General features: G+C 47.1%; 1 protein-coding gene across 1 annotated transcript; it reads left to right on the forward strand.

The window, feature by feature from the left end:
* The first annotated feature begins 259 nt into the window (after positions 1 to 259).
* Positions 260 to 77,114, forward strand: FGF18 (fibroblast growth factor 18). Its single transcript, XM_068147919.1, has 5 exons — positions 260 to 528; positions 876 to 912; positions 28,987 to 29,167; positions 57,238 to 57,344; positions 75,806 to 77,114. Exons 1-5 carry the CDS (start codon positions 497 to 499, stop codon positions 76,070 to 76,072), a joined length of 624 nt encoding a protein of 207 aa, XP_068004020.1. The 5' UTR covers positions 260 to 496; the 3' UTR covers positions 76,073 to 77,114.
* The last annotated feature ends 66,215 nt before the right edge of the window (positions 77,115 to 143,329 follow it).

The raw sequence follows: 143,329 nt of genomic DNA on the forward strand, positions 1-143,329 counted from the left end.
CGTGCTGTGCTGTGCAGGCGGGCGGTGCCACATCCGCGCAGGCGGTGCCAGCCCCGCGGGGGGTTGCCCGGGCGGGTCCCGCCTCCCGCTCCGCACCCCGCGCATCGCCATGCCGCCGGAGCGGAGCGGGGCGCGGAGCGGGCGCGGGGCCGCCGAGAGGCTTTATCCGCCTCGCAGGGCTGGCCCGGGGGCGGCGGCGGGGGGGCACTCGCTGATGATCGGAAGTTACTGACAATAAGCACCTTCATCCCCCCCAAAGGCGGAGAGAGAGAGGGAGAGGAGGAGGAGGAGAGACAGGGGGAGAGGAGAGCTGATGCCTAAGCGAGTCACTCGGAGGAGGCAAAGCGGGCGGTACCACAACTTCTCGGCGGCGCGGAGCGGCGCGGAACGGCGCGGAGTGGAGCTCGCCGGCCGGATCGCTCCCATGTCAGGGCGGCGGTGGGGGGACTGCACTCCGCTAGCGTGAAGCCACTGACCTCCCTCTTCTCGCCCAGCGATGTATTCACTGCTCTCAGCCTGCACTTGCCTGTAAGGATTATGGCATATTTTTCAATATTTTTTCTAATTTTTAATATTTTTATTTTTTTTTACAATTTTTTTCCCCTTCGTTTTATTATTACTATTTTTTTAAACTTTCCTTTTGGAGGCTCCGGTTGCATTTTCCTTGCAATCAGGTGGGAATCGGGACGCGAGTCTTTTTCCTGAGCCGAGTATGGCTCTGCGCCCTTTAAAAGAATTGCAAACAAAAACAAAGAGAGAAAAAAAAAAAAAAAGGAAATAAAGAAAAGAAAACAAAAAAACAAAACTAATCAACTTTAACCATTTGACCGCATCATTTGATCTCTTGTTGCTTTTTTTTTTTTTCTCCTCTCCAGATGTTTACATTTCCTGCTGCTGTGCTTTCAGGTACAGGTACGTGTCTTTTCTGTCCTCTTTCGCTTTTGGTTGGAAAACAGAAACAAAGGCAGCTGCTGACCCCGCAGTGCCAGGCACTTTGGGCTGCGGCTTTCACTTTTTCCCCCTCTAGTTTTTATAGCCATACTAAAGCGATCCCCACCAGTGCCAGATGCTGGAGTGTCCCTTGCCCTGGGCAGAGGCTGCCCCACTCTCTCAGGTCCTTAGTTGGGTGAGCGCCGGTACGGGGGGCACCGGGGCTGCGGGCGCTCGGCCGCCCGGTGTGGGCTGGGGCGCAGCCGGGTGCGCCGGTAGCGGGATCCTCTGGAGTGCATTAGGCTGGCTAATGATGTGAGAGGGAGTGCTGGACTCTCCTCCTTGCACAATGTTGATTGATGCACTTGCCTTGGAAGAGCAGGCACTTTCCTGCTCGCCCTCTTTTCTTTCTTTTTTTTCCCCATTCCCCCCCCCGCCCCCCCAGGGAACTTACTCACAAAAACTGATACTTTGAAAAACACGAGTTTTCCTAGCCAGGAGAAGGAGGCTGTGTGCTCCCTCCCCATTATAGAGTAGAAAGCCATCCAAGTCAGATCCTGTCTTTGATCCTGCCTCGGCAGGAATGAAGCCGTTGGAGGAACAACCTGAGTGTCGAGGTTCTGCAGCCCAGCGCCTGCAGGATGGGGATGGTGGCTGAGGATGTTGGGGTGGCCACTGCCCCCAACAGCCACAGGGCCACATGCCTCCCTGGGATGATGGGGATTTAACTGGGCATCCCAGAGCAGACCCACCTGCGTGGCTGGGCAGAACAGGTGCCACTGCCCTGCTGGCATCAGGCCACCATCTCAATGTGAGCCTGTGCCACTTATGCCACCCCCTTGGCCCTGCACGGTGGTTTGACTGGGATTGCACCTGCTCACCCTTTTGAAGATAACCCAGCGACAGTGAGGGATGGTCCCGAATGAGCGCAACAGCAGCCTTGGAGGGAGCTCCATCCCTCTGGTCAAGCTAAAAGCCAGACCAGCCCCTTCCCCTGCTCCCCCACCCTTCCAAAAAATCTCCAGTCACATTTTTCTTCTCATCCCCTCTGGAAAGTGTGGCTTGAACCTAACACCAGCAGAGTCCCCTCGGCAGAGCAGCCTCCTGGTCAGGAGAGGATCCACAGCTGTAAATCACCCTGGGGCTGGGAGGCGCTCGTTGTGTTTCTCCAGTGCCTTTTGGGGTGTTTTTCAAGCCCAAGGAGTATGAGGCCGTGCAGGGCTTGCAGCGATGGCACCCTTTGCAGAGGGGAGACTTCTCTTTTTGCGCTTGTGCGGTAACTGAAGTTAATCAGCCCTCCAGCCCCCTCCCTCTCCCCCTCCCTTTGGTGCTTTTAGTGAATCAGAAAAAGTTTGGCCAGCTGCCTGGAAAGCACTTGCTAAAATCTGATCTCTTACTTCAGCAGCCTTAAAACTTGGGAAGTTATTGGCATTTATACAGTTGGAGCTTGCAGACTTCCAAAGCAATAAAATTATTTAAAAAAAAAAAAAAAGGGGGGAAAAAAAAAAGAAGAAAAAAAATAAAAGCTGCTCTCTGGTGCTATTAGAACCATACTCGCTCCCTTTCGTGCTGATTTGGCAGCGGTTTGTGGGCTTTGAGGGCAGGGTTCTCTGCGGATGGGCACTGCGGAGGTGTGCTGGGCTGGCTGGAGGGGCAGCAGGGCTGGCTGGGTGTCACGCCAAGGGGCTCGCTCCGGCGGCGATTAGCGCTGGGAGCCAAACCCCGCAGATTAGTCGTACTCGAGGGCCTTCGAGTGAGTGTTTACAGTATTAATGGTAGATGAAAAGATGTGAATGCTGTAAGTTTTTATTGCCCGTTTTGTTACACGTTCTTTCTGGATTTATTCACGGGATTACATGTTTTGAGCCCGAATGGGAGCGAGGGATTATAGGATTTCTTTTATAGTGATCAGTTTGGGTAGGAGTTAGCCTTTGGTGAACTGGAGTAAATTAATGCATCACTTAGCCTTAATATTTATTTAGGCTAAAGGAAGTTGTTTAGTTTTGCTTAAAGGGCTCTGTGTTGTATTGGGGAGATTTAGGAGTGCCTGAAATGGATTATATTCTAAGGCTGCCTTTCGCCCTCCCATGCAAGCCATGGCCAGCAGGTCATCCCATCTCTTAGTCTTATAATTCTACTCCCCAGCTGCTGGCTGTCACCCTGTGGCCCTGCATGCGAAGGTAGAAATCCCTCTGGTATGCATTGGGGCTGGGGGGTATTCTGGAGAAGAATACCATGGCTTGGATAGTTTGTGTTTTCTCTAGATACTCATGTGCAAAGACTGTGGTGCTTTGAAGTGAGATGGTGTGGTAGCTCAGTTGTTGGCTAAAAGCTTTCCCTTACATCTGGTTCCCACCTCTACAGCCACAGCCACCTGTAGGTCACATGGTTGTGTGTAGCATCACCTGTGGGAGGGTTGTGACAGCACCAGAGAGGTGCTACCCAGCCCAGAATGTCAAGAGCTTGGAGGGATGGGAGTTTACAGGAGCAGGATTTAGACTCCAGGCCTTTGCTGTTGAGTGATATGTCCACTGAGGGATGCTGGGGAACAGCATGCGGCAGGTCAGAGAGGAGCACTCCTGGAACACAGCTAATGAGAGCTGGCACACTGGCATGGCTGTAAGAGCAGCACTGTACCTTGTAGGACTGTGAGGACAACTTGTTCTTGATCCCTTCCCCCAGGCCAGCAATGTCCCTGTCTTGTTTTCTTCTCTTGCATCTCAGGAGGTTCCTCTGCTGCTTGGAGTTTGCTGCAGTCCTGAAGGCAGCAGGGACAATGGATATTCCTGGGGATGCTGGAGGGATTAATTTATGCAGGTTGTTCCTAGGGATGTTCTTTTTACCACTGGTAACTAGACTCTCCCTCTGTCACTTGTCTTTGGCATCCTTCAGTTTAATTCTTCTGATACCTTTTCACACTTCCAGGAGCAATTTGTCCTCCATGTGCTTTTTGCCTCTTTATATCCCAGAGAGGTTTTGAGTTTGGTTTTGGAGTCATTCCCTGCTCTTCACATGGATGAGAAACTCTAGGAGCACCTTGTGTACATGGACAGTATCTCCCATGCTATGCTGGCTCTGGCAGCTCCAGTGACCCTTAGAACCTTGGGATGAGGAACATGGGACTTCAGAAGTCCACCTTCATCGGGGCCTGGAGGCATGTTCGGTGTAGACTGAGGGAGGTTGCAAGGTTTTGGGTGTTGCCCTACTTTGCAAGAGATTCCAGCTCTTCTGGCCTGGACCACCTCCAGCACATCATCAGCCAGAGCACGGGGTGATGCTGGTGTGGGCTGCCTCAGCCATGCCTCAGAGCAGAGGCTGACAAACTTTTGCGTGTTCTCCTACACGAAGTGCATCTGTCTTAGATTATTAAGAGGTCCCTGATAGGGCCAAATCCTTTGCTTTTATGGCTCTTGTAGGTTAAGATCCAGCTTTGGAATCTGATCCAGAAGCAAACAGGAGGTCAGAGGAGCGCACAAGGCAGCACCAGGCTATTTTCACATCTGCTGGTGTTGTGTAAGAGGAAGGCTGCTGCGTGTCATGCCAATAGCAACTTATGTTTCTCCTAAGCTCCTGTGCAGCGACAGACAGTTATTGTTTGGGGTTTGTAAAGTGAGACACAGAGAAGTGTTGCTTCCACACGTTCAGTGAGCCAGATCCTGCGGTCTGGCGAAGCCGTGGCAGCACATGTCGGAGCTGTGAGCCTGCTGAGCAGCTCCCTCCCTCCCTTCTCCCTGCTGCTCCTCTGCAGCCGGCGTCCCCGGCAGCCGGATGTGAGCAACACTGAACGGCACCGAGGACACTGCTGTGGACAAGCCAGAGCTGGGTGCTTGGCAGAGCCAGGCTTGCCTTGCCACGGCGTTCTGGCTTCCCCATCTGCGGGTGTGAAGCAGTGCTGGGGCCAAGGGTCTCTGCTTGCCTTGCCCTCAGCCTCTGGGCAGTAACACTGGTGGCTGGCACTGAAGGCAAGGTGGTGGGCCACCCATCCCAGGAAGGTAATTCTCATGTCTACCCTCTCTGCAGGTAGGCACCCACCTGCCCTCACCCCAACTTGGTAGCATGAACATCTGTATGGGGGTGGCAGCCAAGACCATGTGGGCTGCCAGGGATGGAGGCTTTGGGACTTGGACATTGCTGCTTCACTCTTGAAGCTCATGCTGTGGGACAGGGCAGATGTTACTTTGATCCAGGGCACCACTCTGCTCCTCACGGCACAGCCTTGTGTGCCGAGTCAGGCTGCGGACCCAGCACCCTGCAGCTCCTAGGATGGGAGATCCAGTGCTTGTCATCTCTGCTCAGCCCGGCCCAGCATCATTGAGTCCTCAGCACAGCATCCCCATGCCAGCACCTGCCTCCTGCTCTGTGAGGGTGCCTGAAGCCCCTTGGATGAAGGTTCCATGGAAACATCTGAAGTGAGTGCTACTTTCCAGTCTTGTCTCACTGCAGTTCCTGCCATGCTGTAGTACCTGCATGCACTGGCCCACACTGCACTCGTGTTGGGTTGCTGACACACAGGTCATAGAAGTGAAGCTGTGAAGGACGAAATATGCTAAAGGTAGCCTGGGAAAGGCTGGGAAGTTTTCTGTTGATTTTTCTGATCACAGATGACTCTTAGTTATTAGGCAGTGAGAGGACAAGAGAAACTGCATAGCCAAAGGTTGATTTAATCAGAGGAGGAGGAGCTCAGCTATTTTGATGAAGTATATGACCCCATCATGGGTTGGAACTGATGAGACGGTCCATGGTGCTGGGTCAGTGCTACTGCCTGACTTGTGGTGGTGGGTGCAGTGCCTGCAGTGGGTTTGCAAGGCCCACATAAGGTTTGGGTGTGTATTAAATCTCTAGCTGCTGTGTAATGTCCCTTTCTCTCCAGGAAACAAGTGTGCTGGTCACCACAAAGGATTTTTTTCCCCTCTTGCTGACTCATTGCACCTGTCTCTGGTGTGTTCTGAAGCTGTCCCTCATGCCCTGCTTCTGCCTCCTGGTCTCTGGAGAGCTTGGGCTTGTGGAGGAAGAGGAAGCACATTTAAGCAGTTGTCTGAGCTGGAGCAGGGAAATCCAGCTCTGCTAAGCAGCAGACCTGGTGCTTGTGCTGATGCATGCTCTGGGTATCCCCTGGGAGAAGTAAGACTGAGAATAGCATGGGTTGAGTGAAGGCATGGGCCTTGTTCCTGCAAGGATGGGGGATATGCAGCTCATGACCCAACAGTGGCTGTTGGCTGCATGGGTCATGATGCCTTTGCTTGCCATAGTCCCTGGTCCTTCAGTGTGCTAGGACACTGCCAGAAGACCCCCTCAAACGTGTTTAGCGGGAAGATTTGCAAGGGCAAAGCTGGTTTCCAGATTCCCATCCAAGTGAGAAACAAATATTAACTCTTTCGGCATCGAGGGCTTAGTGTCTGCTGGATGTGTTGTGGCCACAGGCAGCAAAGCAGAGCTGCTGCTGGAAGGCTTTGATCTGTGCACCTGCATATATTGCTGTTTGCCTTCTCAAGGCTCTAGAGATGTGCAGGATGCTCCAGAGAAGGACTCAGTGTGGTTGAGGAGAGCACTTTGCAGGGTGTAGTAGGTATAGGGTTCAGAGATAGCTGGTCACATTGTGGTGGTTACATTTGATTTCCTGTTTACTCTTCTGATTGCACCTGGCACATCCGAGGCTGGGTGGAGACAAGTGAGGCTGGGTTTGGAGCAGTGCTGGGATTCACAGCTCAAACCCCACTTCTTTGCTGCTTGTAGAGCAGCCTGGACATAGCGTTCCAAGAGTGGAACAGGTAAAGGGTGATGATACTTCCCAAGCCTTTGGGATGTGCTGTGGTGATGCAGCTGGTGGCAGGTCCTTTGGTGACAGGGAAGCTCAGAGCTTCTGGGGTCTCAGGGAGGATGAACAGCATCAAAGAGACTCAGGTGGCCATTTAGAATACCCGATTTTGCTGTAAGCTGATAGCACCAAGCTCATTGGGCTTGTGAGCAGATATCTGCCTCTGCTGCAGGAGTCTGAGCTCAAGAGAAGGACTCCTCTGGGGCTGAAAATCCCCCCCTTTTTGTTTTTTAATCTATAAAGCTACTTCCAGGATCCTTGGGTGTATTTTTATATGACTCTTCCTTTCCTTAGAAGCGGGCAAACCCCTTATCAGACACTCTCCTGCCTGCATCCTTCTGAGCAATAGCTGCTTTCAGGTGGATTTTCCCCAGATGTGGACACTTTGGCTATCAGTTGTGACAAAAGGAGGTATGTTCAGGGCACAGCAGCATGATTTTAAAAGAAAAACAAAACAAACCAACGAGCAGCTGTTGATGGTGCCTGGGCAGGGCTATTTTGGGACGGATACCTGCTGCCAGGGCCTTTTCCTGAGGTCTTTGCAAGCTGCTCTGGTACTGAGAAGGCTGGGGTAGGTCATGCCATGTGTACTGGGGGGTATGAAAGCTGTGGGCACAGGGAGGCATCTAAATACCCTCTTGCCCTTGAGCCTCTCTCATGCTTTGGAGAGAGATGTTCTGCTGCGAACTGTGACCTTTCTCTGCTCTGCTTCTGAGGCCAGGGGTACTTCCACATGGGAATCTGCATCTCTGACAGGTCTAAACCTTATTTTTTTTTTTTCCTTTCCTTCCCTGGGTTTTTGTGTCTGATCACCTGCTGTGCCCTAGCAGCAGGTAAAAGCAGAAATTATGCAGAGCTGTGCATTACTCTGCCTACCTGGTATGTTGCCTCTGTGTCCTTGTCCCTCTCCAGATGTCCACAGGGGATTAGGCATCCAGTGAAGCAGCTGGAGGGAAAGTAAGAAAAAACCCCAATGAAATAGAAAAGACTGTCTGGCTCTGCCAAAGTATTTTCCTATTGGCATTCAGCAGCCTCGCCATAGCATGAAGAGAAAGAAAGGGGAACAGAGAGGAAGGAGGAGGCTTAGCCTGTCATGGTCTGCGTGTTTCCCTTTGTGCAAACTCCTTGCTGTGCTGGGGGTTGCGGTGGGTGGGAGCCGACGTGCCAATCTTCCCCACTCAGCCAGGACCAGGCTGTGGGGCTCGTGCCCCTGCACTGGGCTCACCAGCTTGCTTCAACACCAGGATGGGATCCATGGGATCCATCCATCATCATCTCCCTGCTTTTTTTGGCCCATACAGGCAGCTGGGTTTCAAGCTGAAACACAGAGCAGTGTTTCCAATGTAGTGCCAGCACATCATCTCCTGGCACAGCGCTGTGCCCCTTGCCAAACTCTTCTTACACCCTGCTCACTGCATGTGCTGGCTTCTTCATCAGGTTATCTGCTTTATTCTGCTGCAGTCAGCACAAAAGGGGTCATGCTGCTGGGAAATCCACAATGCCTTCAACATACTGACCTTAGAGTGCAATAACAGCATCCAACAGCATCCTCCTGCACATAGATCCTGTCTCAGCACAGTGCTGCTCCTGTGTTGTGGCTCTAGCTGGGTGCATGCTCATCGAGCTCACTGGCTGTGCTGGCTGTGGTCAAGTTTGCTTCAGAGGCAAACTGGGAGGAAAGAGGAATGGCTGGAGACTGCAATTCTGGGTAATCACACCCCCTGCCTTGGGGAGCAGTTGAATGAGAGATGGGACAGAGCCCAGCCTTTGGCCTCACCCCACATGGAGATGGAAGATGAGGAATTACTTCACTGGGTTCACTGGAACAGACTGGGGTTGCCAAACCTTTCCCCAGGTGCTGGCCAGGCTGAGAGGCTGATTCTTGCATATGGTGGGTATGGCACTGAGGGAAGTGGTGACAAGGGGCCAGGTGTGCCCTGTGGTTCCTCTATTAGTGTTTTACAATCCAAATCCCACTGAGGATGATGAATGCAAAATCTTGGTGCAGGTCCCAGGAAACTACATATTGCATGGACACAAACACCAGGATGCAGCAATTAATTAATAATGGATTGCCCTTCCTGCAAGGTGTTTCCAGCACTTCTTATTCCTCCCAGTTCCTTTTTCTCCTACTGCATGTTTCAAATCTCTTTCTTTACTGCTACAATACTATCTTTGGCATCATTTTCAAGGACAGCTTGTTAAAAAGCTGTTGTATCTTTTGGAATACCCTGAGCTACTCTTCTGCAGAATTAACAGAAGTATGCAGGGAGCACTGGTGAGCCTGGTAAATAACTGGGCTTGCAGCATGAGTGCTGGGTGACTGTGGGCAGGGCTGGTGGGGTATGGAGCCCTGGGAATATAAATTAGAAAATGAGATGAAGGACAACATTGGTGGAAGACATTTTGGTGCTTCTCTGTGGCTGTTAATCTGTTTGGAGACAGGGATGGGCTGGAAAGCTGGCACTGCGGTGCTGCAGCCACAGGGGCTCCCTACTCACTGGAGGGACTGGGCACACCTCCTTCACTGCAAATTTGCCTTGGTTATATGAATGTGCAAACTACCACTGAGTAGGGCACATACTCTTCTTCCAGCCATAATTTGAGGGTGCTGGAGTCCTGGAGCAGGATGCCCAGATTGGTTGTGGAGTCTCCTTCTCTGGAGAGATTCCAAACCCACCTGGACACTATGATCCTGGGCAACCTACTGTGAGTGACCCTGCTTTAGCATGAGGGTTGGACTAGATGGTCTCCAGAAGTCCCTTCCAACACCCACCATGTTGGGATTCTGGGATTCCCAACTATGAAATGGAAGCTGACTTTAACCCCTTTAAGCTGCCAGACCTTAAGGGTACAATCCTGGTTGAGCAGTGCCAGCCCCTGAGCGTGGGGCTGTACTGTAAGATTGCATGGTGCAGTGTGGTATTGATTATCTGTAAAATAAATTATGATGTATGTAGTGCAGGTTTCTGGCCCCGTGGTCATGACCTCGCTGTGATTGGGGAGACTTCCTACCAGCTGAGATCAGAATAGCAAACAGCCCCCCAGCAATCAATAGAAGAACCAGCGGCTCTCATCCTTGGGGCCTGTGACAGGAGTAGTGTTTGGTGCTGTGTACACATGGCATTTTTATCCTGGGGAACAGGCAGGTCTTCTGCAAACATCACCTGAAATTAGGGGTGTAACTCGGTGTGGGTTATTCTGCTGTGTGCCAAGGCAGCCTGACCAAGGGGCTATCAGGGATGGGAAGATTCACAGTGCAAAAGGGAGCAGATGGGTTTCTGCATTGGGATTTTCAGTGACCAGCCAAGCTGGTAGTTCTGAGGATGGCAGGGAGGAGTGTGGGCAGCTCTGCTTGGCTCTGTGGGCAGGCACAGAGGGTCTGCCCTGCTTATATTGTGTGTTTATTTTATGAGTTTATAATGGCATTATCTCAGCCCTACGTGAAAAGTCTTCTGACTCACAAGCCAATCTGACCTAGCTGGGGCACGACTGACGGACAGCCTGCTGGGCTGATCTTTGAGAGGTGTGCAGGTGCCTGCAGATGTGGGTGCAGTGGCTTCACCAGTGCTTTTCTTGGCTTGTTCTGCTAACCTAATCCCTGCTAAAGAACTGGGAAGGCAGGGAACAGGACTGGGCTGGCCTGCAGCACTCTGAGAGCATCACTCTCTCTCCTGATGCTCCTATTGTAGGGGTCGCAGCAGGGCCTCCAGCTCCTGGATCAGCTGGGTTGTGTCTTCTGGTTTCTAGAGGGAGAAGGGAATTGGGAATAGTCTGCCAGAGAGGCAGAGGGCTTATGTTTGCCTGTTTACATTAAAAAAGTAGGTAATAGGAATTTAATTGCCATTTGAATTTAACAAACAAGAGAATGGAATTTATTTGTGCTGTTTTGGTTTCTTTCTGGGAGCCTGTTTTCCCCTGTGTGCACCATCACTGTGCATGCCAAGAAGCTGAACCACAGCAGGTTAAATTGTGAGGTCTCACTTTTGAGACAAATCTGTGCTAACTCTGACACGGGGCCAGCAAGGCTAAGCTCACAAAGCAGCTTGGTTAGTTGGGTGATGGGCCCAGGGAGGTGGGCAGCTATAGGAATTCCCAGATCAGGCAGGAGTTATAGGCATTCCCAGCCCAAACAGGGAGCTGTTTGTGTGCTGGATGCCTGCAGGGCTCTGGCCAGCTCTTGCGGATCTCCTTGCAAGATGATACTCAGAGAGCAGGGGATGAGGGTGTCTGGACTCAGGCATGGTGCTTGACAGCATCCTGGTGATTCAAAGAAAGGGCTATTGGGGAATCACCAGCTTCATGTCATAAGGTCTCCTGAATTTCCCCCCAGCAGGACTTTTTCCTCACTGATGATGGGTGCAGCAAAGTGTGTTGGGCTCTTCCTGGTACCTACAAACTGTGAGGGGATGCAGCAGCCCAAACGTTGGGAGCTGCCTTACTGATTCTAATGCCTCTATTTCATATTTTGGCTATTCAAAATGTTCCCCCCCCAAAAAAAGCAAACATTTATTTTCCAATGCTGTTGAGAATTATTCCCTGAAAACGGGAAAGCATCAACCTAAATAGATTGAAAGGAAAAGAAAACTGTTCCCCAACTTAACAAAGGAGAGCATAAGGAATCCTGCTTGTCCAGTGTTGGCAGTGTGCAGATTTCCATGCTGGAGCACAGGGATCAGTACAAGTCTTCTGTGAGGAGACAAACTTTGCTTTTCATTTCTGGCCCTGGGCTCCCATGGTTGCTATATCTGATCCTGAAGGCAGATTGACAGTTTGGTTTGTATTAAATTCAGCACATGGTTTATGCCATACTTTTGATAAGGCTCAATCTTGTGTTTGGTTTTAGTACATGAGCAGCAGTGTTGTCCATTCCTAGGGATATTTTTGCAGTGAAACCATTGAGGAATTTATTTCTGGAGGGAAGATGAAATTACTGATTTTTAAAAGCTCTCAAGATCCCAAGTAAAGTTGAAATCCATTAACTAAACTTGACGTGACCTGGATGGTTTTCCAGCTATTTTATTAACTGATATAAAAAGCATTTTCTTTAAATATCTTTGGAGAAGCAGCAAAGGAAGAGACTGGCTCATGCAGAGGGACCAGAGTAGGTTCCTTTGCTTTTACCATCAGCATCAGCTCAGTTCTGGTTAGCTGGGAATGAAGATGAAGCCTGTAGGTGCTTTTGAGGTCGGTTTCTTTGTGGGAATAAAAGGCTTCACTGATTTCCATTGGTTCCCTGAGGGGCCTCCTGCTGTATGTCCCAACAGTGGGCTCTTAGGTACAAACAGATGTTTGTTCTTAATAGTTATTGGATACAAATAGTTATTTATTTGTATAATAGATATTTATTCTGTTTTAAAATGGGCTTCACTCTTGAAAGCTGATGTCTTTTATGCCATTGCTCTGTTCCCTAGGAAGAAAAGGGGGGAATTTCTCCCCTAGGGGAGAAAAGGTAGAGGAATTGATGATGGGGAGGACTGAGGGAGAAGAGGCAGAGAGGGAATTGCTTGTTACCTTTGAACTCTACCTCAGCAGCAGTATGCCTGGAAACCTAGCTGCAAAACTTTGTGTCCATGCTTGCTGTAAGATGCAATGATCTGTGGAGGCTAATTTTGAGGTGACCTCCACCTCTGATGCAAGTGTGGCAACTTGCAACTGTGGTGCTTGTATCACGGAGTGAAGTTTGTCCCAAAGCTTGTCTTTGGTGCTTGAAGGTAACTGGTGCTGACAGGACCAGTTAGTCGGTTGCATAGTGCTAGAACGGCGTGCTGGAAAAGCTCTGTCTTGATGGTGATACTGAAAGCAGCTGAGATCCTTATCCCAACTGGGTATTAACTCTAAAACAAACAAACAACAACAGCAAAACCCCAACCAACCAAAAAATTGGAGCTGGAGGTGAACATTGCCTGAGTCAGCTTTGGTTTGAAGCTGCTTCCAGCAGTGAGCTGCACCAAGTGAGGTGCTTAGGTGAGTTGTCCTCCAGGTGGTGAAGCTCGTGGAGCACATGCCTTGGGGTGAAGCTCTCATTTCTCAGCAGGATGGTGCAAGTTCCCTGTATCCATCCATGTTGGGTGAGCCGGGGATCTCCAGCCTCAAGCGGAAAATGAGTGTTTGCACAATTAGCGTGGCCCCTTCCTTCCCTGGGAGCAGAATGGTTTATTGATTTCTTTGGCCCGCTCGCCCCCACCTATTCAGCAATAATGACCCTTCCACCCTAACTCTAAATCATTGCAGCCTGCCTCGCCTGTAAGCCCTCTAATCTTTTTGGGTTGTTGTTGGTATTTATGCTTGTGGAGGTTTATGATCTGTCGGCGTTGGCTGCTGAAATGCTTTATTTATCCATGCGCTGGGCCACACAGGGAGCGTCCTTATTCTGGTATCATATTCAGGATGCTGTAGTTAAGGTTTGTGTCAGCACTTCCATGCACAAACCTTGTTATTCAGGGCTTTTGCAACTCCGTGGAAAAGAAAACCAGCGACCTGGCACAGCGAGGGGAGGCTCGGAGGAACACATGAAAGCCCAACAACCCACTGCCCATTTAGGGATTATTAGATGGGCAGCATCTTTCCTTGAGGAAAGTAGCCAAAACCAGCCTCCTCCTTTGGTCTGACTTTGTAAAAAGAAAACCCTCTTTTGTGTGCTTGTCTCGGTGTTGGACGGGGAAAACACAGTGAGGTAGGACATGGGCTGGAATCCTCTCTGGATCCTTCAAAAAATAAACATCCGGCCGATGCGGAACAAACCTGCCTTCTCCTCCAGCACACCCTGCTGCAGAGGGTGGAGGCTTTGGGAAGGCAGAGCCTGCTCCTGCTGCCTCCCTTCACCCAACCCCGTGGCCAGTGCAGCACCACCGCCCCCTGAACAGTAGGCAGTGGGGGCTGTAAAGGTGATTTATGACCCTGTTAGCACAGGAGTTTGTGGGCTTATAAATTACTCAGAGATTTCTCGATAATCGAAGGAGCGTGGTATGAACAGGAGAGATAATAGGGCTTGAGAATGTATTTCAAAGAACTTTGGGGAAGGAGAAGTCCTGTGGCTGTTGGTGGTGACTGTCTGTGGTGGAGGAAAAGACTTTTCAGACCAACCCAGCTGAGACATGTTTTTATTGCTCCCTTTCAACAGCTGATGGATTTTGTGGGTGCTCCATGGGACAGCCTGGAGCAGAGTTGACGAGTCAGAGTGAAAATGTTCATGGAGCCCCTTAGCCCAAGGCGGCAGGCTGAGGCTTGTGTCAGAGGTCCCTTGTTCAAGTGGAACTGATCAAGCCACTTGTGTCCACAGGCAGGAGTGGGTGGTGATGGAATACCCTCCTGCTTCCCCAAAAAGGGGAAACCAGGAGTGCCAAAGAGATGCTTGAGCCTTTTGTTAGCAGGTACTGAACTGGTATGATTGGCAGCCCTAAGTCCCTGCTCCAGGGACATTTTTCTCATCTCTAGGGTGGTGCCAGCAAGTCTTGCAGTACCATGTGTAGCCAAGGGGACTCTGCCACCATACACAGCAACATGCAGCAGGCTGAAAGCAGCAGTGATGGTACAGGAGCATCATTTTGGGGAGGGTGTTAGTGAGTTGGGAGGTACAGGAAAACATCTCCTCAGGCATGTCTTTGGGCTGGGGCTGGGAGATGGCCAACTTCAGTGCTTACCACCTTCTCAGTCCTTGGTTTTTTGACCACCTTTGACAAGGCAGTGAGGGAAAGGGTTGACAGCTCCCTGGCAGGCCTGATGAGGAGTATTTTGGATACTGACAGTGGAACAGAGGTGTTTTCTGTCTCCTCTGTTTTGCCTTGAAGCCTTTGAGTTGACCATATATTTTGTTGTCTGAACATGAACTTCTAAACTGTTTCTGAACATCTTGATCTTACATTGGAGATGTTTTTGGTGTGAAATTGTGCTTTGTTGACTGCTCCTGGAAGCTCTGTAGCCTGTTGCTGTGAAGCAGCACCTCAGACCACGATTTCAGGTAGGGCCACCCTAGAGAAAGCATAGGCAGTGGAAAAGGTTGCTGCTATGATGGTTTTGAATTTTGCTAAATAAAACAGGGTCTTCCCAGGTAAGTTGATTTGAAGAGATTAATTTAAAGCAAGTAACACATTTTCAAATGGAAATTGCTTCTGTCTGCCTCCTGTGTCACCAGGACTCCCATGGTGACGTATTCTGGGTTCAGAGGACACCCAGGGAGCTCCATCCTGCCTTACACTTAATGAAACAGGGTTTTCAATGCAAGCAAAGCATAAAGCAAGCTCAGAAGAAAGTATCTACCTTTCAGAAAAAGGGAAATTTTGCAGCTTATGCTTCAAATAAATGAATTACTAATGAAAATCATCTCTGGAAAACTCTGTTCCAGAAATAGCTTGCAAGACTTCTGCAAATAAAGAGGTTCCTCATCTATGTGAGAAGAGAACTCTGCAGGAGCAACTCTAATATTGCAGGTGCTTGGTCATGGTAACTGGGGGAGAGGAAAAAGAAACTGTTCAGCAATGTGTTGGCAAAGTGTGCAGGTGACATGGAGAAAAGCTTTCTGAAGGACAAGGGGATGCTCATCTCCATGGCTGTGATTTTACAGGTTGCCATTTATTGGGGGCTAATTTGCTGGCCTTCTCTGCTTTTCACCCTGACTGCTCTTCCCCAAAACTGTTACCCCAGGACCTTGCCTTTAGCAAGTCCCAGTGGGTTCAAAGAGCTCCAGTGGCTTGTTTTTGGGAGCTGGTAGTTCCTGCTGTGCTATTGTCCCAGTTCCCTGCTCTCTCTTTGTCCAGGAGCCTCCAGTGTAATTTCGAAACCTAAACCTTCTTTGTGGCACAGCAGTGTGCTGGGCATCTCTGGCCCCCTGCATGGAGAGGGCAGATGAATCTTGCATCCCATTGCCTCCTTTCTGTGAATTTGGATACAGCTCTGTATTTTGCTTTCTAAAAAGCAAAGTTTGTGCCCCTGACTCTTCCAACAGTATCTCCGGTCAGGGGCTGTCTGATAGACTGTTTAGGTGTGGTGGGTGAAGTCCAAGCACAGAGAGCGTGTCATTACATACTACCAGAATCACTGGGAGGAGAAAAGGAAGTGCCTAGTGGTGGTTGGTCATTTATGTGTTTTCAGATCCAAGGAATAGTCATTGTCTCTGTGTTTCATAGCCTAAAGTTTATAGAGATCTTCACATAGAACAACTTTTCCCATTTGGACCCCAAAAGCTTCTGCTCAGCCTGGCAGTTGCGGAAGGGTGGGTGCATGGTGACCCCTCATGACACTGCCATGCATCAGCCAACTTTAGCAACACCAGCCCTGCTGTCACAGGCTTTATTCCACGAGGTCAGGATGAACCTGACAGATGAACCTCTCCACAAGCCTGGGGAGGCTGTCGCCCAACTTGGGCATTCCCATTGTGTGTCATATTTAGGTGTTGAAAGAGAGACAAGTGTAGAGAGGCAGGATTTCCCCCCCTCATAACTAATATTGACAGGTGACATGTAACCTCTGAGGCTGCCAGTCATGTTTTGGTGGTTTCTATAACATGGAGTCGATGCTTTCCCTGAACCCACAAATGTTTCCCTTCAGACCAGTGCTGTTGGAGATGGTGAACAGAAGATACTCTGTTGAATGATGGAGAAGACAAACTTTAGGAGTGGTGGATGAAAGCTTTCTGAGGTATCAAACAGCTCATGTCAGCCAGTCCTAAAAGCAGGCATGAAAAAGCTGGAGGCAGGCTGGTAGGAGTGAGTGCAAGGCAGAAATGAGGTATCAGCAGCATGAAATTCCCAGCGGAATGACTCCTGCGGGTTCAGTAAATCCCCTGCCTGGCCTCCAGGTATTGTTAGATGGATTAACCTCCCTGTCCTTGGTCACAACCATTTTCTTATATCCCAGCACTGTGTAGAGGGTAACAAATCATGGAATGAGTGAGCAGTGACTCCTGAGGAAGACCCTTTCTCCTTGGCACCATTCCCATGTAGGGTCACCAGGTATTATCTTGTCAGAATAAACAGGAGTGAGACCAGTCAGAGCTTAGTAAAAGCTTTGCAGAGAGGAAACTCAGCAGAGAAGTAGCACAGGATAATTCAGGAGGATCTCCAGGCATCTCTGCTGAATCAGCAGTGGGCTTTTGGAGGAGTCATCTTTCACGTTGAGATCAGTGCTTGAGAGCTGCTGTCCAAGGAGACTGCTGATAGCCACATCTCTGTTTTCTTGGCAGATGCAATGGCTGAAGGTGTTTTGGGAATGTTGCCCTGCACTCCTGAGCGCGGCTCGGCAGTTGCCATGCTTTACCCTAGAGGGAGTTGCTTTTCTGCAGTGGGAGCAGGGATCTCTGTGTTCCTTGGACGATGTCAGGGAACCGGGATGAAAGGAGCTACCAGGGCAGACATCGGATCACTGCTGAGGTGCTGCCACTGCAGACATTTGTTTCTCTGAGGAGGAGATCGGTCTCTGGTCATCTTCTCTCTCCTGACAGCAGTGGTTTCTCGATTATCACTTGGGTTTGCCAGGTCTGATGCTTTTCCTCCTGTTTTCATAGAGGTTCCAGCTTGGCTTATGTTAAGCAGAAGAGCCAGTGGTGTCACTGTGGATCTGACGAGCTCCTGCTTTAAACTGGCATTGTGGTCAGTCACTGGTCCTAGGAGTGACTGACTTTGCCTTTTTCCATGATTTGGAACCCCTCTGACTAATTTAAGGGGAGTGGGCTTGGGGTTTCTGCTCTGTCCTGTCAGATGAGTTTGGTCTGCAGCATCTGCTCTGGGAGAAACTTGCTGCCGATGGAGGGAAGGAGGAAAAAGGCCAGGAGTGCTTTGAACCTGGCAGGTTTGTCAGTAATTTGGCTCAGGTCTCGTTTGAAGGGATGAACAAATTGCTAGTAGGTATTTTTAGTGGGGTGCCTTTAACTTTTGTCCCAGCAGCCCCCCGCTGGGAGGACTGCACTGGTCTCTGCTGCATCTCAGCTGGTGTGGCCAAGCTGAGCTCCTCCACCAATGCCTGTGAAATGGGATGAAGAGCAGAGAGTACAAATCATGTGCTTGTCCAACAGCACTCTGGGAAGGAGTGGGAATAGAGGAGGGGCAGCCCCTTCACCCTTGTTTCACACCTTTGCAGAGCTCCCTGTGCCTCCTGCAAAGGCTTTTATGTTGTTTAGGAGCAAGTTAGGTGCTGCTGATGGATCAGCCTCAGAAGGGACCTCTGCTGTGGCTGACCATGTGGGTGATACATGCTCAGACACATGTTATTATGCTGCCACCTTACCAGAGACTGAATTTGGTCTTGGTGTCTTTGAGTTAGAGACTTTAGGGTCTCCTCTCAAGGTTTTGTTTCTGAATGCACATTTCAACTGCTCAGAAGCACAGACAGCTACCTGCAACAGTTTCAAGTGTTGAATGGTCTTAATTCCTGCATATCAGGGAGTTTAATTCATTAGGATTATTTTCTCCATGAAGAAAAGAAACTGTCTTTCTTTGTTAAGGTAGTGAAGGAATTCTCAAATCCATCTGCTGGCTTTTTGGATCCAGGACCTCACAGAGGCTGGAGGGGGCTGTTTTTCAATGCGTTGTTGCAGTTTTCTTTGCAGTGATACCCGTGGCACAAGGAGGTTCACAAGCATTAAACTACGCCTGAGGCTAGTAGTGAGTGAGTGAGTGGCAGCAGCGCCAAGTCATGCAGAGATCTTGAGTCATGCATGGCCAGCGCAAAGCTTGAAGGATGTTGCCACCAGTCAGCACTTGGCAGTGTCAGAGGTAACTGTGGTGAAGTGGCAATGATGAGAGCTTAGTAAAACCACCTCCCAGCAGAAACACCTGGGGACAAACCACAGTAGGAGATTTCAGCCCTGAAGGGGAACCTTTTGGAAAACTTAGGCTTGTCAAAGTACTGATTTTCGCAGATCAGGACTGTTGAAAAGACTATTGTGGTGTAATACACCCACCAGAGCCAGTTCTGTGTTCTCTCTGTGGGTTGTCTCAGGGTGAGATGTGTCCAGAGCAATGTAAATGCAGTGAAGTCTCAGCCCTGGGGAGGTGCAAGGATTTCTGCTGGCACCAGGCTTTGAGATGTGATTACACACTGTCTGGGTCCAGACAGTGCTGCTCAGGCAGTATGTGGCACCAAAGGGGATGAGACCTGAGAGGATGGCTGGAGTGGGAGATGGTAGATGGGGCAGTGCCTGAAGGGGACATGGGGGCTTTGCCCTGTTCCTGGATGCCTCTGCCAAGGTCTAAGTTGAGCGGCAGAGCAAAATAAACGGGTGATACCAGTCCATCTTATTCCTGTGTTTCTTCCAGTAAAGAAGAGGTAAATAATTAGTGCAGTAGTAAATGTGAGTGTTGTACATTTTGAAAAACCAAGTGCTTAACATGGGGACAGTTTTGGAGCCCTGAAACCCAGCCTATCCAAATTCTGTCTGGTGAGTTTGACAGCTGCAGCATTAACCCTTGAAACTTCCTGCAGGACAGGCTGCACAGAGATACCCACGGAAACCTGAGGGGACCTCATGAAACCACCACGAACATTTAGTGTACCTCAGTGAGCAAGGGAGGGCTCTGTTTGTTGAGCTGTTAACTTGGTCATATTTTAATATCCTCTATTTTTACCTCTACTTATATTTTTGAAACCCCTGTTCTTATTCTTCTGGAATCATCCCACTATTTCCTACAAATACAGTTTCTCTAAGAGGTGGCTGGGTTTTTTTTAAATGGGAAAGCAGTGAATCTTGTGGGACAGAGTTGTAGCACTTGGGCAAAGCTAAACTGTTTTGCACCCGCATGCCCCTAAATCTACTTCCTTTGGCATTCTATGATTTGATGTTTGTCTCTTCCTGAGACAAAATCACATAGATAAATGACAACTTTGAGTCAGGATTACTGAGATCACCTTGAACTGGTACCATAGATGTCCTATAAGACCGCAGGGCTGGACAATTAAAGCTCTCTCATGCTCTTGTGTCCCAGTTTCAGAATCCCAGGAGGGACATCTAGAGTTACTTGACAATGTGCATTTCAGGATCACGTAGAATCCTGATGGTTCATAGCAGATCTCTGTTTTCCTCTTGAGATCTCAGTCGACTGATGGTTGGCCAATGGTCAGAGATGCAGAACCAAGGATCTGCTGATCCCTCTGGGTACATGGGGATCTGCAGCAACCCTGTGAAGTCATCCTGGGGCAGATGAAGTGCCAGAGCTGGAGTGATCACATGTACATGGTGTTGGGGACCTTCCTTCCAGCACCGACCTCCCTCACAAGCCCTGGCCAGCCGGCTTTGGAAGGCAACGTTTTGCCAGTCGTGGAGGAAGTCAGAAGGACCACCCAGTTCTGATAAGGGCAATTTAGAAAGGAAGGGGAAGATTGTGAAAAGAGGGGCAAAGGGGCACAAAGGGAAGAAAAAAACCACCCCACCGCTGAACAAAACTGAAGATCAAGACCGCTGTTAAACACACTGCCTGCGAGGGAGGTCTCCACCGTGCCTTTTCTCATCTAGAGCCAGCCAGGATTGTATTAACAGCTTCAACGCAATGGAACAAATTAATCCCTGATGTAATTGAAATCGGTGAGGTCTCACAATAGGTGAGTTTGACCCAGTGGGATAGAAATAGAACAAGTGTTGGAATGAAGGAGTGAAATGAAGTCACACTGTTCAGCCATTGGTATTTCATTCCTAGAAACAAAGGCCAGACAAACACAGAGAATACATGGCTCTGCTGGGCATGGTTGAAAGCTGCTCAATAATATCAAGCTTTGAAGGGGTATTTCTGTGTGGAGAGGAAGTATAGAGCAGAGATGTAACAAGCATTAAAGAGAAAGAGAGACAAAGAAAGAAAGGAAGAAAGAAAAAGCCCCCGCGTGCTCATTGCCTGATTGATAGCTGTGGTAAAATAACACCAGCCCTGAATTTAAAACAAAGATCTGTCACAACTGGGGGAAAATAAGAAAAAGAACTAAGGTCTGAATTGTATTCCCAGAGAATCAAAACTGTCAGGAGCTCGTGGCAGTGTCCTTCAGACACCCCTGCAGCTGAGATGCATAGGCTTGGTTTGCTTGGGTTAGCACAGGTAGCAGGAGCTGGTCCTGCTGGGAAAGATGTGCCTTTAGGAGCTGGGAAGTGGCTCAGTCTTGCTCCCTTCAGTGCAGCTGCATCATGTCATGATGCAGGCTCTGGTGGAGGGGGAAGGTGGGCACTGGAGTCATGGGCTCCTCTTACAGGCTGCTGAGCCTAATAATGTGGTCAGGGGGCTGGTTCTGAATTGGTGGGAAGGGGCCGATGCAGGTAGAGATGTGAGGGGGTGCTGGAGCCTATTGAAGGGAGATGCCGTACAGCACCTCAGCATCACTGGCTGGAGGCACCTTCCCTTTCTGTGCTTGAATACAAGTATGGTTTGAAAAGCCATTAATCAAGGCTGAAACCCTGCTCTTCCCCAGACCAAGCCATTTCCCAGGGTAGAACAAGTTTAAAATGTCACCATCTCGCAAATGGCACCTTTGAACAGTTCTGGCTGAGGCTCACTCCATCATCAGGAGAAATTTGGGTTTCTGGAAGGTGGCATCATCTTTCTCTAGAAAATGGCCAAATACTGACTGATGTGCCATAAAACATTCATTTCCTCCAGCTCTCTCAGGTTCCAGCTTTTTGGCACTCCCTCCTGCCTTCCTCACAGTTTCATACCAGGTTCAGTAACACTTGTCTGCCATCAGTGGGGCAGTGGACATGTTGTGTTAGGGGAGCTGGATAGCAGTGGGACATGGCTTGGAAAGCTGTCAGGTTCTCAGGGAGATGCTGGGGAGTTTGGCTGAGCCATAGCTGTATTTCTTAGGGGTTGTGTGTCTCAGAGAGAGAAGGAAGGTCTGATGCTGCCCAAGGAGTTTTAATGTATGGCCTCTCTGAATGCAGCCGGCAGCTCTCCGGAGGCAAGGAGACTCTGCTTGCAGAGCTGCTTTTGGATCCAAGTATGTGTCACCTCACTGAGCTCTATGTCCCCACTTCCAAGCCCTGGAAATGTCTTCTCTTCAGGTCTTGTTTAACATTTATGAAATCCAAAGGGACAGGCAGGCTTGGCCCCCTCATCACCCCATTTCCTTCTCCTTCCAGCTCCATCCCTAGATGCACCTCACTTTGAGTGCATTAAACCAGAGCAAACATCCTTGAATTTCACATAGTGCAGCAGCCTGAAAGTGCTCGAGTCAAAGAAATGAGGGGCTCAGTTTCAGAGCATATCTATGCCTGAGCAAGGAGTGCTCAGAGTTTCTTGCTGGGCTAATATCTCCACCATGGGGCTATGCTAGGGAGAGTTCAGCACTCATCCTCACTGTAGGCAGGAAGTCCTCTGCGACAAGGGCAGGTGTGGAAGGGGAGGTGGAGTTGACTTGGTTCTTGGCTTTCTTCCTTTTCCAGCATGGTGGAATTGAGGCTGGGAAGAGAGTGAAGAAAGTATTAATCAAGCTGAAGGACACTTGGTACAAGACTAACCAGATGTAAAATGGAAGTAAATACACAAGGTAGAAAATTAAGGCAGAGAACATTAGGGAAATGGTTCTGAAACAGCCTTCTAAGTAAGCAGAGACAAAAGACGGTTTGTGACTCGATCCATGAACAAGGCTATAGAGCAGATGCCTCAAGTGGAGGGAGATCTTTTGGTGTCTGGGTTTTAAATAGGATATTCGTGCTTGTCCAGTGAAATATTATTTCCCAGCAAAACCCAAACACACAAAAAGCTTTTCAAGTGAAATACTTTGTAAACACCTTTGATCGAGACTAGAGTCTCACATGTCCTACAAGGACAGGCTGATGGAAATGAGTCTGTTCAGCCTGGAGAAGAGAAGGCTCCAGGAAGACCTTATAGTGGCTTTCCAGCATGTGAAGGGGACTTCAGAAAAGCTAGAGAGGGACTTTTTACTAGGGTTTGTAGTGCTAGGATGAGGGCAAATGGCTTTAAGCTAGAGTAGATTTAGACTAGACATTAGGAAGAAGCTCATTTCTATGAGTGTGATGAGACACTGGAACAGGTCACCCAGAGAAGTTGTGGACATCCTAGCCCTGGAAGTGTTTAGGACCAGGCTGGATGAGGCTTTGGGCAACCTGGTCTAGTGGAACTAGATGATCTTTAGAGTCCCTTCCAACTCAAACCGTTCCACGATTCATGTCTGCATTGTCTTCAGCAATGATTTCTGTGTTGCCCTTCCTCATAGAGCATCCCGGTACACAGTCATCATCCAAGGGGCATATCCCAAGGCTGAAAGTGCAGCATAGCTTTTTGGATGTTTGTTTTTCAAGAGAAAAATAGCTTTGTGTGAACAGCAGGAAGAAACCAACACCAAACCAAAGGTCTAATTTCTGTTGTTTTGAGAAGCTTTATTACATTTGTGCGATCCTGACACTCTCACACCACTGGATGCACAGATCCTAACACTGAAGTGTCCTTTCCCTTTGCTCAGAGTTCCTGCTGTGCATCTGAATGTGGAGATTCTTTGTGTTAGATGAATTTCCAAACGTGCTTCTAAGCGCAGAGAAGTGAATATGTCAAAGCAGTGTACATCCACTTCTGTCTGGCTTCGAACTGGGCTCTGTAACAATATCCTAGTGATGGACTGACTTTGCAGTTAAGAGGACGAAAAATCAGCAAATAAGGAGTGCATTGTGTTTCACTGCATGTCGAGGATGGCTGTCATGGTGAGCTAGCAAATCCTTCTGTAATTGGCATAGAGGAATTTTGCCAAAGTCATGGAAGCAAAGTGGTTTGTTACTTGCCTTTGTGGGCTTGAGAGAGATCTGTCTTGGATATCCTCTTGTTGACCTTAGTGAGTTAACTTTCATGTGTTTAGAAGGTCATGGAGAAAATCATTAATATTAGGTTGATTTGATGGCTGAAAGGTAATAAGTATTTCCTGCTTATCAGATGGGGTTTGAAAGGCCTTTGAATGGCTTGATTTGTTTATCTTTTGCAATCGGTATGGCCCTTAGCAAGAGGGATTTTGTATTCCTAGTTCAGTTTGGGGAATGACATATGGTTTGCTCTCTGATGAGGCTTGGAGGCTCTGCAGCATAAAAAGCAAAAAACCAGGAAACTCTGAAGTCCAGCTCCCAGCTCACTTGGCCATGCTGTGAGCCTTGGACATCTCATGCTGTAACACTTTGTGACACGAACAATAACAAATTAACATCCCATTTTACTGAAAAGCTCAAAATAGAAAATTTGAAGCACTTTGAGGCTGGTTGGATAGAAAACCAAATCCCATAAACACAGCTTGGCACCAGGAGGGTTTCAATGACCTTGGCAGGGTTGTACTTGCTTTCAGCAAGGCATCGGCGTCTGCAGAGATGTGGCACAAGCTCGTGTAGGACTAACATGGCAGTGCAGCTGTCAGAGGCTTTTGCTCTTCTTGAGCGTTTCTTGGATGACTTAATAATGTAATCTTAAGCTGAATCAGCAAAATGGTGCTTCCCTCGCCCCCCATCTGGGATTTAACAAATAGGAAAGTCATTCTTTAAGCTGAAGGATCGTTGTGAAGCCATTTAAACTGAAATGCACTCATTGTCTGAGAATCGTTCCGCAAAAAAAGCACTTGAAAAAGTCTCCCAGTGTGGGCTGTCTGAGGGCAGATGTGGTTTCTGTGGCAGTTTGGAGAGGTGGTAGGGCTAAATGGACCTACCTTGCAGGACTGGACAAATACAACAGATAGAGGAGGAAGAGCTGCTGCTTTCCGGGAGTAAGGCGCTTCTGGTGCATTCAGTGCATCAGCAGCATGAGGTGAGGGTTGTTGTAAAAGGAATGCTGTTGATTCCCTGCCTAAGCTCTGTGTTGTTAACTGTAGGATGTCTTTGTAGCTGTGTAGTATCACTGAAAAATGTAGTGATTAAAAAAAAAAAAAAAAGATAAATAGATGAAGAACTGATAAAAAAAAAGTAAAGAGGAAGAACAAAAATGAAGCTAAATTTGATGCTCTGTTTTATCGACTGGGATTTTGCAGAGCATAAATTATTGGCAAGGAGGGAGATGGAGTTATATGAAACCTGCTATCCTGAGATGCTGAGGCTACCCTGCCCATGCCAGTTGGATATATTTGCGGAGCAGACCACAACACAACCCCAAATCCCACCAAAATGCTGAAGGAGATAAAAGTAATGGAATAAAGGAAAACCTTTTCCTGTGCCTAGAGAGTGTTGGGCTGTTGGGGACCTGTTGTGCTGAACTCTGGACCCAGCACTCATAGATTTTTGCTACCTACACGTGGGTGTGTGGATGAACAGATGGAAAGGGCCAAAATAAAAAGTGGTCATTTTGGGTATAATTATACTTTGAAAAAAAATATTCTTTTGCTTTGGGAAACAGAAGTGCAAAGCCCTGAAGTTTGCAAGTGAGACTTAAAGACATTTCTGCATTCATTTGTGTGTGGTTGTGATGGTTACAGATGTATTTGGGGTGGATAGACTTGATTTTAGGTGACCTTCTTGAGCGAGTGTCGGTGAGCAGCTACTGAAGGAGGCATATGTAACTAATTGTTTTGAAATGTGGAAAGAGAGTCTCTCTTATGGTATCTATAAATGGACTTTCTTATCTCAGTAAAGTTAGCTGCTTGAGGGATCGTGCTCTTCAGGGCAGGGACACTGTGAGAATGGATTCCAGCAATGATCAAATAGGCTTTATCTCCTGAAATCGACACTGCATGAACTTTTGTTTTAGAATATTGATACTCTCTGCTGCGGGCCAGATGCAGCCCAGGCTGGCATGGATAATTCACCTTGGCCACACTCCAGCAGAGCATCCTGTTTCAACAGATTGGTTAAGCGGGTGCTTGTCTTTAAAAAGCAGCCAGATAGATCCTGGGGGTTTCACTGCTGCTCTGGGCCATGGCTGCTTGACCAGGTCAGATGTGAGGAGAACCTGTAGCACCTTCCTCCTCCAGGGTTTTATTTCCCTGGATTAGAGCTGGGCTTGTTACTGGAGAAGTGAGAGAGAGACACACACTTGGGCTGACTTTATTTCGGGGGTCAATGTCCCCTGCTGATCCTTACATCATGCTGCCACTGGGCTTGGACAAGGTGTTGCGGATGATGCCAGCCAAGCCCTGAGCTCAGGGAGGAGGAGTTGTCATCCTCCTGCACTGCAGCATGCCCTTCTTGTGAAGGGAGGTGACACTTAATTAGCTGATCTTGGTCAGAAGGATGGTGAAAAATACGCAGAGATGACTTCATGGCATGTTCAGAACTCACCACAGCGCAGGATGGCTGCATGAGTGCTTCAGGGTCCACCTGGGAACTGTGGCTGTAGACCGAGGCTCTGTGGTGTGAGTTCTTCAGAGACAATTAAAAGAGAGAATTAACCCATCGTTTGGAAAACAGATTGCCTTTTCTGTGGGAAGTTTCCATGAAAGCAAAGCAACCTGCCCATCCCCCCACTTCAGATCCCACCTGTTTTGTTGGGTTTTTTCCCTAGAAAAATGTGAAATTCATTAACATGTGGTGAAAGCAATGTAACGACGTCATCTTGATTTAAAATCTGTTTTAAATCTTAAAATGGTGGAGCCAGAATTTAACTGCAAAGAGCCTTGCTTTTGGGGGTATGAAGCAGACTGTCAATATTACTGGAACATCTCTGGTTTTAGTAGTTAAGTGTCCTTGACAAGAATATGATTTGAAAAGCAAGCAAGAAGACCAGCAGGAAGAAAAATAAATGAATGTTATTGATATGAAAAGCCCAGTCCAGCTTACTGTACTTGAATGTAGCTATGGTACCACGGGAAAGGAGAGTGATCAGTGCCTGGCTTGGTGATGGCCACGAGCTCTGCTGGCATCCTGCTGTGCCCTCCTGGCAGGTGCTGTGGCTGCTGCTCCTCTCAGGTCCAGCTTCGGGTCACAGTTTCTTGCTGCATTGTTTCCTGAGAGTGGGAAATGTTGCTGTGACTGTGCAGTTTTTGCCTGTCATCTCTGCTGTCACCTTGACTGTCTGTTTAGATCCAGCATTGCCCTGAGCCTGCTTTTGCAGCCTGTGCATTTAGCTTCTGCAGTCTCCTCCTGACTTCTGGTAGTAAACTCTGAGAATCACAGAATGTTTTGGATTGGAAGGGTCCTTTAAAGGTTTTCTATTTCAACCCCCTTGCAGTGATCAGGGACATCTGCAACTAGAGCAGGTTGCACAGAGTTCCTTCAACCTGACTGGACTTTTTCCAGGGATGTGACTTCTCCCACCTCTCTGAGCAACCTGGGCCAGTATTTCACCACCCTCAATGCAAAACATTTCTTTCTTCTCTCCAGTCTGACTATCCCTCTTTTAGTGCAAACCATCCCTCCTTGTTTTGTCACAACAGGTACTGTTGAAAAAAAATCTGTCCCCAGATTTCTTATCACCTCCTTTAAGTACTGAAAAGCCACCAGAAGGTCTCCCTACAGTGAGTGTGGGAAGATACTGGAACAGGTTGTCCAGGGAAGTTATGGACGTGTCCTCACTGGAGGTGTTCAAGGCAGGGTTAGAAAAGGTCTTGAGCAACCTGGTCTGGTGGAAGGTGTCCCTGCCCATGGCAGCAGGGTTGGAACTAGATGATCTGCAAAGTCCCTTCCAACCTAAACCATTCTATGAATCTATGAATATCCCTGTGGACCTCATAGCTATTGCCATCGTGTTTAATACAGCACTTTTGTTTGAGTTGCTTAGTGAAGATCTCATGCTAAGCAACTGCCTGCCCCAGATTGGAAGTATAAAAAAGTTTCTTTAAGGTTTTGACTTCCAGGGAGTATGTGGCTTCGAAATATTTGCTGGTATGAGGTGACATATACAGGAAGGTGAAACAGTGCTGTTTTGGGTGTTGTGGCCACTTGTTCATATGTGTTTTAGCCTGGATTGGACCTGAACAAAGATTTATTGATCCTTTTTTATTTGCATTCCAGCCTCATCCCCACACCTGCTTGCAGGCTAAGAGGACTGCATGCTGTAGAGGGAATGTGTTAGGAGAAGTAGTAACCCTACTAGGAGTAGGTGTCATTTCTCTGCTATCCCAAACCTGAGCATCATTGCACTCCCACATGATTCTAATTTTGTGGTGGATTTAATCTCTTACACACAAGTAGTACACAGCATTAGAACTCACCAGCAGCGAGTAGATTTTGAATGGTCTTGGTCAAATTAAAAACTCCCTGTTGTGTGGTGCCTGTGCCTCTTGATAATCTTCTGGTTTTGGTTTCCAAATGATTTATTGTCCTCTGAAGGGAAGTCTGGCACCAAAATATTGCCCACCTATGAGTTAGGAGTGGACAGTGTGGTGGTGTAAATACTCTCAGGGACAGGTTGTGGAGTAGTCTCTGGGCTTTCATATTGTTTGGGTGTGAAGTGCTTTTGGATACATGCTGCTTGGCCTCCCCTTTGGGAGAGAATCTTGAGAACGTCTGGGTTGTCTGGTCCTCTGACCTTGGGCAAGGCAAGATGACTCTCTGGAAGCAAAAGCAGGGATCTTGTTTCGTTGTTTCTTGGCAACAGTTAAGATAGGAAACAAGACCTCCAGAGAAGGGCAGATGTGTCAGAGAAAGTTTCTGGTAATAGTTTAAGGCCATAGTGCACTAAGGTTAAATTAATTCATCGGCCAGAAAAAACAGATGAAGTGGCTTAAGGATCAGCCCCATGCTGATAACAACCTTGCAGCTGGGTGGGCTTATTTGGCTCTTGTTGGTCCTCATGCGCTCTCCCTAAGCCATAGCCCTTTTGAGGGGAACAGGTATGCATCCATAGACAGACACCAGTGAGATGGCTTCACTGAAAAGCAAAGCTGGCAAAACCTTTAGGCTGAAGAGTGTCCATGTACAACTGACACTTTCATCCCAGTAGTTTTTATGCCTGTGCAAAGCTAGAGTCCAGTCTGTTAATGTCAACAGTGAATCCAGGGAATCAGTGGTGCTGCCGAAGGTGAACCACAAATTCTCTGCAATGGACTTGTCCATCCCTTTTTCCCATACGTGTCTTTTAACCTGGTAGAGGCTATGTGAAGGGAAAGGCTAATTTATGGCCAGAGTGGCTGACCAGGATTAAATCAGAGCAGGCCTGAGCAGAAGTGTTTACTTGAGCCCCCCCCAGTTTGATTGTAAATACCCAGGTCTAGTTTACTGTCAAGAGCCACCCCTGCCTAGAATTCCATGTTGAGTGCCTGATATTGTGGCCACATCTCTCAAGACAAGGGCAGTCAAATCCCAGTCCTCTCGTGCCACGTGCCCATTGCCAGATTGGTTTGAAGTCTTTCTGTCTAAGATGCTTGTTTTGTTTCATGGCCTGTCCTACTCTGTCTCTCCCAACCTTGCTCAGATGTTTGCTGCCGAGGAGAATGTAGATTTTCGGATACACGTGGAGAACCAGACGCGAGCGAGGGACGACGTGAGCAGGAAGCAGCTTCGGCTCTATCAGCTCTACAGCAGGACAAGCGGGAAACATATCCAAGTGCTCGGCAGGAGGATCAGTGCCAAAGGAGAAGATGGAGATAAATATGGTAAGAATATTTACTGCGATCCCCCAGGCTCCGAGTCAAGGGCTTTAATGCTGTACGTTGGGCTGAGAACCTCCCAGGAGAAAAACATGAGCAAAAAGAAAGCAGGATCAAAGGGAACACCCCCACCCCCAAAATTTCTGTGTTAAGAACATGGAAATTTATTAGTGTGTGATGGTTCTTGAAGAGAAATATCTTCTGCTGCCTGATGGATGAGCTCACAGTGTGTCGATGTAACTCATAAACGGTACCGAGGTTGGTGATTTGGATTGTCCTTTCCCCATGAACTCTGGGCTCAAGTTTGGGTGTATCCAGTGTTTCAATGAAGTGCTCTTGGCTTTCTAGGCTTGAGGGATATTTGATTTGAGCTGAAATTAAACAGACATTGGAGCTTTGAGTGTTCCCCAGAGCTTAAGTTGAATCATGAGGCTGTGGATCCTGCAGGAATGCATATAATTGAATGTCCCCTGGGCTAGCAGAATGTTCAGCTATTCTCATGGTGATTTGCACACAAGCAACATGCTAGAGGTGGTACTGGCAGGCTGAATTATAACAACCTGCTATTCTGGTCTGCTTTGAGATGATTGTGGCAAAAATGCTTTTCCTCAAGGCAGTTGCTAGAAGAATTTTAGGGCTGTTCAGAGAACTGGTCCTTTTTCTCTTAGGGGAGGTACCTTCATGTGTTGCTGCAAAGGTGTGTGTATGCATTGGCTGGTGTGCACGGTCACATGAGATAAACTTCATATGCAGCACTGGTGAGGTGGGCTATTATGAGGGCAGGTCAATATCTGGGAACAGTTGTTCCCTCAGGAGCTTCAGGCAGGATGAGGTACACTCTGTGCCTAGTGCTGAGGGCAGTGACTACCATTGCCAACATGGGCAGAGGAGCAAGGTGAGCAGTGCCATGGGAAGTGACATCTACAGAGCACCTGGCTGGTGTGAAATGAACTCCCACAGCTCTTGAGAAAAGTCAGCCAGTTTTTCAGAGAAAGCCCTGCCCTGAGGTCTCATCAGCCTTGTCCTTTGTCACTCCCAATTTTCCAGATAAAACAGGAGTGTAAAGTGCCACTTGGCTGCTAATTATTGTGTCATTTGATTGCATTCATCCCCTTCAGGTTTGATATGTAAACCAGTGGCTGCGTGCTGGCTGCTCCCTGCCCAGGGAGCTCTCATGCCCAGGGTGACTGTCAGGTAGTGTGATGTGGTTTTCCTCTTCATGAAAGAAGGCAGCATTTACAGTGGGGTGCAGCAGGGAAGTGTGCCCGTGAGCAGCTGACAAGTGCTAATTTATGTGTCAAAGCCCATCTTGTCCCCTTCATACATATGCAATCGTGTCTGAACAACAAATCCCCACGCAGGAGCGTGCTCCTGACCGCCGCCCATGCTGCACAATTGCAGAGCCCAGGATTTTCAGTCTGATGGCTCCTTGGTGCCAGTGTTGCTGCTTACCATCCAATTCTCTCCACTCCTGGACAACCCAGCGTGCTCCAGCCATGGAGACCATTTGCTGACACCCCACCCTGCTCCCTCCCCTGTGCCTCCTAATGAAAGTCCTTGACAGGTCAGGTTGCAAAGCCTTCCCATCCCTAGCCCTGCTGAAAGGTTATGGAAATCTGTTCAGCATCTTGCTTGGCACAGGAACACTTAGAGCATGATAATCGGGGAGACAGTGAGGTGGGACATGGAGGTCCAGGATGTGACCATGCAGAGCTCCTAGCTGTGATAATGAAGGGGGGAGAGATGTCAGAGTTACTGAAGTGAGAACCATCTGTGTTACAGCCAAAACTGGATACAAAGGCAATGACACAGGATTCATTATGTGCTGGAAACCCCTCCCCCTGAGGCATTATTATGGAGTAACCTTTGATCAAGACCAGAGAGAGGCTTAAACCTGGTTTGAGGATCTCAACAGTTGCAAACTTTTGATCCACATCTCTGTCTTGCTGGTTGGGTCTGCCTCTGCAGGAGGACACCTTTCCCCTCGTGCAGCAGCAGATGGATGGTTTTCCTCCTGCCCTTTTTCTCTCCCCTCTTTCACTGCCTGGACGATGGCACAGTGAGTCAGAGCCAGGCTTGGCACTGGGCAGTGCCCAGCTCCTTTCTTGGCTACATTGCCCTTGCAGACGATGCAGTCACCCACAGCTTCTCCACTGTCTTAACCCTGATGGCATATGATGGTGGAGGTGACATGAATTGTTGTCCTAAGGATTACAGCTGGGAAAAGCTCTGGGAAAGTGAGCAAAAGCCAATGTCTGACAAAAGGCAAAAGATGTGGGAAAAGGGGCCCGAGAGCCGGTTCCTGCCCCTAATTCTCCCAACATCTCAGTCGGATTAAGAGAAGGCAGCATCAGGCAAGGGCAGACTCAGTTTTGATGTGGGCAGCTCTGTGGAGCAGGTAGCTATGTCTGGGGTCCATAGTGCTCATCACCAGCAATTAGCAGTAGCAAGTTTTAGGGATTGGGGAGCTAATAACACTTTAGCAAATCTCCTCCCATACATTCACAACTGGTTAAAGAACAATGTCCAAGTGAAAAGATGCTTTTTATTTGTTAAACATATACAGCTTCCAAATGGCTGCTGTGGGAGGGGTGTCCTGCCTTTGAAGGCAGGTTAGTTTTATTGCAAGGTTTTATTGACTTCTGTAAAACTTCTCACCTCTTGGTTGAAGAGAATGCCCAGAAAAGAAGGGAGGTGGCAAGTCTCAGACAGAGAATTGCTCATTTCTAAGTAGCCACCATGAGAACAACAAAATGACCAGCCAGCCCTGGTCCAGGGAGAGAAGATACCAGAGGGCTGGGGGGATTGGCTGGAGGAAAGCCCCTGCAATGTTTTATCTAGGTCTGCAAATGCCATATGCAAGGCAAAAGGCATGCTCTGCAATGCTTAGCTTTGCTGGCATAACAATCCTGGTATGTAGGTTTTGGCATATGTGTTCTTTGGGGCCAAGATCTGGCCCCATGTGTCAAATTATTAAATGGCAAATTAAGTCAGTTAATAGAATTAATTGAGTCGATGTAATCCTTTTAATCAGATGGATTTGATCCCTTCTCAGATGAATTAGAATCCATTAACAGATAAGTCAATTATTGGGCTAAATTAAATCTAATAATAATAATGCCTGCTGCTCACAGCAATGCTAATTAATCTAAATACACTTACCTATCTCCCAAGGTTGCATGGGGTTTTTTTTTTTAGGGTTTAATTGATGTTCCTAAAGTGCTCTGAGATCTTTAGATAACAGACGATCTATGTGAGCAAAATATTATCTCTTAACAGAGTATAAACTAATTAAGAGCCTGATCTATTTACAGATTGCATTTTTACTTTAATCTCTTCGACCTATTCAGAAGGAGTTTGCACTGGCCCAGAAAAACAATATTCCTGTTATAAGCTTATTATTACTTTACAGGTTCCTAAGTGGTCTTTTCATTCAGAAAATGAAAGGGGGAAGGAGAAAAAAAAACAACCATTAAAGTGCTGACCAAAAAAAAAAAGAAGAAGAAGAAGAAGAAGAAAAGGACCTGGAACCTTTATATTCTACCTCCGATAAATGGTACAGATAGGGAAGAGAGGGATCAGTGACCTGAAACCTTAGATCCTTTCATTTATTTTCATTTCACAAAAGGCAGAAGACATTCTATCCTGTTTGTTCACGATCTTTGTATCCGGCGCAGTTGGGGAGACAGAGCTCTCTTGGTTGGGTGAAGGCATTTTTTTGCCTCATTTGTATTTCACAGCCATGTGATTTTGGGTTTAATTTGTCCCCGGCTACTGCTGTCCTGTGGACGATAAGAAGTGATAGCCATCAGGAAAGAGGCGAGGGGCATGCCAGAGGCCTTTGGGCTTGCCCTCTCTGGGGAGGTAACTTTTCTTTGTTGTGAGTGCTTGAGGGTCCTGATGACTGGGACAGAATCATTAAAGTTGGAAAAGACTTCTAAGATCATCAAGTCCAACCGTCCATGTGGTCGAGTATGTAGGCAGATGATTAGTTGGTGTGTTCCAGGTCACTATCCAGGGGTATTTTGTCTGCTCACCCAGAGGCTATCATAGTTTAAAAAAATCCTCTTGGGTCCCCTAGAATGTTATAAACCATCTATTTTTAAAACCTTCTCATTTATCAACCTTCTAGTATATGACATGGGAGGCTTTGTCTGAGGACAGCCAATGCAAGGGACAGCTCACAGATATGACAGCTTTCCTTCTCAGCACCCTGTTGGCCCAAATCTGGGTTCTTAACCCTGCGTGCAAGAACCAGTCGACACACAGAGTTAAGACACTTGTTTCATTCCATTTCTGCACAGAAAACGATGCTATGTGATAAAGAAACCTGATTTGTGACAACATCACCACTGCCAGTATATCCAGCCACCCAAGGGGGCGGACTCTGAGTGATGAAGTCCCCTTGAAGAGTCCCCTGAGTTCAGTGCTTTTTAGCTGAGGGCTCCAGAGGTGCTCCTGGGACAGGAGGTTTGGGGAGGTTAACAGGGTTTACTAACAGGGTGTCAACAAATCTTGGGTCAGGAAGACCAAGGAGGAAAGCAAATTTAAAGAGGTGCTGCAGGCATGATGCCAGGCATTGCCTCCACGTGTCACGGGCATTCCTGGTACAGAGCGTCACACTCCGTACACGTGTGCTTTTTTGAGGGTGTGGGGAAAGCAAGGAGCTTGGGGAGATGGGTGCCTCCTTCCTGGGGCCACCCCAGCCTGGGTGATATTCTCAGCAGCTTGCAGTCCCCGCCTTCTGTTCTGGCTGGAGCTTCCCAGAGATGCCAGTGGACAAGCCCATGGAGAGCACATTACAGCTGTCTAGACATCAGCCACACTCCATCCCGCCAGAGATTTCATTTGTGGTAGAAGTGGGCTCTGTTCCATGAGGAGGTGTAATATGTGTGGAAAATATTATTATAGCAAAATAGCCTCCTTTAATTGACTCTACATTTTGCAGGATGCCTTCCTAGGTTTGGGTAATCCTGTGCTCTCCAGAATTAATGAGCTGACATAGCACTTCTTGGGGTTTGGCAGCCTGACAGCTAATTTAGAACTCCCTAAACTCATTTCACTAATGACTCCCATTTGTTCTATCTCAAAGCCTGGAAACAAATGCAAAATACCAGTGCCATTGTCCCATCTTTAGCAAGTCATTCTTTCCCCTCGGTGTTTCTGGCACCTTAACAGCAAGCTGTCTTGGGAAACCTGATTAACCCTTTCCATTCCCAGAATAGTTACAATCAATTTTGATCCCCCTCCTGGGATGAAGAAACCTATAAACTCTTCATGACTGGAAGGCGCGAGGAAGACGAAAGCTGTATCCCAAGTTGCAAATGGGGTTAGTTAAATAAAGCTGTATTTCCACAGGCTGGGAATTCAGAATCCTGCTTTTCTTCCCAGGAACCAGGTATATGCAGAGGGACTGTTCGTCCCTGGGCAGCCCAGCTCGATGCCCCACACGAGCTGTGATTCCCTTTGTAATTTATTCCACTGACCATCAGGATGGCTGTTTCCTATTTAAATGCTGTATCACTGCCTCCAGTCTCTTCCCATTACAGTTTTGACATGACAACAAGACAAATAATTTTTTTAAAAGACCTTTTATCTTCTAAATCATTTATTTTCACTTACTTAGCCCGGGGGCAGAGCTGACCTCAGCGAAGGGGATGATCATTCACCGTGGCAGCTGTACAGTCATATGGGTCCTGGGGACTGGCCTGAGCCACAGAAGCCTTCGCCCTCCAGCTGCTGTGTTGTGGCTGTGGGTGTTTTCCCTTCTTGCCCAACGTCCCCTGGCTGCCTTATTGATTCCACCACCCACCCGTTAAAATATCTTCCCTTCTCAGGGGGGCAGTGGTGGAGTTTTCTTCAGAAAGCAGGCATGGGGATGAACTGGAGTGTGTTGCTTTGTTGAACCATGCGTGGAGTCAGTGGAGCTGGGGTGGAGATGGAGCTGGGACTGGGATAAGGACTGGGGCTGAAGCTGTGGCTGGAGCTGTGGCTGGAGATAGGGCTGAGGCTGTGCCTGGGACTGGAGGAGCCTCTGCTATCCTCACTATCCAGGAGACTCTGAGAGGTTCAGCAGACATTCAAAATGCACCATAATAATTTTATATGAGCCATCTGTACATTTAAGATGTTTTTCTTTTTTATTCTGTCATATTCTGTGCCTGTGCCAGGCTAGGGGAAAGCTGCTTAGACGTATTGGGAAGTTTAGGGGGAAAAATCCAAGCCTTTTGCATTTTGATTCCTGACAAACCTATTTCAAATGATGTGTTTGTTGCCAATTTCCTTTGCTTTTGTTTTTGACAGCTGCTACCCCAAACTCCCACTGTGACCAGTGTCACACCTGAAGTTCGGCTCTTTCTTCAGCAGTCCCTGTTTGGTACCTGTAGCAAACACAAAAAGTCGTCTTTATTTTATCTCTGACACTGCAGGGATTTTTGATATCCCTACTTCTGGACTTTGAGATGGCTTAAAGAACCTTGACTTTCATGGAAACAAAACAAAAATCGTCTTTCAGCTCTGTGTCCAAACTTCAGATCTCCAGGTTTGGAAAACAACAGCCTGTTAGTAGATGCTAAGGACCCAGAAATCATGAGGAGAAGTAATGTAGAGGTCTGCTGATAATTAGTCATTTTTAGTTTCTGTGTGGAGTAGAAAGCAAGCTACAAAGTGAAAAAAAATCTTTATTTTCATGCAAGTCATAAAAAGGTTTTTGTTAACAGTTTGTGTGTGTGTGTGTGTGTGTGTAATTCTGTGCTGTGATTTAAGTGTTCCCATTAGAAATGCAGAATAGGAAATAGGATCCCATCTGTGAGCAATTTAGGAGGAAGTGAGACAATGGAGTCGATTGCTGCTTCAGTTTAGATAATCAATACAAATATTATTAGTATAGTGATTTATCTTCTGAGACACGTTATGAAAATGTGAATGCCAGACCCTGAAGACAGGTCAATATGATATTATCTGTTCTTGCCTTGCTGTGATTACGTTTTTTTCCCATGAAGCTTGAGCAGCTGCTTGACTAAATGTTCTTCCTTGGCTGTGATGAAACAATGCAGAAACAAAGTTGAGGCTTCCCTTTCTCCTCTGTGACTCTGAAAGCCTGTGGTGCATGTTAGTACAAACACTACTTTAATCTGATATTTGTACCTAGGGACTGCTGGGTAGATACTGGGAGGTGGTCTTTAAGGTCCCTTCCAACCCAGCCAACTCTGTGTTGAAGATCTGGAGGAAGTTTGCATAATTTTGAATATATTTCTGGGCCATGAGTGGTTGTGTGCACAAATACTGGGAGACTTCCTTTGACTTTATTGCAGTTGGTCCATGTCAGTGTCTGTCATCAAGGCTTGGATTGTGGTATCTGATGTTCTCCTATATCAAAGCATTCAGCCAGTCATGAATTCAAGTTGGTTCTCGAGATGCAACAAAAAGTACCCTGTGAATAGGCTAGTCTTCATTTCTTACAGGTTTTTATTTCAATTGCTTTTGCTTTGGAGATGAGGGAAGGAAAACATCATCAACAAATTGTCTTTACGAATTTTGGCTTTGGTGTACGTTTTACCATGCATGCTATCAAGTGCCTGCAAATCTGTCCTTCAGAAGAAGCATTTGGAGGAAACCAAAAATTGCAATAATCTCATTAAGGATGTGCCTAATTGCAGACAGGCTGGGAAATTCAAAACTTGGTGTGTAAAGAGCACATGTCTGCTTGAGGAGAACATGGGATCTCCCTAGGTTGCTCTTTGAGAGACCTGAAGCCATTATTGTGCTTTGCTGGATACTTTCTTTTGGTGGAGTTAAGCCAAGTTGCTCAGCTGTATCATCATCTGCACTTCACTCTGCCCAGGTTAGATGGTGGGACACTGAGGCTGGATCCTCTAGACAGAGGAGAGAGAAGGACCTTTGCTCCTCATGTATAATGAAGTGGCATGAATTTCATCTTCTCAATCTCTTTGTGTGTGTCTCTCTCATCTCTAAATCAAGGGTTGCACTGTTCCCTCACCTCACCATCAGGATAAAAGCATTACAAAGGGAGAGATGCTAAAGAGGTGGGGGAAATGGAGACCACATCTCCAGCCTGGTTAGAAGTAGTCATCTGGTGTTTTTAGGTGCTGTGAGACTGTTCCTCTTTTCAGGTTGGGGTTTCCTCAAGGAAGGTGTTAGACTTTGTAAAAAACTAAGGCACTTTAATCGCTCAGATTTCACCTCAGCTATTTTCAAACCCAGATAGTCAGGAATTTCCGCAGCTGCAAGGTGGAGCACAGCAAACATTAACAAGGCCAGCAGCATTGCCTGGCTGTCTGGAAGAAGAGGGAAGAGCCTGGGCCCTTCAAAACTGCACCAAGCCTCGGGCTCAGCGGAAAGGTGAAAAATAATGATGCTCTGAAGAGGGGAAATTGCTGATGCATGACACTCAGAACTCTGGAAGAGTCCAAAAAGGGAGCTGAAAACACCCCCCCAAACATGACTATCTGTGGCTTGAACGAAATAGTGTCCGATCAGCATTCAGAAACCGCTGAATTCAGGCCGTTCCAATACTGGCATTTTCCAGAGTGCCTGCCAGTCGGATGCTGAGGAGAACACGTGTAGAGTGTCTGCGGTCTCGGCGCTCACAAGAAGGGGAAGTCAAGCTGGAATTGAAGAGAGTGAGAAGGCCCAGTAAAACCCCCCTGTTTTCTTACAGTGAGGAGAAGAAGGAGGTGTTGGGGTTGGAGGGAGACAGTTGCATGGCTGCACGCTATGAACATCACTTTTGATGAGCTATGCCAGCAATGGATAGCGTGTGCTTTGGTCCCTGAAGAATTTAAAGTATTTTCTGAATGCCTGTACCAGACAATTCATGTTTTTATGGTGATGTAGGAGCTCAGACTTCTAAATATCTCCTGAGCTTTGTGTTCCTGACTTCTGCTCTCATTTCTTTGAGGTTGTGTCAGTCATTTGCTGTTGCTACCTGGAGCGGTTCACCTTGAAGAATCACTGGGTAATGCTCATATTTATTTTGCTCTTGTTTCTGAGAACTGAAGTGAGTGTCTGACAGGCCTTCTCCTCCACTCAGCTCACGGTTGCCAAAATGAGTGCCTTTCCTCCCAGAGCAATAAGAAAAAATTCCCGCCATCTGCCATGACCTTGCCTTCTAGCTGTAGTGAGTTTTGGATCTTCTCCAACAAGCAGTTTCCTATCAATCACAACTGGATGGCATCTGTGCTAGCTGGAAGGATCCAGCCCCAGGTAGCTCCATGGAGAGGAGTTCTTGTGTTCTGATGATGCTCAGCTGCTTCTGTTCCTCATCCAAGGGCTAGGCTGTTGGGATGGAGGAGGAGCAGATGTTGTGCCTGAATGGTGCAATGCTGATGCACACCACTGCCATTTGAGCCATATGGAAGGAGACATAAGCTTGGGATCCTGGCTCAAACTGGCATGGCTGGTGTGGTTTGGTTTATACCTGATGTTCTCAAGTGCTTTTGGAAGGACAAGCAGGAGAGGAAATGTGTGGTTGGATGTGAAAGGAGCTCTAGCAGCAGTGAACATCACCACAGCCTCTGAAGGTGGTGAAGGACCTAAGAAGCAGTAGGGAAGAGCTAAGAATAGGCTGGCATGTAAACACCGCATACATCTGAAAAAATAATGTCCAAATGGCCTCAGTGCTTGGCCAGAGACAGTTGTGAGGCTCACGGTGTGTCCGTGCTCCCTGTATGGTATGGGTGTGCGTGCTGAAGCAGGCTGAGGGGTGCTTTGAATTCTGAATTTCAGATCACACATTGTGACAGAGGGGGAACTGTGCAGCTGCTGAAAGCTGGGCTTGCCCTGTTGGGATCAGCGATGCTGTCCCAGCTTCCAGCAGCAAAGGAGCCTGCCTGAAGGTACTTCCAGTAAAATCCCAAATAACATTTCTGCTGGTTGCATGGAGGGATCACAGGGCTGGATCTCTGTGAAAATCTGAGGCCTGATTATCCTCTTTCCTACACTCATGAAACTCCACCGACTTCAGCAGAGCTGTTCCTGGAGCTCCTGTGTGAGACTGAAAGGAGATTAAGTGCCCAGCAGTGCCTCCCATTCCTCCTGTGTCTTGCACCTTTGTTAAGACCTTGCATTTCAAACCATTTTAGCCGGTGGGAGGCAAATCAAAGCTGTTAGGTTTTAGCTGGTGACAATGGTGGGGTGCTGTGTGGTGTGCCCAGCCCCTTGCCTTTGTGCCACGTTTGCTCAGCGGTGATTCTGGCCTTTATTTCATTTGCTTCTGCATCTGCATTTGTAACCAGTTTTTTTTTTTCAAGTTGAGTTTCTGACTGGTGACTCATTAGGAGTAAATAGGCAAAAGGATATTGACTTTACACCTACTAATTTGGGGGTGCTAACAAGCAAATGTAAGAGCTGTATAGTCACATTCCACCTGGGAGGACTGGAGGAGGGGAGATAAAAAGGCTTGCAAAGAAACTGCACTTTTGTTTCTGGTTCCTAGCCTTGGTTGCTCTTGCAACTGTAATGAGTTTGGGTGAATATTTGATGGTCACGTTGCTGTAACCTGTTTTGAGGAGAGATTGAGAGATCTGGAGCTCCTTAGCCTGGAAAAGAAAAGACTGAGAGAGAAATCTTACAAATGCTTATAAATATCTAAAGGTTGGAGATCATGAGGATGGGGCTAGGCTGTTTGTAGTGGTGGCCAGTGATGGGACAAAGGACAAAAGGTACAAACCTGAGCACAGGAGGCTTCACTTGAACTTAAGGAGAAACTTCTTTCATTTGAGAGTGCCAGAGCCCTAGAGCAGGCTGCCCAGAGAGGTGGTGGAGTCTCCTTCTCTTGAGACTTTCAAAACCCACCTGGAGGCAATCCTGTGCAACCTGATCTACGTGAACCTGCTTTAGCAGGGGACTTGGACTAGATGTTCTCCAGAGGCCCCTTCTAATTCCCACCATTCTGTGAGTCTTTGATTCTGTGATTGAGCATCACTGGGACTTTCTAGCACTGGAACTGTTAGACCTGTGTGGGCATGAGAAGAGGCTGAGATGCTAATTAGATGATGGTAAGCATGTTCCCTGAGAAATGAGGTGCCCTTTACAGCAGCTGGCAGAACAAACCCTTCTTCCTGTGGCATATGTGAGTGCAGGGATGCGACGGATGAGTCAGGATGTGTGTTGCTGCCAGCGCTGGCGTGCTGTGCGGGTGCCACTCTCTGGAGCGGAGATGAAGACCTAGAGCAGCTTTAATACAGCTGGTGTAGGTACCAACAGCAGCCACCATCAGTAGTGTGGGAAGTCCATTAGACAAATGCGACTCAGTGTGGCTGCGGGAAAAACAGAAGCTCATGGTCATGACCATAGTCAGGCCTGAGGTCTGTTCGCAGTATTGATGGTGCTGGGACCTGGGTCAGCTGCAGATGTGTCCATCCCCACATGTCTGATGCACTGACCACACACCCTTAGATGTGCTTAAATCAAAACAAGGATGGCAGTGTTCTTGGGAAGAGCAACCTATTGTAGGGGAGCTGGGGCACAGCTTATCACAGTATCACAATATAACTAAGGTTGGAAGAGACCTCGAGGATCATTGAGTCCAACCTATCAACACAGACCTCATGACTAGACCATGGCACCAAGTGCCACGTCCAATCTCCTCTTGAACACCTCCAGGGTCGATGACTCCACCACCTCCCTGGGCAGCCCATTCCAATGACGAATGACTTGCTCGGTGAAGAACTTTCTCCTCACCTTGAGTCTAAACCTCCCCTGGCGCAGCTTGAGACTGTGTCCCCTTGTTCTGGTGCTGGTTGCCTGGGAGAAGAGACCAACCCCTTCCTGGCTACAACCACCCCTCAGGTAGTTGGAGAGGGCAATGAGGTCACCCCTGAGCCTCCTCTTCTGCAGGCTAAACAATCCCAGCTCCCTCAGCCTCTCCTCACAGGGCTGTGCTCAAAGCCTCTCCCCAGGCTTGTTGCCCTTCTCTGGACATGTTCAAGTGTCTCGATGTCCTTCTTAAACTGAGGGACCCAGAACTGGACACAGTACTCAAGGTGCAGCCTAACCAATGCAGAGTACAGGGGCACAATGACTTCCCTGCTCCTGCTGGCCACACTATTCTTAATGAGAGATGTCGTCCAGCCTTGATGGCCTTCTCTGAGCAAAGGGTTGAGCTGGATAACCTCTGGTGAGCCTTCCCAGCCTAAATAATTTTGTGATTTGGTGAGTGTCTTTCAACAGTGATAATAGTGAGGGTACTTCAACACTGACAGTCAGAACAGAGCTACCAAAAGGCATCAGTGGTCAATTGCTTAGAAAGCAGTGGTTCTCCTTTAGATGCATTCAGTGGGACCCTTGGGAAGTGTCTTCTTGTGGTTTGTGTCTCCTTTTTCTCCTTGTGATATTGGTATTGGGATTTTAAGAGTTTGTGTTATTTAAAAGATTGGATGTATTTAAAAAGTTGGCCTGCAAAGTTCTCTATTCTACTACTTCAGTGCTTTTGCTCTTTCCCTCAGCTCAGGGTGACCTCCTTACATCTGTAAAGATAATAGCATCTGCACAAGGGTTTATTATAAACTGGGTTTATCTTAAGAGGTGTGTGCTGTGGCATGGAGAGGCATACTACAGTGCTATCTTGACTCCTTTCTGGACACAAACTGGGTTTACTGTGTGCTTTGAATGGAAGGAAGGAGTCCCCAGTCCTGCTGTATCTGATGCCAGGCTCCCTTTCACCACGTCCTGCTCTGTGGTTGTGACTTCCACCCTCATACCTCCTCCTCGGTGCCTGACCCGACTGCAGCCAATCTCTCTCTCTCAGCAGGAGGACTCTGAGGAAATGCAGCAAACTTCTGCTGCTGGGACAAAATTGCTGTGCTCTGTAACAGCAAACTGTCTTGAACTAATTGACAGCCAGCTTTAAATGTACGTCCATCAAGCAAATATATTGATTTATGTTTTTCCTCTCTTATTAAGTGCAAAGCAGCTTCCAGCATGGTTTCTGCCCCAAGAACTGGATAATTCATCTATTGTTTAGTAAAATTGGTGGGCAGTTTTGACCTCTATACAATCGTTTCAGTACCTTGAGGGATGAAGGAGTTTCTTCTACTCATATGAGTGTTTGACCATTTAGAAAAAAAGCAAAACAACAACAACAACAACAACAACAACAAAAAAACCCCAACCCAAACCCACACACACACCAACAAAAGGTGATCCATTTTCTCTGGATGTCTTTGAAAGAAGCTTAGTTTAGAGACAGACTGGAGAGAAAGGCTATTGATTTTGTTTGACCTCCAAACAGACTGCGGTCAGTGTATTTTCCCCGTTGGAAGCGGTTCAGGGCTCTGAATTTCCATGTCAGCGTTTGTATTCTGAAGTGCACTGGAGCTTTTGCTGCTTCTTCAATAAGCAGCAGGCTGCAGAGAAGGGTAGTGCTGGTGTATATATGTATTTCCCTCTGGATCTGCCTGGCCTTTCTTTTTTTTTTTTCCCATGTAGAACTGGGTCCTGTTGCTGATTAAGCATTTACAAGTCTCTTTTTATTGAACCTCATGCAGGTTATTGACTTAAGCTGAGACTCCAAGCAACAGTTTTGTAATCCCTGTCTTGCTTTTTCCAGTGCTGAACCAGGACCTTTCCCAGCCTCGTGCCTGCACTAGCACCCGCAGTCGTGCCTGGCACGAGAGGGGATACCTTCCTGCACGCAGTAATAGACCCTCTCAGAAATGCTGTTTCTTGAATGTTCTCTACCTTTACATAGGAAAGCCTTCCTGACTGCACTTAGTCCCCTGCAGTGGAACAGAGTATTCTGGTGACTTCTGTAGCACTGGAAATACTCTGCTCCCTACAGGTTTGTGTAGTTCTGTCAATGTTCCTCTAAAACGGATTGTGAGAGCTGATGTGCCCTTCCTCTGGCATTCAGCTATCAAACAGTGGCTTCAAGGCATGGTAATACCTGTAAGATGTGTTGATTGTCAGGTTTCTAAATGAACTTCTCAGAGCTCCTTTGAGGTGAGCAGAGCCAAGGTGTTGACTGGTTATCTCCGTTTAATTTAACGATAATGCTTCATGTGGTGTGGTTTTGGTTCCCATGCTTCCGCCTGTGCTGCAGCACATTCAACACAGTGAGTTTGCTGCTGTCAGCACATCAAAGGGCAGCCTGATAAACTCACCATGATGCTATCACACTGTAGGCAGAGGGTCATTGATGTTGGATACCAGTTGCTGAGCCTCTTGTTGGCTTTGGCTGCATGAGCTTAATGTCTAATACCCATGGGCAGATGTTCCTCTTGGTCCCAATGCTTCTTTTGAGGGCTGAACTTCTTCACCACTGCCTGCCTCATGCCCACTTCTAGCTGTGTTTTGGCACAGGGTGGAGGCTGCTGGTGCATATGGGTGAGAGCCTGTGGTGTTTGTGGTCTGCTGACAATTTCACAGCATCAGTTTCTATCTTAAGCACTTAACTTCCCAGAGAGTAATAGCCCGCTGCATCCCTAAAAAATAATGAGCAGTGGAAATTGTGTTTGTGCAGCCTGTGCCAAGTCAAGCTGAGGTTGTGTAACTCTAGTGACTCCTAGGAGCAGGGCTTTAAGGTTCCCCAGAACCTTTCTTGCTGCTGTTAGCCTAAACTCCCCCTCTCCCTACATCTGAATATTGAATTACATTAACCCTTTGCAAATGGCTCAGCAAACACCTCGGAGAGTGGTGAGAAAGAGAGACCTATAGCTGTTAAACCTCTGCACAAACATGAGGGCAAGGAGCTGATGGAGTGAGATAGCAGGAGGTGATAGATTCACTCCCAGCAGTCTTCAGCCACAAGCAGGGCTGAGCCTAACATAGCTCAGTACTGGTCAGCCCACACATCCCCATGGCTGGGGCTGCTGGAGGTAGGTCCCATGGGTGCTGTCTGTCAGCCTCCTGTGCTACCTAGCCACCGTGGGTGCTTGTGTCTACCTTGAGTACTGGTGCTGCTAATTATCCCTCAGCTCCAGCTCCCAAGCCCTGTGTGTGGTGAGTGGTCCCCGCAGCCGGGACTGGGCCATTGGGCAGAAGGGTGCAATGCAAAGGGGCTGCTGTGCTGCCTGGGATGATTTAATAACAATTATTATGACTACAGCAATAATATTCATCAACTGCTACTTGGGAGTGAGTAGTCCTGGGTGTGCAGTCTGGGCACAGACTGGGCTGCTTAGGTGTTGTCCACCTCAAGGCTACCATGGAATCATGCAATTGTTGTTGCTTGGAAAAGACCTGCAAAATCATTGAGTCCAACTGTCAACCTAATACCCCCATGGCTGTTAAACTATGTCCCCAAGTACCATGTCTACATGTTTCTTGAACACCTCCAGGGACAATGACTCCACCACCTCCTGGGCAGCCTGATCCAATTCCTGACCACTCTTTAAGTACAGATTTTTTTTCCTAATATCCAGTCTAAACCTCCCCTGGTACAACTTGAGGCCATTTCCTCTTGTTCTATCACCTAATACTAGGCAGAGGAGACCAACACCCGCCTCATTACAACCTCCTTTCGAGTAGTTGTGGAGAGCAACATGAAGATGTAGAACTTCAGGATAGAGTTTAGTGGTCATAGTAGTTGGGTTACAGTTGGACTCAATGATTTTAAAGATCTTTTCCAACCTTTATGATTCTGTGAAGCTTTGCTAATTGATGAGCAGAAAGTTTTGCAAGACTTATGAGTGGTAGGTGATGTTTCAGTAAGATCTGTCTTTGGGAATGTAGGTAATGATAGAATTGTAGAATCCACTGGTTGGAAGAGATGTGTAGAGGTCATCTAGTCCAACCCCCCTGCAGAAAGTGGGACATCCCTACTCTACCAGGTTGCTCAGAGCCCTATCAAGCCTGATCATGAATGCTTCCAATACCTCTGTTCCAGTGTTCCACCACCCTCATAGTAAAAATCTTCTTCCTAATGTCCAATCTAAATCTACCCTTCTCTAGTTTCAAACCATTGCCCCTTGTCCTATTGCTACATGCCCTTGTAAACAGTTCATCCCCAGATTCCTTGTAGATTGCCTTCAGGTACTGGAAGGCTGCTCTAAGGCCTCCCTGGAGCCTTCTCCAGGCTGAACAACCGCAATTCTCTCAGCCTGTCTTGGGAAGGCATCAGTGCTATATGTTGTGCTATGGCAGTGGCTTCCATAGGTGGTCTCCACCACATTGTGATGGTGGATTAGGAATATGACAGTTTGTTTTTGATGATCTAAATCAAAATCTAAGCACATACAGAAAAAGCAAAGATGTCCTTGTGTTTTAAGTGCCTGTCATCTGTTTCTAAGAGCTGGATACCAAATTATCCCTTTGATTCTCAAAGGTAATTGTACCTCTTAATTAGCTGGAGAGAAAAAAAACAACACCCACCCCACAGCCTGAGATCTTGCTATATAAATTATAATTAACCCCTTGGCACTGGAAGTTGAGATTTCCTGCCCCCGAGCACAAATGCAAAACGCATTAGCAGCACTTAACGTCAGACCCTCTCGCCCACCGCAGCCGAGGGGTCAGCGCGCTCCCCCATAAATACTGCCACACGCTCAAGGCCCCCAGGAAAATGGCAAGGAAGCCACAGAGACCCGAGGGAAAGCACTAAACACACCATTTGAGGATATTTGACCTGCTTTTTTCTCTGAGCTGCAAATGCCCCAGCGGGAAGGACAACACAGGAATCAAAAAAAAAAAAACCCACAAAAAAACAACCCACCAAAGGCAAAGCCTGAGGAGGAGCTGGGAGCCAGGAGCGGGAGGCTTCCCGGCGAGCGGTTTTGTCAGCTGCCATGGCTGGTTGCTCCGCCGTGAGAAGGGCTCTGGGCGCTCCCGCCTCGCACACCTCCAGCACAATCATTGTCTGGTGCCAGACACACTTGGCTGTGCCTCTTGTATGCGCAGCGCGCCGGGCAGGGGCCGGCGGCCACCCACCGCTGTCATTCACCAGCATCCTGCTTTTTTGTCTCCTTTTCAGCCATGCCTGCTGGGGGATGAGCTTTAACTCCTCACACCGGAGGTGGACCTGCGGTGGAGCGCCAGGTCAGGGCAGCTGGAGGCAGGGAGGAGGGAGGAGGAGGAGAAGAAGAGGGAGAACAACAGCATGGCCATTGCTGTGCAGAAACTGGAGGCTGGCCTGTGCCTGCTTGCATCTATGGCTCTTCCCTTCCCACTCCCCTCATCTTCGAAAGGGCTCTGCTTGCTTCATGGCCTTGGTGGAGAGGCAGGCACCTGGCACCTGGTGGGCACCTGGGTTTTGGGAAAACCACCTGCCTTCCCTACCAGGAGCCTGCACAGAGTCTCCTTAGTTCATATTTGCCTGTTCTTTTGGTCCTTTGGGGTTGTGGATGGAGAAATTACTCTCTTCTGCCATGGATCAGACCCTGGGTGGCTGCAACTCTGTGCTGGGTATACAGCTTTTGCAGATAAGGTGTTGTTTGCCAAGGTCTGTCTCTTGACCCATGGACTCTGTGGCATGTCCTCAGGCTCCTGCCTGCTGGTGGGTCAGGTGGTGTGCATGTCAGGAGCACCAACAGCTCCTCCTGCAGCAGCATTGGTTCACTGCTGCATCAAGTGTGGGGTGACTGATGGTGCTGCCATCAAGTGTGGGTTGATTTGGCCAGCTTGGCAAGCTTCTAAGGTGGCTTAATCCTCCTGTGCAAAGGTGAGGAGCAGCCCCTTCTCCTGGGGCTTGGTACAGAGATGTGGCTGTCAGGACTGCCTGTCAGTCTGCTGTGTGTAGCTGTGGGGAATTTCCTTCTCCTGTCTCTCCAGAGATTGTAGATGGAGATAAGAGAGAAGAGTAACAAGGTGTCCTCGTGATGGGGAAGGACATGCTCACTGGCAAAGGGCAGTGAGTGCTGGAAGAAGTGTTTGTTCATTGGGTTTTGTCCCTTGTCTCTGTGTCTAGAGATGTTTAAAATTAATTATATGTGATTAAAAATCTGGCTGAAGAGCCTTCCAAACTAAATGAGCTCTGTCTGTGCATGTTATGACAGGTATAGGCTGGACACCTACAGCAGTGATGTCACCTGTCACATGGCACCTGCTGCCTCAAGAGACTGTCTCCTGTGCTGGTCCATGGGATCGCCTCCAGGGTGGGAAGAGAAGGAAAGGCACTATAGTGCAAGGAGGAGAGAAAAGGGATGGAAAATTTTGGTTGAAAAGATGGGGCTGAACCTGAGCTTTTTAGGTGACCTGAGTCTGTAGAGAAGCTGAAACTGGGCTAAGCAACAAATAATGTAAGACAAGGGTTTTTTTTTGTGCTGTCAGTGCTGATTCTTTAAACCCAGAATACCCCCAAAATAACCTATTAGAGAGATTGCCTTGTTCCTTTGCTGCTCTTGTTTATAACATCACAGATGACGACTGGCTTAGTTTTCTACTTGATTTACTTTTTCTGTTAAGATTTGACATGGGATCTCCATCTCTTATTCCAAACACGGTTTGAACGCAGACTTATATTTGAGACTTTTAAAGCATCTTTATTGAAACATAAAAGTAATTTTACAGTTCTGACAGGTCTTATTTAAATACACAGTGGCAGATGCTTTTTGTCCCAAATGGCTCCAGGAAAAAAAACAAACAACCCAAAACAACCACCCGAACAATCAGCTTTTAAAACTTCTCATGCAATTAAAATGCAGTAAAGGGCAAGTAAATAGTCTTACCTATGCTGTGGGCTGAGAGTTTAAGAAACCCCCCCTGATGAATGTATTTCCAAAACTAAATATGCAACTTTAAGATCCTAAAGGCAGATTTAATGTGGTATCTGAATTTTGTTGTTGTTTGTGTCACGGCTGCTCTGAGACTAGGTGAAAGAATTGGGCTATGTCTGTGGGGAGAGACCTTTTCAAAGGGGCTGGTGGGGACAACCCTATGCCAAGGGGCTTCAACCCAGGGATTTGCTTTGGCTACACCAGGTGCTACAGAAGATCAATTTTTGTCTGCCTCTTTCAGCCCTTACCCCCAAAATAGTCACAATCTCATATTCTTAGTATCATAGAATTGTTTCAGCTTAAAAAGATCTGTAAGATCATCAAGTCCAGCTGTTGACTGAACACTGCCATGGCCATTAAACCATGTCCCAAAGTGACAAGACTTAGATAAGAGTGATAGTTTTGGATCCTTCATTGAATAATACATTGTCTTTTATTTGGCAACAATGAACTTCACCAGCACAAGCATTAGTAATCAGGTATCTTGGAAACTCTGTTTGTGTTCATTTGTAAGAGCAAACCCTGTTGAAAATCTTAATGCAGAGGAATTTTCCCCATGTGCCACAACATTTTTCTGGTAGGTTGTGCTGCTGCCACCGCTCCTCTGGGTTCCAGAGCCACAAGAATCCCACTGAAAACACTGAAGCGTCCTGCAACTTTATTTTCAGCATATTTTTGCCTTGCTGGAAGAAGGAAAAGTTACAATGAGCCCCTTTGAGAAAGTGCATAGGCACATTTATAGTCCTAACCATAAAATGAATTGTCACAATTTCAGCTTTTACCGTGCAAAACAAGAAACTTGCTGGGTAGAACTTTACATCTTTGTATACCAGACATGGCTGATAATCTTAACTCAGCTAACACTGCAAATGCTTTATGCATTTTTCCTGATTAGCCCCATTTTGGAGCGTTCACAGACACAACAGTGGAGCCTGGATGGCCAACTTTTGGAGTATGTGAAACCATTATGGTGCTGGCATGGAGGAGAGATTTATGTGTTTGGGACTTCTCAGTAAGAGGAGATGATGATGATCTTCATCAGTGAAGATCAGCAGCCAACCACCAGGCTGCCCAAGAGAGATGGACAAGTGCTTCAGAGTAAATGTAGTCTGTCCTACCCTTCTGGCCCCAAATAAAGCAGCTTTGGAGAAGCAAGAGTACATAGGGTTCCCATAGCCATCATTCCCTGCTTATTGTTATTTTTGTGTATGTCAGTATTTTTGTTGGGTTCATGTGAGACTGGGAACAAGAGAGTCAAAATAACTTCAGCAGGATTTCTTCTTGTGGTAATTCTAACCCTCTGTGGGGTAGGAAAGGTTCATACTATTTCCAGACCCAAGAGACTCCTGTGCTTTGGATGTGTTTCAGCTAGGCGCTCAGGGCCAGGTTCTGAGGTCCTTGTCTGTTGGGCTTGACTGTGTCAGTAGGAGTTTATTCAAATGAGAATGATCAAAGACACCAGGGTTTGGCCCTTTATTTTTCATTTTAGGTGCTTTTTCAAGCATAACAGAGCTTCTGAACTTTTTTGAGGCTCATCCTTCACTAATTCCAGACTCAGAGCCTGGCAGCTTGTCAAGCACTTTTCCTGCCTCTGTAGAAATACTGTCCACTTGAGCTGTGTTTGGAGGCAGCAAGACACCCTGGTGAGATAGAGGAATTTCTGTGCTAACATTTTTAACGTTTCTCTTTCCATGCCTACTTCTTAGTCATGGCAAGTTTGCAGGTGGCAAAGTTCAGTGCAGAATTTGTTTGGTGCCACTCCCTGCCCGGGCGCTCTGAAAGCACACAACCTATTGCCTCCAGTTTAACTGAATTTTGTCTAAATAAGCTTATTCACCATCACTGGAGCAACTGCCAAAATATTTTTTGCTGTCTCTTATGGTGAATTATGTATGAAACATCTGCAAGAGGCCAAGTCTGATTCCCCACTTCTTCATCTTTTTTTTTCTCAGATCTACAAATGGGTGCAAACGATTCTGTGTCAGAATGATGGTGTTCGACATTCATTTTTCACATGGGAAGATAATGACCAGCCTCTAGCCTCTGGCCAGTAATGTGTGACTTAGAATTCTCACATTGTCCTCAGATATATTTTATTGTTTTATTTTTTTTTCCCTGAAAATCACAGATTCAGGGATTTATTAAACTTTCATTTAAGTTGGGCAAAATCTCTGCAACTGACTTTGAGAGCTGTTCTTGTCTTACATCAGCTAAACTCTAAAATAATTCTCATATGCATGGGCTGATAAAAGACATCAAATTAGCAAATTTTCATTCATGGCATTTCCTTTTTTGGCTTTGGAACAAGCTGCCCAGTGAAGCAGTGGAGTCACCATCCCTGGAGGTGTTATAAAAATGTGTAGGTGACGTGGTTTAGTGATCATGGTTTGGGGCTGATAGTTGGACTTGATGATCTTAGAGGTCATTTCCAACCTTTATGATTCTATCAGCTTCTCCCAGGATGTGGTGAATGGAGTTCATTTATAGAGTCTAGAAGTTTTGTAATCCTTCAGCAGCTGGGCACTCCTGAGAGGAATACTTCTTTGTTTCAGAATCTCCTTTTTTCCTTGCTATTGCCATTCTGGCATAAGCAAACCATCTACAGGGTGGGGAGCATGGTCCCTGAGATGTTTGAGGAACACCAGCAGCTCAACATTGTTCCCTGGGTATGTATCATTACTGAACTGGTAGGGAATTTTTTGGGTGGTCATTCCTGCAGGTGAGATCACTATAGTGGCGTGACTGGCTTCAGCTGTGGAAGTTTCACTAGTGTGCAAAGGATATTTTCATAGAATCACAGGATCAGTAAGGTTGGGAGAGATCATCAAAGTCCAACCTATCACCCAAGACCTCATGACTACTAAACAATGGCACCAAATACTACATCCAATCCCCTCCTGAACACCTGAACACGAATGAGCGAGTCATTCGGCATTGGAACGGGTTGCCCAGGGAGGTGGTTGAGTCATCGACCCTGGAGGCGTTCAAGGGGAGATTGGGAGATTGGACGAGGCACTTGGTGCCATGGTCTAGTCATGGGGTCTGTGTTGATAGGTTGGACTCGATGATCCCCGAGGTCCTTTCCAACCTAAGTGATACTGTGATACTGTAATACCTCCAGGGATGGTGACTCCACCACCTCCCTGGGCAGCCCATTCCAATGGTTAACAACTCTCTCAGTGAAGAACTTTCTCCTCACCTTGAGCCTAAAAATTCCCTGGCACAGCTTGAGACTGTGTCCCCTTGTTCTGGTGCTGGTTGCCTGGGAGAAGAGACCAACCCCCTCCTGGCTACAACCACCTTTCAGGTAGTTGTAGACAGCAATAAGGGCTCCCCTGAGCCTTCCCTTCTCCAGGCTAAAATTTTATTATCCAGCTCTCTCGGGGTGTGCACCCTGTGGGGTTAACTTCTGAGGCAGTGTTCCATCCCTGCACATCTGTCCTGGGCTGGGCACTCAGACTGGTGTGGTTGGCACCAGTGTGGATATTTCTGCATGTCTTGGCCTCATGTCACGTAGACATGCCCAGGGAGTGCCAATGGGATAGCTCAGCATCCTGGAGATGGGACAGGATGCCTTCTTGGGGGTAGGTGGTTGTTTTGCAGATGGGAGTGCCTGAAAGCATATCCTAGAGGTTGAATCTCTTATTGGCTAGTGCAGAGGTGAAACCCAGCAAAAGGTGTCCTAGAGTGTGCCAGGTAGGGGCACATTAGCCCCTGTTTCTCTGTTACAAGTGCTGTGATCCTGCACTTCATTCCATCACATCAAGCCCTCAGAGCAGTTGCAGGTAGGCAGGGTGAGGAGAGAGTTCTGGGGAGGATTGAGGAAGAGGAAGCTTGCATTTCCATGTCCAAAGCTGTGCTCCCAGCGTCTGCAACCACGCAGCAGGTGACAGACGTACCCTGAAGCCATGTAGGGGTCTTTATCAGCACTGAAGGACTTCCGATGTGGATGTGTGTGAAGCCCTTCATGTGAGAGTATTTGCTGGATCAGGTTGCTGCAGTGTAAGTGCCTTTGAGGTCTTTGCTGCATTATAGATTTTCTTCTGATGTCTCCCATGCAAATATTTAACCTGTCTGGTTCCTGAGAGCTGCTGAGGCTGTTAAGCGGGTGGCAGGGTGTCTCTGCAGCCTTTCATTTGTTCATACAGAGGCCTCTGTCCTGCTCCCCTTCTCAACCCAAAGTGGGACAGGGAGAAGTGCCATGGGAGACTTGGCACATGTTGATGCACTGAGGGGCCTATGCACTCCAGATCATGTCTTCTTCCCTGTCTGCATCAGCTCAATGAGTAAAAAGCATGGTCAAAAGAAACCTCCTTCAGAGAGGCAGCATTTTAACAGTCTGGGGTACCATGGGGTGCACCATACAGTTCCCTCACTTCTCCAAAGTGGTGCCTTAAAAAAGAAAATACCTGGAGCCTGATGGTGGATCTGCTCTTACTCCTCTCCCCCATGGCCATCCGTTGTAATGATTTGACATACATATCCTATGCTCACTCAAGACAGGCTTGATGAGCTAATTTCAGTGGTATGTGGGTCAGAGCTCTGCCCTCCTGGGCACCAGCCTCATTGATTTTGGTGGTTAGTCCAGATTCCACCTGAATAATTGAGAAGGGAGTTGTATTATAGAAGTTATATCTGTTTTAAATGCTATGGTTTAGAGGAATATACAAGTGTGCAAACAAAACTTGAGGATGCAGCCTAGATTCCCTCACTTGCTCATAGCCTGTGGGCTTTATTAGACCCTCCAGACTTTACCTAATTTTGGCCTTATTCCCTTGTCATTACATCATGAATGTGAAGTGGAGACAGGATCATTCTCTCCTATGTTGTGGTCATGTAAGGGTTTCACATGATTTTGGTTAGGGGGTAGTCCATCTTGAAACAAATTTCAACTATTTGAAATACCCTTGGCCAAGCTGGGGCTCAAACTGAAAGATTCAGCCTTGCCAGAGGGTAGATGATAGTCTCACATCAGATGTGATATATGCTGTGAGCTATGGAAATGCTCTTTGTCTTGGTTCATAGCACCACAGTGACCACACTGGAAAGCTGCTCTCAAATCACACAGACTCTGCTCCCAGCTGCATCGTTCCTCTTCATTAACTGGGAATAGTTTCAAGTGCTGAGAATGGTTTTCCCAACTTTGTAAGTGCATCACTAGGAAACAAGTGCAACAAAATCTGGGTCCCCTCTGAAAGCCTTTTCCCTGAGGATACCTTTTCAGCTGCCTTCAAGGTCTGTGGGCAGCATAAGCGGGTGTAGTTTCTTTGTGGTTCCTTTTGCAGGATTTTCACCTGAAAAGAAGCCCCAAAGCAACAGTGGGTAGACTCCAAGTATCCAGTCCTTCTGCACCTTGCTGGTGTTTTTCCCTTTCATCTCTTTATTTGTCTGAAACTGTCTTGTATTTAGGATTTTGTGAGAGGTACGAGAAGACCTTACACTTCTCAGGTGCCCTCTTTCTCTTTTCTTACCCCCTGCTTTTCTGGCTCCTGTCCTCCCACTCCCAGGAAATATTTGAAAGATAATTTGGCATATTTTCTGCCACCTTCACATATCTCCCTGACTTCATGTTTTCTTAGCTGGAAGATAGCTTTTCAACATACATATGTAATCCTTTTCACCTAGACATGTGAGGAATTCCAATCTCTTCCAGTGGGAGTTTTCAGGAAGGTTTAGGTTAAATGGGCCAATAAGGCAAAAGCATGTAGCAGAAGATCTCACCCTCTAAAGGCATCTTTTCTCTTTGCCTCTTTTTTTTTTTTTTTCTTTCTTTCCTCCCCCCTCCCCTCCCCTTTTTTCCCTTTTTTTCCCCCTGGAAATGTATCTGAATATCTAGCTGTCAAAGAATTTAAACAATAATACCTGATCTGAAGGCTAGAGTGCAGGGCTTTTGGAAACAAAGATTCTAATCTCTCTGTGGTGTATCCAGGGATTAATGGAGCTGGAAGTCAGGTGTCTAGAGCAGCAAACTGCAGTGGGGACACTGCTCCAGCTTGGTGGGATTGTATTTTTTTTTAACTTGAGCTCTCAGTAGAAATTCTTCTGGCTATTCCCTGCTGGTTTTGTTCTGGTTGGAGCATCTTTATCATAGAGACAAGACAGTGAGCCAAGTCCTGTCTACACTAACTTAAATCTTGGTGGTGGTGGCTGAGCTTTTCTCCTGCTACGTGAGTAGGGCAAAAAACCTCAGCAGCCCTTTCTGCTGGGCCACCCTCCATCCCCCAGAAGCTCTTGTTGCAGCATTCAAGGCTGGGATTCATCCATATCAGCTGCTTTTAGCTGACTAGATGTGGTGTTCAAGGTCCGTGCCTGGGCTCCTGGGCAAATTCTGGGAGATGTCTGTTGTAGAAAGGTGAATTAGTTATAAGAGGTGCCTCAGCCTAGAAGCCAGTTGGGCTGTGAACCCAGCTCTAATACTGTAATGATCTTTCTTGTAGGAAGGAGTTCAAGGTTCCATATAAATAGGAAGATATTTCCAGCATTTTAAGACACAGGTGTTTCAGAATTGAATACCTATGGGTGGCCTTAGCCTGTACATCAGTAGCTAGAATTGCAGTGGGGAGCAGGCAGCATCTTCTGAACTTCCTTCTCGCTGCTCCCCACTCCTAGACACTGGGTGCAGGATAGTCTTTGGGGCTCACAGACCTCCTCTGGGCACTGGGATGTGTGCTGGTGTGGGCGTTGCACTGGATGCTTGCCCACCCGCTGCTGCTGGGTCTCGTGCTGTGGCACTATCTTGGGAGGGATCTCAGCACCTACATAACCTTTGCAGCCTGCAGGAAAGGTGACTTCCATTTAGTTCTAAATCATGGCATTATTTTATTAGATCTTTAAACTTTATTTAAATTCTTTATTTTAAAAGGGGGGGGGGGGGGGAAGGTATCATATTTTAATTAGTAGCGGTGTCAAAGGAGACCTAGATTAATTATTTGAAATCACTCCATCCAGATGGTTTTAATTTTCACAGCAGGGAACCGGCATCTTTTTAAGGTGATATTTTTCAAATTAAAATCAGCTTGGATATTACTCATGCTGGCTGCAGAGCGAGGGGGTGGGGAATGTGAGCCAGCGTGCCCCGTGTTTGTCCATCTGAGCTGCCAGCAGGGACCTGTATTGGAGAGGTGTGGGTTGCCAGCTGCCCATCGGGACCGCAGCTCCGTGCTCTCGTGTTGGGGTGTTTTACCAAGGTTAGCTCTTACTTGGGCTGGCCAAACCCAGTTTCTGATATTCAGCATTATTCTCAGCAGCTTTAGTTGCAGTGTGGATGGGGAACGCCTCGCAACTTAGGAACTTGCCACGTCCTGTTCTTGCCTGTGTGCAAGCTGTGGAGCCCTGGCTTGACCCCTTCGGTGGGTGGCCTGGGTCTGTTTGTGTGCCTGGGTGGATTTGACATTCTAGATCTATGTGCAGCTCCTTGGTGCTCTGGGTGTTGGCTGTGGTTCTTGGGCCAATCTTTGGGACAGCTTGTGCTGGCTCTGAAACCTTCCCTCATGTGCAGGCTGCTGCTCTCCTCTGATGCTGACCATTAGCTCATGCAATGAAAAGACCTTTCACTGCCAGCTCTTTAAAGACAGTCCCTCCTTGGCTATTCCCTAGTCTATTAGTGCTGCGTTGCATCTGAGCAGCACCCCTGAACTTCCTGAAGCAGTGGGCATTCGCCAAGCTGTATACCATCTTGGTCAGTCTCCTGTTGAAGACCTGTCTTTGACCCTGTGCCATCTTCCCCCATCCTGTTTTGGTTTATCCTGATATCCCTACTATGATGGGATATTTCTGGTTCACATGGCCTTTCCTCCAGGAAGTGGTCACTGGTTCAGTACCACCTTGGAAGGCATGGAGAGGATACACCCAGTTATTGCTTGCAGGTTGCTCTCCATCACACCCACCCTGATTATGCATGATTGCAGGTAATATTCTGCTCTAATACAGTCATTATCCCACTTGCTGTCTGAAAGAAGCTGTTCTTTAAATATCCCTTGTGATAACAGGTTTAACAGATATATCTGTATAAAGGTAACCTGCTCATAAGTGGAAAACCCTGAGCTTGCATCTGTGCCTGAGCTGTTGAGGGAAAACTCTGTTTAGGGCCCTTGTGAGTTAAAGGTTTGTGATGTTTGCACTGCTGCAGAAGCCAAGAGCTGACTTTACAAGTGGGAAAAATATTAATGCGTTTAAATGAAACAAACTCCTATTTCTATCCCCATGGTAAATCCTTACAGTGAACATATTTGCTCTTAGAGGGTTTTAAAGTTTGAAATATGAATGCCAAAAAGAATGTGACTTTTTGCAGCACAGATCAAACATTCTCCAGAGTTTGGCAAAGGCTATGCTTCTACGGCAAGGCTCAGGTCTTACAAGCGTGAGTATTTCCAGAGCAGGACCGTGGATTTACACTTGCTGACACTTACACATTCTTGCATTGTGTTTTGACCAAGTCTACTCCCTCCCCCTCCATATCAGAGATGGATCTGAACCAAAATGTCCAGTCTGCCTGTTCCTGCCTCTCCAGGGAAATTCCTGGAATCCTAACCTGGAGCATGACTGAAATTCCTGTTCAGATCAGAGAGGGAATAAAATGCTGGATCTGGATGTGCATAGGTTTTTGAGATGTTGAAGGCATGTTACACTTCTGCAAAGAGAGTTGGGTCAGGGCAGGTGGTTGATGAAGATGCCCCAGAAGTCTGTCCTCTGCAGTGGCTCCTGGAAATGCTGCAAAGCAGCTCGGGCCCTAATAAACATGCAAGACACTACAAGACTGGCTATATTTCTCCCAGCTACAGCAGAATTCATGGACCTGGGCTGCCTGAAGCCAATTAATGACCTCCTGGGAACACAGCTAGACATATAGAGGACATCTACACTGTGGATGTTCATCAGACAGAACAAGCAGTGCTGAATTTCTCCTCTGCTAGCTGTTGAGGTGATCTTTAGGAGATCACTGCACTGTTTTGGACCATCAGCATGTGGCTAGACCACTTGTACAGTGTTTGAGGGCTGCTAGCCGTGGAGAAAGGATTTCCATTCTTGTCATGCTAATCTTTTATCTTTATGAGACTAAAATCCACATCCTTGCTTTCCAAGAACCCTCCTGAGGTGCAGAGCATTAGCACTGAACTTGATGAGGTGGTGAGGTCGATGTGGACAGAGGGAGTACAGGTGTGTCTGTGCCTGCTCTCTGATAAAGTGGCAGTGAATCTGGAGCACCCACACAGGAGTCAGGGGACATGTGTCAGATCCACACCTGTGACCAAGCCTGAGTGGTTCCTTGAGTTGTTCTTTTGCAGAGCATCTTAGTGTGGTGTGGTTCAGATAGAGGTAATGGGACAACTTGCTGATGAGCTTTGCACACCCTAACTTATTGGAACCACATTGGTAAACACTTTTTTTTTCTTCTTCCTTTACAAGCCCAGCTTCTAGTGGAAACAGACACTTTTGGCAGTCAAGTCCGGATCAAAGGGAAGGAGACAGACTTCTACCTTTGCATGAACAGGAAAGGCAAGCTAGTGGGGAAGGTAAGTGTTTCCTATTAATTCATTTGTAACATGAGTGTTACCTTCAGCAGCCTCCTCAAGGCTGTAATGATGTGTTTGAGCTTCACCCGTCAGTCTCAAATGAAAAGCAGGATGGAGGGGATGTGGGGTTTGTAAGGCAGCCTGGGTCCTTCCTGAGGCCTGCATCCACAAAATCCAACTCTTCAGCCCGCCCTGGGGTTCTCTGGTGCTTTGGGTGTTTGAGCTTTACAGTTGCCTTGACATGATGTGTCATCTCAGCATCCCAGTGTGGCAGCCATCTCCACGCTAACTTCATTACTTGATCTTTCTTTGGAAATTCAGAGTAAAAGGGCAAGGGGAGAACTGTGTTGGGGAGGCCTGTGCTGGACAGGTTAGTACTAGACATGCTGATGCTGGAGAGGTTCATGCTGGAGGGTCTGCTGCTGGAAAGTGTGGTGCTGATAAGGTTGATGCTGGTGGGTGCTGGGGAGATTGATGCTAATGAGTTTGGTGCTGGAGAGGCTGGTTCTGAGAAGGTTAATGCTGGAGAGGTAGGCAACATAAGGGTCCTTTCAGCAGTGAGCCAGAGGATGGTGTGGCAGAGCTAATACTGGAATCTGAACATCATCCTGGGGCTGGGCCTCACGGTTCTAGCGTTACAGGAATATTTCATTACTTTGGATCTCTGCACAATGGAAGCATGTAACAAATTAAGTGTGTTCACCCATCCAGCTTAACTTCTTTGCTGAAGTCATATTTTTTATGTATTAACTTGGTTTTGTAACTGAGGCAGTTCTTCTGCATTGTTGGCAGCCCTGAAGGCTTGCTAACCAGGCAGGAGCTTGCTCAAAGCGAAAATGCCACCAAAAACTAAACATAAAATAAAATCTCTCAGCCCTCAGAGGCCCTCTCCCCCACTACCCACACTTTGCACCACCAGGAGTTAAGATTTGGCATCGTTATGGCTGTGAAAAAGGGAAGCCGAGTTCTGTTGCGAGTCAACACAGTGAAAGCCACACTCCCAAACAGAAACCAGAAGCCAGCTTGCTCTGATGAAACATTATTTACTTTTGTGGTCCCAAGAGTGACACTTGTGGGACAAGTGCCTTCCGCAGAGAATCCCTCCTGCCACTTCTGCTTTCCTCACGAGCAGTGTGGATGCTTCTGTGGAGCCCCAGCCCATCTGCCAAGCTGCTTTAGCCAGGCAGGAGCATCCAGGATGCTGCTCAGAATCCCTGAGGACCTGGAATTTGGTGCTCTGGGAGGAATGGACCAAAGCAGCTGGTTCTCTCTGCTTCCTGCACTTCTGTGGTGCAGTTATTGCCCTGAATTGTTTAGTCTTTGATAAGGAAATTTATATCTATCTATTTTATTTATTTATTTATTTATTTATTTATGTATTTTTGAATTTATTTATTTTTTAGTTGGATTTAGATGTCTCAGGACATGCAGGTTTGAAGACTGTACTGCCTTTCATTTTTTTTCCCCCCAGTGCCTTAATTTTCCATCTTTTAAATGTGATAATAGCTCTTTCCTGGAAATGTTATAAGGATAGTTTTGTTAATGTCTATGAGGTGCTAGTACCACAGTAATGGTACCACCAGTAATGCTTAGAAACATTCAAATTAGAGTAAAACAAGCATGAAATCTTACCTTCTTTCACACAACCCCAACATGGTCTGGGTTGGAAGAGACCTCTGGATATCATCCAGTGCAATTCCCCTGCTAAAGCGGGGTTGCCCACAGCAGGTTGCCCAGGATCACAGTATTCAAGTGGGTTTGGAATCTCTCCAGAGAAGGAGACTCCACAGCCTCTCTGGGAAGCCTGCTTGGGGGCTCCAGCACCCTCACACCAAAGAAGTTCTTCCTTATGTTTAAATGGAACATCCTGTGTGGAAGCTCACTTGGCACCACTGACAAGAGTCTGGCCCCATCCTCTTGCCCGCCATCCTTTTGCTCTTTGTGAGCATTGAGAAGATGCCACGCTAACCAGCCCCAAATCTTTCAGCCTTTCCTCTCCAGTAGTCCCCTGTCTCTCTTGAGCTGGGAAGCCCAGGTACTGGAAACAATACTCCAAATGTGGCCTCACTAGAGCGGAGGGATAACCTCCCTTAGCCTGCTGGCCACACTCTTCTCAGTGCCCCCCGGGACACCATTGGCGTCCTTGGCCATGAGGGTACACTGCAGCTCACAGTGAATTTGTCATGACCAGCACTCCTGGGTCCTCCTTTGCAGAGCTGCTTTCCAGCAGGTCAGCCCCTAACCTGTACTGGTGCAGAGGGCTGTTCCTTCCCAGGCAATGATCAGCCCTGACCTCAGGGCGGACCAGCAGTTGCACACAGGGCAACCCATGCCCATTCCAGGTCTATGCCAAATGTCCAGGAACATCCTGGCAAAGTCACAGCCTGTCTTTCAAAACCTGTAGTATATTTTGGCAAGATTCATCCTTTGATTTGGCCCCTTGGGCACCAAGGTAGGACAGTTCTTTAGCTTGTCACCTTTCATGCAGTGTAAAGCTTTTGTTGTTGTTGGGGTTTTTTGGTGTGGTGTTCTTTTCTTGATCTGCTTTTCATAAGGTTAAGCTGGCAAATGGCTTGCTATAACAAAAAAAAAGAACAAAAAAAGGAGAAATAATTCTATTCTTGCAAATAGGAGCCTTCCCACCCCAGACTGCTGACAAGTTCACAAGCCAGCTGACCTGAGCAGGAGGGGGTCCAGAGCATGGTGTTTGGAAGGAAAATGTTCCAGACACGTTGCCCATATGAACAGCTTCTCATGAGTAAAGAGAAAAAAAAAAAAGTAAAAATAATAGCATGTCTTCTTGATACCAAAGAGTGTGGTTTTAATTAGTATCATGGTTTCAGCTCTTTTTGTGGCAAGAGTTTGAGGGAATGCTTTTTAGCTTGAACGCTCTAAACAGCTAGTAAACCCCAAGGAAAACGTTAGATAAAAGTTACGCCTGGGCTTATACAAATATTTAAGTTCAGTCTGGGGGTGGAGGGGAATGGAGCCCATAAACTGATTGTTTCATGGTCACCCCGCTATGCTCCTTTGGCAAGAGCAGAGCCATGGGACCAAAGTGGGTCTTTTTCTCTGCTTATTTCCTATTGCCTTACACTGCACAATCCCGAGCAATACCAGCATATGCCATCTGGCTTTGTTCTCCTCAGTCAGCAGTTCTGGATCTCCCCCAGTTGAAAACCTGCTTTGAATTTAGTCCCTTTTGTTTCCCATAATCACCTACAAAGGATATTACAGACCAGAGCAGGTTGTTGTTGTTGTTCTCAGCTGAAACTGGTGACAAATGCAAGAGCTCCAGAGTCTGGGCTCGCTCCCCACCTTGGAGCTGGTTGTGTTGCAGGCGAACAGCCTAACCCTGAGGGCTGAGAAGAGGCTTTTGCCTCTTTTGACTTATTTATCTATCAGAAATTGCACCTACGCCAGCATTTCTGGGCAGAGACCATCTGATGGAGCTTTCTTAGGAGCCCCAGACCTTGTGCTTTCTCCCTTGTTTCATTGTTACTGCATGTGTGCTCACGGCCAGCATTGGCCAAAGGGCTTGGAGGTGTTTTGGGCAGGCTTCTATATTTATTGCCACAGCATGCAACTGCTGAGGTCACTGGCACTCTACGTGCTGCTTATGAAAACTGGAGGCAGGGCAGGTGTTGTAGAAGCAGTGACTTTGCTGCTAAAGATGACCAGCACAAGGGGAAACCAAATCGGATTGTGTTGCTTTGTTAATTGTTGGTGTTATGTGGGAGAAGGCCTGAGAGACATTTAATTTTTATGGGGTTTTTTCCTTAGGAACCTTTCTTTATTATTTTATTTTGCCTGTGGGGATTTTGGTGCCTTTGTGTATACACATGTAATAATTGTAGGTCCTGGGTTTTCAGATTTTCGGGGGTGGAACCTTTAAAGGTCATTGACTTCAACCTCACTGCAGTCAGCAGGGACATTTGCAACTAGAGCATGTTGCTCTGAGCCCCAGACAGCCTGACCTGGAATAGCTTCTTACTAACACACGGGAGAAGGGGACTCTGAAAGGTGCAGCTCTCTTTTCAAGGAGAGGCTCAATATGTCTTGTCCACTTGTGACAAGACATAAAGTGGCTGGCCACCTTGAAGAGAAGAACTCTGAATAGTTGCAACAATTCAGTGTTGGGGGAGAAAGGGAGCCAATGGTCTCTTTGAAGGAGCTCTGAGTTTCTAAGTGTGGTTTTCCTGGGAAGTCCTTCTCTGCTTTTTCTCTCTGCCTCAGCTTTTAAATGTCCAGAGCAAGGAATAGCAGCCTGTGTTGTGAGCAGGTGGCTGCTAATTAGCTTGGCCACCTTTACCTGCTCTTGCTGAGCCTGCCCTTGCAGCAAATGCACGCTCTCTAGAAGTGCAGGAAGCTGTAGAGATATCCTTTCTGTACCCTTTTTAACCCTCTTTCAGGAGAGCCTTTGCAAGTGGTCAGTGATCTCTATGAGATCTAAAGTGGTCAACACCATTGCAAGATGACCAAATCCCTGCCCCTCTCTTCAGGCACTGCTAGGGCTGGTGGCTGGTATATGGTGATGAGAGCACCTCCTACCCCCAGACATTGCAGCCAGGAAATTTTCCATGGTTCTCTCCCAGCCACTCATGTGATCACACAATCTGGTTGACACTGGTGCTCAGGTTGTAGCAGGTGTCTGTAAGGTATTTGTAAGGAAGGGTATTTTCTTCCCCCAAAGAGAATAGACCTGTTCTGGACTGACCAAGGCAGAAAAGAATGGACCTTGGCTTCTTGCAAAGCTGCTAGGTGGGAGGAGGGGCTGCTTGTTGCAGATGGTGGTGAGAGAGACATCAGTTTTTAGAAGCAGGGAAGGTAAGTAATGACTGGAAGGAATCCAGACAGTTTGAGAAGAAAGGGGAAAGAGAAAAAGAGCTAAGCACATCTTTGGTTTGATCCAGAAGTTTCTTCAGAAGATGCTCCAAGCAATTCCACTAATGTTCTTCCATGGCATCAGATGGATTATGTCTTTTCCAGATCCAGCAGCAATATTGTTCCCTGTTGGTTTCATTTTGAGAACAGCTTCATCTCTCAGTGCATTAAGTCACTCTTTGAGCTCTTCCAGGAAGGAGAAGCAGATGGTGGGTACTGGAGCCATCTCAGGGTGGGATAGGACTCAGAGTGCAGGTGGAGTTGGAACAGCATGGTGACTGTCAGTTGTGTGCTGTGGTCCTGTGTAATGCAGCTCCACATAACATAATCTTGATACTGTGAGACTGCAGAAAACTCCTGTACCACTGTACCTGGGATGAAGCCTTCTTCTGAGGCAGGATGGAAAACTCCAGAAACAGGGACAGACTCAGAAAAGCAATAGACAAAATGGGGTCTATCAAAGGTATCATCTCCACCAGCTCTACAGAAAGTGAGAACAGTGAGGTTGTAAACTGAGTAGTCCCTGCTCATCACGTTAGCTCAGCTCCTAAGAATTCAAGTCTGAGAGCATGCAATAGTTTAAAATTGGTGATTTTCCACCAAATCCATGTGCAGACTTGTACCATCTCAAAATCCTCAGTGACCTGGTACACACAGGCTCTCAGAAGATCATTGCACTATACCTGTGTTACTTGGGCATTTTCATCAGTTTGGATTTATTTCTCCCTTCTCTGTGCTTCATGTGGGCGGTGGGAAAAAGCTCTTTGGTGAAAGGTAGGAAGTCTGGGCTGATTGAGGCAGCTGAGGCATTGCTTCAGGTCTCTGAAAGGGAAATCAGGTGCTTTCTGGGACAGTTTTGCTGGCATGTTTGTAGTGCTGAAGCCATCACAAAGCACGGATGAGCAGCCTTGACCTTGTGCCCTCAAACATGGTCCAGCTCCTGGACCAACAAGGCTGTGCCAGGAAAATGTTATCCATGGTGGGGGCTGGAGGTGGCATGGCTCTGCTGACTGCTACCATCTCTCTTCCACCTCTGACCAGCACTGCTGTGCTGATACTACTTATGGCATAGACCTGCATCTCAGATGTGAGATTTTTTCTGGTGTGATAACTGCTTTCCAAGCCAATACATTTCTTAATGTTACCAGAAAGTTGCTCATACCATATGGCAAGGCTCTCTGTATTTTTGCAGGACAACAAACAAATTGTTGCTAGATGCCAGACTGCTCTGGCAGAGCTTTATCACTGATGCCTGCCAGCAGTAGCCTTTAGGGGATAGTTATAATTTGGGGTTGTTTACATTGCAGCTTTAAAATAAGGGTTTTCTTGAAGCGTGTGTGTGTGTGTTTAGTCAGGAAAGTTGGCTAAAAAAACCTCTGACAGCATCAAAGAGTGAAGGCACTCGCTATGGCCCATGCCTGCAGTCTTGGCCCTTTCTTATACCTCTGGTCTTAGAGGAGAAGGAGTAGGCTATGTTGTGGGAGCTCCAGGTGTTTCAGTGGGAGCCATCCTTTGCAGGACAAGGGAACCTACCTGGATAGGAGGTGGCTTCTCCAAAGTCTTGTGTGTACCATTTTTTTTCATCAGTTGGCTTTGGTCAGGGCTGCAATTGAGCTTTCTTGGAAAGAAGCCTTTCAAACAGTGATGGTGGGAAGCCAGTGCCTTGCTGTAAGGCCAAGAGTCTGTTAGAGCTCATCCCCGAGTCTCCTTGTCTCAGACTGAGTTTTATGTCCTTTGTGTGTCCCAGTCCTTCATGTCATTTGGATGTAAATCTTCCCAGTGTCTGCCTGTGCCCAGGGTCTATCTCGACAGCCAAATGTGTTGCAAAGCTGTGGGGAGGTGTGTGGCGAGGGCAGTGGGGCACTGAAGGGTTTTCAGTTTGCAACTCTCATGCCATGGATGAGGTGTTTGCACTCCTCAGCTTGTGTATTTAAACCCATGCCTAACTGTGTCTTGGATTTGGGGCAGAACTTGGAGTTTCACAGGGGTTTGATGCTTATCCAGAATTTTTCCCAGTGTTGCACAGTATTTGGGTTGCTTGACAGGGGCTTGTAAAAACTGAACAATTTTTGGGGCCGAATGCTGAATTTGCAACAAAAACACGACCAGAATTAGTGGGGTGTCAGGTTTAATAGCGTGTGATTTGTGGATCTCTCTGTGACGTGTTCAGCAGTAAACCATTCTGACTTGGCATCTCGTGTGAAAGCAAAACTTGACATGGCTTTTGCTGGATCTCGCTCAGATCTCATTCTGAACTGCAGCCTGGCTCCTCCTACAGAGTGGGGTCGGTCCTTTTTCAAGGGAACTCTTCCCAGGCTTTCATTCCCCTGTGAGTTTGGTTTAGTTTAAGTCATCTAAATAAACTCCTTCGGTGGAACCTGGAGCCAAGCAACCTTGGAGCCTGTCATACTTTGCACAGGGACCTGATCCCAAGCCAGCCTCATGTGTCTGAAAATCTTGAGTCAGGAGCTGCAGGATTGCAAAAGTCCTAAAAGCCATGAAGAGACAAAACCAGCTGTCTTTTGGTAGAGCCATTGGCATCTTCTGCATTCACCTAAGCAGGCTTTTTTTAATTTAATTTTTTTTCCTCCAGCCAGTGGAAAATATTTTGAATAATTGTTCTGAAAAGTTTAAAGCTGAGATCATCACAGGAAGTTCCACTTCAACATGAAGAAGAACTTCTTTACTGTAAGGGTCACAGAACACTGGAACAGGCTCCCCACAGAGGTTGTGGAATCTCCTTCTCTGGAGACCTTAAAGACCTTTCTGGACGCATTCCTGTGCGACCTGTGCTAGATTCTATAGTCCTGCTCTGGCAGGGGAGTTGGACTTGAAGATCTCCAGAGGTCCCTTCCAACCTCTAACATCCTGTGATACTGTGAGATTCTTCTGCAATTAAAAGTGGAAGCTAAAATCAGCCAGCACCATCTTTCAGTCTCAGCCCCCGGATATCATGAGGCTTTTGGTAACGTTGCACAACCTTCCACAACAGCTCCTTTCACATTGCTGGGTATCTGAACCATCACATTCAAACTTATGTGGATGCTGATGGAATTTGTATCTTCTGGATCATTTGTTGCAATTTCAAATCTTTACAGTGCTGGAAATGTGTCAGAAGACTTCCCCAAGGAGGGGTTGCTAGGTGTTACAGTAGGGACGTTGTTATCATGCAGGCTCAGGGTATGTGGGCACAACAATTTGTCATGTTACTTCTCAGTAGGTTTAATGTGCTAAGAGATGGCCAGACCCCAGGTTTGGTGTTACTTGGCTGTTCCAAGAACCCTTGCTCTGGATGGCACAACTGTGTAATGGTTCCCAAGAAGCCACTTATGGTTGAGCCCAGAAAAACTATTTTCCAGCATGGATTGTACCAAGGCTGCCTTGGCAAAAACAAGGATAGGGTCTGATGCTGCTGTGGTTCCTTCAGCTTGGTAGGAGTTTGTGTGAGCTCAATGGGCCTTTGCAGCCTTAATATTTTCTGTGAGCAATGGGCCTTGTCCTGCTTCTGTGTTTGTGATGATTTGTTTACAGCAGTGCTTTGCACTGAAGTTTCTCTGGAGGTAGGGAGGGGAGAATGATGTGAATGAGATGAATTTTGTGGAAGAATCATAGAATGGCTTGAGTTGGAAGGGACTTTTAAGATCATCTAGTTCCAAACCCCCTGCTAGGGGCAGGAACACTTTCCACTAGACCAGATTGTTCAAGGCCTCATCCAGCCTGGTCTTAAACACTTCCAGGGAGAAGGCATCCACAATTTCTCTGGCCAACATGTTCAGTGCCTCACCACCCACATAGTAAAGTACTTCTTTCTAATGTCCAATCTAAATCTACCCTGTTCTAGTTTGAAACCACTGTTCCTTGTCCTCTTACCTCATGCTCTAATAAAACATCTCAGCTTTCTTGCAGACCTCCTTCAGGTAGTGGAAGGGCACTCTTAGGTCTCCCTGAAGTCTTCTCTTCTCTAGGCTGAATGGACCAAACTCCCTCAGCCTGTCCTTGTAGGAGAGGTGCTCTCCAGCCCTCTGATCATCTTTATGGCCCTCCTCTGGATGGACCCTGTCCACCATATCCATGTCCTTCTTGTATTGATGACTCCAGAGCTGGATACAGAAGTTTTGCTGCTTTGTTGTGGTATGGGATGGCAGGTGGCTGATACTGTTTGTGCAGGGATATTAGAGGCAGTTTTGAAGATCTGTGTGCAAAGCCCTGATGCATTAAGTGTTCACTCTAAAATGAAGCAAAAGGTCATTTATCCTTTTATTTTAGAAAATAAATGTCTTCCCAATACTGATTTTATGCTGGAGAGTCATAGTTGCTCGGCTCAGGATGCAGGCATTGACCCTTTATCTCCAGGCTATGTCTGGTCACCAGAGAGCTGTGTAACAAGTTGATGGATTTCTTGTGATTGCTTTTTGAGGAAACTTCATGTTTTCCTCCATGTATGCCTAAGAAGCACCAAGTCTCCCTCAGATTGGAGCTTTGCACAGTCAAGGTTCACACTGCAGACCGAATGTGTAGCTTGACCTTTAAATCTTTTTCTTATCCCATGGCTGGCAGTTGTATATTCCCTTCCAGGAAAAGGAACACCTTCTTGAAAGCTAGGTGATAATTTAATAAAATCCTTTCTATGTTCAAGGAGCAAGTGTCACCATGAAGCTGCTAACATCCTGTCCCCTGTGTTTCTTGGTAGCTGCACCTGCGTGTCACGTTGGAATTTTTTCAGTTCCCTAAGGTTAAATGATAACTAAAATTATTGAGAAGGGATCCTTGAGCCCTGGACATTCCTCACCCTGTTTGGATGGAGGGGGTGTGCTGTATGTGTCTTCTGTTGATAAGTATTGAGTTGGATTTAATTGCTTTCCTAAGATCATCTTATGTCCAAAGTGCAATTTTGGTTGCTCTTGAGTGTCTCTAAGATGATGGTGATGCCTCTTCTAGACATTACTTTGCAAATACATGGATGTATTTATTTTGCAAGAAGGAGCAATGTGGTGCAGTCCTGTCTTCATCATGTGTATCCAGCTGTGATGCACAATCAGGTGGATTCTCTTCTTCAGGAACTGTTTCTACTTGACTCTCAGCCTGATTTTGGAGCTGAAGTGAGAACAGAGGCTGTCTCTGAAGTGGAGAGTAAAATCTATGCTCCAACAATAGCAAAGGACAGTCCCTTTGATATGGCCATTACAATTCTGTGTTTAACATCAAGGAAAAGTAGATCTTGCTTAAATACATTTTTGTTCTTGACCTTTTCTTAACTTGTCTTTTGGGTACTTCAAGATAACTAAGTTTTCCTAAGGGAGGGTAGGTCCTGAAAGCCTTGCATTTGTTGTATTCAGATAGAAGCCTGTTGTTCACCAACTGGAACAATCCTGGCTGATCATTTTTTATGGGTGGCACTTGATTTGATCATGGATTTCTATATTTTCTTAGTAATATGATTTGCCATCCTGCAGACAGTCAATGACCTTTCTTGGTTCCAAACGCCACTGATTTAAACTTGTCCCAGACAAACTGCTGTCATTGCCAGAATGTTGGCAGAATGAGATTGCATTCATCTGAAATGAAGAGGTTTTCCTCCCCCTTTATTTCACCCTAGTGAAGCTACATTTGGAGTATTGTTTCCAATTCTGGGCTCCCCAGTTCAAGAGAGACAGTAAACTACTGGAGAGAGTCCAGCAGAGGCTACAAAGATGCTGAGGGGCCTGAAGCATCATTCTGAGGAGAACAGGCTGAGAGCCCTGGGGCTCTTGAGCCTGAAGAAGAGCAGCCTGAGAGGGGTTCTCAATCTCAGTAAGAACAAGAGTTAGAAAAGCAGAATTTTTGGATGGAAGGTTGAAGGAAATGACATTTTTCAACCATTATTTTCCTCCTGTGGTTCCTGGAGCTTGTGTCTGGCACAAACAGGGACAGGGCTCTGTGAAGCTTGTAGATCCCATCCCACATGTGCCCATTTATTTTCACATGCTCTCAGGAGAGATGAGATGGACCCTCAGAGCATCTGGGCAGGTGGGCACAAGCATGGGCAATGCTGATTTGAAACTGGGCCTCCAAATGGAGATGTACTCTCTTTGGAGGTTCTCTTCTGTGTGGGTTTTGTGTTACTTCCCCTGATCATGAATGCACTTAGATGTCCTCTATACATAATTAACCTCCCTGCTGTGCTGGCAGACACTTTTATTGAACTGCCCATCATGACTCCTAAGTATTTTCCTCAGAGGATTGTGCAGGTTCAGAGGGCAGAGAGCTGAAGGAAACATTCATGAAGCTGAGTAACTCTTGGCAGTTATAGATGTGGCTTCCCTGATTTAAAGCCCAGTCGAGGAGCAAGAATGTGCATTTGGGTCAAGAGGTGTCTCTGTGGTCAGGATGCCTTGCCATAAATCCAGGATGCTGAGCATCAGGATGCTTATGAGGATCTGTGCTGATAATGCTTGTAAAGTGGACGAGATGGCCGGCCCCAGCTTACCAGCAGCCAGAGCACTCAGCTGTGCTGCTGTGAAGGAAGTTGTATCTCCTACAGCATTGTTGGATCTGTTAGCTCCTGTATCCACCTTGTCATCGTGCTTTCTGACCTACCTTTAAAAGGTTTACATGTGAAGGGGGAGAGATGGCAGTGCTAAAAGCTGTGGCATTAACACAGGCCCTGCCATAGTATCTTTCTCTTAGGATTTTCCAAGCCGTGGGGGAGTCTGGAGGAGCTTCTCAGCGTTGCCTGTCTGACTTGGAGTTGAGCTTGTGCAAAACCACAGGGAAGTGACATGCTTCCTGAAAGTCGTATGTCACTAGATACTGGCTGTGTAAACATTTCTGGGGCTTCATATGGGTTGTCAGTGGTGCAGGATACACCAGCTCTTGGTCTTCACCTGAGGATGCTTCAGGAATGGCTTACTGGGGCTGCCAAGCCACACCATCTCCTGATAACCCAAACCTTGCCTTGCTGCTACTGCTCTGAAATTTAGGAAACACAGGGCAGGATTTCTTCTGTATAGTGAGTGCAGTGTGTGAATCTAACAGTGCCAACATGGGAGGGAAATCTCAACCAGCCCTTTGAACTCAGGCTGAGCTCAGGGGCTGTGTCTCACACCTGGAGGTACCCTGAGATCCAGCACAGTGGGGTACCACTGCTCAGGAACTCCCTCTGACTGTCTGTCTACAGAGGCAGGTACAGGGCTTCCAAAGGAGGCTGTTCTCGGGGCTTTTTCTTGCAAAAGCACACCTTTTGGAAACCTTTTACTTGAGCAGTAGCTTTCCCTGCTCCAGAGTTTTGCAGAAAAGGAGGCTTGCTTTCCTTGCTGAGGGAAGTGCTCCCACTTGTACAGAGGGCTGGTATCATCACAATTTGACTTCAAGCCTGGGCACTGAACCTGCAGAAAGGTGATAATTGGACAGGAGAGTCATTTCTGTCTCACTTGAAAGGCTGAATATGGCTGTGCCCTGTGCCAGGCCAACATTCCTGGGTCATCGCAAGTGGGTTTTGTAGGGTTTGGTGTTTGTTAGTATTTGCAGCACATCACTAGCATGTTCAGTCCCCTTACCCAGAGAGCTTCTAATTGCAGCATCGTTTGAGCAGGGGGGAAGCGTTTTAACAGGAGCTTAGCTAACAACAGCTTAACACAGCATCACTCGTGAGGCTTAATTTGTGCCCTGATCTTTGCAAACAGAGAAACCTTTCAGTCTTGGAGGCATCTCTCCCCACACCGCGGTGTTACCCGAGCTGCTTATTGTTGCCATAAAAGCCGAGTGAAGTTTGGATTTGCTGGTGCCCACTGAGCCAGATTTGTGAAGCATAAATGAGAAAACCTGCCCCAGCCTCCCTTTCCCATAAAAAGCAGCTCAGGTGGCTTCAGTGTGGCCAGCTAATGGGGGGAAGGTGGAGGCGGCCGCTGCACCTGCTAATGCTTTGGCTGGGGCTAGTGGCACAGAGGCTGCCGCGAATTCCCCCTGAGCAGCAAGCTGTTGGTGGCAGGAATGCCTCGCTCCGAGGAGCGCTCCTGCTACGACAACAAAGAGCCCTTTGATCCTTTCCATTTGGAGAACTTAAAATGAGAAAGCCAAACTACAATGAGACCAAGTTGGGTCATAAAAAAGGAGAGCAGGAGCACCAAAGCGCTCTGGAGTGTAATTGTAGAAGCAGCAAATGCTTTGGCACTTAATTCTGCTTTAGTGTCAGTTCAGCGTGTTTCACGTTTAGTACTGGCGAGCCTGTCGCCAAATGCTCTGCACAAACAACCCACTGCTGCTCCTCAGCAGCCTCAGGGCACATGGAGAGCCCCTAGCTCCAGCTCAGCACCTTCAGCTCTGAGCTCTTCAGCTGCACATGGGGTGGAAATGGCCCATGATGTATAAACAATCCCATGCTTGAGATGTTCCTTTCAGGAGGGGGAGCCTTGGCTGCCTGCTGCTGCTCAAGCCTGGCTCTGTAAAGGCACTGGGACCACTGGAGTGCACAGCTTTGTCACTGGGCAGCAGCTCTCTGTATCCAGGGCTGGTCTCCAGTTCTTATTTACAGGAGATCACCATCCAGTGTGAACTGAACAGGCTGGAGGAGCTGGGCAGAGGATAACCTTATGAAGCTCAAGAAGGGCAAGTGTAGGGTCCTGGACCTAGGGAGGACAAACCCCCTACAACAGTACAGGTGAGGGGCTGACCTGCTGGAAAAATGACTTGGGAGTGCTGATGGACAACAGGAAGACCATGAGCTAGCAATGTGCCCTTGTGGCCAAGAAGGCCAATGGCATTAGTGATGGAGTGCATCAGTGTGGCCAGCATGTTTCCCCCTCTAATCTGTCCTGCTAAGGCCTCATCTGGAATATTGTGTCCAGTACTGGGCTCCCCAGTTCAAGATGGACAGGGATCTGCTTGAGAGGGTACAGCAAAGGGCTACAGAAATGATCAGGGAACTAGGACAGTCTTATGAAAAAAGGCTGAGGGACTTGGGGCTTTTTAGCCTAGAGAAGAAAAATCCAAGGGGAGATCTTAACACTTAAAGAGTGGGTGACAGGAGGATGGGGCCAGTCCTTTTTCAGAGGTGCCTGGTGACAGGAGAAGAAGTAATGAGTACAAACTTGAGTATAGGAAGTTTCATCTAAATGTGAGGAGGAACTTCTTTACTTGGAGGGTGGTAGAGCATTGGAACAGGCTGCCCAGAGAGGTGGTGGAGTCTCCATCTCTGCAGTCACTCAAAGGCCCCCCGGACATTGTGTTCCTGTGAAACCTGCTGTAGTTGGACCTGCTCTGGGAGGGGGGGTTGGACTGGATGAACTCCAGAGATCTCTTCCAACCTCTTATCATTCTGTGATGCCCTGACATGCTCCATCAGAGTAAGTGCTTAGTGCTCCTCGGGCTTTATGAGTGTGGCTGTGCTTTCCCTCACCTCTGCAAAGCCAAAGGTGGCCATTACATCAGGCATTTTTTAAAGGCATTCACCAGTAGTCTGGCCAACAGTCACCACATCTTCCCACAGCTATTAGAAGTGTGTTTAAACAAAAAAATACTCCCAATTATTTCTCTGCAAAGAACTGAGCTGCAAGTTGTCACCTCCACGGTGGCATGGCCTTGTCATGAGCCCAGGCAGCAGCCATCAGGGGAAAATGGGTTATTTAGAGGTGGAGGTGCTGACTTAAAGAGAGCCCTTGCCTTTTGCTCTTTTACTCCTCTGAGCAGGGAGCTCAGCTGGAGCTGCTGCCTGTGGGACTGTCAGAGAAAAATGCAGGAGCAGCTTGTCCCCCAGGACTGCAAAGCCCCTCTGCCTGCCCTGCTCTGCGAAGTGATGGGGATGCAGGGCTGGATGTGGGTCCTCCTGCATAATGGGGCAGTGCCATTACACCAGGCCAGGTGTAATGGCACTACTCCAGATCAGGTTGTTTGGGGCTCTGAGCACCCTGCTCTAGTTGCAGATGTCCCTGCTGACTGACCTTTAAAGGTCACTTCCAACCCAAACCATTCTATTCTGAGTCTATGATTCTCTAAACCTCCACATTTTGAAGGGCAAGCACTCAGCAAGGTGCATCCTGACAGCTAAGTATGTGTGAAATGTGGCTTGGCAGCATCTCCCAGCTGACGCTGGCAGCAGAGGGTGCAGCCCCATGTTGACAGCAGCATTTGCACTGGGAGCTCCTGGGGAAGGAGCAGCAAGCGGCCGGAGCAGGGAGTGATGCTTGCCTAAAGCTGTCTCCCTTTTTGTCTTCTATCCTTCTCTCTTTGGAGTGAGGTGATGAGTGACCCACCCAGTGTGTTGTCATTTAAATAGGGACAGGATTAGATCTGAAGTGCTGGGCTCCTGGTGAAAACAAGGTGACACCTCCAAATTGTTGAAAACCGTTATAAATTGCTTTGTTCCCTAATAGATCACCAGCTCTCCATGGTATAGGGAATGTGAGTGATTTATTCTGTTAGGGATTAGAACAGCTGCCGTAAAATCATCTTGTAATTATTTGGAAATAATTTGTCTGCCTCTGACGTGTCTTAGCATGGACAGGAATGCTCTGTTTGGGGAAGTGAGGGCCTTATCCTGCTTTATCTCGAGGTACTTGTAAATGTTACTGTAATTTCATGTTATCAAATCATTTAGCTCTTCCTCTTCCAGAATGAAGTTATTTTATCTCATGCACCTTGTTTACTTCAAATTAGCCCTGAGGTTGGCCTGAAGTTGCACCTTGTTATTCCTCCACCTCCTGTCTCCGTCTTAGGCTCTGTCGGCAAATTTGAAGGTATAAGTAAATACTTTTTTGTTATTAATAGAATAACTTCCCGCTTCTACACACACTCTTTCTTTTCATTCCAGTCTTCATTTTCCATGAGAAACTGACATTGCAATACAAGCAGAAACCTCCCAAATTGCAAGAAAACGCCTTAATTCTCCTAGCAACAAGGTCAGGGCTCAGATCCAGGACCTTTCCATGAGCGCGGGGGGAGCAGCCCTTCCAATTACCTGCTCCCCCTGCGGTACGGATCCGGCTGGTTCAGCAGCACCTGGGTTTGGGTGGATTTGAAACTCAGCCATGGTATTGTTTAAAAAGTCTCCATTCACTGGGGAAGGGTTTGTAGTGGGCTGAGCCCTGAGCAACCTGGGGCTGGTTTTATGGCTTCCCATTGAAACCTGGTGGAACCCCACAGTGTTGACTGATTTCCCCCTTCCCCACTCATGTGGCTTTGATCAAACCCAGGGCTTGGAGAACAACCCCCCCAGGAACTGGAACCACTGAGCTTTGCCCAGTTCTGTCGTTCATTAAAGTGTTTGTGAGCTTCCAGTTGTAGATGATAGAAAGAGGACCTTTGTGCCTAGCCCAGGATGGAGATTGCTGGTCCTGGTGGCAGAAGCTTTGTCCCTGTATAGGAGAACATGGACCTCGGATTAGCATGTCTGATGCAGAAGTTGCTGTGATCTTCCTGTGCCCTCTTAATGAGACCTACTCAGGGTAACAAAAGCCTTTAGGTGCATTAACGATTATAGGGTAAATGTCACATATTACTGGAGGATTGAATTCAAGCTCTGCTGGTATTAAGCCAGGAAGGGATGGCTGGTCATGGAGGCTGGCAACGACAGAGCTTTTACCCTTGTTTCATGCATGACTCCAGCCTGGGTTGTTGTGCCTGATGGTTCTTACAACTCTATTTATGGTTATTTGGGGATTGGAGGTGTGGGGAAGCCTGAGCCAGCTCAGCCCAAAGGGTTTCTCTCCTGTCCCATGACCCCTGGCCTTCCCACAGACTGTACCAACCTTAGCTGTGATTGTGCAAGATGTTTTAGGAAGGTTTCTAGGAAACAGCAGGCTGGCCTAGCCTTGGGAAAAGGGTGTCAAATACATAGGGCTGATCTCCTTGCCCAAAGGAACCCCTGAGCAAAGTCACTGCAGCCTGGGACTGACCAGTGCTGCAGGTGTTGCGTGGTCCTGCTGCTGTGGCTCTTCTGTCCCTCCAGGGATGGGTAAAATGCAGCTGGGTTGGGCTAATACTATGATAGAAATCCTTCTTTTAGCTTTGCTGAGACTCAGATTAAGTCCTGTATGATGTTCCTATTGTGCTTATTCCTGTCTTGAACCCATAAAACACAAACTGCTGGTGCATACAACAATGTGATGTTCTAGGTGTAGCATCAGTAACTCAGCAGTTAAACAGCAAAACATTTTCTGGTGGAAGATTATAGGTGAGAAGAATGTCCTCTGTGCTGAATGACTTAAGGATGTTTTTGTGTGATGCTGCAGCTCCCTCCCATGTTGCGTGTACTATATAGAGTCCCAAATCTATCCCAAGATCCATGTGCTACTGCATTCAAAGCCCAGCTCTGGATCTGTTTGTCTAGATCTCCACACTGAGCCAAACTCTGTCAAAGTCTGAGCCAAACTCAGTGGCTGCATCAGGAAAGGAGTCACAGCAGGGTGGGCAATTTGCTGCAGGGTGATTGGGGAGCAGCACCTATTCTCAGGAGGTTTTGGCCTCCAGTTCTGTGCTGATCTTGGCTCTCTCTGTGAGGAGGAAAGTAATTTAGGGACATAGAAGCCTAAGGCAGATTCTTGTGCTTTGGGTGGCTTTTTTTAGGTTGCAGATTGAAATGACAGGATAGAGGAAGTACTGTGTCCTCTCTGCCACCAGAAATGAAACCCACTTGCAAGCAAATATCTTCCCTGAGACATGTAAAATCAGGCACTTGTGTCACACTCTCTGGCAGTGGATCTGGGGTGGGTTGGGTGGCTGAGAACTCTGCCATGTAGTCCTCCAGCTGCCATCACATTGGGATGCTGGTGGGATGCTGTCCCATCCAGGGAGCTGCTCCAGCATGGGAACAGCCCTTTCTGCTGCTGCCGTTTCTCAGGGATGTGAGTTGGAGCCAAGCCTGGGGTGTGCAACATGGGGCTGAAGGAACTGCTGGCTTCAGGGCTGTCCCAGGGATCGGGCTGGGATTAGGGACCTCAGTGCCTCCAGCACCCCTCTGCTCATCCCCAGAGCTCCATGCATGGATTATTTGCCAGGTGTTGTGCTCAAGATGCTTTGGGGGAGTTTTCAAAGTGCTGGGAAGGCTTAGTCTAAAACTTGTAACGATTTTAGAGGGATTTGGGTAGTTATGGACACAAGCCCATGAGGTATTTTGGAGAACATATCAAAAGTGAGCAGTGCAAGGGGAAAGGCTGTTGTTGGGCCCTTGGAAGATTCTGATTTTTTTTTAAGTTTCTTCTGATGAAGTATGATGTTTCCCTGGCAGGAGTTCAGCTCATCCTCCTTCCCTAATGGAAAAAGCAAAGCAAAATGTCTCACTTTGCTTGCCGCTGAAGGAGCTGGACTGGGCAAAGCCAACTGCTGTCTTTGAAAAATCTTTCTGTCCTCGGACAGGAGCGTTTAAAAGAAAAAATAATAATGAAATGATGACCTCATGCTTTCATCCTCTTTTTTTTTTTCCCCTTAATCCTTTCTATTTCAGCAGATGATGGTTACTTGCTCCGATTAACAATGTTTGAACCAAACCCAAGATCCAGATGTGACGATTTTAGTGATGCCAAATGGGGTTTTGCACACTGAGTTTGCATTTACATAACTCATTTCCCCCTTCCCCCCCCCCTTTTTTTTTTCTTCTCCCCTTTCAGCCCGATGGCACCAGCAAGGAGTGTGTCTTCATCGAGAAAGTTCTAGAAAACAACTACACGGCACTGATGTCAGCAAAATACTCAGGCTGGTACGTTGGATTCACCAAAAAAGGGAGGCCGAGGAAAGGGCCCAAGACCCGAGAAAACCAGCAAGACGTACATTTTATGAAGAGGTACCCAAAGGGGCAAGTGGAGATACAGAAACCTTTCAAGTACACAACAGTCACCAAGAGGACTAAGAGAATACGACCCACCAACCCCAGTTAAAACCGGACAAGAACGGTGTCACCATCACGAACCACACGAAAAGAACAAAACCAAACCCCGACCCCACCAACAAACAAATAGAATAAAAAAAAATAAATAAAAGGAAATAATAATAATTAAAAAAAAAACAAAAAACAAAAAAAAACTGCACCAGAGGAATATTTTTACATTAAAGATAAGGAAGAAGCTCTATTTTTGTACATTGTGTTTAAAAAAAAAAAAAAAAAAAAAAAGGATAAAAAAATAATAAATGCATAAAAAAACAAACAAACATTAATAAAAGACTAGATGGCAAACGCTGGGGAAAAGCTGTTAGGGATTTATTGTGACTTGAAAACACAAAACGAACTGCTCTATTTAAATTGACTTCTTGTTGTTGATGACACACACAGGTGCTTATTTTGCCTTTTTTATTGTTGTTGTTGTTGGTTTTTTTTGTTGTTTTCTTTTTTTTTTGTTGTTTTTTTTTTGTTTGTTTTTTGAAAGGACAACTTTACAAGCAGATCCCCAGAGGAAAAACAAAACAAGCAAAACAAAACAAAAAACCCAAGCAAAGCAAACCAAGCAAAGCAAACCGAACCAAGCGAAGCAAAGCAAAACAAAACAAAGCAAAACAAAACAAAACAAAAAAGAAAAGTCATTGTTAAAAGCAACAAAAGAAAACCAAAGAAAACCAAAGTTCTTTCCCAAAGTTACCGAGACCCTGCCCTGCAGTGCGCCGGTTTTGCAGTCATCTATTTATTGTCTGCTGCACGCCGGCCCCGCGACAAGATGGTTTGTGCCGCAGTGATTGAGTTCCCGTGGAGTTCTCGACGCGTCGATCTTCTGTAACCTTTCTGACGACATAAGGTGTCACGGCTCCGTGATCCTGCATTATGCTCAGTTCTGGAGAATGCTGCTAAATACATTCAAGTGACTACAAGATGACCTAGTACACCAATGATAAGGGAATATTTTAAAACCAGCTATATTATATATATTATATATATATAAGCTATTTATTTCACCTCTCTGTATATTGCAGTTCCATGAACCAAGTATTACTGCCTCAACAATTAAAAGAAAATTATTTAAAACACATGTACTTTGTTGTTGTTGTTGTTGTTGTTGTTGATACTTCTTTCCTCTCCCTGAGGAGTGGTTTTCTTTTAATGCTTGCTTATTGTTGATGTGAGGGCAGCAGGACATGATAGGGATTGGTTCCCCACTCTAAACTTCATTGCTAATTCATAGGTACATAGAATGGTTTGAGTCGGAAGGGACCTTAAAGGCCACCTAGTTCCAACACCCCTGCCATGGACAGGGACGCCTTCCACTAGCCCATGTTGCTCAAGGCCTCATCCAACCCGTCCTGGAACATCTCCCGGGTGGAGGCATCCATGACCTCCGTGGGCAACCTGTTCCAGTGTCTCACCACCCTCACTCTAAAGAATTTCTTCCTAATCTCCAGTTTAGATCTCCCCTTCTCAAGCTTCAATCCATTCCCTCTCATCCTCTCACTACAAGCCCTTGTAAAAAGTCCCTTCCTGGCTTTCTTGCAGCCCTCTTCAGGTACAGGAAGGCCACACGAAGATCTCCCCACAGCCTTCTCTTCTCTCACAGGGAGGAAATGTCATGAGGCTTGATCAGGGGGATAAGAATGAGAGACCTATGAGGGTGGTGAAATACTGGAAAGGTTGCTCAGGGAGGTGGTGGAGACCCCATCCCTAGGACCATTGCAGGTCAGATTGCTTGGGGATCTGAGCAACTTGCTGTAGTTGCAGATGTGAGTCCTTCCCCATCATGGGGCAGTGGCATTGCACCAGGCCAGGACATTCCTGCACAGCTCCCAGGCTTTCCAGAACTCTGTTTTAAAGAATCAGTTCAAAATGCAGAGGTGGGAGACGCCCCATCCCTGGAACCATCTCAAGTCAGGCTGTTTGGGGCTCATGAGCACACTGCTCTAGTTGCAGATGTCCCTGCTGACTACAGTGGGGTTGGACTAGATGTCCTTGAAAGGTCTCCTCCAAACCATTCTGTGATTCTATGTTTCTGTGATTTTTCAAGTGCTGGAGTTAAATTTGCTACTTTTCAGTCCAATGAATATTTCCTAAAGCTTTGGCCAAACAGAAAGTAAACTGGAAAATGAGCATCTGACTCAATTAACACGTACTTACGTATGGCTTGTGTTTCCTTCACTGGAGGTTTTGAGAGGGGCTGTTTGTTTTAGCTGTTTAATTCAATATTGGATCTTTTAAAACTTATCCTCAAGCCACACAAATCCCTCTCCCCTGCCTTGCAGAGTTCTGTCTGTTGATGACTTGCTTTCCTGGTCAGTGCAGCCAACTTTCCTCCCAAGTGTTTAGCACAGGGTATGGATGATGTTGAAGCCATGCATATATGCAAGGCATGAACCTGCCTATATGGACTGACCTCTGTGGTGGTGATGGGGTAAGACAGCAATAAATAGAGGGAGAAAAAGAAGTCAGATGAAATAACTGACCTCAGCTTAGCCCAAGGGAAGCTCTAATGAGATGCTCACTTGACTTTTCTCTTCTCTCTGATGCTACCGTCCTTGATTTCATCCAAGGCTGAAAATGCTCAAAGCCACTGAGAAAGATTTTTTTCTTGTTAATCAGAAGAACAACTCTCCATAACAAGGTTTCTCAAGATAACTCTGGTAGCTGCAGCCAAATCCTGCAAATCAAAGCTGTTTAGGAGATGGAGCAGATAAGCATGCAAGCTTGAGGGTGCTTATCTAAACTGATCTCCAAACCTTGCAAGCCTGGAGAAAAATGAACAGTGCTAAGCAGGGTTACTCCATGCTGCTCCACTAAAAGCTAGGCGGCATTACAGGTGTTGCCTTTATCTCAGCTAAGCACAGGTAGTCACTCAAGCAGGCCCTCTGCCAGTGTATGTAAAGGGATCTGCTCTCCTGGTGCACCTGGAGACAATCATGGAAGCAGGACCTGATGGCAGGGTGGTGGAATTGGTTGGTGGGGGCTGAAAGGCTTTGCCAGCTTTGCCTTCAGATTGATTCATGTGGGAGTGATTTGGGGAAGGTTCAGAGAAGTGCAGGGGTGGGGGATTGGAAGAGGCTGGAGATTTGCTGCGTTAGTACCTCCAAGAGAAGAAACCTAGTTGACTTTCAGAGTGAGAAAGGATTTATGGGTGCCTTTTTTCCTCCTTGAAATATCGCCATGGCCCATGGCACTGATGGTTTCACTGTCAGAACAACAGGGTTTGATTGCCGTTGGGGAAATTTTGGGGTGGAGGCGTTTAGTGCTGGAGAAATCTGGGCAGAAGGGATCTCCTGTGAGGCCAAGAGCATCTGGGTAAGATCTTTTTCCTGTCTCACAGTGTCTGCTGGATTTGGAGACCAGCAAGTGGAAACTAGGGGCCATGCAAATTGGCCACTGGGGCCTCTGGCACTTGTGTCATTGATTTACCAGAATGTTTCCTGGGCAGCAGTGAGGCAAGTTCCTTGCACTGTGAAAAATCAGTGTGGTGAGGAGATAACAGTGCTCATCTGGGTTAGGTGCTGTCAGAAAGCTTTTGGCTGGGATGGTGTGAATTGAGCGTTTATGGTTTAGCAGCTGCTCATTAGGCTTTGTCAACAGCAAAAGCAGGAGCAAAGATGAGATGAATTCACACCAGTTTCCCTTCAGAACACCTTCACATTGGGCGGAAGGGTGCTCTCGGGAGGAGACACTCAAGAAATGGACAAAAATAGGGGGAAATACCTGGTGATGGACCGCTTTGTGCTTGCAGCTACCAGGCATGTGCTGTTTCTTCACCTGCATCATGCTTGGTGGTTGGGCCAGAGGTTCAAGTGGTTGTCAACAGCCCCATTGGAACAGGTCCCTCTGTTGACCTCCAGACTTTAGGAAAGGAGCTTGTCTGTGGTGTTTAACATTTCTTCCTTTCAGAAAGTCTTCAGATTCCCTAAATATGAGCTGAGATTCCCCACATAGGCTATTGCACTTGATTTACTTTGTAACTGAAAATTGTTAACAAGGATTTAACTACTATTGTGGAAATAAACTCAAGAGTGAGAGGTGTAGCACTGGGTGATTGCTTGAAGCAACTGATGGCATTAATGTGTGTGCAGCTCTGGGTGGGCACACTTGGAAATGAATATATTGCTTAATTGGACTTAATAAAAGCAAATTATAGCTGCTGTTCCAGAAGTGCTGCTAGATTTGTAGCAAAGTTTTTATCCCTGTGATCAGATAGTGGTATGTTGTGGTTGGTCAAGGGCCACCAGGCACACCAAATCACACAGAATTGCAGAACAGGAGGGCTGGAAGGGATCTCTGGAGGTCATCCACTCCAACCCTCCCTGCCAGAGCAGGTTCAACTACAGCAGGTTTCACAGGAACACAATGTCCAGGGGGGCTTTGAATAACTCCAGAGATGGAGACTCCTCTCTGGGCAGCCTGTTCCAGTGTTCTACCACCCTCCAAGTAAAGAAGTTCCTCCTCACATTTAGATGGAACATCCCATACTCAAGTTTGTACTCTATTACTTCTTGTCCTGCCACTGGGCACCTCTGAAAAAAGACTGGACCTGTCCTTCTGACAGGTTTTCTGTCCTTCTCCAGATTTTAAGTATTGAAAGATCCCCTCTTGGAATTTTCTTTAGGATAAAAAGCCCCAAGTCCCTCAGCCTTATTTCATAAGACTGTTGTAGTTCCCTGATCATCTCTGTAGCCTTTTGCTGTACCCTTTCAAGCAGATCCCTGTCCATCTTGAACTGGGGAGCCCAGTACTGGACACAATATTCCAGATGAGGCCTTAGCAGGGCAGTTTAGAGGGGGAAGAGAGCATCCCTTGACTTGCTGGCCACACTTTTCTTGATGCATTTCAGGATACCTGGCCACAAGGGCACATTGCTAGCTCATGGTCTTCCTGTTGTCCATCAGCACTCCCAATTCTTTTTTCCACAGAGCTGCTTTCCAGCAGGTCAGCCCCTCACCTGTACTGTTGCAGAGGGATTTTCTTCCCTAGGTGCAGGACCCTACACTTGCCCTTGAACTTTATAAGATTACAAAATGTACAGTCCATCCCAGGGGGAAACTTTGTAGGTCCACAAAAAGTTTTGTCAATGCTTTGGGTAGGTAGCACAAAGCAGCCTGCTGTTTGGTATGACCTTCCTGGTGGTGTATCTCCCATGCTGTTCCTGTGGTGGTGAAGGGTTGGTGGTCAAGGCTCACATGGGCTCTGGGTCTGGTCAGAGTAAGGTAAACCCTTCACCATGGCACCTGGGGGTCATCACTGGCCAAGAAGACAGAGTGTCCTGGTTCCTGTGCAAGATGTCTTCCAGCTTACCTACAACCTTTCCTGGACTACAGAGCTGTCAGTGGGTCAGAGTGGTAAACCAAATTGACGTCCCTGCAGGTAGATCCCTGAAGCTGGTGTGGTCCTTCCCACTTGACAGCAAAGTAGTTTTGTTCTGCCTCTACTTTGTTGATGCCTTTGGAGGCTCTGGGCCACAAAGCTGGGCAGTTGTTGCAGCTGGTCTGCCCTGTTTGAGCCTGATCTGCCCATCTTACCAGCAGCAGGCTTTTGGCAATGCATCCTTCAGAAGCACAAGCATGTGAAACTTGGTGCTTGTTTTCTTGGTCTGTCCTTGCAGTCTTCATCTCAGGATCATGCTCACAGCACTGGCTCACAGTTAGAGATGACCTTTTTGCAGATGTGAAGTGGGGAAGCCTCTTCCAGGAGCATGTTTTCAGAACATACCTGATGTACTCCTCCAATCAGTGTCTCAAGGTGGGTCAAGAAGGATGAATATAATGAAGTTTGGGGAAGGAATGCTGCACTAATGCTTCAGTAATGAGAGGACCCAGTTTTTATGTCCTTGACTTCTGGAGTTAAGGCCATAACCTAAATGGGCTGGATGCTCTGGTGCCTGTGAACCTGGTGTGTCTGTAGGGAGATGAACATGGGAGCGGTTCAGAGCTTGGGGAGGACCCTGGTAAGAATAACAAGGCCTGAGCTTGGCTCATCCCTGCTGATTGCATTGCCTCAAATCACCTGGTCTTTGTAATAGCTTATTTACCTTGGCTTACAGAAACATGGCCAGGTGGAAGTCAGGGCTGGTTTGAGCAAACACAGCCTACAACAGCTCTTGGAGCAAGGCTTGACAGGCACATATGTAGTGCTATGGGCAGTGGTTTGCCTGGTGGATGTCCATCATCTCTCCTGGACTAAATGAACATTTTGGTGTCTCTGCACTTTTAAAAAAGCAGCAGAAGAGAATGGAGATTTCAGATGGGACCTCAGGCTCCAGAAGGAGAAGAATTATAGCAGTCTCGTCCAAGAGAGTTTGTTCACCAAAGATGGTGTGACTCTGGTCAAAGAATCTGCTCCTGATAGAGCAGATTGAGTAACAGAAAACATAGGTGAGTTTGGCTCCAAAAGCATGCTGTGTTACTGTGCCCATCCTTGAAAACTAAGGTTGTGACATGAAACTGTGTGTATAGAGTAGTGGTGGCTCTTTATAGGGCACTGGGTAACTCTACAATGCAAATACCTGATAATGAAGGAGAAGAAGGGGGGGGGGGGGTGTGGGGGGGGTGTATCTCAGTGTAGCTGTAAGTATCTCCTGAAAAGCCATCTGCTTGTCATGGTACAAAAAAAATCATGGAATGGTTAAGGTTGAAGGGGTTCTCTGGAGATCAGCTAGCTCAACTACCCCCAGCCCCACTAAAGCAGGGTCACCCACAGCAGCTTGCCCAGGATCACAATGGCCAGGTATCTTTGGAATTTCTCCAGGGAAGGAGACTTCACAACCTCTCTGGCCAGCCTGCTACAGGGCTCCAGCACCCTCACACCAAAGAAGTCCTTTCTCCTGTTCAGGTGGAGTCTCCTGGGTTTCAATTTGTGTCCATTGCCCCTTGTCCTGTCACTGGGCACCACTGACAAGAGTCTGGCCCCAGCTTCATGCCTTTTAGCTCTTGCTGAACATCAAGTAGATTACCTCTCAGGCAGCTCTTCTTCAAGCATCACCAGCCCCAGGGCTCTCAGCCTTTCCTCCTCACAGAGATGCTCCAGGCCCCTCACCATCTTTGTAGCCTCCACTGTACTCTCTCCAGTAGTTCCTTGTCTCTCTCCACCCAGAGCCCTGCTTGGTCCTTCTCATCCAGTGCTGCAGAAAGGGACAAAGCATGAGCATCACTCAGGAAAAAAGTTTTTCTCCTCTGTCCACTCTGAAGGTATGAAAGCCTGGGGGTGTTGTCTGTGGCAGGGAAAAGCAGGTATATTCCTCTGCATTGTTTCCTGGTGTGGAGCCAAAAGGTGGAAGTTTATACTTAAGGTTCACTACAGCTGTTTAAAGTGCCGCTGTCTTGTGCCAGCCATACCACCTGAATGGCCAAGGGATATATATAAAACTTCAATTATTTTCTGAAGGTTTGTTGTTATTCATTTGGAGACGGATGAGAGGAGATTCCTCATGAATGATGTAACCTACATGGACTCTGTTATATCCAACGGTGTGAGCTGAAAAATTAGGGAGCCAAAACCAGGTCAAACTTTTCTCTTCTCTTCTCTTCTCTTCTCTTCTCTTCTCTTCTCTTCTCTTCTCTTCTCTTCTCTTCTCTTCTCTTCTCTTCTCTTCTCTCCTCTCCCTCTCCTCTCCCTCTCCTCTCCCTCTCCTCTCCCTCTCCTCTCCCTCTCCTCTCCCTCTCCTCTCCCTCTCCTCTCCCTCTCCTCTCCCTCTCCTCTCCCTCTCCTCTCCCTCTCCTCTCCCTCTCCTCTCCCTCTCCTCTCCCTCTCCTCTCCCTCTCCTCTCCCTCTCCTCTCCCTCTCCTCTCCCTCTCCTCTCCCTCTCCTCTCCCTCTCCTCTCCCTCTCCTCTCCCTCTCCTCTCCCTCTCCTCTCCCTCTCCTCTCCCTCTCCTCTCCCTCTCCTCTCCCTCTCCTCTCCCTCTCCTCTCCCTCTCCTCTCCCTCTCCTCTCCCTCTCCTCTCCCTCTCCTCTCCCTCTCCTCTCCCTCTCCTCTCCCTCTCCTCTCCCTCTCCTCTCCCTCTCCTCTCCCTCTCCTCTCCCTCTCCTCTCCCTCTCCTCTCCCTCTCCTCTCCCTCTCCTCTCCCTCTCCTCACTTCTTTTTATTTTTTAAGTGAGACAAAGTACTGGTTGGAGAGATCTGAGTTTACTAAAACCATTTAATTCACCCTATTTAAGAAGGTACTTAGTATCTTTAAATATAGGTACTTTATAAGGGACAAAATAAGAGAAATCAGAAGCTTTGCTGTGAAAGCAAAAAATAATATTTGATGTGTAAAAAAACCCTATAAATCTTACTTACCTGTTTTTCTCCTGACACTGTTTTCAGTGTCTCCAAATTGATTTAAGCCCTGCTCTAGAACTCCACCTCTGTGGCATTTTACTGCTGCTTTAGCAAATGCCACCTCACTGCACAGACCAAAGCCCTGGATGATGTCCCACCACCTTTTCCCAGAGCTTAATGAAGGGTCCAGAGCCCAAACTTTCTCTGCATTGGCCATGTCTTACTCATTTTTGCTGCCCCTTGCAGCTCCTCTTTTCTTTTCCAGGGGCTGAATCCTGGCCCTCGTAACACCATGTCTTTTCTCCCATGGTATTTTTAAGCCCACAATGCCCATATTAAGGTGCCAGCCCAAGGAGATGTAGACCATGAGCATCACTTTTTATGGTCACCTGCAGAGTCCCTGTGCAAGGTCTGGCACATACTGGGATCTACCTGTCAGTCAAGATTTAGTGGTGACCCGCAGAGCCGAGCCAAGCCATGAGCTGATGGCAGCCACTGCAGTACCTAGCCAGTTTTGGTTTGGGTGGGACTCGTTTATACTCAGAAAGTTATGGAAAGTTGTAGCCTGATCAGAGCAGTCCAAAGGTGACCAGCACTTCCCCAGGGAACAGCTGATTTCTAGTTTTGGAGCAGACAAAAAGGTAATTGTCTGCACATCCCCAAGTGCCTGCCAGATTCGAGGACCTGTGGCCGAGCCACAGGAAGAGTAACCAAATTACACCAGGCTTGGGAAACGACCGGTTGAGTTTCCCAAGCCACATCAAACCAAGCTGAAGAGAGATGAACTGGTCTGCTTGGGCTTGAAGGATAGCAAACATTGCCTTTGTTTTGAAAACAACAACCGCAGCGGCCAGGAATAACAGAAGAGGTAACCACATCGAAGCCTCTAATGGGAGTTCCTTCCTTGGGTAAGCAGCACAATTATCGTGATGTTCCTGGTGTGTTTTGTGGGATGTCCTGGATGAAGGACAGCATGTCCTGGCTGAGTGAAGCACTGCAGGTGATGTTGCAATTTCTTCTTCCCAACTGAGTACTGAGCACTCGTTTCTCCCTTGAGTTGTGTTTTCACTCTCTTGATTAGTCTCAGGCTTGGAAGAGCCAATTTTTTCACCCCCAAAAGGGGCAATTCTGAACCTGCTGCCACCTGGAGTAAATGAAAGGAGCTATGGAAATCATGGGAGAAACTTGTATTTGGGAGATTTCACCCCCAAACTTTGTAGCTAGGGGTTCCATAAATGTGTACCCATTTTGGAGCAGAGAGAGATGCACCATCCGAAACTCTATCATGGGTGGAGCAGAAGGGGCACAAGGCAAGGTCCTCTGAGTGTTCAGTGAGGCTGTGCAGAGAGGCAGCTTGAGGCAGACCCCATCCCAGCTGGTTCAGAGCCAGCTGTCTGCCTGAGGGATGGTGTGTGCAAGGACAGGAGGAAGCCGTGTCAGGAACAAGGAGGGAAAGCGATGGTGTGAGATAGGCTGTGGCCTGCGGCATGCCAACGCTCAGTGCATTAGTTCCTGGGAGGTAGCACATGTTACTTTGATCATCTGATCGTATTTGCATGAATCAGAATGTAAAAATCTTGGCTGGGGTTTACAAAGGAGCCTGGAGGAATGAGCTGCCTATCTATCTATGTATCTGACACGAGCAGAGTGAAAACCCTTCCACTCCTTCCTGGGACCATTTTCCAAGGAGAGACGGCTATGTGGAGCTTAAATGTTGTTTACAGCCATGGCAGGCTTTGGGGCTGTGATCATCTCTGCTCGAGAGCGTTCAAAAGGATAAAATGAGCCTCCTATTATAAGGGCTGAAAATGATCCTAAATGAATAACACACACGCAGCCTTCACAGGCACACATTTCTGAGCCCCTGGAAATGTTGGCACATGCAAACAAACAAAAACACATGTCTCGGGTCTCTGGTTTTCATAGATTTCTGCATGCCATGGCATTTGGGGGGATGGCATTGCCAAGAGCTAACGAACCAGATTCCCCAGCTTGGCTCATGGAGCTGGCTCAGTGACGCAGGGACCTTGGGCAGAACCTTTGAGGGGTGGCTGCCCACTGGAGAATCAGGCAGCAGGGAGGGCAGCTTCCTCTGGAGCAAGGTTTGCATTCAGTAGGTGCTCTGGGGCACGTTTTGGAATTGGGAGGCTCCAGAGCAAGATTTGCAGTTGTGAGGCTCTGGAGCAGCATTTGCAATCGGGAGGCTCTGGTGCAAAGTTCAGACCAGAGGATATGTAGCTATGTTTGCATTTGGGAGGCTCTGGAGCAAGGGTTGCAACTGGGAGGCTCTCTGGAGGCAGTCTCAGAACAGATCTGCACCCACCTCCACTTGAAGGCAAGGAGGTGATGGAGAGCAATTACTCTGAAACTTGCAGCTGATGGCAATGCCCAAAACACTCCCTGGAGAGAAAATCTGAGCAAACTGCAACTGTATGGCCCTATCCATTCCTAAAGTTGCGATGACAGTGACATTTGGGATCATATCAGGGGACCCCAAGGCTGAGCATGGGGGACAGGGACCCTGCATCTGCCTGGACCCCGCATCTGCCTGGACCCCATGGAGAGCTGGGCTTGTCCAGGCTGTGCCCTGCAGAGCAGCTGCTGTGACCCACAGAGCTCACCCAGCTCATGAGCACAGTCCGTCTGCCCGTCTGTCTGTCTGGGCTGCTTGGGAAAGGTAAAATGCTGTTTCCTGCAGGGCCAGATATTTTGGAGGGGAAAGAAAGCAATTTGTGGCTGTGTTGTCTGCCTGATCAAAAGTGTTACCGGACTCGGCTACACAATGTGCACTCTTTAAACCAGTCCCAATTAGCCCTTCTTGCTAATGCTGCGTTTCATTCCTGGGAGGCTGCACTCGGAGAGCTGTTATGACTTTGTGATTGTGCACATACCTTTATGTGCTTTCATTCTTAATCCCCTTTTTGCAGAAGCCAAAAGGTCTTCCAGCCAAAAAGGAAATCAAAACCTTTTGTTGGCTGCTTCGTAAGAATTAAGGGTGGGATGAAGGTTGTAGCAGGATCTTAATTAGCCATTGTAAATAACGAGAGCGGCAGTGCCTGCAACCATATACCACCTTGGGTTGAGATATTGTCAGACCACACAAAGCTAGGTGAATGGGCAGCACAATGGCAGATAAAATTCACCCCTGACAACTGCGAGGCAAGGCACAGTGAGGAATAATTCCAGCCCCACAAGCACATCATCCAGCTCCAAATTAATTGTAATAATTTACGCTTTTATTGAGCTATCCACAGCCACTCCAGGGTAGTTTTTCCTTTTTGCTGTTGGGAAAGTAAAACAAAATATGAGGATGGTTAAAGAGAGGGATGTAAAATATTCCCCAAAGCCTGCTCACAGCAGAGATCTGGAGGAGACCCTGGCTAACGTGCTGGGCTCCTCTCGGGATATCTGATCTCAGAAGGGGATAGAGTGGAAATAATAAGCGTTCAGAGGCTGACAATGAAAATGATTAGAGGCCTGGGGAGGGAATGCTTTATGGAGGCATTGAAAGGACTGTGCCTGCTTCATTTAGAGACAGGAAAGTAATGAATAGTCTAGACTGCAGAGAAAGCAAATTGGGATCTCCTGCTCACCTGCTCTCCTAACACAGGCTGGGAAATTCAATGAAAGGCAGCAAACTTCAAAAGTGCTGAAAGAGAGCGGTTCTTGACTTGGGGAAAATTAACATTTGGCATGGCGATTAACCTCTGGGTTCAGACTATGGGAGCCTGGAGACCAGACCTGGAAGGACAGGGCAATGGGCAGTGTAACCCCTTATGGGATGAGTGCTTCTCTCATCCCACCCAGCAAAAGCCGTGGTGGTCTAATCTTATTTTGTCCATGTTAAACAGCTCTGAAGAAAGCACAAGATACTTGCAGTGTTCTTTGGATCCTATCACACAGGTCTGTAATTTCTCACACTGCTGCCCTGGCTGAAGGAGCAATAAAAATGCTCCATAATGGCCTTGCAGGGACCCTTGTAGGTAGCTCCACAGGCACCTCTCCCTAAGGAGACCTTTGCCCATGTGGCAGCACTGCTGCTTACAAACCCTAGCTTGTGTTTTCTCTTGGAGCATTTTGGATCCCAGAGTCCTTCCTATGTTGCACAGATGCCATCTTCTGTGCTTGCTGCTGAGACAGTACCAGTGCTGACACATGACAGTGTTGTATGGCCACCCTTGCCAATTGGTTGGAGTTGAAGAGAACTGTCACCTCCTACCTTCACCCAGTTCTTCTCCAGCCCGTGCTGCTGTTTGCACCAGCCATGCCAAAAGACTAAGTGCAAGTGGTCCTGTTCCAGGGGTGGAGAAGTTGAGATGTTTGATCTTGAACGTGGCAAGTTTTGAGCTCAGTGTTTTGCAGCCTGATTGTACAAGCTACTTGCACACATCTGGGCTGAGATCTTTCATTGCCCTGAGGATTTCAGTGTTCAAGTCCCATCCGTTTGGCATGTTGCAGAAGGATTTCTGCTGTGATTTCAGGAAGAGATCCATGCACGTGGTGAGCCCTTTGCTACAGGAGCCTCAACAGCTCTGTCTCATGATTTGCTGGGAAACATCAAAAATAGCTGCAGGGCACAAGGTGGGTCTGGCTCCAAAAGCTCCAGGCTGCTGCAGAGCAACTGGATGTCCTCTCTATCACCTGGATGAGGAGCAGGTTTGGCCTGGCCAGCCCAACTGTGGGGTGCTGTCATCAGACATCATGGTAGGTGGTCTGAACCTGGCCCAAGGTGCTCTAATCTAAAATCTGCTGAAGCAGCCAAGTGATTCAAGGCTGGATGCTTGCTTCGTACTTCTTCAAGGTGTGAACTGAGATCACATCATGCTCTTGGAAGAAGACAACAAAAACAGACCCTCACCCTTCCCAGGTGGCATCTGCAAGCAGACAGTGGCTCTGCTGAGTTAGTGGGATTGACCACTGTCAGCTCAGCCACAAGCTCTGGAGAAGCCCTGCTTCCCCAGAGCATCAAGTGTCCCCAGGTGTGTGGGACAAGCCAGATACTGTCTCACAGCTGCATTGGGAGGCAGGGATTGCCTTTGAGAAGTGAATGACTTGGGGAACAAACCTAAACCCTGCCCTTAGATGGAATTCATGACATTTAAATTTATAGGTGACTTCTGCATAGCGCCACTTTGAGAGTCCTGGGAGCAGGACTTTATGATGCAGTTGCTCACTTTTATAGTATGTGCTTCATTAAAGATCTTTCCACCCAAAGCAAGTGATCAGAGCACCAATCAGAGCCTTTCCTGGTGGCTTCACAGCCAGAGGAAAAAGGGCCACATGGTCCCCTGGGACACAGAGAAAAAGCTCCAGGGAAGGTTTGGCAGTGAGCAGAGGGGAGTGTCAGTGCCTGGAGGAAGCTGTCTTCTGCAAAGGGATCAGCCATGTGGGTGCACAGCAAAACACATTGCTCCAGGAGAAAGTACCCCAGGCCCTTGAAAGCTGCAGCGATGAGAAGTGAAAATGGATCAGAAGCTTACACAGAAATGAAAGATTAGTCAAAGTTGCTTGGGCTGGAAGTTTCCAGAGAAGAGGTGGTGGGTGCAAGTGAGAATGTGGCTGTGGCCAGAGGCTGGAGGGTCAAGAGATGGCTGTGACTGCTGGCAAGAGTCTGAACTGGAGCATTTTGCTTCTTTACCTGCCTTTGGGGGCTTATTAATGGTTTCACATCTGTCCTGCAACTTCTTTGCTGTTTGAAGAGTGTTGATACTTCCACATCAGGAATAGCTGCATCTGCCTGGGGGGCACTTGAACACCTGCTAGGGACATTGAGTTGGACGTGCAGGGATGATGGAGGGAAAAATGTGAGCTCCCACCTTCACGGGGAGAGTGCTGAGTCTGTGTCCCAGTTCCTTGCTCTGCTGTATTTCAACAGCCACGTGTACCGATGCCCTGCACCAACGGAGTAAATTGAGTCAATTATCTCCCACCATCTCTGTTGAAAGTGGTACTTAATCCTTTCCTCTAAACCTTTTATCTGACATTAAATGGTCATTAGTTTAAAAGAAAAAAAGTTAATCTGACTCACTTTCCAGCTGGAAAAACCTTTATAATTGCAGCAAAAATGCACTGAGGGCATGCACTGATAACATTGTGTTAGGGAACAAACAAAAAACCACCATCGGGTTTGCATTAATTATTTTCCTGGGCAAATGAATTAAACAAACAGGACTGCTGATCTGTAACTTGTGGGCACGTTGTTGTGTTTACTATTAGACCTTCCTGGAAATTTCCCGGCTTAGAAGAAACATTTAAATCATAACCAGCTACGCATTTCTGGTGGGAATGGTTCCCAGTCACAAATAATAAAGTCTTTAGGCTGATGAGAAGGAATTCTGATTAATCTCCCCGATGTTTCCAGTCAAAACTGGGAATCCAAGGCTTTGGAAGAAGCTCTTGGGATGGAGAGAGATGCTGGGGAAGCCTGGGGATCAATGGTTGGGCAGGCGGGAGCAGGAGACATGGCTCATCCCCTTGTCCTTCATGGGCTCATTAGCTGTTTGTATCATCAAGCAAACAGGCTCCACTCTGAGCTTGGCACCTAAACCATACCAACCTGGAGGAACTTGGGTTTTCTCCCAGGGCTTCTCCATCTGGGCTGTGTTCTGCTGCTCTGGGGCAGGAGCCTCCTGCTGCATGTCTGATGCTGTAGACCCTTGCACTGGGGGAATGACAGGGATAAGAAGCATGGTGCAGCAGTTGACTGGGGGGGGTCTCCCATGCAGCACCAGCTGAGCATGGTGGAACTATTGGGCCTATCCAACCCCATTATTAGAATATTTTTAGTGGCATCAACTCCCCAGCATTCCCCACTTTGCTGAAAAATGAGTGGTGATTTCTCTCTATGCACTTTTTATCCCCCTGCAGCAAGCCTTTGCTGCCTCCAGGCTCTACCATGACCCTCCCTATGTGCACATGAAAGGAATAGCATGGGAGCCAGAGTTACTGGAGGTTGTTGGGGGCATTGCTGCCATCCACATCCCCTTCTACTGGTGACCATGGTATGACCTGGGGACAAAGACTGGGGAGATGGCAGCCTGCATCCAGGAGCAGCCTCCTGCCCCTCTGTGAGTGCAGTGACATCCAGCCCAGGGTCCACCACACCCTTGCTTGGTGCCTGGTGCTGGCACTCACCTCAGGAAATGCCTTCAGCAAGACTAGAGCTGAATTTAGGATGGGACTGGGCTGATTAATCAAAGATTAAAACAAAAATTAGCTGGGGTCCAGTGAAATGTAATTTGGAAATCCCCTCCCCCCCTTTTTTTTTTCCTTGAAAAGGATTAAGTTTTGTGTTTTTTAACTAGATTTCTTTCTTTTCTTGGAAAGTTCTTTGCATTTTTTCCAGCCTAGAAGCAGAGTCTAGAAATATTTAAATGTGAAAAGAATGTGTTTTGAGTCTCACTTTTCCTGCTTTTGACAACAGTGAAGGTTTCCCTTAATGCAAAGTTTTCAATTACCTGTGAATCTCCAGCTAGCTCCCATATAGATCATTCAAGTTGCAAGTTTTAATCTAGAAATGTGGAATTTCCCCATGGTTAGAAGCACAGTGCCACAATCTCTCCTCCTGCACCCAGTCTGTCATCACCCACAGCATGGTGGCATGCAGCTCGAGCTAGGCACAAGAGGAGCTCAGTTTTTGGATGCACCAGGGCTATGTGGACATGGTCAACCATCTGTTACCATTGGGTTGTTTCTGAAGCCCCAAAGCAGAACCCCTCCCTAGGACCCTGCACATCCCTGCACTCAGTGCTACAGCATCATATCCAGAAAGCAATGCTGGGTGTACTTAATTTACTAGTAAATTATAGATCGTGTGGTCCATTAGACACTGCACTGCTGCTGTTGAATTTACATGAAAGGGATACATTTTCTGCAGTGAAACCTCTCTTCTGGCTGTGGAAGGTCAACCATATCACTAGAGGTTCTGTGGATGGCTAGAGAAGGTTTGCCACTGGGTGGGTGGAAACTGACTCCAGCCTTTTAGGCAGGGGCAATCCACAGTATCAATCCAGGCTGAAGGATGAAGGGCTGGAGAGCAGCCCTGTGGAGAAGGGCTTGGGGGTGCTGGTGGATGAAAAGCTGGATGTGAGCCAGCACTGTGTGCTCACCATGTAGAGACAGCAGTGTCTTGGGCTGCATGGGTAGCAGGTGGAGGAAGAGGGTTCTGCCCCTCTGCTCCACTCTGCTGAGACACCCTGCAGTGCTGGGGCCAGCTCTGGGGTCCTCAGCACAGCAGAGACATGGACCTGGTGGAGCAGGGGCAGTGGAGGCCACAGCAATGATGGGAAGGCTGGAAGCCCTCTGCTGTGAGCCCAGGCTGAGAGAGTTGGGATTGTTCAGCCTGGAGAAGGCTCCAGGGAGACCTTCTTGTAGCCTTTCAGTGATTTAAAGGGCCTGTAAGAAAGCCAGGGACAGACTTTTGAGCAGGGCCAGTTGTGAGAGGATGAGGGGTCATAGTTTGGAACCAAAAGAGGGAGATTTAGACTAGAGAGAGGAAGAAATCCTTTACAGTGAGGGTGGTGAGACCTTGGCCCAGATTGCCTGGCAAGGTGGGAGATGCCCCATCCCTGGAACTATTTCAGGTCTGGTTCTTCAAGGCTCTGAGCATCTTGCCCTAGTTGCAAATGGCCCTGCTGGACTGCAGGGGGGTTTGACTAGATCATCTTTAAAGGTCCTTTCCAACGCAGCATTTAGCAGAGCAGGATCTTTGCATGAGTAAAGTCACCATGACCAAAGGACAGGACAAAGCACGAGGGAAATGACACAGAATATGAGCCCCTTCCCCATGAAGCAAGTGCTGCTGCAAGAGGCTGCTGTTTGCATAACGAAGTAGCTTGACTTTTGCTGTCTGCCCGGCTCATTTATGCTTTTCCACAGCTCCCAGCCCCAATCCAGCCAGACTTGACATTAGCAGATGCCAAATGAATATTTGCACAAATGTTCACCAGCGGGTTTTCGTGCCGCTCCCTCCCTCAAGGTGGCAAAGTGTGGGTGTGGAGCGCGCTGCCCTGTTTGAGAACATGTCCCTTTGAACTCCCTGGCGGGGAGGGTGAAAGAAAGGGGAAAAGGTTTTCCAAGCAAAAAAAATAAAATAAAATGAAAAAAAAAAAAAACAAAAACCAAACAAAAAGAAATTAATAAAATCATCTGAACGGGTTCCAGCCTGTATTGTTTTGTTGTTAACCCAGAAACCTGTGGATACTGGAATCTGGGAAAGGAGAGGATGAATGGAAATGGAGTGGGAATGTGGAGAAGAATAAAACAAAGCTAAAAAGCCCCGAATCATGTCTTTGGTTTTGTTGATATGAGAATTAGACACATACAAATTAGCTAGGAAATATCCTGTTTCTTTAGGGGGGTTGGGGGTGGAGAAGGTATTAACCTTATAAAGGGAACTCTCCGGCCACCCCAGGGAGGGTGTGAAGTAAGTGTTGGGTGATGTGTTGACTTTAATGCAGGAAAGGAGTCTGCTGCTGAGAGCAGCACTAATCCTGCCCCTGCCTTTGGGCTGCAGTTGTTAGCATCTTTCCTTGTCTCCCATTTAAAGTGATGCCTGGAGGATGCTGCCTTTGACACAGTTGTCCCCATCCTAGCTCAGTCTATCTGGAGGGGGCAAGAGTGGGGAGGAGGGTTCCATCTGAGGAACACACAGCTGCTCACAGTGGGTATTTTGCCAAAGACAGGGAAAAATTTGGGATTGCAGGGATTTGGTGGTGCCCCTCATGGGAGCAAGATGGACCCTGCCCATTCCTTTACCCTTTCAACAGTGCATGTGGGTGCACCTTCATCCCCAGACCTCCTCAGTTTGGTGTTGGCCAGGTCCAGCCCGGTTTGCCATGGAGACTGTGAGGGGTGGAGAAGCAGAGAAACGCCTGAGGATGGAAGAGTTAAGCAGACCCTGGCAGCACTCCCCAGCCTCCCCTCCCCAAGCTAATCTAGCAGATGGGGAGATACTAATTATCCCCCAAGCCGGTAGCTGTGCTGTGAGGGTGATGCAGTCCTGGAGCTGTGCCACGCAGCATGGCAGCATTATTCTAGCAAGAGCAGGGTGAGGTGTTTCAGGGTGACCCACGGGGATACGGTGTGACCAGCCTGGGTAGAGGATACTGCTGCCAACCCCAGTGTCAGGAATGAAAGCAAAGCACTAGCAGGGCTGGGGTGGAAATAGGCTTGGCTTTTCCTGTCTCACTGTACCTTTGCTTTGGGCACGCGGATATCCTTAATTCCTCCTGGGAATTCCCAAATGAACAAGTAGTTTTTAACTGCTGCAGCAGACCATGGCAGGTAACTGGAGAGCTGGAGAGCTGCTGTAGCTGAGATTGTTTCCTTGCAAAACAAAACAAGCAAAAATCCATGCATTTAGCATGTCAGAGAGATGCTGATAGTACCTTATCAGCAGGCAGCTTGTCCCCGTTGTTTGTTGGGCTGGAGGGACTGGTTCCAGCTCTGTGTTTTGAGTGAGGGTCTGTGCAGCTTCTCCTCAAGATCACCTTCTCCTGCAAGCTGTGGGTACCTGCAGCCACCGACACCACTTTGGCTCTGCAGCTGAGAGCTGTGTTCCCAACAAAGCACTATTGATTGTTATCCCCTTGCATCTCAGTGCAGGGAGGCTTCCATGTGCCCAGCACAGCCCCTGGGGAACAAATAACACATGGGAGCTTGTTCCCGTGCCTAGGCAGTGGGGAGCTGTCGGCTTCCCTGCCATTTCACACATTTTTTCAGCTAGCTCAGCAGTCTAAATGCAAAACCCTAGCAAGCAGGGACATCGTGTATATTTCTGACAATCCCCGAGAGGGCTGTGTCATAAACCAGTGAATGGGTTACACTCATCCATAGATGATGGGGGGTTTAAAATCTGCAACAGAAATTAGCTAGAAAATCTCCATTTAATATCTGATCCAAGAATAATTCAGTACAAGTGAGTAATATAAGTTAAAAATACTGTAAATTCTTCTTAACTCTTTCAGGGCAGGAGGCTGAAGCTGCTCTGAAATGAAGCTGGAAATGGGGAAAGGGGAAAGATGCTTTGTAGGTGGTATCTCAGCTCAGAGACCTAACATCTGTGTAGCCCATGGGAATACAGGTAGGGACAAAGAATTTCTTTACTCTAAGGGCGATGGCTAGAAAAGTCTCTCGATCCAGCACAAAATGTTAGTGCTTTGGTTTTCCTGCTGAAGCTGCTGCTCAGGCAGATCTCACTCTGCGGGTTGCTCCCAGACAGGTCCCACTTTTGATGGATCTTTTTACTTCTATTCCTACCTAGCCAGAAGGAATGAGGCCCAGACTGCCTTAATGCTGGGCCCACAGAATCCATAGGGGTAGAGATACAGAAAATGAAATCTAGACCTACACATGCATACGTACACACATACACATGCATCCCCATATACATACACCCCTGTACATATACATTCAAATACACATGCGTACACCCCTGTGTACTATAGGTACACATACATTCCCTAGACATACACAGCCCCATACACATACACATGTAGATACACATCCCCATACATACACACATGTAGAATCACAGAATCATAGAATGATTTATGTTGGAAGGGATCATCTACTCCAACTCCCCTGTCATGGGCAGGGATGCCTCTCAGCTAGACTCAGCCTCATCCAACCTGGCTTTCAACACCTCCAGGGAGGGGTCACCCACAATCACTCTCAGCAATCCATTCCAGAGTCTTGCCACTGTCATACTGAAGGGCTACTTCCTAAGATCCAGTCTAAACTTACTCTCCTTCAGCTTAAAACCATCCCCCTTCTCCTGTCTCTAGACATCCTTATGGAAAGTCCCTCTCCAGCCTTCCCGTAGGTTCATTTCAGGTATTGGAAGGCAGCTATAGTCTTCTCTTTTCTGGGCTGAACAACCCCATCTCCCTAAGCCTGTCCTCATAACAGAGCCCTTGAATTAGCCTTGTGGCCCTCCTTTGTACTCACTCTAACAGTTCTATGTCCTTCTTATAATGGGAACACCAGAACTTGAGGCAAAATTTGAGGTAGGGTCTCACAAAAGCAGAGTAATGGGGAAGAATCACTTCTCTTGACCTGTTGGCCACACTCCTCTTGATGCAGCCACATATGCATATACATGTACACATACATATCTGTATACACATATACAGGTGCATGTACACATACACACATGCACATGTACATATACATACACATATACACATGTCCATACACATATAAATGTATGTACAGAGGTACATATACATGTACATATGCATATACATGTACCTCATATGCATATACCTCATAGGCATATGCTTCATATACACATACATGTACAGATCACACACATACCCACCCCCCTATATATACAGCATATTGCATATCCATACACATATACCCCATATAGATGTGTGTGTGTCTCTCTCTCTGTACTGCTGCCAGCACAGCATCCTGGAGCTTTGTCCCTGACCCAGCGCTGGGAGCTGGAGCAGGGAGGGGAGGCAGCAGATGGGTGTGGAGAACGGGCGGGCGCAGGCAGACGCTGAGCCAATACTGCTCACTATGATAGACAGTGGTCTTAGCACACCAGCAGCCTAATGCAGGTTTTGTTGCTGTCAGATTTTTGGTAGCTATGCTGTCAAAGGACAGATTTAAGGAGGAATGTGAAGTGGCAGAGATTGCTGCTATTGGTAGAGATCTTCCTGGTGTAGAGGGTGAGCTGGAGGAGAGCACTGGGGCCCATCAGGGTTGGTGAAAATGAGCAGGAGTGATGGTTTACAATGACTGACACCAATATCATGCTGGTGAAAGTCCAGCTGAACTCAGTGTGTGGTTTACTTGCCCAAAGACTGGATCTCCTTTAGATAAACCGAGGGATGGGAGCTGGAGCTGGCTGTGGGGAGAAACAAGGAGAAGGTAAAATAAGAAGTTTTTGCTGTAATGCTGGATTTTCCTAAGGTATCATTGAGTCCAACCATCAACCTGACACCACCATGGCTGTTAAATCATGTCCTAGATTTCTATGCCTGTATGTATTCTGAGCAACTCCAAAGATGGTGACTCTGCCACCCCTGTGGGCAGCCTGTTCCAATGTCTGGCCACTCTTTCAGTACAGGCATTTTCCCTAAAATCCAACCTAAACCTCCCCTGATGCAATTTCAGACTTTTCCTCTTTTTCCTGTCTCTAGCATAATACATCACATCTTCTGATTTCAGTGGTGCTCAGATGCTTCCTAGTGATTTGGTAATGCTTACCCTTTTCATCTTACCCACTGCATTTTGATACTGTCAGTGTGTTGGACAGTGTCCTATAGTGTCCTGTCAGCCATGGGCTCCAAGTGACTATGCAGAATCCAGGAACATTTTGGAACATATATTTCCTCACCTCTCCAGGGCCAAATGTTTCATTTTGCTTCAAATATCGGGGTGGAAATAATCAATTAACACGTTCATTACTCATTTCTTGTACAGCACAGTCTAAACATCTTAGAGCCAACCCATGCTCTTTACAGTGAGCATAGAATAAATTCACAGTAAGAGACTAATGACCACTTGGTATTTGAGAAATTAATCCAATTTTGTGTCTTCCTGCTAAGCAAAAAATATCTCATCATTCCTGTCATGTAGATTTGGGTAGGGCTACTGGTACCCTGACGATGCTTGTCTGGGGCTGGAGCCCTGCTACCTCTTGCGAGGCAGTTTATAGTGCAGTATAATGTTTGTGTGTGTCCTGATACCTTAACCCTTTGAGCAGTGAGCAAAGAAAGAGGAAATAAGATTTGTTAGTAATAAAGTGTACAATAGCTATTAAAATAGGGTGATTACATAATTAGCACGGTAGTGGTAACTCACCCAGCATGAACAACAGTAAAACAGGCCCCTGTTTCCCTTGGTCCAACTTGAGCTGAACCCTAACAAACCCTCCAAAATGGTTATTTAGTTGAAACACACAAGAAAAACTTAAAAGCCATCGTAAAACTGAGAAGGGAGGCCCAAAAAACCACAGGGAAGCCAAACCCTTTCAAAGAAACAATAGTAAATTAGGTGTTAAAGATATAAAAGCCTGTTCCCTAACAATTTAATTAGGTAGCATGTCTGTTACAGACATTATGCTGCTAGTTTTGGAACCCATGGCAGGGCCTCACAGCTCTCAATTCACACTAGCCCCCAAGAGAGGAGTTTGTTATGAAGGACTGATGTTTTTGCTCTACAGAAAAGTGTGATGGTAATCAAGTGAAAATGGCAGGTAGCACAAGAAATTACTATTTTTCTTCCCCTTTGCAACTTTCCTTGACATGTATTTACAGTAATTAAAAGCCCAGTTTGAAGAATAGTCCTGGTTTTAATTAGCACCTGCTTCGGTTTCATCTGAGCTCATTCCCTCAAAGAGGGAACAAACTAGCAAATCTCTCCTGGAATGGGCTTGAGTTTGACCAGTTTGTGAAGCCTGCCTCCAACTTCTGTCCTCACTCTGGAAAGGGACTCAGAAGCCACAGGCAGAGCCCGTGTGCTGAGTGTGCATCCCACAATCTAGCCTTGACTCATTCATTAACTCCTCCTGCCACCACACAGCATCTCCTGTGCATGGGAGTGAACCTCTTCTTGCCTCATCCTCAGTCTTTGTGGGGAGATGGAAATGACAGCCTGATAGCTTTGCCACCAGCTCTGAGTCTACTCAGACTTTTAAGAATAAATCTGTTAGGTGGAACCAGGACGGGAAGGGGATTGCTTATTAAGAGGCAGTCATTAAAATGAAAGGACAGTTCTGTGATTCTGTGACAGTCCAAGTGCCTCATTGCTTCTCAAAAGTCACCCTATCACTAGATACTGTGACAAAGCCTCCCTATAAAAGGCAGCATCTTCTGTAGCCCTAAAGATGCAGGGTTTCTTTTCCCTCTGTAGCAAAGGTGGTTGCATTAAAGGACTGCTGTAGAAAGAGCAGGACCTTGTGGGAAGCTTCTCCCTGACCTCTTCTCAAAAGCAGGGTACTCAGCAGTACTCCTGCTGTGCTCAGGGTAATTTTGAGGGATAAAGTTTCCATCGGCCTGTTGCTCGACGATTTGTTCTTCTATCACCTCCTGGCAATGTTTATACCCAGGAACAGAGTCAATCATGAGCTGAGGGGTCATTTATTTTTAGAGAAGTTTCTTTGCTGAAAAGAAGGGCACACCCCTGAGGGAGTTAACTGAAGCAAGTGGAGAGGTCCTCACCTAATCTCTCTACTGGTTTGCAGAGTTTGCCTTAATACTCAATTTGTCTTAATACCATCCACTGGCAAATGTGCCATGCCATGCACTGCCCTGGATTTGTAGCACACCTCTGCGATGCTGCCCTGGCCCTGTCACTCACTGCTTCCCTACAGGGCTGCTTCTCATCCAGCACGTCTCAATCCAGTGACATGCAGACTCCTGTCCAAACAAGACCTGTTTCCTCCAGAAGTGTGTATCTTCTCCTCTGATTTGATTCTTTGCCCATCTCAGGGTGCAGAGACATGCAGGTCCACTCCAACATTACCAGCTGGAGGTCAGAGCTTTTCATGTTCAGGAACTACTTTGTCCCCTCAGTGCACTCCAGAAGGGGGTAATGGCACTTCTGCATCATTTTTGGAAGCTTCTAATCCTTCACATGCATTTCCAAACCTGCACTGCTGTCCTCATCTGGGAAAAGGAGCAACACTTTAAAACAGGATCAGGTCTGCTTTGAGAACTTAGTTTTCAAGGACAGAGTTGTGGGGGGAGGCATCTCTCTTGGGGAAGAGCTGCTCCCTGTAGCCTGAGTATGGTCCCCGTGTTTTAGGAACATGCACCCTTTCAATGGTTTATGTGCCAAGAATGAGTCTGGGCTAAAGTCCCTCTGTTTGAGAGGGATGTATACACTGCAGGACCTGGGGATATTCCCATGGAGCTGTAGGGAACCAGTACAGGCAGAACTGATTCTCAGTGGTAACAACCACCCGGTCTGGATGGATGTCTTCCTCTGACCCCATGTCAGCAGCTCAGCAGTGCTGCAGATCAGGAGCAAAGATCCAGTGACCTCTCTTACTCTGGTATCCATGTCCAAAATTTCCTCCCCAGGCCATTGAGATTCCACTTCTCCTCCCAAAGTAGCTGGCAGCAGTTCCCTTCCTGAGGGAGCAAGGGCTCCTGCATCTCTGTGCTGTTCTGTGTGTTGTTTATGAAGGGCTTTGGAGTGAAATCTTTCTCACAAGGCCTCTTTTTTTTTGTTTTGTTATTAACACTTCATTGTTTTTTCAGGGCTGGAAACACAAGCTGAGCCATCTCGATGCTATTTTGGACCTCACACCTCTACTTGACCTAAGAGAACTAAGGACAGCTGCAAAAATACAAACAAACAAATAACTTGGAGCATTGGATATGCTTTAAACCACTAATGAGCTAAGCCTAACGACCCCCCTAGGAGGCATATGTTAATTTATATGTTTTCATTAAGTCTAGTCTTCAGCCTCTTGAGCTGTCTGTGCAGTGTGCAGTATGGCAGAGTGCTCAGCGAACAGAGGAGACAATGGTGGGGCTGGAGCTTTGACAAAGATGTTTGAGAGCAGAACATGGCCTCGTGTTAAATATGTCCTGTATAAAAAGGACAAAGATTGTCTGTGCCATGGTGGTGTGACGAGATGTTCGGGTCACTGTGTCTGCCAATACAGGCAGTGAGGCTGCAGAGAGCTGAAACACCACATGTACTGTGGAGCAGTGGGGAGGAGAGTGGCACAGATCCTCAGCGAGCTGCCTCAGCTGCAGCCTCCACCAACCAGCCCTGTGCAGGACTTGGGGCCAAGAGCTCCAAATCTTTGCCTGTCTCACTCCATTTAATTCCAGCTGAGTTCAGATTTCCCACACGCAGGCACTGAAATAAGGAGAAAAGAAACAATTCATGGAAGAGGTGATAATATTCCCTCCCTCCACCCTAACCCCTCCCCCCCCTTTGCCTTTTGGTGTTACTAGATGTCAAGTGGTTCTGGCATAAACAGCGTGTTCCCCCTCGTAGGTCCTTTTTCCAGCTCATTCCTGTGAAGCTGCAGTTATTAGTGACTTCACTCCAGATCTATTGCTCTGGGATTTGGGAAGTGCTGCCACTCCCTCAGCCCACATTGCTGGTGGGGGGTGGGGAAAAGGAGAAATGGGGAATAAACAGGGCTGTCACCTTGCAGGAAGCAAGAGATGCAGCCTGCCTCTGCTGCCCGACCCAGCTGCAGCCCCAGGGTGGGGACCAAAGGCTGTGACTGAGGAGCAGAAGCATGTGGGCAGCTCTAGGAACCATGGTGTATAAATAGCAACATGAGATATTCACAGCCCAGCTGTGATAGTAAAGCACTGGACACGTCCATGCCCTGCAGCTCCTCCTCTATCATTCCTTGAGGGTAATGCTGTGTGTTGGGTGGTGCAGCAGCAGAGTCAGTGGCTGGTGAGGCATGGAGCAGGCTCCATCACACCTCCAGTTGCCCTCTTGCAGCCTCTTCTTCTCACCATGGGCTATTTGACCAGTAGGAGATCATTCACAACCCTTCTTGCTCCTGTCACACAGGGGCAGATCTGTCCACTGGGATTTTTGGCTTGAGTGGTCTCACCTGTGGAGGCAACACTAATGATCAGAGGGGTGTTGGTAGAACAGGGAGCCAGGGGTGTTCCTTCCCCAGCCCTGCAGGGGTCACCTCCAGAGGCTGGTGTTGGAGAGCCTTGGAGCAGAGCAGAGCCCACTGACTTCAAGCTTCTCTTTGGTTAAAGAAACAAGATGGGTAAAAATAGCAGCTTACTGTTAAGGAAAAGTGCTTCCTGCTGGCCAGGCCAGCACCCTGCAGCTGTGGAACCACAGCCTGGCTCTGGCTCCACACTCCCTAGGACTGCATGGTTAGTGCTCTCTAGTGACAGCACCCTGGGGGGCATCTCTGCTCCTCAGGGCTCTGCTTGAGAGTAGCCAGTCACAAATATTGGGGAGTCCACAGCAGTCAGGTAGCATTATTATTAGTAGTTTGTTTGCACTGAAACTTCCCTATGAGGCTTCTTAGCTCTGCTAGGATATTCCCACCCTGTTTTACTAATGATCTAACCTTGTAGTTCATAAGCCTTTGCCTAGGGGTAAGCATCTGTGGGTTGAAAAGCTCAATGCTCATGCTCTTATGATGAAAGTGTGGTCATTCTGCAACTGGAGTCATCTCCAGCTGGATGAGAAGTAGGGCCTTCAGGACAGAAGGATAGGTCACAGACTACACACAGTCTTGCTGAGTGTGTTCCAAAGGCTGTAGCTTGGGTGCAGCCAAGCATTGGTGGGTGTAGGAGCAAAGGATGAGGGAAGTGGAATAATTTGGTCAAGATCAAGTTTTAATTACCTGATCCTGGGCTGCATCAGGAGAAGTGTGGCTAGCAGGTCGAGGGAGGTGATCCTCCCGCTCTACTCAGCCCTGGTGAGACCCCACCTGGAGCACTGTGTCCAGTTCTGGAGCCACTATTACAAGAGGGATGTGGAGGTGCTGGAACGTGTCCAGAGAAGGGCCACGAGGATGATCAGAGGGCTGGAGCACCTCTCCTATGAGGACAGACTGAAGGAGTTGGGGCTGTTCAGTCTGCAGAAGAGATGGCTCCAAGGTGACCTAATTGTGGCCTTCCAGCATCTGAAGGGGGCCTACAGGAAGGCTGGGGAAGGACTTCTCAGGATCTCAGGTAGTGATAGGACTAGGGGGAATGGAATGAAGCTGGAGGTGGGGAGATTCAGGCTAGATGTGAGGAGGAGGTTCTTCACCATGAGAGTGGTGAAACCCTGGAATGGGTTGTCCAGGGAGGTGGTCGAGGCCCCGTCCCTGGGGGTGTTTAAGCCCAGGCTGGATGAGGCTCTGGGCAGCCTGATCTAGTGTGGGGTGTCCCTGCCCATGGCAGGGGGGTTGGAACTAGATGATCCTTGTGGTCCCTTCCAACCCTGAATGATACTATGATACTATGATCTTCTAAGTTCTCCTACCAACGGTAGGGAAGATTCTTCAGCTCCTAGAACTAGAACACTATACTTGGTTTGCATTGTAGAGATGAAGTAATTTTACAAGTGATCTTAGAAACAGTACTAACTCTTAGAACAGTAGTAACCAGGCTCCCCTAGTAGCACAGAATTTCTGGGATGGCTCCTCTAGTGAATTGTGGAACCTGAAAGGACAACAAAGGAGACCAAAAGGGCAAACTATCGGTGACTTGATAACACCATTTTGGATCAAATCTTATCCAGACAACTCATGTTACCACTGTATTTCTGTAGGTGACTTTCACTCTATGTTGTACCAGCCTATATGGCCTGTCCTTCAGTGCATCAGCAGATCACCAAATACATGGAAGGAGCTACATCATCTGAAACCAGTAAACTTGACAAATGGCAGATGAGTTCCAACTCCTTGAGAAATAAAAAGGAAAGGAATATCTGTGTCCAAAGGAGTGCTGCTTGGAAGAGGACAGTCTGGCTGAATCTCACCCAGATGCACTGCTTTACACTGAGTGGTCTCACATTTCACAAGCTCTTGTGACGTGACTCACTCCAGGAAGGGTTTCCTCTGCTTGTGGTGGGATCTGTTGTGAGTTCTAGCTCCTCAACTGAAGCCCGTGGGATGCTGCCTGTCCGATGTCGCATCATATTATTACTTCAGTGGTTTGAGTTTCTTCACATTTCTGTTTCTCCCTCATTTCTGGTCAAACTGTGCTCACATTTTTTTTTTCCTCCCATCTTAGGAGTAAAACAACTCTGAGGATTTATTCCAGTACTACTTCTCCTCCCAGAACAGTAGATAAATATTTCAAGCTGCACGCAATTTGGTTTAAGATCTTATTTCTGTTGCTGAGGTACATTTTCCTTGCAAGGAGGGCAGGCTGCATCAAAGTCATGATGATTCACTGAGTCTTGCAAAGGGCTGGTTTGCCCAATTGTATTCTCCAGCTGTTGCTAGGTTTGTGAATCAAATCTGCCTTGGACCTTCCCAAATAGCCAAGGGTTTCAGCTGGGTGAGGGCAGAGGGGTAATAAGAGCTGGTCAGAAGGTGGAATTTCCACTCCAGAGGAAGCTCTGACACTTCCCCATTCTTTTTGTTATGAATTGAGATGGAAAGTTGAAATTTGGGAGTTTCCTATGAGACGTTAATTTAGAAGCTTTTCAGGGAAGAAAGCCTTGTTTCAATGATGTTGGGTTTGTTTCTACTTTCCTATTATATTAAAAAAAAATTAAATTGGAAAAACTAAGACATTAGGCAGCACAAAACATCAAATCCATACAAGGTTTGAGTCAATACTCAGCTATGTGCAGCAGTGAAAGCAAAAAGACCATAATGAAACGAAGTACGTCAATGCCATTGAACAGAACCACCGCGGCGGTGATGAAACACCATGTTTTGACATTCTTCTGTTGTAAAATTTCATTGAAATTGACAAACTGCTGAGAAATATTTTGATTTTTTTTTGAATAGGCTTTACTGGATGAGAAACTGCTCTGTTGAAAAATTTTCAGCTGGCTCTATCGCATACTGAGTCAACAGCTGATGAGCAGACCATCGTCACTGCTGGAGAGGGCCTGGAGACGGTGAGGCAAACACACGAGGGTCAAACCCTGAGTGTTTTAGCAGTCACTCATCAAAATACCATTTGATTTGAGTAGGAAGCTGAACTAAATAAGAACGACAGTGTTTGGCACTTTGTAGGTGTCCAGATGGCCTCGCATTAGGCGCTGGCTTCTAAGAGTGGATGCGACCCAAGTTGTTATCAAGGCTTCTCGCAGCAGCCATTGCCGAGATTGACAAGTCAGAATGCTTTCGTTAGGAGCCAAAGTCAGGTCTGCTCAATCAGCCTCTAAATTTCAAGCAGATGTAAGATGCAGAAGTAGGAGAAAGATGGCAAGAAGAATTGTTCGCTGGAACACACTGGAGCTCATGGCTTCTGCTGGCCCCTGCCAAAGGAGAACATCAGTTCTGAGGAACTGCTGGTTCAGTGTTTGATCTCCTCAGAAGGGAGTTCATGTACACCCCTGGCACATGGATCTTAACTGCCTGGTAGGTCTTAAAGTCCACAATGCTCTGAGCGAGAAGAAACAAAAATGCTGAAGTCCACCAGCTGCCTCGCTTCCAGTAACTCATTTTAAACTAGTTTAAGTGCTGAAGTATAAGAACCATTTAACCCAGAAGAAATGCTGTCAGTGCTGTTGCATGGCTGATTTTGGGGTACATAATTATGGGCTGCTTTGTCTTCTGTGTAAAACTCAGCCCAGGCTCAGCTCAAGGTGAGGTCCTGCAGCTGCACACAGCCCCATGCACCTGCATAGTCTGACCATGGCTGCACTGGACGAACACAAGGAGAGAACAAGATACAGAATAATGCCACACCATCTTCTCTCCTCTGCCAAAGAAGTTGCTTTCACAAAACCTGGTAAAAAAATGTCTTGCTAAATTCCAAGCTTACAAGTATGCTGCCCAAAGCTCACTTGTGCTCATTGCCAGAGGAGCTACTGATTTGTTCACTGCACTAGCAAATGTTAACCCAATATTGAAGATTCTCAGCAAGCACAATGGATAGCTACAGCCACGTGCAAGCATGACAGAAACCTCCTTCTGAGCAGTGCCTGCACCTTCCCATCAGGAGGTCCATTGCATGGGCTATCTCAGGGCTGGGTGATGCCAGAGGGAAGGCTCCCTCCAACTTCAGACAAAGTTAATCAGGCCCATGTGAGCTGCGTGCATGCATGCAAGACAGTCTGGATTTGGACTATCAAACACTCACAACAAACAACACACTAATAAACTGCAGACCAAGGTTTTTGGGTTTTTTTAAGAGATTATTAAAAAAAAAAAAGTTTCCAAATAATGTTTCTCTGGGAAAAATCCAACCTTTTCATACAGACAGCTCAAACACTGGAAAAAGGGCAGCATTATTCACATAATTATTCATTACAAATTCCTCACTTGGTTCTTGCAGTCAGTGATTCTTTTCCTGTACCTGGAGCTGTGGAAAAGCTCCAGAGAGAAAGGTACTTCTGAAACTCTCCCTTATCCCCATTTATAGTGCTTTGTCCAATGGAGCATTGGCTGACGGAGCATATCAGACTACCTGAAGCTCACAACCTACTGGGGTGACATTTTATAGAGCTGTAGTGGTTTCAGCCTTAACTGGGGCTTAAAAGCTCAGATGGGGGCAAGGCTGAGAATCCTTCCCCTGTTTCCCTCCTCCTCTTCCCCAACAGAGAGAGAAAAAAAAAGGGAGGGGAGCAAATCCACCAAGAAATAATTTGGGTTCAGCTTGGAAGTAGAGAGGCAAAGAATTTATCTTTAAACAGTATATATATATATATATATATATATATATATATATATATATATATATATAGTATCATAGTATCATTCAGGGTTAGAAGGGACCACACGGATCATCTAGTTCCAACCCCCCTGCCATGGGCAGGGACACCCTACACTAGATCAGGCTGGCCAGAGCCTCATCCAGCCTGGTCTTAAATACCTCCAGGGACGGGGCCTCGACCACCTCCCTGGACAACCCATTCCAGGGTTTCACCACTCTCATGGGGAAGAACCTCCTCTTCACATCCAGCCTGAATCTCCCCACCTCCAGCTTCATTCCATTCCCCCTAGTCCTATCACTCCCTGAGATCCTGAGAAGTCCTTCCCCAGCCTTCCTGTAGGCCCCCTTCATGTAACAATGACAGGCAGGGTTTACAAGGGTTAGGAACAAGGATGGATGGGAGAAGGAAAAGAAAAAAAACCCCCAAAAACAATAAAAAAAGAGATACAGAACCAGTCCTTTGCAAAGAGTGGAAGCAGCAGGGAAGACCACAGGGCAGGGGAGCAGCAAGCCAGCAGCAAATCTTTGGTTCCCCGTGAAGCAGAAGGAAGAGAGAGAGAAATGGCTGCAATGTCCTCCTTCTTATACCCCTGCTGGACGGGGTGGGGGAGAAGTGCAACAGACCAGTTCAGTTTCCCAGGGGAGAAAACACCCTCCAGGGGGGCAAAAATAATCTCTCACAAGCCCTCCCCCCCGTTGTGTTTTTTGTCAAGGATGGGCATAGCCCACCACAAGATCACCCTGAGAGAATGTGTAACTACACGTGGGATACAGCTGACCTCACCTATCTTGGCCAAGGTTACTCTGAGGTTAACCCACCATCTGCTCACATGTGAGCTGTGTTACAGGGCAGGGATGGTGCCCGTGAGTTCATGGGCAATAAAGCATCATTCCCCTTCCAACAGCAGACCGCAGTGAAAAACAAGAGCACCTCTTTCCAGCGGCACAGGGATACTGAGAGGCATTCTTGAGACTGCTCTCATCCAGCCTGAGCTGGCCAGGACCTTGTTATGGTGAAGACACCAGAAGATTCCTGATTTCCAACCTGATGTCTTTTCTTAAGCACAGCACAGAAATGCTGAACAGTAGTCAAAACTGCTTCTTGAAACAGTGTAAACACTGAAAATACTTGATCTCTCAGGGAGGATCTTCTTGCAGCCCAAGAAGATTCAATGGCTTGTTCAAATGGCAGAAGTCTCTACTGGTTCCTGGTCTTTCCATCACCTCTGAGGCTTAGTTGTCAGTGTGGTCCCCACCACAAGCACTTTTCCTGATTCTTGTAGGTTTGCTCTTATGCTGCAAACTCTGCCATAGCTGCTGCACTCACCCTTGCCACCTCAGCCTTCACTAGCAGAGCCTGCCACTTGCTCTCTAGAAAGCTGCATCCTCTCCCTTTCCCCAGAGTGGTTCCAGCTGGCCTTGAGTACAGGAGCCAGAACAAAGACTGTTGCCCAGTAATAGCCTTTTCCACAGTGGACCACATCTACAAAACAGATCTGAATATGAAGGATGTGTTCCAGCCTTTGGCTCACAGCAGGTTGAGGGTTTGCTCCCCTCCCACAGCACATCTTGGAGTCCAGACCCAAAACCACCCATACTGTATGACTGTCAAAACACTTCCAGAGTCCAGTTTTTGTCTCCTTCCAGGACTGTCTGCAAGCAGAGGAAATAAAAGGGGTGAAGAGGAGACAGAATGGGTAATGGTTTTAAATCCAGAGGGAGGTGAGTTTACTTGGTGGAGTTAACGCACGCATATCCAAGGAGGGACTGAAAGATAGGGAAGGAAAAGAGCCCAGCCAGTGGAGCTGTGCAGATAGATATGGGTTAGCCAGCACAGAGAAAGAGCACTAAGCTGTGACAGGAGGCTGGCGTGGTATCATCTCAGATTATTAGTGCCTCTTGTTTTATAAGCTAAGTTCTGGGGGAGGAAATATGTAGTGAAGTGAAACTGGTGATTGTACAGGCACGCCGGCGATTAAGGTTGTGGTGGGTGGGCAGTCTGTGGGGGCTGGTGTGTTAACTCCAGCCAAGGAGAGGCACATGCTTTCCAATCTATGCTATCTCAGTTTCAGTGCTGCAGACAACCCATCAGGGTGTCATTAACAAGCAGTTACTCTGCACTCGTTGCTGCACTTTAAGGAAATACGTCAAAGGCATTTCTGGTGAGTGAGGGCTCGGTGCGATCAGATTGCTCCAGCCTTCTCACAGCATTCCATTCAGATTATAATACACAATAGTTCAGACCCTGCTGTGTCCCATTACTCAATTATGAAATTGCTTTAGAAGTTGGGAGCTTACTGATTGGCTCTGAATGATTTCATACCCATCATATTTCTGTGTGTTTGTACTCTTGGGCTGATTGCTCCATCTAGTTGGTTCAAACCATTTCACCTTCTATTTTGTGCACCAGAATATATTCTGTACCTTTCTGTATCACTAACAAAACCCCAAGCAATGTGCTTTGCCTTTTCAAATCAGGTGGTGGAAGTGCAAGTTATCTTTGAGGTCAGTAGTTGTGGATATGGAGCCCTTATGCCTCATGCCCTCCAGTCTAAGAGCTAGAAGTGGGAAGATGTAGTGAGCCTAAGCAAAATCCCCTTCAGAGCCCTTCTGCCTTACCTGTCTGGCAGAAGTGCAAGGAGCAAAATGGGAAAAGATGACTGGAATGGCAGGAGTATTTATTTGTGCAGCTTAAAGTCCTAGAACTGCTTTGGTTGGAAAAGATCTTTAAGATCACTGGGTTTAACATTGCCTGGTGGTTGATTCCCCATCCCTGGAGGTGTTTAAAAGACACAGAGATGTAGTGCTGAGGGATATGGTTTAGCACCAAACTTGGCAAAGTTAGATAATGGTTGAAAACAATGGTCCTTTCCAAACAAAGCTATTCTATGATTTTATGGTATTAAACCATGTCCCTCAGAACCAGATCTCTGCCTCTTTTAAACACCTCCAGGGACGGTGCTTCTACAACTCTGCTTGAACACTAAAGCATTTATCCTCTAAGTATCATAACAATTTAATCCATCAAGCATCACAACCAGCCTGTATAAAATTGAACTTAATTAATGAATCAGATGCAAGAGGCAAGGAAGAAGTTGTATTGATAGTTTGTGCAGATATGACCTACTTTGTGTATCAGATCCTTATGCATCTCCTTGCCTTCCTGGCTTGTTTATCATGTGGTAGTGATGGAAGACTTCACAGAGAAAGGCACTACTGCTTCATGTGTAAAACAGGGATTTTACACCTGTTTGAAATAAACCCCACGAAACCTGAATGTTTGGGCTTGATTCTACTGAATGACCCAATCTATCATATCCTTCCTAAAAGGGAAGCAAATAGGACGAAGTCAGGAGGACCGAGTTTATGCATCTTTCAGAAGCTCAGACCCATTTGTATCTGTCCATGAAGAACCCAGCCAAGGTCCTGCTCAAACCTAAAGTAACGTTATGCCTTCTAATCTGGAGAGCCAGAACAAACTCAGTCTTCAAACTTTTCTGTTCACTTACTGCAAGTGATCACTTTGAGCACCTATTGTTAATATCAGCATCTATTTTCAGGATGATTTTGTACCACCCAAAGCAAAAAAAAACCCTGAGGCTGATAAAGTGATAGTATGATGCACTGCCAGAGCCTATTAGAGTCAGAGCCTTGACATCTTCTAGTGAGATGCTGAGCTTACAAAAACTTCTGGGTAAAAATGTCCTTGGTATGGAATTAATAGTTTTCTTCCTTCTCTGTCAATAAAGGAATGTGATTTAGAGTTGGAGCGAATTGCTCAGGGGGTTGGATGTGTTTAGAAGCCTGTGGATATGGCCAAGCAATGGGATGCCATTGACCTTGTGCTCATGCCCTCGACCTGCTGATCAAAGGGGAGAGAGTTCTTGATAAGGAGCCTGAACTTTGCTGATCCTTCAGAAGTTTCTCTTGGGCCAAATTCTGAAATCCTCTCTAGGTTAAGTCCTCACTGGAGAGATTTAGATACATGCACAAATGGAAATGAAATGAGGGCACTGAATACTGGATCTGTCTGGCTTGTTTTTAAGGAAGAATTTCTTTCCCAGAATCAGCATTTAGCACTGTTTTCCCCAGTCCTTTTCAGATTAGACCACCAGCAGGTTTGTTTCACCCTCTAGGTGTTGTCAGGGAATTACTGGAAAGCAGCATTATTTTCTACACCTTTGATGCTGTTAAAATGAGAGTCCCTTTTGCCTACACAGGGATGTAGCTAGAAGGTCTTTGAAAGATTTCAGCTTATGTTTCCAAGAAGAATCACTGATTTTCTGATGAGTTAAGGCTCTGGCAACAGCAACAGGATTCTCTCACCTGCCAGCAGATAAAGATCATCATAAATGTTCACCATTCTGGGCTAAGCTGTTCAGTCAATTGAACATGTTAAAAAAACCCACCCCAATCCTCAATATCATGCCATCTACATTTTCCCCTTTCAGACTTTCCACTGGATGTGATCGTTCTGACATTCTGCCATGCCACTATCATGGAGAGGTTCTTATCTTGCAAAGCTATTTCATGTATTTATTAACTTATTGTGTTTACTTATTTAAATATTCTCTGCAGATGAGACATATGGTAAACGCTGGCCAGCTTAGTCTCAGCTGCTTCTCGGATCCAGATGCTAATATCATTTCATAACTTGGCTTGTGCAGTTCAGATCTGTACCAAAAGACTCTGGTTTGAATTACCATTATATTTGATATTAATACTAAGCATACTCACAGCTGTCCTACATTGCTATTTCCACCCTCCCTGGGATTCTGCTCTCAGACAGAGGACATAACACTCTTGTATGTCTGCCTCTCAGGCTTTTAGATCTGTCCTGGACTCTCATTGTACTGTCTACAGCAGAGAAGATGTTGCTAATTGCCACTGCATCATTCCCAACTTACGAGTTTTTCAAGATCAGACCTAACCTGGGAAGCTTTTCCAGCATAATAGTGACCTTCAACAGGGCAGCTAATGAAAGACTTATGTGCAGACTGCCTAAAGTCTCTGAGGGTACTTGAGATAGAAATTCAGAAAGTGAGGAAGAGTATCTAGCAGGATTGTCTAACCCACATTGGGCCCAGATACTCAGTGGTATTAAATGTCTTTATCTCAGTGAAGTCAATGGGACTTAAGCACTGAAGCATACTGAGGATGTAGGTCCCCAAAGTCTCCTTCTCTTGGACACATCCGCACAGCTGTCTGCATCTTCAAGAGCACAAATACTTTGCAAGCCTGCTGATGATGAGCCCCAAGCAGGCAGCTGAGCATATGGCTTCCTCCAGCTCCTGGGGAACAGTCTCACCTCTGGTCTTCACTGACCAGAAGTCTTGTAGATGTATTGAAATGAAGTGTCCCAGCTCACGGACTTTTGGCTGCTGTATAGGGAGTCTATGCCCACTTCTGGATTAGGATGTGGTGGATGTCCAGAAATGACATTTCCAGCTTGCTACCAGCTGACCCTGTGTAAGCATTCCTTGTTTACAATGACACTTGGGTCAGTTGTATCACTCAACTATTTTCTTCTTCCCACACAGGTGGAATTGTTAGGTAGCGAGAGAAAAAACATCAAACAGGTTCCTTTAGCTCTCTGGCCTGGATGAGCAACACTCAGAGACTCCTCTTTGTCCATGACAGCTGATGTGACCTGGGCATTGTTTCTGTGGCACAAGAGCAGAACATGATCTTCTCCTAAGGAGAAGGCAGCAATTACTCTTTCTAGAGACAGGGTCTTGTGCCTGTGCCCACTAAAAGCTAAACATTCCTGTTGGTGACAAACTAACACATCACCATTTCCAGATGAAAATGGAGAAAAGCTGTAAATTCAATGTAAATCCTGTCCTCAGCACGCCCCTTGGGAGTCAGCCCAGAGACCCAAGGACAAAGACTAGAAAACCTCAAGCGCCTTTCAAATCTTGAGAAGGTTGGTAACCTTGGCACAGACCCATTACAATCCAGAGCACTGCAGCATGCATAAATCTGGCCCCAGCAGTAAGAGGTCCTGGCCAGGCATGGCTCTGAGGTGCACCTCGCCTGTGTGCTTTCCAAGGTACACTGAGATACATGCTGTGCCACTCCTCTCCCTTCATCTTCTGCTTTCTCCTCAGGGAGGATTCAAGTTTATTTAATCTCAGATTTCTTGCTGAAAAATGCTCAGTGAGCATGAAAAGCCTCTGAACTCTGGGAGTGTTGCTACTGCCTGTAATAACGCTGGGTAGCAGGAGACAGCAGCTTCCATAGCTCTTGCAAACACATCTGCACAATGTGATGCAAGAAGCATCTAAAAGCCTCCACAGCAACATTTCTGCAGGCACATGAGGAAACAGGGAGGACACAGGCTGTGACCCACATGCCCTGAGTGACAAGGACAAATGATTGAGCTTCACATAAAAATATTTGCAGCCCAGACAATGATCAGCTGCGAGAGACTTGGAATATGTTAGCAAGTGGATAGCCAGGAAACCCTTTCCATGAAGAGGAGAGAGGATTTAGTTGCTGAGTACTGCAAAGATGCATACATTTTCCTAAAAAAACATTAATTGTGCCAAGGTGAAGATCCAGTCCATTGTCAAAACAAGCCAAGATCCTTATTAAAACCAATTGCTTTGGTTTGTAAGGCTGCTTTACTGTAGTGCCTCTAAGCCAACATATGTATTTGGGTTTAGAAGAGTTGTTCCAGCCAAACCTTAGGTGGCTAGAAATGAATGTGAGCTGAGCAGATGCAGGGTATCATGTGCCCACTGCTGTCCTTTGGAGGCTGTTTGGTGGTGCATGGTACATTGTATGTCAGATGTTGGCTCTCTCCATGAGAGCAGATGGCCTCCTGATGAAGCTGCAAAGTAGAACTGTCTAAGAAGTACGGGCAAGGCTGTGGGAACCCAAGGTGCTCCTCATCTGCATGCACAGTAATGAAACAGAAGACAAAATACACACTTAATCTGGATTTCATTTGACTGGCTGTCATGAATAAGTAAGACCATTCTGAAGAAAGAGGTAGTATCTTTTATGAGGCCAACTGTGATGACACAGCAGAAGAAACCCTAGACTTGGAAGCTTGTCTGGTTTTTGCAGCTGTGTTGGTCTAAGAAAAGCCCATGGTGGCTATAGCAATACTACTGCTAGCATGAGGAATAAATGGTGTGTACTCTTTACAGTGTTAGTGTATTTTCACCCATGCTGATGAAGATAAGTGGGGTAAATTAAATTGGAACCAGGTCTGGTGTGTCTCTGGTGGATGCGCTAATACAAGTATTCATTTACAAGCTAAGCAAACAAAGAATCCCCTTGAAAAATCTCTTGATTGTATATTTGGAGCTAGAATTATTAATTTTTGCTTTATGCAGAATATGGCACTGGAAGAGTGGCTCTCTTGTAGCAGTGAAAGCCAAACAGAGGCCAAACAGATCGAGGCTTCAAGTGGGATGTGTTGAGATGGAAATTCCAATTGTGAAATGCATCAAAAATCAGGAAGCTGAGAAATAGGACATCTTCTTTTCCTCTTTCTTCATCGAGCCTTTTAGCTTCTTGAGAGGAACCATCTATATTGCTACATCCATATATCTATATGGATATTGTTATATTGATATATAAAAATTAAATATTCATTAAATTAATTGGACCTCCATCTCCATAGCCCTTACATGTGAGTTTGACTCCTGACTTGTCCTTTAACATGCTTTGTGAGCCTGATCCCATCACTCTGTGCTGATTGCCTATTTCCTGAATGAAGTTAACAAACCAATGATGCTGTGATCATCTGCACCAGACACCAAGTCAATCTGCTCCATGATGCCCCATGGTTAACAGCTTGGGAGCACTTCTCAACCTAGAGAAGAGAAGGCTCCAGGGAGACCTTTCAGGACTTAAAGAGGCCAGTCAGACCGGGCACAGATATTTTAGCAGGGCCTGTTGTGACAGGGCAAGGGGTGAAACAAAAAGAAGGAGATTTAGACTAGAGAGAAGGAAGACATTTTTACACTGAGGGTACTAAGACCCTGGCCAGAGAGTTTTCCCAGAGAGGTGGTACCATTCCAGGCCAGGCTGTCTGGGGCTCTGCACAACCCGCTGTAGTTGAGATATCCCTGCTGACTGCAGGAGGACTGGACTAGATGAGCTTTAAAGGTCCTCTCCAACCAAAACCAGTCTATGATTCTATAATTTTCAGGCTACTAAAGCAGATCTGAGAATCCCAATGGGGAGATGTATTTTGGGGCAGGGAAGTATTTGTGGGCTGCAAAATAGTGACTCCGTACTTAGTGTCTACATCCTCCATCTCTAGAGCAATGGAGCATTGTCACCTGCCATCTCCATGGGCTCCTGAGGAGCACTCAGCTTTTCAAAAGCCAGGAGATTCAGCATGTCCTAAAGTTCCATGATTTGAGCAAAACCTCAAGCTCATCCTGCCTTCCATAAGCAGTACTCACATATCTGAGCCTCAAGACAAGCTCCCAGCCTGACTATCAGACACTTGGCAGTGATTTCCACACCGGTTTGTTGTATTTGGACTTGAGATTCCCCCTTGACCCCAAAAGTCACACTAAAACACTAAAAGTATTTTCTTTACTTGCTAAAGAAAACACAGAGGGCTTTATTTAGTTATTCAGAGCTCCTCAGCCATTCTTCAGTCACTTCATGATTTGTAGAGATCGTATCTGTGCTGTTGTCTCCCGACTCGGGTCGCTCGGCACAGCTCAGAGGGGAAGGAAAGCTGTTACATTTCATTGTCCTCAAAAGAGGGGAGAAAAATCCGACTCGTGCTCCCAACCCAAACAACTCCACTGCCTCGCGCATTCTTGACAGCCAGCAAGGCTCTACTGGAAACCGTCTGTAGCTTTTAACTCTCTTCTAATAAGTTGGCCATTTTCATAGAGAAGATTTTTTCTCTGCTGATTTATGAGCTTTAATTTCTATGCAAGCCTGGAATACTTGCTTTGGGAAGAGTTCCACCTCAAGCCAAGAGAGGGCTGAGATGCAGAGCACTTTGCATGGTATGTTCGGTATTTTCATGGCTCCATCCGTAGCAGGCCAGAATTTCACAGGTTAGGAGCAAGCCTGGTTGTAGGTGGTGGTAAGCACACTTACTTCTCAACCTGGCTGGGACAAAGTGGTGAGTTACTGAACTGGGTAGATTTAATAGGGTTGGAAAGCCTTGGTATGACACAGGCATGCATAATCCATTAGTGTGGAAGTTCTGCAGCCCGGGCTCCCATGCAGACCATTTGGGATGATCTGGGAAATTGTTTAATGGTGTCTCAATGGGTGGTAATGGGATTTTCCAATCCAGAGCTGACTTGCTGGAGCCTGGGTGTAGGTAGAATTGTGCTGACTCTGCTGTTTTCTTTGGAAAGGATCAAAAGCTTTTAGGACTTTTTTTGCTCCTGACTTCTGGCTTTTCATCTGAGACACAGCAACTGATGATGTGCACCCTGAGCCCCAGTAGCATCCCATTTGGCTTCACTTTTGTACCTGCTAGGAGCATCCAAAATGCTGCTACTGCATCTCAGCTGAAGGTTGGTACCTTCTAGCTGAAGGATGGTGAATTTTACACACTCTTTATTAACTGATATGGGCTGTGGTGTGGTTTATGAAACATCCCATGATGGGGGTATGTTCAAGTCCTGAGGATGCGTGTAGATCTGAATGGGATAGCGTGATGGACATCCCAGGAGGCTGGGAGTGTGAAGTTGGATGCAGGCACCAAGGCTTACTCACACCCTTATGATAAGAAGGCTTGGGGGAGAGGAAGAGGGTTATTTATCTGTTTGCTTGGCTGTAGACAAGGCAATAAAAGGTGATCTGTTAGAAAGCCCAGAGAGAGGAAACCTGAGTCAGAGAGAGCCTCAGCCTCCTTCGCTGTTATCTGTGCTGCACTCAACAGAATAATTCATCACTCACTCTGGCTTATGTAAAATTGCACTCTTGGATGTGACCTGCCACCAGGGACCTATTCCACCCACCAGTACCTCCCTGACCTCATCTCCCCTCTCCCTTCTCCACCCGCCACTTGCTCCTGCAGTGCTGGGCTTCTTGTCTCATCTCCACCAGCAGTTCCTCCCAGCTAGGGGCTTGGTGGCTGAGCTCACTCTCCAGAAGTTTAGCTCTTATGGTTTTGCATCTCCTCCAAGGAGTCCCCTCCACTAACCAGTTCTCACCTTACACCTACCTTCTAGCTTTCCCTCTCCACTGCTTCCTGATCCTCCCTCTCACAAATCTGGTCTGTGGTTTAGGAGTTCCCAAATAAACAAACAAGAGCCAGTGGAAGGTGGTGGTTTCCACAACCACAGAAAGTGAGAAACTGCCTTTCACACAAAGACAACTCCCTGCATTGCACAGAACTAATCCAGTGTAGAGCATGACACGCATGGTGCTTTGGCACAGCTGTGGGTGTGTACTGCTTGAGATGGTCTTAGCAGAAGAGGGAGCACAGCCCTTGCAATGCCTTTGCCATCCCCACCCTTCTGGGCTACAGTGAAGCATGAGCTTTGTGCTGTTGGTAAGGAAAATAAAACTTGGAGGTGGTCATTAAACCAGCTTGTTCACCATGTGAGGAACATTGCTCTCCACCAGTTTAAGGAACATGGGATGGACTGTGCACTCTGTGTTGCATTTGCTCTTGGGAAGCAGATAAAACATTCAGCACAATGCCCAGGAACTTAAATTATCTTTGGGTATCACACCCTCATGGGTTACCTTTTGCTCCTTCTTCAGATGCTAACTTGCAGGAAAGCAGCAGTAGAAGGACTGGTTGGCTTTTTGTGTAAGGGAAAAGGGTAAGCAAGCCCCTGTCCTAAAGTGTTAGCAGCTGTGTCCCCACCACAAAGAGCTGGGGGAATAAACGCCCAAACTTTCCAGCCTTATGTGTCTCTCCTCCAGACTTAAAGGCTTGGCAAGTGGTCTTCATCTACATCAGGCTGTCTGATAAAACTTACTGCCTTTATCTCTGCAAAACATCCTTTGCAGGAACATTTCCATGATTCCTATGGATTATGAGATTCATGGAACAACCCCTGACCTTTGATGTGTGGGAAGCCAGCAAGGTATTGCAACATCCTTTGTTATGCTCTTGGAGTTCCAAGGATGAATGCTGTTGTCCTCCTAGTATTCCTTCTTTGTAGCTCCTGAAGAGAGCTACATGTCTTGGACTTCTTTGCATTTTGCAGAGTGAAGAATAACCCCAAAGCCTCCATTTGAGAATCCTGTGTCAGACCCTTCCTTCACCTTTATGTCAGGGGTCTATTCTGATGTGCTTCCATAGGAGCTGCACTGTGTCAACAACTGAAGCTTCTGGCTCTGATAGCTAATGATGAGTTTTTGCCATGCACTTCACAATAGAATACCAAAAGAAATGCATTAGAGAATGACAGAGGAGGGATGGGCAACCAGGTCAGGACATTTTGTTCCTGATCCCTAGCACAAGCCTGTGGTTAGCTAGAATTTTATTTTTCTTAACAAATCACTTCCATGATTCAATTAAGATGGGGAAAACACAAGCCAGGCTTGTCCCTGGTTTGAATTTTGCCCCTTGGAACTTAAGCAACAGGAATATTCCCAGATGAGTTTGTCAGGGTTCAAAACCTTATCAAGCTCTGAGCAACACTTGCCTTACATACTGCCTGTGAAGATCAAATATACTGAGCTAGAAATCAACCAATTTTCCACCAGCCAGGAACATACCTGAGCATCAGCACCATGCAGACAGCCAAGTCCAATATCCTGAGTGTCTTGTGGCCTTCAGGAGCTCATCTTCATACATGGTGAAAGCAAAACTTGTTGTATTTTCTGTGATATGTTGCTACTGCTGTGCTTTTAGCATTGGAGATGATGTTCTCTTTCAAAGCAGGCAGCAGGGACAGCTATGTGGCTATAACTGTGCAAGGACAGCACACAAAACGAGAATTGTCATGTATCAGAGAGCGGAAACACAAAATGAAAACTCGAGCTGAATGAGGGAGGAAAAGAGTTAACCATTTAAAGGGCTGATTTAAACAAAATATATCAGTGCAAGGCTCTCCCCAAGGAGGTGGCTGAGACCACATCACTTGGATCACTTAAAATTGGACTGTATAAAGCAATAGAGAAAATTCTGCAGGGAACAATCCTTCACTGGCAGGTGGGATGGACTCAATGAGCTAGTAAGTCTTTACCATCTCTAAGTCTGCAATATGAGTCTATAGCTAGTGCTACAGGGTTTTGCCCAGCCTTTCCATCCATGTGTTGATTATAAACAGAGCTAAGCTTCACCAAACCATGTCTTGTTTATCTGTCCACATGGTTCTTTTACTTCACCTGATTCCTTTTCAGGAGACTCTCTCTGAACTGACCATTCCTTTATACTCCATTTTTGTATGTGAGCAGAATGCCCAATCACACACTGTGTCATACTCTCCTTAAAAGCAAACCAGAGGGCAGGAAAAAAGAAAAGCTCCTTCCTCTTCCATTTCTGCAAGTGGCACCCAGATTCTCATCTTGGGAAGGATTTCAACCACTTGGATCCTTGACCTCATTGTCCATCAGGCAGTTCCCAGTGTCTCATCAAACACATGTCAGAGAAGTGTCCCTTTTTTTTTACCATGGGGCACCAGCCAGAGCCCTGCATGTCACCTGTGGCACACAGTCCCTCTGCCCAGGTAGAGGCACTCTGGGGTTTCAGAACTCAAAGTACATTTGCTTCTACTCTCTCAAGTGATTGAGTCTATTTGGGTGAACTCAGAGTCTGTCATCTATTGTCTGTACCCAAACCCCACACATTCATTAAGGGAAAGGCAGCAGGGATGTGCAAATAGCAAATTTTGGGTTTGCCAACATACCTGAAGCCAAAGGACTCTGGCTCTGCCAGGAGGAACTGTAGCGGCTCTCTGTCTCTCCAAGACCTTCTGACAAAGCCTATGGCCCTGGCCAGCCCTGCTTCCACAGGGGACCAAAGGTTCAGCTTCAGGCTTTTCTTCTCCTTCACCTCAAAAGTGTATTGGCAGAAGGCAGGGAACAGTCTTGGATGGGCTACTAGATGGTAGCACTGACAGACATAACCAAAGGGTTGCTTCTGCAGAACCAGGCACCACATTCAGTTTTCTGCTGCTCCATGTGGCACTGCTGTCTGGAGGAGATTTGGGCAGAGGTGGCCAAGCTTGGGACTCTTGTGTCCTTCCCTGGTATAGAGGTGTTCCACAGGAGACATCAAGAAACTGTTTCTAAGCAGAGAAATTGTGTTAAGCCACAATAGAACTGGTGGCTTTCCAGGTGCACAGTGAAAGGGGAGGTAGGCATAGAGCTTACCAAACTGCAGTCACTCTTTTCTCCTGGGGATCTCAGCTGCTTGAATCCTCATCCTGTCCCAAGGAGATAAAGCAGGGTTTTCCTGATGAGCTAGGCAGCAGTTCTTGGGGAAGAAGGAGGAAGATGTGATCTTCTTCTGAAGCTGCGACAAGGTAACACACGAACGCCTTGCAGTATGTGATGCTGTGCAGCTGCTGTTCCTGTCATGGCAAAGGACTGCACTTCACCTCACAAACATGAGATCTGGAGAAGTTTGTGCTTCAAAGGGTTAGCTTGCTGTTTTTTCAAAGTAACCAGGAGTTGGGGTCCTCCTCATTTCAGTAAGAGCCCAGAGCTGCATGACAAGGGTCCCTGTAACCTAGGCCAGTGTCTTAAGCCCCTGTTGCTTAAGGTTTCTCTGGAAGTTCAGAGCCAGACAAAAGCATATATTTAAGTGAAATGTAAGTTAGGGCATAGGTGCCTAAACACCTTTGTAAAGTTAGCTCTACTAGGCGAGAAGATACCCAGAGACTTGTTGAGCAGAGAATGGATATCCATTTCTCTCTGGAGGGGGTTAGGACCAATTAAGCAGCCTGGGCAAGATGTGGCTGCGTGCACTTAGGAAGGATGATTGAAATTCAGAGCCTCAGGAGAAGTCCTAGAGATGCAGCTCCAGCAAGAGCCAGGAGTCCTCCTTCTTCCTCCTTGCCCTGAGGTGACAGTAGCTGGGTTAGATCAACAACAAAACATGACATGCTTAGATGCAGCAGGAAATGGGAACAAGAGATAACCCTAAATCTCCTCAAATTCCCACTCCTACTCACCCATCTGACTCAAGAAATAAATCAGGATGTAACATGCAGTTGCTTTTTATCTAGACCTAAGGTGCAGACAGTGTGGGGCAGTGACTCTGTGTGTGGCATTAAATCCACATTCCCTCCTTGTCTGTTGAGTCCACAGAGTTCATGGGAGCACAACCATGGGGAGGAACTCACCCCAGCATGATACATGATGCAGGAGCCCACTTGCTCCTTCCCAGATACCTGGGCTTCCCCTAGTCCTGCTCAGGGACCCAGCAGACCTCATTGTTGTGAAGGAGACGCTTTCCATGGATGTAGTGGTTGCTGGAAGAGGCCACAATGAGCAACACCAGATAGTCCCAGGCTGCCTGTGCTGCCTTCAGCACTCACACTATTTATTTTTCCTGTTTGCTCAAACTTGGAGCTATTTTCATTTTTATCATCCCAGGCTAGCAACTACTCCCTGCTCCTTGTCAGGGCAGCCAGCATTTCTGCTCAGGCTTCAACTTCTCTGCTGTGTGTTTCCATGTCTGCTCTGCTAGGGATTGAAAGCTCATCTTTCACTGCTGAGGGATGCAGCCCAGTGAGCAGCTGTTGCTAGATTCCTGTCTTTGCTGCCTGCACCAACATCTCATCCTACTGTGGCCTCTCAGTTATAATAGAAAAATCCATTCTCCTTACTCCTTTAAGGGTCTGATAAATACACATAGGCACACACAACACTGGAATCTGGTAAGAATAAAGGTGTTGGTGTTACCCAGCTGGCCAAGCATCGTTTGGCTTCTACCTGATCCAGTGTGGGTGTTGAGAAGAGGGTTGCAAAGAGTGTCTCCATCAGATCTTGTCTAAAGGCCAGTGCTGGAACAGAAAAGGCTCCAGTGTCCCAGTATTCACTGGTCTCTACCTCAGGACTGCTGTGTTGCTTTTGGGTTGGAGCAGGAAACCTCTACCCTCTGCTTGCTGTTGCTTTCAGGTTTTATCTCACTAGAGAAAAAACTTCCTTCCCATCTAGAGGCAGAGCTAAGGAAGAGATGTCAGTGACTGGAGTACACAGAGCACCAGGAGACCACGGGTCTAGAAATGGGCCAGTGGTTGGAAGGGGCAACAGGATGAGGAAATTCTGATTTGTACTGAAACCTCCACCTCTGTCCTGCAGCTCAGACCAGGATTACAAACAGCAGCGGTTGCGTGAAGCGTCTCCAACGCGAGTCACTGGTGGCAGCACACCGTTTCTCAGAGGGTGCACGGGGCTCTCTCTTAGGAAAGTAAATTTCCCTTCACAGCATTTTAGACCTTTTAAATATTTGTTGTGATTGCTGCACTAATTAAATTCAGCTGCTGCAGGTAATATAACTCCTAACAGCTTTGGTTTTTTTTTTTTCCTTTTTAAAAAAATTATTTTCTGCCTTTTAGAGGGCAAGTGGGTAGCACTCAAAGGTATATGGTCTGGCCACTGGGATGACTGCTGGCAGAATTGCAGAGCTCCGACTGAGCTCTGAAATTATTGCTCTCGTTGTGTCACTTTGCCTCAGCCCTGCACCAAGGGGGCATTGTGCTTTGATGGGAGGGCACTGACCACTGCCTGTCTGTGTTTGCCCTGATTTTATTTTTCCTGCCCGCACCTTGAATCCCAACAGACTGAATGTCCTAGTGCGTAGGATGAGAAGGGAGAGCATCCATTGTCTGAGCTCTTCCCAAGCTTGCTTTGGGTCTTTCTGGACCTCAGCACTAACCCCTTCTTCAGCTTGCTGAAGCAGGCTGAGCAAAACAGGGGCTCTTCTACCATCTCCATTCTTTCTCAATGCTGATCAATATCAAAAGGGCAGGAAGCGAAAGGACAGGACCAGCCTCCTTTCTGTGGTGCCCAATGACAGGAGAAGGGGCAATGGGAACAAAATGGGACCTCACCTGAACAGAAGGAAGAACTTCTTTGGTGTGAGGGTGCTGGAGCCATTAGGGTTTCCTTCCCTGGAGAGATTCTGAAGCCACCCAGCCATTTTGATCCTGAGCATGCTGCTGTGGGTGCCTCTGCTTTAGCAGGGGATTGGAGTGACTGAATGATCTCCAGAAGTCCCTTCCAACCCCTACCATGCTGGGATTCTGTGACATGGGTTACCCAGCATCTGAACCTATGGCAACATGGTTCAGATTTGTGGGCAAATTGCACGGAGAGAAGCCAGTGTCTTAGGAGAATTCTGCATTTTTGTGGTCTTGTTCTGATGCTGTGCTGCATCGTGTGTGGGGTTCAGGGCTTCCCAGTGCTCACCTTTCAGGTTGTCAAGGAGAATTTCTGCTTGTCAAAAATGATTCCAAATGCCCTCTCTGTGTGTCCTCCAATGTTTTGAATTTTAAAGAGTAGCCCTGGGGCAGTATATTTTAAACATGATCTCAGGCAAGCTGGTTCATTGCATTTGTAAGCCTAAAGAGCCAGCTCAGAATGACAACGATAAATAGACATTAGGGCTTGCAGAGTCACACCGAGGTCAAACCCCCCCTGTCTCCTTGTCCCCCCCTGCCCCATCCCCCGTGATGTGGGCCAATATTGCATTTCCTAATTCAAGCCCCAGCCTGTTTCTTTGTGCTGTACAAGTGCTCATCCCACCTGCTTGTCTAACATGGCTGCTCCTGCTGCAGGAGGTTAGTGCCAGGGCGCTGAGAGTCGGGTTCCTCAAACCAGGCACAGGGCTGCATTTAGCCATCTGTGCAAAGCTCCTTGATCTTCAGAAGACTGGAGCACCTGCAAGCCCCACTGCTGCTCGTGGGACCTACAAGCACTCCCCAGCCTTTGAAAAAAAACAAACCAGAGCGTTGGAGAATAGAGATTGGGCTGATAGTGGGTGATTGAGTTATTGCAACTTAATGAGTTGCTGCTCATCTGCCAAGCCACAGCACGCCGTGTGTGTGCGCGCATGCATGCCCCGCTGCAGCTCAGCCTTAGGATTTGAGCTGAAACAGTTCCTGCGGATTTGTACTGGTTTGGCAGCAATCCTCAGGCCAGTTACTGATAAGTCTTAACCAGTGGAGTTTAGAGCACTTGGGTTTAAATGTCCCAGCTTGAAGCACAGACAAGTAACTTCTGCTCCCAAGAGGAGAACTTGGTTGGAGGATGGGGAGTAGGTGCAGCTTGTATATGTATTAGGTGACCTGGCCCTGACTTATTCTGAGTTTTGAATTAAATTAATGAGCTGAGAGAGAGTTAGAGTTCCTCTGGAAATGCGAGTGGAGCTGTGTTTGCATTTAGCAAAGTCCCAAACTGCCCCAGCAAACACCACCAGGTAGCTGAGCCTATGGACTTAGCCCTCAGGGCTTCCTTCAGGTGCTCCCAGCACTTGGACTGGTCCTCAGGGTTTTAATTATGCTGATGAAGAGCGAGAAGCGTCTTGTGAGAGCTGGTCCTGGCTCCTTATTCCATATGGCTCTTAGCTTTTGGTTCAAGTCCATCCACTAGTGAAATGGGAAGGAAAAACAAACCTTCTGGTCTTGCTTTCAGGTCCCTGCAGTGCTTGGGTTTCCAGCACTAGTCTCTTTATTTATTCATCACACAAAGAGTCAGGGAGAGCATGACCTGCCTGGATAATAAGCCATCATTTTGTCCCATGCTTAAAGCAGCTTTCTGTGCTCTGAAGAGGCCAAATAACATAATTTTTTAACTTTGGGCACCTTTGCAAATGATTTTGCTGGCCGGGATGGAGTCCCAGAGTGCCAGAACACCAAGGGAAGAGGCTGCTCTGTGATACTGCCAACCTGAGGAGGAGGAGGAAACGCTGGAAATCCCCTAAGCACGCCTGTTTTCTGAGATTCCCAACTCAATTTTGCAAACTCAGAAGATTTTATGTAATTTGGTTTAGTCAGTTCAGAGGTTTAAGGCACTTGGCTACGCATCTGGATTGCATCTTGGGGGTGGGTTATCCAAAAAAAGAGCTCAGAGCAGTTGGAAATTCAGCCATTGCTAGCAAAACTGAAGGAAAACATGGGGAGTTTCTGCTTTGCTCCTTGGTGTGCTGGAGTCTAGCTTTAAACCCATGATCTGTCTCTGAACTTGTCTGAGACATCAGGTAGCGGAGGAGAAGCAGGGAGTGCATCAGGTCACTGGATGTGCCACGAGCCACAACTGTCACATCTCTTTAATGCCAGGGAAGGAAACTTCAACTCCCTCTCTGTGCCAGCTGGAGGTGTTTGGAGTAAAAATTCACCACCTGCAAAAATCGATCTGTAGCTTCTAAGTGTTCAAATAATTCAGATGTGCAAGTGGGACAAACACAGCCCTCTGACATAATGGCTTCTGCACAAGAGCCAAAGGGCTTTATTCAGGCTTCCCAGTCTGCAAATGTTGGCCTTAAAAAGCCCCAGAATGAAGAGTTTCAAGTTGAAAAGTCCAAGTCGATTGAAAATAGAAAGAAAGTTAATTTTGAGAGCTCTTTAATTTGTAGCCTGTAAAAGCCAAGAAAGTTGCGTATTGATGAGACAGCGCCTCGAGACAAATGAAACCCAGCTCAGCACCCTCCTGCTGGTGTTGACTATCCTTAGGTCTCGTTGTCTTCAAGAGCTGATAGAGATCAGCACCTCCTAGGTCTGAACCTTTAACCATTTGCCATGTTTTGCCTCACAGGCAGCTGTGCTTCAGCGGTGGGTGAAACGATTCCTCTTTGTCTGAAAGGGCAAATTCTTCCCTTTAGATGTTTGTGCTCACCTCCCATTAACTTTGGTATGAGCTGAGCTCATGCTTCCAAGAGCAAAATTTGGCTTATAATTTCTGCATGCTTCAGGATCCTTTGGGTACCATATAAATGTAAGATACTGTGATTCAGTGCAAAAGAGCAGAGAAAATGCAAACCCCCAGGAGATGCTGCAAGAGAAAATCATATAGAGCTTTTGTTTAAAACCAAAGAAAAAAGGGGGGAAAGATTAAGAAAAACAGTTGAGGTTCATTCCAAAGCTGATTTCACTGCAAACCAAGGAGAGCTCACATCTCTTACTGAATTGCTGTCTTCTCTGGCTCTGGTGGGCTGCAGGCCGTCAGCTCCGGCCACAGTTCTGAAGGCATGATTGCAAACGTCTTACCTCCCATTCCTTGGTTTTTAATCAAACTCACTGCACTGCCAGAGGTGTTTCATTTACCAAGAGAGGGGTCGGTGAGGCAACCCTGAGCAGCAGGAAATAGCAAATGCAGAACAGTTCTTCCATACTTGGAAGCCCTCTGAGGGCAAACAGTGGTTGGATGCTGGTTATGATCCACCTTCACTGCACCCCTTGTAGAGCTGGGGCACCCTGCTGCTCTGCCCTGGGGGGCAAGCAGTGTACAGGGGGAGTCAGAGACCCATGGGGTTGGAAATTCTGGTTATTGTCATCTGATTTCACCAGCCAGCTCTGCACTAGTGAGAAGAGCTAACAATGCACACACTCTATCACTTAATTTTTCTATCTGCTGCTATTTTACAGTTTCTTTGGCTTGTTACAACTATCATAGAATCATTTTATTTTCCCATCTGTTACCTTTTGGCCTCTGTACCGGAGGACAGTGCATGATACCCATCATCTAATTTAGCTTTACAATTATTGTATGACTGTTGTTTATGGCAAATGAATACTGCATTTGCAGAACAACATGTGGCTTCTCTGGAGCACCAAGGAGAATGTACGAAGCCAGCAAACACAAATGTCAGCAGATGGGTATGGCTATCCCCTGCCCTCCTACCCCAACTACTTTGCTTTGATTTGTGGTCTCGTCCACCTTAGGGCTGTAATTTCTCATTAATTCAGTCATCTGCTCTGCATTCCTCCTGCCCAGCTGAGGGATCCTGATCTCCACCACAGTGGCTGCTGGTAGTGAAGCCCTTCAAGTTAAATGTGCAGACCAAGCCATGAAAGAATTGATTCCTGTGTGAACAAGATATTGACTAGAGGAATAACCAGGTGGAATTGCTCTCCCTACCTTGTTTTTCTTTTCTGTTTTCTTTACTGCTTCTGTTCACTTCAATCAAAGCCTCTTGGTTTGACTCTCCTTTCTCATTCCAAGCAGTCCACGCTTTTCAGCCTGTATGAGATGTGTGTTCAAGACTTGGTACTGTTAAATTATTCATATTATTAGATGAAACTGAGTGTTTCTTCTGGGGCTTTGGTGAACCCAAGGGACTTCTGAATACAAAAGAAATCTTGTTAAAAGGAAAAAATAGTGATGTTTCAGAGGCCAATGCACATAAACTCCCCCTTTTACCTCTCCTTGCATCACCTACTTGCAGTACACTACAGTTTTTTAACATGATCTTTCCTCCAAGAGAGAACACTATAATTACTCTTAACAGCAGCTAGAGCCTGTTCCCATCAGAAAAGCCTACACAGAACATGGAAAATGAGGCAAAGAAATTCTGCCCCCTGTAGTTACCAGTGGCTTCAGCAGAAGGCACAAGGGCCCTTCTGGAAGGCACCAACTGCTCTGAAAGACTCCAAATGATGACGTGAGCATGCTCTCTATCAGGATTTGTGAATACCATAGAGTCATAACTGTGCAATTTAGGGATGTAAACAGCTATGTTATGATTACAGCTGTCTAACTGGAAAGTCTGGATGCATTTTCAATCTCCACACTTAACAGCAATAACTACTTAATTACAACTGCTGCTGCAAATACTTAATGGCAACAGTTTTGGAACAGGAACTTCAGGTTACTAATTTAAAATGATTTCCATATCTGTTGATTGTAGTAAAAAGGTGAAAAAACTATCAGAGAAGGCACGTCAGTATTGCATCTGGCCAAAGCAGTGCAGGATACCTTCTGTGTCACCTCTCCTGTGGTTTTGTTTCTCTGGCAGCAGGCACTTCATAGAATAGTTTGGGTTGGAAGGGACCTCCGAAGACCATCTTGTCCAACCCCCCTGCAGTCAGTCAGCAGGGCATTCTCCACTAGATCAAGTTGCTCAGAGCCTTGTCAAGCCTGACCTTGAGCATCTCCAGGGATGGGGCCTCAACTAGCTCCCTGGGCAACCTGTTGCGGTGTTCCACCACCCTCGTGATAAAGAACTTGTTCCTAACATCCAATCTAAATTCACTCTTCTCTAATTTCAAGCCATTGCTCCTCATGATCACTCCTATCACTGCAGGCATTTGTAAACAGTCCCTTGCACCCTTCTTAGAAGCCCTCTTCAGGTACTGGAAGGCTGCTCTAAGGTCGCTCCAGAGCCTTCTCTTCTCCAGGTTGCACAACCCTAACTCCCTCAGACTGTCCTCATAGGAAGGGTGCTCCAGCCCCCTAATCATTTTTGTGGCCAACCTCTGAACCTGTCCTTCCTGTGTTGAGGGCTTCAGAGTTGGACACAGTACTCCAGGTAAGGTCTTATGAGAGCAGAGGGGCAGAATTACCTCTCTTGACTTGATGGCCTTGCTCCTTTTGATGCCATTTGCCTTCTGGACTACAAGTGCAGCCTTCTGGGCTTCTCTGGTGGATGCTCTCCTTCAGGCCCAGGAAAAGAAATAAACAGAATTAAGCCCAAAATCACAGCTTATACTTGAATTTAGCTCGATGAACACCTCAGACCTGGCAAGCAGAGTTTGTTTGAACTCTGCAGCCCCTGTGCTTGGTTCCTTATTAACTTTTTCAATATGTTCTAGTACAGTCAGGCAACACTATGGGAGCTATCTTACAGCTAATTTAACACCTGTGAAGTCCCATGGCTGGTAATGAAACATTGTATAGGCTGGTGGATGAAGCATTTGCTTCATATATCAAAGGTCATTAGTTCAGTATTTGTTAGCACTGTAGCTTTTATTATTCTTTTTTCTCCATTTTTTCTTTCTTTTCCCCATGGGTGTAGTTCCAGCCTGCTTAATTCTTCTGCTTCCCAAAACTATGCTCCAAACATGAGGACCATCTGATCCAGAACACTGGAGCTAAATTGCTTGTTGAAATGTTAAATTAGCCTGCTTGAAATTAAACTTCCATAGCTCCTCTCCCATTTAGTCGTGTGCAGACTGGGAGGCAGGGTGAGAACAGGGGAAAAGGGAGGTGAGCATCACCCTCCCCAGCCTGGATGATGCAGGAGAAGGGTGGCCCAAATTCACATCTACATCAGCTCTGGTTCAGAGAACATTGTAGTTTTCTGAGTCGGAGTTAGTAATCTCCACTGAGTCAATACCATTCCTGGTGTGCTCAAAGGTAAGTGCATACTTAGGTGTTCTGTTGGCTGAGGTCATAGAAGGTACCGTCCCAGCAGTAAGAAGCAATGGCTTTAGGTGACTCTTGTATCTCCTGACATTTAAATTAATGCAGGCAGTGGCATATTCAACAGGCTTCTCTCTACTGCAATGTATAGATTTTTTTCACTTCCTGGCTTGCTCAGTTTTGCTCAGTTTTTGTTATGGCAGTTTACAACTTTTGACTATTTGGAGGCAATCACTACATAATCCCAGCATGGTGGGGGCTGGAAGGGACATCTGAGGATCATGCAGTCCAACCCTTCTGCTAAAGCATGGGCACCCACAGCAGTTTGCCCAGGATCACAGTGTCCAGGTGGATTTGGAATCTCTCCAGGGAATGAGACTTCACAACCCCTCTGGGCAGCCTGCTCCAGGGCTCCAGCACCCTCACATGAAAGACATTCTTCCTCCTGTTCAGGTGGAACTTCCTGGGTTCCAGTTTGTGCTCACTGGCCCTCGTCCTGTCCCTGGGCACCACTGACAAGAGTCTGGCCCCAACCTCTTGTCCCCCACAGGTCCTTCAGCTCTTGCTGAGCATTGAGAAGTTCCCCTCTCAGGCTGCTCTTCTCCAGACTCAACAGCCCCAGATCTCTCAGCCTTTCCTCCTCACAGAGACGCTCCAGGCCCTTCAACATATATGTAGCCTTCATTAAACTCTCTCTGGTAGTTCCTTGTCCCTCTAATTGTGAGAAGATAAGAGATGATGAAGAGAAGACACAGCACAAATCATCTGGCAGCAAGTGATGTTCTTTCTCAACAACCTTGGCCATACTGCCTAGTTACTACTTGGAGGCATGAATGCCCCCAGTTTATGGATGGTCTCCACCAGTGGCTTCCTTTGGTCAGGTTGGTTGGTCATGGTTAAACACCACTGACTTACCCTGCACTGCTGGTACAAGTGCTTTTTCTTCTGCTAAGAGCGCATGGTGTCAGCACCGCTGCACTGCCTGTGCTAAAAAGAGCTGACACAGAGAGCTCCCAGCCCTGCAGCTGGTTTTTCTGGATGTTTTGTATCTAAACTGACCCTTTCTCAACCCTGTCATGGGCTGGGTCCACCACAGTAGCCAACTTTTCAAAACACAACCAGCACAAAGCAACATTATAATGAAATCAAGCAGCTTCTGAAGATGCAATCACATGAACTCTGCATCCAAATGTGATGCTGCAGCTTCTGGGAAATGCTGAGTGTGCACTTCTTCACCTGGAAAGGTCTTGGCATGCATGCTGTTTATCAAAATAACAGCTCACTGAAATACAACTTAGAGGATTGCCAGCAAGGTTGAATGAACCACTGTTGTTTCCAGCCTACCACGGTCTCCACTGCCTTTTCCAGAGCAGGAAAATCAGTGGGCTCCAGGAATGAACCCTGCACACAGGTCTCACCCAAATGCAGCTGCAGCTATCATTAACTTGCAGTGAGTGCTGCCTCACCATCAGCAAACTTTCAGCAGAAGGTGCCTGCAAGAGTGGTACCTAGTGTGGGGTGTCCCTGCCCATGGCAGGGGGGTTGGAACTAGATGATCCTTGTGGTCCCTTCCAACCCTGAATGAAACTATGAAACTATGAAACCTTCTCCTCCATTTCTCTTGACAGTGATTCTAGATATAGTCATCAAGACTCCCATTCAGAGCACACCATATAAGGATTCTGGTTATCAACAGTGAGGAAATTCGGGGTGCATTCATTGACTCACTGCTAATTCACTCTGCAAGGAGCTGTGCTTTTCATTAACACCTCCATGTTGCAGCACGTTGTAGCGTCCTGGGTTCCCTGTAAGACACACACACTGTTTTACACTCCAATCTGTGCCTGCCTCAAGAGCTGGCTTTGGGATGCAACTCATTAACTTATAACTGAAATATCTTTCTCATTCTATGACATTCAGATGCCAGATATTTTCTGCAAAGCTTATTAAAGTGCAGTTTTGTACTTCGCTGTTCACTGTGCTACCCAACAATCACATCAGTGCACTCCAGCTGTGGGTCTGTTCTGGGGAATAAGGTCTTGTTCAACTTGCAGAGTCAGAAAAACACACCCTGAGGCACACATCTTTTTTAGACAGAGAAGAAAATATTTGTTAGGGAGTCAGAGGTGCTCCAAAATCAATAGCAGTCCCTGTCTGTGTTCTGGATATTATAAATATGATCTGCAATAGCAAATCACAGAGATTGTGTCAGAAAAACCCATTGATTCCCAAATAGTAAACATTGCTCTAGAAACACAACTGCTAAACACGCTTTATGCTCATAGAATTCATCAGGTTGGAAGAGATCCTCAAAGGTCACCTTGCCCAACCAACCCCCCTGCAGTGAGCAGGGACATCTCCAATTAGATTAGGTTGCTCAGGGCCCCATCAAGTCTGACCATGAATGTCTCCAGGGATGGGGCCTCTGTCACCTCTCCTGGCACCACAGTGCCATCACCCTCACTGCAAAGAATTTCCTTCTAGCATCCAAAACTCAGTCCTGAAGTCCAGTGCGCTCCACAGCAATACAACCAGTTTGTGCAAAGAACGGGTTCAGCTTTTCAGTGCTGTGGGCTGCTGTACCTATTGCCTTCAAAAGGGCTATCCTGGGATCCTCTTTGCTGATGATACCATCCACCAGGGTCTGGTGCATTACTGGTTGCACTGGTGACTCTAGAAACCTTCATTGCTGCTGCAGCAGCAACAGTCATGGAGAGACTTTGCTATTAAGCATAGCTTTGGTGTGTGCATGCTTCAGGAACACTACTGTCTCCTCTTCCTTGTCCCTTCCTCTGCTGTGAGTCACATTCAAGTGCCTGTCACCATGATCCAAACTTCCAGCATCTGCAAAAGAGAAACGTCAGTACCCAGTAATTCTGTGCATACCTCTGTGTGTGTAACTCTGTGTGTGTGCAGGTGTGCACGTGATAGGCACACGTCTGACCCAGGAGGACCAAATTCTGCAGCACCAAACACTGGTGGAGAGCCCACAGCTGGAGCACAACCAGACATTATCTGGATGGGTACATTCTGTTTAGCAGGGCCTGCTAAGACAGAAGAAGGGGTAATGAGTTCAAACTAAAAGAGGGAGATTTAGACTAGAGAGAAGGAAAAGATGTTTTACACTGAGGGTGGTGAGACCCTGGCTCAGGTTGCCCCAAGAAATGGGGGATTCCCCTTCCCTGGAACCATTCCAGGTCAGGTTGTCTGGGGCTCTGAGCAACCTGCTCTATTTGAAGATGTCCATGATCACTTGATGACTTTTAATGGTCCCTTCCAACCTAAACCATTCTGCAATTCTATGGTTCAATGATTTTACTTCAATGCTTTGCACAGAGCAGCGTCAAGGCCTCAGGAACCCCTGTCACCATTGGTAACAGGCAAGGCACACTGCCATATGCTTGGGCAGAAGAAGATGAACTCAGATGATGACCAGCTGGGAGCGTGTTTCACTTCACTAGGGTACCATCTCCATTTTCTCAGCCATTCTTGCTGCTGAAGAAGGATGCTGGGACCAGAGCTGGTTAGCACTAAGTTTTTAGCCAGTGATGCAAATTAGACAGAGTAGAGTAGAATAGACCAGGTTGGAAGAGACCTTCAAGAACCCATCAACCAATCCAACACACCTAAACAACTAAACCATGGCACCAAGTACCCCATCAAGTCTCCTCCTGAACACCTCCAATGATGGTGACTCCACCACCTCCCCAGGCAGCCCATTCCAATGGGCAATCACTCTCTCTGTGTAGAACTTCTTCCTAACCTCCAGCCTAAACCTCCCCTGGCACAGCCTGAGACTGTGTCCTCTTGTTCTGGTACTGGCTGCCTAGGAGAAGAGACCAACATCCACCTGTCTGCAACCTCCCTTCAGGTAGTTGTAGAGAGCAATAAGGTCACCCCTGAGTCTCCTCCTCTCCAGGCTAAGCAACCACAGCTCCCTCAGCCTTTCCTCATAGGGCTTGTGTTCCAAACCCCTCACCAACTTTGTTGCCCTTCTCTGGACACCTTCCAGCAAGTCAACCTCCTTCCTAAACTGAGGGGCCCAGAACTGGACACAGTACTCAAGGTGTGGCCTAACCAGTGCAGTGTACAGGGGCAGAGCGACCTCTCTGCTCCTGCTGGCAATACTGTTCCTGATGCAGGTCAGGATGCCATTTGCCCTAATTGTCTATATAGAAAGAATTGTCCATATAGAAAGAAGAAACGAGGAGCCTTCAGTGCAGAAAGGCTCCCAAGTAGGTCTGCAGCAGAACCATGCCAGGCTCAGCCCTTCACAGCATCTTTCAGGCTCACACCCGCACCCAGTGACTTGGCCTCAGGGCTACAGGATCAGGCTCTGACAACCACAGCTCCAGTGAATGGTGGTTTGAGGTTATCTTTTATTGAATTAATCTTGTTTTCATTGCAGTTTCCCTATATATGCTATAAAAAGGCCTGGAAGAACACAGACCAGCCCTGCCACCTCTGCAAGGGCTGTGCCCGAGCATCCTGCCGGAACCCAGATGGCGCCCCTGGCCGCGAAGCTTTGATGTGCACTTTTCAAAGCATTTCAACCAAGAGAGAAAACTCCTATTTGACAATGTTTCGCTGTGTTTGATTGAACTTCTCAGATCTCTCCATTTCTCCTCAGACGCTCAGAGCCCGTGAGCTAAAAGCCAAGCTTTTTCCAGAGCTTATGTTCTTGTAAAAACAGCTCCAAGTACACACATTCTGCTCCTCACTCCAGTCAGAGCTCCACATGCCAAGTCAAGTATTTATTTTCACTACTTTTGAGACCACCAAAATTAATGTATCTTTCAGACAGGAAGAATTTTATTTATTATGGTGAATTTGAATCCAAGAGATGAAAGAAGAGCAGCGTGCATCTCGAAAGCAAGTGAGACCGGGAGCAAGAGGAGTCGGCCCGACCTGAGCTCCCCTCCCTCCCTGGCACCAGCCTCTGCCTGCCCCAACACATTTCCAAGTGGATGGACCACAGCACCACAAATTCCTTCCAGAAACCCTGCCAAAGGGCAAGTTTCAACAGGTGAGGGGTTGACCTGCTGGAATGCAGCTCTACAGAGAAGGACCTGAGAGTGCTATTGGACAACAGGTTAACCATGAGCCAGAAATATGATTTTGTGGCCAAGGCAATGGTCTTCTGGGATCTCCTTGGATTTCTTAAGAAGAATGTGGCTATCAGGTAGAGGGAGGTTCTCCTCCCCCTCTACACTGCCCTAGTAAAGCCATGACTGCAGTACTGTGTCCTGTTCTGGGCTCCACAGTTCAAGAGAGATAAGAAACTACTAGCAAGAGTCCAGTAGAGGCTGTAAAGAGTTGATGGGCCTGAAGCATCTCTGTGAGGAGGAAAGGCTGAGAGACCTGGAGAAGAGCAGATTGAGAGGGGATCTTCTCAATGCTCAGCAAGAGCTAAAGTGTGGGGGACAAGAGGCTGGGGCTAGACTCTTGTCAGTGGTGCCCAGCAACAGTACAAGGGGCAATGGATATAAACTAGAACCCAGGAGGTTCCATCTGAACAGGAGGAGAAAATGTTTTGCTGTAAGGGTGCTGGAGCAACCAAGCAGACAGCCCAGACAGGCTGTGCTTTTCTCTGAAGAGATTCCAAACCCACCTGGACATTGTGATCGCGGGCAAGCTGCTGTGGGTGGCCTTGTTTTAACAGAGGGCTTGGACTGGATGATCTCCAGCTGTCCAATGTATCTGGATTTCCACCAAAATATTCCCCAAGTCAACCTGCCCATCGAAAGCAAAACAGAACAAGAGGACACAGTCTCAAGCTGCGCCAGAGAAGTTTAGGCTCGAGGTGAGGAGAAAGTTCTTCACTGAGAGAGTCGTTCGTCACTGGAATGGGCTGCCCAGGGAGGTGGTGGAGTAACCATCCCTGGTGGTGTTCAAGAGGGGATTGGACATGGCACTTGGTGCCATGGCCTAGTCATGAGGCCTGTGGTGATGGGTTAGACTTGATGATCTTTGAGGTCTCTTCCAACCTTGGTGATTCTGTGATACTGTAATTACATCTTTGTAACAACTTTTCAGAAAACATACTTTCATTTCTCGATGAGAGCCATTACACAGATTGGGGTGGCCATTAGCATTAGTAATTTCTTGGAAAAAATATGATGCAACTACACTTGAGGCTCTCCTGCAGAAGGAGGTAGCCAGGGTATGTCACAGAGATGAGCAGAGAGTGTGGCGAGACCAAAAGGAAGGCAAAACCCATAAGAAACAAGGGCTGGAATTTTGACACTTCATACAACAACTTGTTGATTCTTCCATGAAGCTCACTGAAGGTTCAGACAGGTCTTAAATGTGTTAATAAGGCCCCTGGCTCCCAATGCTCTCACCTGAAATAATGCCAGTTTGCAAGTCCTTGAGATACTGGATCAGAACGTTTCCAGACTGTACTTGATCCAGGTCCAGGTGTCCCTGCTGACTCTGAGGGGGTTGGACAAGATGACGTTTAAAGGTCCTTTCCAACTCAACCCATTCTATGATTTCTCATTGCAAAAGCTTTAGCTCTTTTCAACATCTCTGATAACACTTCCAGCCTGGGTCCCAGTTCTTTAAAAGCGCAAAGGAAAAAACGATGTATTAGACACCCAATAAAAGAGAATTTGGCCTATCCACAGTTAGCTTGAATTCAGCCTAATTGTTTATTACTCTGAGGTCTCTGAAGGATAAAGAATACAGCATAAAACATTTCTACCACCTCAGCCTGTACAAAAACATTCACAACCTGTTAAACACTAGGGTCACTAACTCTGAAATGATCTCACAATTTGATTTCATTAGATTTTAATTGTAGATGATATATTCCAGGAGGGTGAGAAGCTGAGACTAAGGGAGCATTAAACTCCTGCCATTTTTTTTTTGGGGGGGTGGTGGGGGGAAGGGGCTGTGCTCAGCCAGCTGTACTGCAGGCAGGTGCAGCACATGCTCCCTGACACCCTGCTAACATGCTGAATGCCTGACCTGGAGGGACCGAGCCGTGCGGGCTCTGCAGCCGGTGTGCTTATTCCCTCCGCTCTGCGGAACGGCTGCCAGCCAGGACACCCTGCCAGAAGTGCAGTGGTTTTTTTAATGCAAAGTTGCAAAACCACAAAACTCATTTTTACTGGTGACCTTTTTACCACTAATTGTCAGGGTACTTGGGGGGGGGGAGGGGGGAAGGGAAGAAAAAGAGTTACTTTGGTCAAGGCTGAAATGACATCCCAGAAGCAAGCTGCTCCTTCACCCCACGCTGCTTTCCTGGTGTCTGCATCCAAACTAGACTGAGTCTGGCTTGGATGAGTCAGACAGCTTTTTGGGTTGTTGTTTTGTTTTTATTTTTCTTGCAAAGCAGCATTTGATTGTGAAATAAATCACTGAAAAATAGCTGGAGTGTTGGAAAGAGGGAGCAGGGAGTTAGGGGTGGGAGTACAGACTAGGAGAGACTCCAGGGCTGTGTCTGCACCAAATGCTGCATGAAGGTGGTTGTTTTCTTCCCCTTGCTTTGGCTGTTTTTTTTCCCCCTCTAAGAACACACAGGTCCATTTTATTTTATTTCTACAGCTTTTTTAGACATGGACTAGTCAGTAGTTGCAGCTGCACTCACCCTCCCTCTGAGAGTTCAACCAAGTTTTGATGTCCTCTGTGCAGGTTTTAGTACCAATTCATTCCCTAATTTCATTAGAATTGGCGACATGTAAGAGGTGTGTTTGTGAGCAGAGCCTGACCTACTTTTTCCACCTCCTCTGCCGAGTGTTTTATGAAGGGATTTAGCCAATGCTTGGATGAGGGCAGTGGGGCTCTCAGCTGGGCGACCTTTCAAGCCCATCTAGTTCTGAGCTCTCCATGCACCTTCACAGAGAATCACAGCTTCAAGTGGAAAAAGGAGATGGCTCTACTTTAACAAATCCCAGCAAATTAAAACCTGGGGCAAGAGGAGGCCACAAATTGAATCCAAGGGCTGGAAACCCTCTGCTATGAGACCAGGCTGAGAGGTGGAGAAGAGAAGGTTCCAGGGAGACCTTCTGCTGGCCTTTCAGTACTTAAAGGGGCCTGAAAGAAAGTGGAGGACAGACTTTCAGCAGGGCCACTGTGACAGAACAAGGGGTAATGGGCTGAAACTGAAAGAGGGAGATTCAGACTGGAGAGAAGGGAGACATTTTTAAACTGAGGGTGGCAAGACCCTGGCCCAGGTTGCCCACAGAGATGGGAGATGCCTCATCGCTGGAACTGTTCCAGGTCAGGTTGTCTGGGGTTCTGAGCAACCCACTGTAGTTGCACCTGTCCCTGCTAACTGCAGGGGATTGGACTAGATGACCTTGAAAGGTCCTTTCCAACCCAAACCTTTCCATGATTCTATGAAAACAACTCAGTGTTCTTGGGCTACTTTACAGTTTTGGCCATGCTGCAGTTTCAGCTACAAGGCTGTAAAAGCTGGTCCTCTTCAATCACTTCTATGCACAGAAATACTTCTGTACTGTAGAAATGCCTTAAAATGCAGATAGTATTGACATAAAAACGCCCAGCAGAGAGGGGAGCAGCAGTACCCCATGCTAGCAGGTACCTCCTGAGAGGAGTGTGCTACTGCTTCAGCACCATCACACCCCCCCACACCCCCAAAATTAAAGAGCATTTCCCATACTGGATCTGGCCTCTTGCTCTGCTCAATGGTCCCAAGGTGCTGCAGAAATCAGCAAAGCTGCACCACGGGCACAAGCTTGGGTTTGCTGAAATTTATGGCAAACTTTCTTCCACCATCAGTGGGCCCAGATTGTCACAACAGGTTTCTGTTGTCGCTTTTACAGATAGAAAATCAAGAAATTTCCAGTCTAAATGAAAAGGAACCATAATCAAGCATCTGATGACTGCAGCTTGGGGACATCATATCTATGCAGATCCATCCCTCATGATGAGGGCAACGCCCTTTCTACCAAAGGGTTTTGTTATTACTGTTTTTTGGAATGAAACCATTCAAAATCCAATAATCCCAGCACAGTGAGGATTGGAAGGACCTCTGGAGGTCATCCATTCCAATCCTCCTGCTAAAGCAGTGTCACCCACAGTAGCTTGCCGAGGATCACGATGGCCAGGTGGTTTTGGAAGCTCTCCAGAGGAGGAGACTCCACAACCTCTCCGGGCAGCCTGCTTCAGGGCTCCAACACCCTCACACCAAACAAGTTTCTCCTCCTGTTAAGTTGGAACCTCCTGGTTTCTGGTTTGTTCCTTTTACCCCTTGTCCTGTCCCAGGCTCCACCAAAAGAGTCTGGCCCCATCCTCTTGCCCCCCACACTTTAGCTCTTCCTGAGCATTGAGAAGATCCCCGCTCAGTCTGCTCTTCTCCAGGCTAAACAGTCCCAGGTCTCTCAGCCTTTCCTTGTAAGAGAGAGATTTCCTTAATCATCCTTTGTAGCCCTCTACTGGACTCTCTCCAGTAGTTCCCTGTCTCTCTAGAACTGGAGAGCTTAGAACTGGACACAGTATTCCAGATGTGGCCACCCTAGGGTGGAGTACAGGGGCTGGTGCTGGGTAGGCAGGAGCAGCCTCATTGCACACCCACATCTTGGCTGGTTTCATCTCCATCACACCACACTCTGTCTTTAGACACTCATTTTTGCAAGCTCCCTGCTTCCAGAAACATGGGTTTAGCACTCACCAGTTTATGGAGTTATTTACAGCTCAATTTACTGAGCATCCTAATGGAACAACAAAAGAGTGCTGTGGTGGGTCGTGTCCATTCAGTGAGATCAGCAGGAGAGAAGTCTTCTCAGCTCTTTCATGCATTGTGAATCCCTCTCCTTCTTCCACTCCACGACCACCTCACCTGTTACAAGGCAAACCTTACACACAGGAGAAGCGAACCTAGAAAATAACAGGAACCCAAAAAGGAAACCAAAGGGGAGCGAGGGAGGGGGAGCTGGAAAAGAAGCTCCTTAAGTGAAAGCATCTAGAAAAGTGCAAATGGCCTCTGTCTCAACCAAACCCCAGTGACATCAGAAGGAAAGAAAGGTGGGGAATACTTTCCAGGGAACAGCTTTCAAAACAAGTTCTCGAAGCTGCAGCAGAACCATGCTTGTACTTGTTGTTGGGGCTGCTTTAGGAGCTGGTTCCTCCAAAGACACAGCAGTGACCCTGGACCCCAGGAAAAGAGAGTATCAACCCCGTCAAGACCTAAGGCACTGCCTCTCCAAATAGTAACCAAGGTTTCTCAGATCTCAGACCCAGCGAACAGACATTCTCTAGATGGTGAGATGCACGCTCCCAGATCCTGTGCTGGGAAGAGATGGTTGGCTGGGTCAGTTTGCAGAGAAGGGTCCTTCGGGCAGGAGTAAAGTCTAGCCCTGGCTGAAGCCCGGTGGGGCAGCACCGTGTTGCTCTACACACCAGGCACAGCTTGACATTCAGCAACAGCAGACACTGGGAACGGGCACAGCAGCTAAGAAGCAGCAAGAGCAGCCAGATGTATGAGGTCTTTAGACATCCCACAGCTGCAGCCACCCAGACTCTGCTGGCTTCCCTTGCCCTAGGAAGGGACACGGTGTCATTCAGCTGCACATCATTCAGAGCCACATAGGCAGCTTCTGAACTCTGGTGGCCTCTCAAAGCCATCACGATGCCCAGCTCAACAAGCATCTTGCCCTGCCCAGCTCTGCCTGGATTTTAGTACAACATACCAGTGACACTAGGAAAGTGGTACCACTCTGTGGTACTCTCAGACAAGCTCTTGCTAGCACTCTGCTGGTGAGCCACTCAGCACCTCAGAATCATGCAGAACCTCCAGCCCACCTCCTCAGCCAGGCTAGGACCATGCATCACCAACACTAGTGGGGTAGCATCAGATGTTGCCAGCTGTAGATAGTGCCCACAGCTGTTGTATGTGACCTCTCCTCGCTCCACCATCTGAATTTTCTGGGCTTTGAGAAAGCATGTACTCCTATAACCAGAACCAGACGCAGAAGGAGAGGAACCTGTTTAAGATTTGAGATGACAATTCTGCCCTCAGTTACACTTTCTTGAACAAGAGCAGATTTGGTTAGTAACGAGATACAGACCTAATTCTGATTATTTTTACACCAGCAAAGCCAATGGCTCTGGGAGAATGCAAAGTGATTTACACTGGCACTGGTGCAACACCAACCACCATTGCTCTTCAGTGTCCTGGACATTTTCTCTGCAGCACAGTTTCAGACGTCTGTGAGGGCTGACAACAAAGAAATGAAATATCAGCCTCGTGCAGACACTAGAAATGAAGAATAAAAATGCCCAGGAAACCCCTGCAAGGTTTTGGACTGAGCAGGAAGATACATTACAGAACCTTTTCAACTTCTTTTTCATTTCAGCTCCCAAGCAGCAGAACGCCAAAATACTAACAGGGCAAATGGAGCAAAAATAAAATATTCTGTGGACTGGGTTAGAAATTAAGGCAGTGTTTATTTTTTTATGCTTTACACTTTGGCCAGCATTTATCCCGAATGAAGGCAGCAAATGTTATTAGATTTCATGGAATGTAAATAAACAGTTATTGGTAAATACATTTTGGTGGTCTGCTTGTTACACTGCATGTCAGGAAAACTATAGGGAACTGGCAGGAGTTCAGACATCTTCAAGGAACACAGAAAACAGACATATTTTACTAATTATAGCTAACAAAAACACTCTGAGATTACAGTTAAATTACATTAAAACATAACTTGTTGGCAAGGGCTGTGAGCATAATGCTTTGCCTGTATCTTTCTGTATAATGTTTCATCAGAACAGAGCAGTAACATTGGGAAACCCTGGCACAGACCAAGCAGCTGCAGCCCATTGGGCAGCTGGGCACTTTGTTTCCTGCTACAGTTTCCGCAGGTCCAGTGTAGTTTCTAAGAGGGTGGAGACCTGAGTTTGCCCCCAGCAAGTATGGCGGAGGAGTGACCTGATGTCTTCATCTGATCCTGAGCAGATGGGAAGGGAAGAAAAAAAGAGGCACCTGCTGAATGTAAGGGACTGTGGGATTCTGGGGAGGGATGAGAAAGCAGAAGTAGTGGAGGTGGAGAGCTGCATGGCTGTAGCTCCTGACAGGAGCCTCTGTGTCCACAACACATTACCCGGATGGACTGAGACACCTCCAGACGAGTCCTCGTTGAGCTATGAGCTGGATTCCATTGCTGCAACACAGCAGTGCTCTGTTGTACCTCTTGCTTATGTCTTCTGGGTCTTCTCTGCAACACATCTATGGGACAAGAAAGAAGTGATAGCTCTGATCTAGAGTGCCCACAAAGTTGTGTTTTGACTGTGTCAGTGGACAGGCATCTCCAGCTGTTTCTCGTGTAGCTGAAGTAAAAAATACACCTTAGAATCATAGAAATGCAGAAAGGTTTGAGTTGGAAGGGACATCTAATCCAACCATCCTGCAGGTAGCATGGACATCTACTACTAGAGAGAGCTGCTCAAATACCCAAAAATCCTGACATGGATGGGGCATCTCCCACCTCCCTGGACAACCTGGGCCAGTGCCTCATCACCCTCAATATAAAAAGTTTCTTCCTTCTATCCAGTCCAAATCTCCCTCTGTTAGTTTCAAACCATCACGCCTTGTCCTCTCACAAAGATCCCACTAAAGTGTCTGGCCTTTAAGTACTGAAAGACCACCAGAGATCTCCTGGAGCCTTCTCTTCTCCAGGCTGAACAACCCCACCTCTCTCAGCCTGGCCTCACAGCAAAGGCTTTCCAGTCCTGCCATCATTATTGTGGCTTTCTCTGGCCCCACTTCAATGGGTATATGACTCTGCTGTGCTGAAGACTCAAAAGCTGGACCCAGCACCCCAGGTGGGATCTCAGCAGAGCCTTGACCCAAACCAGGAGTTCCCAGATGCATTTCAAATAACCCATTTACCTTCTTACAGAAATGGAACTGGGCAGACCATCCACATGTGTGAGAAGCCCTGCAGTGTTTGTGGCACCACTGGCCCACCATCAATGAATAGCACTTCTGCAAGAGCAGACCCTTCTTAGCCATAGCCCTTCCACAGAAACTCTGTTTTGATGATGTCCAGAGCTGTCACGACAAACAGCAGTAGCAAATGCTGATCCCCACCATAGCCATGACAACCAACTGCAGAGAGGCTCGCTTGACACTGAATTAGGTTCTGAACTATTAGTTTTTTGAAGTACACTTCACATGAAGTAACTTGAAAAGGAAAGGTGCTCAGCAGCATCACACACGAGCAGCATTCAGGTCACAGGCAAAAACCCATGCGCAACACACCTCTCTGTTCTCCCATGGCAGTACATCAGGAGCTAACAGAATTGGTCCTTTAAAGAAAGTCTCTAAACTGCAACAATTCCCTTCCTTCTGCTGGTGAACTATTAAACCTGAAGGTCCCTGTATCTCCAGTATCTCCACTGTGCCATGATGATTATCCATTTAAAAAGTGCTCATTTCCTCTGACCGCTTCATGTGACCGTGTCATCTGACCATTCCATCTGACCACAATTTAGGCTTCCAGAAAGATGTGTATCATTTTGTCTGCCAAGTGAATGAAAGGAGAACATACAGGCTAATCTCCCCAGAATACTAATAACCCTCCTGCCACTCTGCCCTGCTTCAGAAACATGCAGCTCCCCTGGCACAGCTTATTCTTATGTCCATGTCCACGTGTAAAGAAATGCTCTAATGAAATTGTGTTTCACCATTACCCCATGGTAATCTCTTCACTTGGACTGTCTTTGTGTCACATTTATGGCCCATTCTTTGCTGGGAAGATTTTTACATGGGATCTGAAGTTTAAAAGAAGACAGATGACAAGCTGTGATCGCAAGGAGGAGAGGCTCACCATATGGAAATAGAAAGCCCTGGCTCCCTCTATTCCTCCTCCCCCCTCCCCTGCTGAGTTGCTGTACTTCACATGATGGTATTGGGATTTGAAGATCAGAATACAAATTAAATTATTAAACGGGAAACCAAAAAAAAAACCAAAACCCCACCCCACTAAAAAAACAAACCAACAAAAAACCCAAGACAAAAAACCTTGGGCCTTTCCTCTCCATCCTCCCATGTGATCAGTAATTATAAAGCAAAGCAGGGCAAACAAGCCTGCTGGAAGCTGGCATTTGGGATGTAGCCCAGCTGTCTACAGAAGATGTTAGCGCTCAGGCGACACGTATGTGCCTTTGCATGCTATGGGTAGTTCATGCATGAATTGGTTCTATGGGTAAGAAATTATTTTAAAGGCAGAGACTTATTGATAGGGCACATTTCTGATATTATGTATTATTTACTAACTGGGAAAAGGCGAAGCACCGCTCCAGTCGAGTGCTTTTCTCCAACGTTGGACTCCCAGACACCAAAACCCACAGAGTGCTCCCAAAACAGGACTGCCGAGCCCCCATCTGATGCTTCTTAGCCATTAGTCACCACAACCTGAATGCATGGAAGCAATCACTTAAAGCCTAGGCAGAGAGAAACACATTAAACCATTTCAGGTGGACAGAATTTGAGATGTGGTAGTTTTGGGTTTA

Source organism: Melanerpes formicivorus, unplaced genomic scaffold (assembly GCF_026170545.1).
Source record: "Melanerpes formicivorus ecotype bairdi unplaced genomic scaffold, bMelFor1.0.p_v2 SCAF_2, whole genome shotgun sequence".
Taxonomy (NCBI): Eukaryota; Metazoa; Chordata; class Aves; order Piciformes; family Picidae; genus Melanerpes; species Melanerpes formicivorus.

What these genes read in the sequence shown, in the direction of transcription:
- FGF18 (XM_068147919.1), top strand. Translation starts at nt 497, where the DNA reads ATGTATTCACTGCTCTCAGCCTGCACTTGCCT. An exon ending in AGAAGATGGAGATAAATATG is followed by an intron (nt 29,168 to 57,237) that starts GTAAGAATATTT and finishes TTCCTTTACAAG; the next exon opens with CCCAGCTTCTAGTGGAAACA. An exon ending in AAGGCAAGCTAGTGGGGAAG is followed by an intron (nt 57,345 to 75,805) that starts GTAAGTGTTTCC and finishes CTCCCCTTTCAG; the next exon opens with CCCGATGGCACCAGCAAGGA.